At 53.1% G+C, this 101,280-nt stretch overlaps 3 protein-coding genes across 5 annotated transcripts; 2 read left to right on the forward strand and 1 right to left on the reverse strand.

The window, feature by feature from the left end:
• The first annotated feature begins 6,968 nt into the window (after positions 1-6,968).
• On the forward strand, positions 6,969-41,756 carry INSR (insulin receptor). Of its 2 annotated transcripts, XM_054396339.1 has the most exons (21): positions 6,969-7,509; positions 21,722-22,037; positions 23,336-23,338; positions 23,517-23,662; positions 23,942-24,086; positions 24,326-24,540; positions 26,594-26,720; positions 27,312-27,562; positions 28,264-28,431; positions 29,125-29,326; positions 33,544-33,815; positions 34,511-34,653; positions 35,418-35,577; positions 36,145-36,244; positions 37,011-37,078; positions 37,435-37,664; positions 37,957-38,067; positions 38,143-38,302; positions 39,293-39,422; positions 39,839-39,973; positions 41,397-41,756. In XM_054396339.1, the coding sequence occupies exons 1-21, from the start codon at positions 6,969-6,971 to the stop codon at positions 41,749-41,751; spliced, it is 3,978 nt and encodes a 1,325-aa protein (XP_054252314.1). In that variant the 3' UTR covers positions 41,752-41,756. The 2 variants fall into 2 exon arrangements, with proteins under 2 accessions (XP_054252314.1, XP_054252313.1); XM_054396338.1 differs by lacking the exon at positions 23,336-23,338 and having other exon boundaries at positions 35,418-35,581; positions 36,149-36,244; positions 37,414-37,664.
• An 8,611-nt stretch (positions 41,757-50,367) lies between these two features.
• ARHGEF18 (Rho/Rac guanine nucleotide exchange factor 18) lies at positions 50,368-90,824 on the forward strand. 2 transcript variants are annotated; one of them, XM_054396345.1, is made up of 32 exons: positions 50,368-50,443; positions 52,949-53,079; positions 53,982-54,466; positions 55,983-56,184; positions 56,624-56,738; positions 58,370-58,427; positions 58,610-58,660; positions 58,933-59,010; positions 59,373-59,478; positions 59,973-60,132; positions 70,495-70,562; positions 72,018-72,081; positions 72,169-72,171; positions 75,213-75,354; positions 76,141-76,253; positions 76,397-76,537; positions 76,923-77,173; positions 77,778-77,903; positions 79,100-79,217; positions 79,792-80,040; positions 80,750-80,826; positions 82,484-82,662; positions 83,017-83,108; positions 83,411-83,596; positions 84,138-84,275; positions 85,184-85,305; positions 85,796-85,852; positions 86,114-86,161; positions 86,879-87,346; positions 87,953-88,280; positions 89,104-89,226; positions 89,337-90,824. In XM_054396345.1, exons 1-32 carry the CDS (start codon positions 50,368-50,370, stop codon positions 89,495-89,497), a joined length of 4,716 nt encoding a protein of 1,571 aa, XP_054252320.1. In that variant the 3' UTR covers positions 89,498-90,824. The 2 variants fall into 2 exon arrangements, with proteins under 2 accessions (XP_054252320.1, XP_054252319.1); XM_054396344.1 differs by lacking the exon at positions 72,169-72,171.
• A 7,524-nt stretch (positions 90,825-98,348) lies between these two features.
• On the reverse strand, positions 98,349-100,118 carry LOC128978374 (ectoderm-neural cortex protein 1-like). The gene has a single exon (XM_054396266.1). It carries the CDS (start codon positions 100,116-100,118, stop codon positions 98,349-98,351), a length of 1,770 nt encoding a protein of 589 aa, XP_054252241.1.
• Positions 100,119-101,280: the final 1,162 nt, after the last annotated feature.

The following is a 101,280-nucleotide window of genomic DNA, read 5'->3' on the forward strand; positions in this document are numbered from 1 at the left end:
AGTCACTGCAAGTTGCCAGGAAACGTACTGGCATGGCTCAGGATGCCGACAGTGCAGAGATGATTTTAAAAAAGGAGGAGACGACCTCGAATGTTGAATCCCACTGAAAAAAGACAACCAGAAGTCCGAAATGGCTCTATGGGCTGGGCTCACTGATGTAATGCTGACCAGGGTACTGCTCAGCAGGCAGCAGCCTCTCCCCAGGCTCTGTGGGTCTCTGGGACAATTCCAAGGCTCCAGAGGCTTTGCTGAGAGGAATGGCTCGGTCAGGGCTGGGGAAGAAGCTCCCCTTTGACACTGAGCTTCATCAGGGACAATGAGCTGCCCCATCCTCTCCAGTAACTGCACTTCTCACTTTTACTCGCTCCAAGCCACCGAGGCAAAAACAATCTCCTTGGGGCACCTTCACCTCTAGCCTGGTTTATAGCCGACTGAGCCCGAAAGAATAACCCCAGCTCCCCTCGCCTCCGGCCCCGGCCCGCATCCGCTTCAGCGGGGCCGCCCCCGGCAGGTGGATGCCGCCGCCGCCGCCGCTCCTCCCTCATCCCGTCCCGTCCCGTCCCGTCCCCTGCAGGGCTCCGCACCGCCTCTTGCCGCCGCCCCGCTCCCGCTGACGGGGGCAGCCCCCTTGTTTACTGGCCAGGGAGGCAGCCGCCAGCCCGGCCTGCGCTGGAAGGGGCCGCCGGAGCCGGGGCCGACACCGCGGGGCAGGGAGGAGCCGGGCGCTATAAAGGGGCCGAAGTGCCTCTCCGGGGGCTCTCGCCGACGATGCGAAGCCGGGGCCGGCCCCCGCGCCCGCCCCGCGGCCTCTGATTCGCCCCCGCCGGGACGCGCCGAGTCGCGGCGGCTTCAGCGGACGCGGGCATGGCCCCGAGAGCGGTGGCGGCGCTGGCCGTGGCCGTGGTGCTGGCGGCCTTGTGCGGCCGGAGCCGCGGCGAGAGTGAGTAGGGGCCGGGGGCGCGGCCTAGGCGGGCAGCCGGGGCCCGGGCGGTGGCGGCAGGCCGCGGCCCCGCGCCGGGAGGGGGCGAAGCGGGCGGCACGGGACGGCCGTGCCCCGCCGCGTTACCCTTTGTACCTGCCTGGGGGGGGTGGCCGGGCCAGGCCGCGCCGCGGGGCGGACGGCTGGGGCGGCTCGGCCGGGATCTGCGGAGCGGAGTAGCGGGGCCCGTAGCCCTCCCGCAGGGGTCACCTTCATCCCCGGAGACGGCGTTTTCGGCCCCAAACCGCGATGGGGCAGAGCGCGCCGTGAGGGAGGGCTCGGCGCGGCCCGAGATTGGAGCCGGGACGGTACCGGGAAGAGCTGCCGCTCCTGGCGGGCCGCCTGAGGATTTCCTCGCTCATCCTTGCGCTCCGTGTCTCGGCCGGGCGGAGGTGAGCGGAGCGGGTACGGCCGTACCACTGCAGCCGGGAAGGTTGCCCCGGGCCTCGCGTGGGTCGGGTGCGGGACAGGGCCTGGCCCCGTCTCCGCGGCGGGGAGGGACTGGGCTCCGGCTCCCCGACACGGTTGTCCCCGTCTGGTTTCAGGACTGGCTCCAGTTCCAGAAGGGTTTTTGCGTGGTGAGGTGTAGAGCTGGGTGACTTTAAGTTAGTCTTTCAAATCCACAGGTAGTGAAGGGCGGGTGAAGCTCAGAGGCAGAGATCAGTGGTGCTGAGGGACGTGGTTTAGCACCAGACTTTACGGTAGTTTTGGGTTAGTAGCTGGACTCGATGATGGTAAAGGTCTTTGCCAGCCTAAACGTTTCCGTGATTCTATGTTTAAACAGGGTCTTGTGAGTTACAAGAGAGGGGTACGTAAATGTGCTGGAGGTCACACACTTGTTAAATCCAGGGCTGACACCGATTTAAGCCTTATGAGCTTGTTCCATGGCTTATATTCAATAAACTTGCACAGGAAATTCTGCTCGATAGAGGCCTTAATTCTGAGTGATGTTTACAGGTGTTTTTTAATGCAAGTATTCATTCAGAGAGAGCTGACTGGATATGTAAAGTGTCTGTTTCAGAGGCAATTCCAGCTGTTAGCTTCCCATTGGAAAAGGCAGTAGGAGGAGAATTGGTTTGAGTGCAGATGGGTCAGTGCTGCGCATTTCTGAGGTGTGTTCTTCCAGAGAACAAAGCAGGACCTGCCCTGCAGACAGCCTCTTTTTTCCAGCAATCAGACAAGTTCCATATTTCAAAACCTCCCCAGTTTCTTCCTCCCAAGGAAGACCAGTGGAAGGGTTGCACCTGAGGAGAGTAAGTCCCAGCTGGCAAGCTTGTACCAACCTGCCCCTTACCAGGGGGGAGATGGAAGGGTGGTTGCTATCCAGCAATGTACACAGCTCTGCTCCAATGGGTTCTGATTTCAGACCATCGTTGTTACCACCACAGTGAAGCTTCTTAATTATTTGTTTTAGGTGTATTCTGCTTTTTGGGTTACAAGAGCGTTTGTGGTCTGAGCTCCCTAATATTTTGTCATGTTCCTGCTCTGCGATTCACGGATGGAGGAGCAGCAGCAATGCGCAAGGTGTCACAGCAGAGCCCAGAGTGCTGCAGCTCTTTGGCATTCACACAGTGCAAAATACTTTGTCAGGCATTTCACAGTTTGGACAAGAAGGTTCCTAATCCCAAAGGTTTTCCAGGCATGTTGGTGTTGGACCCCCATGCTCTGTGCTCTGCGGTGGTAGGCAGCGTGTGGAGGCTCAGGGTAGAGGCACAGGCGAGAGCTGTTTAAGCAAAAGAGCTGTTCCCTGAGCAACCCAGCTCCGGCTGCATCCTTGGAGCCTTGTGCCCAGTGTTCCCCATCAACATGCCCTGTGACAGCACTGCCCTCCACCCAGAGGCAGCTGTACCCACTTCTTCCCATGCCCTGTATCCCTTTGTTTCTTTTAGACGATGTGGACAGGGATTTTTGTAAGGGCCTGTGGTGAGAGTGCAGGATGAGCAGTTGGTGATGGCTGTCTGCAGTGCTGCCTGGGTCTGCTCTTGCTTGCTGAGGGGCCATAGCTCCATGGCAGTGAATCACTCAGGCTTGGTATCCACAGTGTTTGCTATAAACAGTGCTTAAGTTCCAGCTGTTCCCATCGTTAGCCTCTGTCTTGAAGGCTAACCTCTGACAACAGATCTAGTTTCTTCATTCAGTCCTTTCAGGTTGTTACCAAAGCAGTTTATTAAGAAGCTTTGGCATTTGGGCTTGCCTTTGGCTGGTTTCAGCTATTATTCCTAGGGGCTCTGGTGGGACACAGTTGCCATGATTTTATAGTTGAGCAGGGATGGAGGAGTTTCTTCCCTGGCAGTGCTGTGCTGGACAGGGAGCCTGTTTCTGCTGCGCTTTAGGGATTTGTGTTAAGCAGAGGTTTTGCAGTAGTTTGAACAGGAATAGCTCTGGGCCTGCTACCGGAGAATCAGCTTGAGATTCTGATTTTCCTGAGAGCTGATTTATGTGTGTTTTGATTGTGTTATAATAGAGTGCTCAGCTTTGCTCTCATCCTTCTGGGATCAAACCTGCCCAACCTTGGTTCTGAACAGTTGATTAATTCCAGTCTCCCTGCAGAGGAAACACTATGGCGAGGAGCTGTGGAAAAACACTCCTTGATTTGCTGAAAACTGCTGCTTGTTGTCTTGGGAACAATAAATTTATGGGGTGACTTAAGCAGCTACTGCATGAACAGAAGAGGCAAACTGCTGAACAGCATTCAAAAGCATGAAAAGATTGAGAAGCCTCCAAAAAAAAAAAAAAAAAAAAAGGCATATTTTGGATATTCTTAACTCATTATTCTCCTTGATTCTTGAGGTGGCTGCAAAACCACAGTGATTCACTCAGTGATTTTTCATGTCCTAGTTTGAGTGTTATTTTCTCTGAATGTGGAGGAAATGTCTAAAGCCTTTTAACCTTTGTACATTTAGAATTCTATTAGCCTTCTGGGCAAGTGTTTACTTCAGAAGCAAACCTCAATTGGTTTTAAATTCCTCCTGAGTTTCTGTACCAGGCTAACAAAGGCATGGGATGCTGCCTTCTGCTGAAGGGCCTGGGGCAGAGCCCCCGGGGCTGGAACCCCTGAAGCACAGCAGACCAAGGTCCAGTTTGTGGTGCTACTGTTGTTGAGCTTTGAAAGCAGCAGCAGCATCCTGGTGACATCCTGGTTTGTGGAGACATGGAGCCTCCTGTCCGATCTGTGCTGACAGCACTGGTTACCAGTAACAGAACTGGTGAAGAGTGCACAGCTAGCTCTGAAGTGCAGACAGGTGCTGGCTGTGGCCCTGGGCCTGCAGCTCTCACTGCGATCATTTCACTCTCACAGCTTTGCTGCTCACTCCCAAGCCTCACCTGGCTCGTTCTAGCTTCAGCCTCAGCAGGCTTTGCCGAGGTCAAAGTAAGATTTGGTCAAAGTACTTGGCTCTGTCAGCCTCTGGTCACCCTCTCTGTGGTCTTGTGGGGGATGCATTTCAGGGTGGGGGTAGCTGAAGCTGGCTGAGGTTTAAGCCGTCTTTGAGCAGCTTTCTGGCTGCTTGTGTCAGGGGTGATCTCCAGAAGACCTGCAGTGATGTGGGTCAGTCACAGCAGTGTAGTTCCACTTCTGAGTGCAGAGGATTGGGTGCTAGACAGGAACACAGAATGCTCTCCATGAAGCCTTGCTGGATGTTTATCCCTTCCTTGGCCAAATGGCATCATGATTTCCCTTGGTGTCTGGCACTCTGCCCTCTGTGTGGTGTGGGGCTGAGGCAACAGCTGCCCCCCAGGGATTGTTCCTTAAAACCAGATCCTTCAGCTTCATGGCTGGATGATGGGAAGGCTTCTGCAGCCTGAAGTGCGTCTCCAGCCCTTGCAGGATGTCACCCTGACCATGCGAGTTCTTTCCTCCAGGCTCAAGCTGCTGCAGGGGCAGCTGTGTGTGCATTGGGAGGCTCTCTGGGGGCCAGCTGGGGACCAGTTTCTAGTGACTTAACTAATACTAGTCGCAGTGGTGAAAACCTCGGGTAATCATGCTTAGTCTACAGATACTTTCTGTGGCCTGGAGCCTCAAAAAAAAGAAAAAGCCTAAAGCTTTAGCTCTTGAAAGTCAGAAATTCTTGGTCTGTAGACCTGAGCTGTGTTTGCCCTTTCCTTTTTCCTGGAGGTCAGCTGCACGCAGCCATCACTGCTGGCAGTGCTGGGTAGTGGGATACAGCAGCTGGCCAGGGGGCTACCTCAGGCTGCTGTGCTTTGCCCACAAGCTCAGCCAAGCAGTGAGGAGGAACCAGGGTGGTGGATTTGGCACTTATCAGATAGCTTCAGCTGCACTGCTGACCTGTACAATGAAGTTCAGTGTTGGAGTTGTGTTTATTCATCTGTTGTTTCTCCTTTCATGAAGAAACCACTGCCACACCCTGTCACACACTTGCTTCCTTGGAAATGCCTTAGTTGGTATTTAATTATCTAAAACATTATCAAGATTAAATATTTAGAGTGCTTCAATTGAACCTGTTGCTCTCCCAGTTCTTTCAGCCCAGGGCTGGGATGTGCAGCATGACAGCCTTCAGCTTGCTTCTAGTTTTTCATGGGACAAAGGGAGTGGTACTAGTTGGTCATCAGCTCTCCTTCCGTGCTCTCACAAGTGCAGCTTTGCTCTCTGAGGCACTGCTTTTGCTTCTGTTTCCAGCAAGCAATTTATGAAATTACTTGGATACAGTGCCACAAAGTCCCATTGGGCAAGAAGGTTGCTTCAAATCCTGTAGTGGTGTTGCCAGGTTTTGGGTTTTTTTACTGCAGTGGAGCAAATTTTTGAATAATCATTAAGAGGTTTACATAAAATTTATTTTTAACCCACACAGCAGTGATCTGGGTAAACCCATGAACAGTCAGACAACATCTGTCTCTGTATCACTGCTGTGAAGCCTGATTATTGCTCGGTGATTTCTTGTAGCTCTGATGTGGTCATTTCGTAGTTGGAGAGCTTTACAGTGACAAAGTTGTAAAGATTCTATGCTTCTAAGTGGGGGGAAGCTGTCTCAGCTGAAGGTAAAACAGCAAATCCCTCAAGTGCATGCAGTCTTAAAGAAATTGAACAGGTCAGGAAAGAGGTTGGGTGTTTGCTGCCTTTCCACAGCCTTCTCCCTTGAACACTGGGGTCAGAGTGTCTGTTTCTGTGCAGCTTGCTTTAGAAGGATGGTCACTGGAGCTTTTGCCCCTCTGCAGGCATGGGGCTCTACATTTCCTCCTGCTTGTCTGTGCTCAGAGTGAATAAAAATTGCCCTCTTCCATTTCCATCCCTTTGGTGGTCCTGGGGTTGCTGTTACTCATTCATGCTTCATGGCATCGTCCACTTTGCCAGTTCTTTGGGTCACTGCTGCTGCTAAATAAACTGCCCAAGGAGTCAAGGCAAGGAGGTTTGCAGCCTTGTGAGAACAATAACAAGAAAAGCCACAAGACCTAATCTGAGAAGAGTGCTGGGGCAGAAAGTGCTGCTGTCTGCAGAACCTGGGCAGACCCTGGGCTGACCCTGGGCTCTGCTCTCCTCTGCCTGTTCCCAGGTTTTCCGGCTCCCTTCCCAAGCACTGCCATTTCCTAGCCATTATTCTTTTCCTATCTTCCCCTCCCTGCAACCACTCTAAATTGCTTCCTCTAATCCACTGGCATTAGTTGCACAATCTGAGATGAGGTAGGTGCGTTGCTGGCAACTATCTAAAGAAAACAGCCTCTGCTGCACAGCCACCTCTGACTCCTGTGGGTGCCAAATGACGTTTGGGGGCTGGTGTTACAGCTGCAGGCGTGCTGGGGTGACATCCAGGAGCTCAAGATGGCAGAAGAAGTTATGAAACGTGCTTCCAGCCTTGTTGTGTAAGCATATAGCAGGGAGTGCTCCCCACAGCAGATTTCCTAAAGCTTGAGAGGACCTCCTGGCGAGATCCGAGTGTAGCCCCATGTCATGGTGTGGTCAGACCTTTGAAAAACTGCTCCAGATCAGCTTGTCTGAAGTAAATGAATTGTTCTTTGCCTTCCAGTCTGCAGGAGCATGGACATCCGCAACAACTTGACCCGGCTGCACATGCTGGAGAACTGCACAGTGATCGAGGGCCACCTGCAGATCCTGCTGATGTTCAAAACCAAGCCTGAGGACTTCCGTGAGCTCAGCTTTCCCAAGCTGACCATGATCACAGATTACCTGCTGCTGTTTCGTGTCTATGGGCTGGAGAGCCTGAAGGGGCTCTTCCCCAACCTGACTGTGATCCGGGGCACTCGCCTCTTCTTCAACTATGCCCTGGTCATCTTCGAGATGGTTCACCTGAAGGAGGTTGGCCTCTACAACCTGATGAACATCACCCGTGGCGCTGTGCGCATCGAGAAGAACAACGAGCTCTGCTACCTCTCCACCATCGACTGGTCCAGGATCTTGGATTCTGTAGAGGACAACTACATTGTGGCCAACAAGGATGACAAGGAAGAGTGTGGAGATGTGTGTCCGGGCGCTGTGAAGGGGAAGAGCAGCTGTCCCCCAACGGTGATCAACGGCATCTTCATCGAGCGCTGCTGGACGCACGACCGCTGCCAGCGAGGTGAGCTACAATCACCTCCTATGCTCTGTCACCGTCTAGCCACCCAGGTCTCTTGGCAGGGTACAGCTGGCACAGATTCACAGTTACAATCCCCCTGCCATGGGCAGGAACACCTCCCACTAACCCAGGTTGCTCAAGGCCTCATCCAGCCTTGCCTTGAACAGTTCCAGGCTTGAAGCCTCCACAGCTTCTCTGGGCAACCTGTACCAGTGCCTCACCACCCTTGTGGGGAAGAATTAATTGCTGCCTTTAAGCCCAGGTTCCTAAAAGCAAGGCTCAAAATTGATGGTAGGCGAAGAGGGAACCTCTGGGACAGGACTGTGTCAGGAGTTCTTTCTCCCATGTGAATAATACACCTAAAAATGCAGTGTTTGGTTACTCTGGGAAGTTAACGCCAGCCCAGAGACATCAGCTCCAACAGGCTGTGAGTGTAACTGGTGCCTAGTGGTGTTAGTTTGGGGTAGGGGATTGAGAGTCCAGACTGACTGAGGGGCTGCAGCAGGTGAAAATGCAACAGTGGGGAGAAGTCTTTGTGGAATAAAGCCAACTCTAGAAAGGTGCAATTATACTGTTACTGAGAGCTTCCTGCCATAAAAAGGTGTAAGATATGTGAGTGATTGAGCAATGTTTACACGGACTGAAGCTGGAAGCCACGTCAGACCTGAAGGGAAAAGGAGAAGGAGAAGAGAGGACCTGGAGAGGGGTTGCTCATAGCAGGAATCCTGGGGAGAGTGAAATAATTGGGCTTTGAGTCTGGGGTTTGATCCAGGGGCAAAGCTGTGTTCAGAAAGTCAGCTGCTCTTGGAACCCCTAAATCATAGGGTATGAGCAATAAGATGCAAATCAGTAGTGTGTGTTCCCTTCTAAGAGTGGAGAAGGTGGTTGTAAAACATCTCAGTGTCTAAATTCCTTTGGTGTACAGCTACCAGCACCCAGCCCTAGCTTCTTTCACAGACCTGATTTCTGTTTTCTGCTGTTCCCTAAGGTTAAAGATCTGGCTGAAGCTTTTTCTGTGGCTAGCAGTTGCAGATCAGTGTGCTGGGGGGGGGTGGCTTTGGGAGGGGTTTGTTTGGCACAGCTTGGTTTAGAAACCCAGCACAGAATCTCCTGTGTGCTGTTTTTTGGTTTGCCTTTCAGGGTGGGAAGCTGCTGCTGTCTGAACTGATAGCACTGCTGGGTTGCACTGCTGGCCAGGAGATCTTGTTGGCTGTTTTGTCTACAGGACAAAACACCCTTCAAGAATGTGTCAATATTGATTGTTTGGATGTTACAGAATGTGTTAATTGACAGAGTCAAGTCCCAAGCTGAGGAGCTTTTCCAACCTGCTGAGCTTTGAGTCTTGCTGCAGCAAATCAGGAGATGGACAAGAAGAGTGGATATTAGGGAAAATGGTTTTACTGCAAGAGTGGTCAGGGACTGGAACAGGCTGCCCAGGGAGGTGGTGGAGTCACCATCCCTGGAGGTGCTCAAAAAATGTGTGGCCATGGCACTGGGGACCATGGTTTGGTGGCCATGGTGGTGTTGGGTTGGCAGCTGGATTCTGATCTTAGAGGGCTTTTCTGACCTTAATGATTCTGTGGGTCTGTAAGAAGGTGGAGGAAGCACAAGGCTGAAAGATGTCACAGGAAAATCTTGCATGAGGAGGAAGGCAAATGGCAACAGGTGGGGTTGGAGTGGGGTCCTGAGTGTCCCCAGCACTCCCTGCCCTGTTCCTGCCTGCTCCCTGTGGTTAATTCCTTCACCTTATTGCTGCCACAGCTCACGTGGATGCTGCCTCTTTGGTATTTCTTGGTTTTAACCAGCACAGATATCCCAGTTAACTCCAGAGCTAACTTCCAGTTGCAGCCTGTAATTATCTCCATGGCACATATCCAAGGCTCTGAATCATCCTTGCAGCTATAGCTCCAGCCCAGACATTTTTTCAGTTGGTGATAGCGTGTTCAAGACAACAAAGTAAAGGATCTTCTTACAGGCAGTGGAGCTAAGGTTGGGGATGAAACCACTTGGGAGGAACTGAAATGATTTGTGGGCAGCAGCAGGCTTTGAAACAGCAGTGGCAATATTGAGGAATCTGTGGCTGAGTGCAGGGCTGTGTAGGTGGATCCAGCAGGGATGGAGGCTGCCTGGGATGTTCCTGGGAGTTCTCTTCACTTCTGTCTCACCGACAGTGCTGCTGTGCAAAGCAAGTTGGTTCAGCTGAGGCCAACTTATGCTATATTTTGGGTAGGAAAGCAGGAAAATGTGTAGTCTGTGTGGAATTTGGGTCTAGCCTTGTGCTGTTTATGGCAGCCAAGCACTGTTGCTGTTCTGGAGTTTTTGTCCCTTTTCAGCCCACATCTTTAGGATGTTTTTTTCCCTCTATGCTTTCATGGCTGTGAAAAAGCAGTTCCTGGGTCGGTGCAGCCTGTACATCCGGAGAGTGTTTGCTGAAGAATGCAGACAACTAAAATGTTGGAAATGCCACGTCCTAGACCTCAGTCTGGATCTGCCAAACATGATTTTCATATTTTGCATTTTTCTCCACATGTTTTTTTAATGCAATAGAACCACTCTGTGTCTGTCACCCTGCGTGGAAGGAACAATTCCCTCTGAAATCGGATTTCCTGCAGTTCTCTGTCTCTGGCCATGCCTGAGTCAAAGCAACCTGATGGGTCTGACAGTCTAATTACAGAGCACAGCCTTCGACTTGCATATTGGCTCAGCTGGAAGTGGAGTCAGGTGATAGGAAGGGAAAGTGGAATGGGCAGATGAAAGTGGCCAGGAAAATGATCAGGCAGGGAATGCTGAAAGGCCACGTTCCTGGGGCATAAGGAGGGATTCCTGAGACAGAGGCTTTGTTCCTTAGAGGATATGATGGAATTGGACACTGGGAAGAAGTTTTTTGCTGTGAGGGTGGTGGGACATGTGAACAGGTTGCCCAGAGTTGGTGGAGGCCTCATCCCTGGAGACATTCACGGTCAGGCTTGATGGGGCTCTGAGCAAACTGATCTGGTTGGAGATGTCCCTGCTGACTGCAGACTGGGTGACCCTGAGAGGTCCCTTTCAACCCAGTGCATTCTATGAAATTCAGGTTCTCCTGTTCATCCTGGATGGAACCTTGTAGATGTCTTATCTTCTTCATCTTGGGACTTCCCACAAACAGCAAATCTGAGTTACTCGGAATGTGAGTCATTTCAGGTTTGTGGATCAACTCTTGCTCCAATTTCTTATCAATCTTTATGCCATAAAAGCAGAAGTTGTGTCTCTGAATTAGTGCAGCCTGGAATTTGTGACAGAATACAACCTCATGAGGCTGGACTTGATTATCTTAAAGGTCTCTACCAGCCTAAATGATTCTGTGATTCTATGAAAGTAGGAAGTGCATGAAACCTTTTGGGCCAGCAGAAGGGGGTGGTGAAAGAGAGCTGATGGAGGGGGTGACAGAACAGTTGACAGACAAAGGAGCTGCTCAAGGGAATAACAATGTTTATCCAGAATTTGTTAGGGGAGGCAGGTCTGGGGACTTGGCATACAACAGAATCTCTTTAATTTTCCTGTGATTTGTCCAGGGAGCATTCTGGGGCAGTGAGGGAACAGATAAGGAATAGCAGAGTAGCTGCTGAGCTCTGTTTCCTGGTAGAAGCTCTCAGGAGATCTTTGCTCACTGCTGCTGAACAGCACCGGGCGATCTGGAAGGAAAATCATGCAGCTCAGAACATCTTCAAGGCAGGTTTGAGTAACAAAAGTTCAGAGGTGTGTGTGGGAAACGTTTTGTGATATTTACTTAGGTAGAGATATTACTTAGCAACAGCTTCCTGTGATTTTTATGTGCTGGGAATGTCTGTAACTAACCATGAGCTCAGTTTTATTACCTCTGTATGGGAAAGCGTCTTGGAGCACCGAGCCCAGCCTCCAGGGTGAGGTATTTTTAAAACTTCAAACACATTAGAAATGTTTCCAGTGGCTACCACACGAAATGGATTTGCTCATTTTATTTGGAGATCTGATAAGAACTGCTTTTTATTTGTATTTTTTCCCCTTTGGCTCTGCCAGATGCCAGATGGAAGTTGACACCCAGTGCTCGTGCTGCTCTGCTCCCACCCTTGCCAAGCAGCAGCTTTGCTGTGGCTGTCGTGGTGCTCGCAGCCCAAACCCCTGCACGCGAGCTCCAGGAGAGTAGTTAAGGGATTTATGGTGCTTGTGTCAATCTGAAGGTTGAAGATTTCAGGAGCTTTTGATGAATGGCAGAGCTAGGGGATCACCAGGGGTGTCCTGGAGGAAGCCAGGCTCCCCCTTCGCTGGTAGCACAAAGCAGTGCTGCTGCTGCCGTTGTGTGCTATGGGGTGGGAGTGAGCTGCTGGCTGGGAGCAAACACGGCTGGGCTGGGGCTGTGGGCAGTGCTGGGCTCCAGGACGTGTCTGTAGCTATTTCAGTTGCTGCTGTGATCAGAGTCTGCTGCTGGCAGTGAGCAAGTGTCCAAAGCTTGGTCCCTGGAATACTGCAGATTACAACTGGCTGTGTTCATGGTCTTGATCTGGAGTTTTCAGAGGACGGTGCTGGGGGGGCTCAGTGCTGACATTGTTTGAGAGTCGTTGCTTTTATTTTGGCTGTGACATTTCAGACAAGCAGAAAATTGCCTTTGGCTGTGTGCAGGACTTGGATGCTGGCAAAGCAAAGGTCAGGTTTGCCTTTGGGTCTGGCTGCCTTGGTGTCTGTATTGAAGTGAACTGAAAGAAAAGGGCAGGACATCAGCTCCTCTTCATGTCCTAACAGATTCTAATGCGGAGTTTCCTTCTCCTCTCTTCAAAACTGGGTCAGAACTGCTATGGAGGAGAGGACAGAGGCAGGGCAAGAGGATGCTTTGTACTAAGAAGGAGCTTCGGGAAGCTGGTGAAGGGTCTAGAGAACAGGGCTGATGAGGAGTAGCTGAGGGAGCTGGGGTTGTTCAGCCTGGAGAAGAGGAGGCCGAGGGGAGACCTTCTGGTGCTCTACAACTCCCTGAAAGAAGGTTGCAGTGAGGTGGGGGTTAGTCTCTTCTCCCCTACTGATGTGAGGAGGGCTGAGTATGATCCTGCCTGTTCAGGGGAAGGATCACTTGGTGTCGGGGGGAGAGCTGCTAACTTGGCAGCTCCGGGGAGACTTTAGAGCAGCCTTCCAGTGCCCGAAGGGGCTACAAGAGAGCTGTGGAGGGACTTTTGGAAAGGGCTGGGAGTAACAGGACGAGGGGCAAGGGGTTGAAACTGGAGCAGGGGAGGTTTAGGTTGGACATTAGGGAGAAGTTCTTTACTCCGAGGGTGGTGGGACACTGGAACAGATTGTGCAAGGAGGTGGTTGAGGCTCCATCCCTGTAGACATTTAAGGTCAGGCTTGATGGGGCTCTGAGCAACCTGATCTAGTTGGAGATGTCCCTGCTTACTGCAGGGAGGTTGGACTGGGTGACCTTTAAAGGTCCTTTCCAACCCAATGCATTCAGTGGTTCTGTGGGCTCCGTGCTTTTGTTGCCATTTTTAACTCATTAGGCATCCATGCTGCACCACAGCCCTGCAGGGAGTCTGGTCCTTCATCAGCAAGGGAAGGACAAAGTGTTCATTAAAGCCTGAGTGTCAGACAGATGTTTTTGTTGTCTTTTCTGCAAAGACAAACCAGCTCTTCCCTATGGTTTGTGAGAACATAACAGAAGTGATTTAATAAACCAAACAGGACTTGTTTTTTTCTGGTCTTCAGTACTTTCTGAATATCACAGCTGGTCATGCTGGATGTGTTTACACAGCTTCAGTTTGGGATGAATGAGGCCAAGAGCTCTCTTGTAAGTACCCCTCAAAAGCTCCCCAAAGACAGAGAGGAAATGGAGCTCCTAGGCTGATGTCTGCCTGTCTGCAGGCCTCACCCAGTGAAGCCTTAGCACAGCTTAGAGGACTAAAGGGGTTTGCTTTCAAACTGCATTGGAAGCCAAGGCCTTAAAGCTCAATAAACTCTTTCTGTGTTCATTCAATTCTCTGGATTTGGGGCTTGGGGTTCCTGGCAGTAGGGAAAGCAGAAGGTGCAGTAGCTCCAGTCTTACCTGGATCATTTATGTGGAAACTGAGGCTGTATCTGAAACAACTTAGAACTGCAGAATCATTGAGGTAGAGAAAGCCCTCAAAGATCATCCAGCCCAGCCACCAGCCCAGCACCACCATTGCCCCAACCGTGGCCACACATTGCTTGAATACCTCCAGGGATGGGGACTCCACCACCTCCCTGGGCACCTCCCTGGGCAGCCTGTCCTAATGCCTGACCATTCCTGCAGCAAAGGAATTGTTCCCAATATCCAACCTAAACCTCCCCTGGTGTGACTTGAGGCCGCTTCCCCTCATCCTGAACTTCTCAGCTCATTGGCAGGTTTGCACCGTTACTGAGCTCTCAAATGTCATGTGTACAGTGCCTTTTCCTCAGGCTTCTCCTCCCCATTCCAATGACCTCAGCTCAGAGCTCTTATAGTGTTTGGCTGCTCTTCCAGTGCCTGGACACCAGGTATCTCAGCCACAAAACTAGCCTGCAGGTCTGTCAGAACTGGGTATCTGCATCAGGCTTTCTTCTGGGAAGTCAAAAATGTTCTCCTGTGAGGGTGTCCAGGGGCTGGGCTTGGTGGGTGTGATAAAAAAAACATGCTGGTGTTTTGCATGGCTGGGCTGGGGAAGGAGGAACTGCTGCCTTGTCCTTGCTGATCAGCACCAAGGAGCAGGGCCTTTCATTTTCCACCCACTGCAGTCGATGATAGCCGAACAACTCCAGATTGTGCTGTTCAGACATGCTGTAGGGCTCCCCATGCTCATATTGGACAGTGACTAACCAGAGCCCCCCAAAGCCTGCCCTGGAGTGCTTTCAGATGCAAGCCTTGCTCTGGGGCTGCAGGGGCTGAGCAGGACTTGGCAACAAGCTGTCAAGGGGGCTATAGATCAAACCCCACAGGGATCAGTCTAGAATGGGAAGCCAATAAGCAGATAACTATCTGGATAGAGCTGAGTTGGAGAGCTTGTGCAGAGCGACATTCTGCACTGAATGACTTGGAGATGGGCAAGTAGTAAATAAAACCACATTTCATGGAGAGGTCTCAACTGCTTGGCTCTGACTGCAAGCAAACAGGATCTATTTCAGTACTGCTAAGGAAAGTCTTATTCCTAGAAATAAACTGGAGAGCAGGCTCGCAGCTTTGGGCAGAGGGAGAAGGGTGTGTAAAGGAGTGGACAGGAGCTGAGGAGGCCAAAATGTCTGCAATAGCTAAGAGGACATTAGATGGCTGCATGCAGTGTATGCATCTGATCTGCTAGGCCTGGTAAGGAGACACTGCAGCAATTTCTCGTTCTCCAGGTCAGATATGACAGAGAAAAAAATTGTGGTAGGGGCAGGGGAAAGCAGACCACTCTCGGGTTACTGGCAGCCGTGCTCCACCACGTTTGGCTTGGGATGTAGCTAGATGGGAAATCAATCTGGTGGCAGAAGGATGTGTGTCAGCCCTTTGATGAGGCCTTCTGTGTGCTGGCTGCTGATGGGCTGGAACTGCTCCAGGTTGGTGCCTGCCATGTTGCCTCCTGCCAGCCTAGGGTTATGCTGGGGAGAAGGCAGCAGCCCAGCAGCTCTTCTTCTAAGGGTGCTACCTGCTTGGAGAGGCTGCTGGAGACCCAGAGTCACTTTCCCTCTGCTATTGTCTCCATTAGTCAGCTCTGCTTGGCACAGAGCAAAGCCCTTTACCCTTGGAGAGGTTGCACGGTGGTACAGAGACTGACATTGTGATCAGATTCCCACCACAGCCATTCCAGGGCTGGCCTGGATTTGGGCAGCATGCTAAATGACCCTGCACTAAACCAGTTTGTGCATCCTGGGCACAGAGGGAGCAAAACTCTGGCTGGCAAGGCTGGTTAGCTCTGCTGCTTGGGAAAAGTCATCCTCCAGCTGCTCCTTTGCACAACGGGTCTTCAGGTGATCCTTTACCTCTCTCTCCTCATCCTTTCTGGGCAGTGGGGTGGGAAGGGGGCATTTGGAATAAGTTGTATTCCCTCTTTCTCTCTGCTGCTTTTCAGTTCTTCACCCACAAGCACAACTTTAGTTTCAGGATCTCTGTTTACAATACCTCATTGTGCTGTGGAATCTGTCCAGATTAAAATCTTAACCTCTGTCTGACATTTCTTTGTAGATCATTAGTTATCAGCTCAGTCTCCTTGTGGTTAATCTTGTACTTCCACGCATTTCATTACCTTTCTTGTGAGCAACTCCACTTTCTCCTCTGCTCTAACCTGTGCATCCTTTTTTTGCTCCTGTTCTGTGCATCCAGGCTGGGTTCCACTCCCCTGTTCCCAGCACAGATCTGATGTGCAGCCGTCCTTGTTCCCAGCAAACTGAAGGTGTCAACTTAGCTTCCCTTCTTTCTTGCCTTGTATGCTACTCTATCCTCTGCAGCCTTGAGAAAAGCACTCTTGTCCCTCTCTTATCTCTGCAGAAAGCAAAGGTTGAACACCTCCCCTCCTGCTTCGGCCATATCACTCCTCAGTTTCAGGACAGGTTTGTAGGCAAAGGCAGCAGCTGATCTTGGGCCTGTGTTAGGAAGAAGGAGCTGGACCTTGGTCTTGGACCATCACTGCATGGTGAAGTGCTGCTCCTCCTCTTTATGTGTCTCTGTTTCTCAGCAGGGCAGATGCTGGCTCCCATTCTTCTCTTCCATGGCTTGTCTAGCTGCATTCTCTCTCATTCAGTACTAAGCTGCTGGCTCCTGATTCTGCTCAGTCCCTGCCTGATGAGAAGCTTGCCCCCAGCACTGTGCTGTGGGGTCACCAAGCTTGGGAGGAAGGTGGGTCACATCCTGCTGGATCAGCAAGCAGAGATCTGCGTTCAAACACAGTGGAGACAGAGACTTTACAGACAGTTACACCTTTGGGACATGCATGGCTTCCTGGACCACTTCACTGGGATGCTCCTGGGTCTCTTGGGATCACAGCATGAGTGACCAGGATTGATCTGAGTAGGTCAGAGTGAGCAGGGATGTTTGCAAGATACTGTACATCAGGAGGAGCAATATATAGTTAAATATTAACATGAGGCTTTGATGAGAACCCCGGGTGGTGCGTCAGCTCCTGAATGGTAGCAGCAAAAATCCTTCAGCTGTGATAAGGATTGGAAATGAACAAGGCATAACAACAAAAACAATGCAGCACCCTCCTAGCCCTGAGCAGGAGGGCTCAGCAGAGCAGATCTCACAGGAAAATCCTCCAAGTGAAGGATTCTGATCTTGGTCTAAATTACAAATCCTCCATTTCCATGCACAGAATCCTGTGCTATATGAGATGACTGGTCACAGAATGATAGGGGTGGAAGGGACCTCTTGGAGAACTGATCAGCATTGAGAAGATTCCTCTCAGTCTCTTCTCCAGGCTGTAAAGCCCCAAGTCCCTCAGCCTTTCTTCATAAGAGAGATGTCCCAGTCCCCAGCCATGTTGTCATGTCCAAACTGCTTTCAAATGAGCTGCTCCTTACAACTCTTTGTGTTCCCCAGAGGTGACGTGCACTCAATGTTTCTGCTCCTTTTGTAGGGGACAGATTTCACGTCATGCCTCTTTTGTAAATTACTGGGCTGAAGCTCAGCAATTTCTGGCCTCCCAACTCTCAGATACCTGAGGAATAGGAGTGGCTATGGTGGCTTCTTAACCATGCCCAGCTATAAGCCATCAGAGGCACTGAGTATCGATTTGCACAGGGGTTATATTTAGTGATAGCTGGCTGGGGCCTCCAGGTCTGCCTGAAGGCTTGGTGACATTCTGGGGGCTTGCACGCTGGAGAAGAACCAGCAGACAGGCAGGGGCGGGTGGTCACTGCTGATCGCCTCTGCTGCTCAAAGCTGCCACATTGTTTTGAGCACAAAGTACAAGGAGCAGGCTTGATCTGCTTGCTGGAGAATGGCACAACAGCACTGCTGTAGACAGCAGGTAAAGTATTTACAGCTTCTCATTGCTGTCCTGGTGTGCACTCTGTGACACTTGTCCTGCCTCACACAGTGCTGCTGTGTTTTCAAACCAAACTCTGCATTTTGCTGCTCCAAGCTCAATTGCCAGCAATTGAGACAGATTTCTGCAAGTTGTTTTTTACCTGCCTGGGGAATCTGCTCGATGGAAAGGTCCCAGGAGAATGAAAACTGTGGATCTGGGCACAGGTGCTGCCCTGTGTCCCTGCTGTGGCAGCTGCAGAAACTCATTTCAGAGGTTGCAGCTTCCTAAGGAAATCAAGAGCCAGTGGCCACAGGTGAAGTGGATCCATTGGGGCTGATGACTTCCTCCAGGCTACATCATGCTCTGATGAGTTTTATAAAATACACATTTATATGTTATGAAAGTGGCTGTGTATGGAGGAATTCCTCCTGGCAAGTCTCCTGTGCTCCTTGGCATCACTCACATGTGAGCAGGTTTCTCTGCTTCCTGCAGCAAGGCAGTGCAGAAGTTAATGGAGCACTGAGTAGAGGCAGCAGAAGGCTGGCATGGGAGAGGCTGAGCTTCTGGAGAGGTCTCCCTTTATTCACTCTTTATCACCAGCAGAGCTCAACCTGCCCCCCCATCTGCATTCAACAACTCCTTTCACAGACCTCCGTGAAGGATATCCTCTGTTATCACCACTGTCAAGGTGCCACATGACTCCACAGGCTTTTATCTGTTCTCAGCTCACATTTGCTGACCCTCCCCACGCCAACACCACAGCCCCAGCACCTTTGCTGGTTTTGCTGTGGTGGCTGCTGCTGGCTGGGAGCATGACTGGGAGGAAGCAGCTGAACACAGTGAGTTTGCAAGTGACACTAGTTCTGTTCTGGAATCTTGGAGACATTCCCTGTAGCACGTAACCTGTGCGAGGGCTGGGAGGCAGAACAAGCTTTTTCTTCTTCTTACTGATGGATGAGATAAGAGCTGTGAGGCTGTACTGAGAAATGTCAGTGGGAAGAGTTTCCTTGACGCTCTTGGACAGTGTTGTGTTTGGAAGTGGCTGTCCGTGGGAAGGGAGGCACCTGCAGCTCATTGTATCTGTTCCTGTGTGAATGGGGACCTCCTAACGCTCTGCCTGTCAAGTCAGTGGGGTCGTGGCCCTGTGTACTGCAGTATCTCCTTTTACAAATAACACTTTAATTTGAGTGCTGATTGTCAAACCTTGGATTTCTTTGGCACTGGCTCCATCCCAAGTTGGTGCCTGTCCTGAAGCCCTGCAGGTGGATCCCAGCAGTGGAGTCAGTGCCTGCTGGAAGTATTAGTGGTCGGCTAAGCTGTGGTGCCAGGGCAGAGGGAGGGACCCCCTGTTGCTAGGGCAGTGGAATACTGTGAGTAAGGGACACTTGGACATAGGGTGATGCTTCCTGAACCTTGCTACCTGCAGCCAGTGGCCTTGCTGGCAGTCTGTTTGCAGAAGCACATTAAACTCCTGGGCTTTGTGCTGTTCTAGTTTCTCCATTTCTTATGGAAATTCAGGGAGGTCTGGGAGAGCTGCTGTTAGTCATCAAAAGTCCAGTCTGGTGGACCTTTATAACCATGTTCTTCCCAAGTTACTGCTATTGTAATACCCTGGGATCAGTTTGCCCTGTGTAGCCTAAGAACTGCCACTGGTGGGCTTTAGGATTTAAGTTTCTGACTTTCTGGTCTTGGTGACATGAAGAAATAACTGAAGGACACAAGCCGCAGTCCAGAGGGACTTGCAGATCCGTGCGTGTGTGGGGACTGTCCCTGGTGCATGTCTGTGGCACTGCAGCCATTGACAGGAGGAGGCAGGGGGGGAAGTGCAGAGCTCCCCGGGACTGTCTGCAGGACCTGGCTCTCAGTTTTGTTCCTATGCTTCTCGCCTACGCTGACAGCAGCCCGAGCTATGGCAGCCATTCTGAGCCATGTCAGAGCCGGGCTCCTCCTGGCTTCCTCCTCCAAGCTCTTTTGCCCTGGTTCTAAATACAGCTCTGGAGCTGAAGGCTGGCTGTCAGAAGAGCCCGCACTAGCCGGAGGAGTTGGGAGACGGTGGGGGGAGAGAGGGCTGGCCGAGGAGCCCCTCTCGGGCGGCGGGCAAGGGGTTAATGCTGTTCGCGTGTTGCAGATAGCGAGGCTGGATGCCTCCCGTGCAGGCAGCGAACGCATTGGCTGCGGCCGAGGGCGGTTCTCCTGCCGCAGTTGTTTTCTGTCCTGGACTCCCTTGGATCTGGAGCCTCCTAATCGCCTTGTGTGTAAAAAAGCACAGCCTGGCGAAGGGCCTGCCTGTGCAGGGCAGCTTTGCTCCTTGCTGGTGGCTCCAGCGATGGCCAAGAGGAGCAGCTCGCAGGGCATATGGCTTGGTGGCCTGAGCTGCCTCTGCTGAGCCTGAGCTGCCTCTGCTGAGCCACCTTCCCGTGGACAGGGCTTGTTGCTGCACAGTGCTGCGGCTAAGGAAGGCTGCTCTGACGCCTCTCTGGAGCCTTCTCCAGGCCGAACAACACAAACTCTCTCAGCATGTGCTTGTAGGGGAGGTGCTCCAGCCTCATGATCATCTTTGAGGCCTCCTCTGGATCTTCTCCAGCAGGTCCATGTGTGAACACTGTCCCTGTACAGTGTGTATGCAGCACTTTGATGTTCACACATCTGCTTCATGACTCAAACCACCATCAATCCAGCTCTCCCAGGACATTGGTATTTAATCCCTCCCAGTGACAGAGGATCCCAAAGCTGATCCTGAGCCATTTGTGTCTTTTCTTCCTCTCTGACAGTCCACCACTGCTGTTCTGTTAGCCCAAAGCTAGACACAGCTAGCACAAACATTTTGTATTGTACTGTAATACTCAGACAAACTGTTTATTAGCTGATCAGCTTAATGCTTGATTGACTTGCCTGTTAAATATTGATCTCCTGGTTCCCTGTGTTTGCTCTGGAGTCTGTTTACAGTACCAGTGTGGTTTGTTGCCACCTGGAGCACAGGGAAGTGGTGAGACAGGAGTGATGCACAGAGGTAGAAATTCCTTTGTGCTGACTCTGTTGCCTTTTGTGTCCTCCCCCCCAGCTGGGCCTCAGCAGGATGAAGAAATGTCAGTTTGAATCTATAATCAGAAAGCTTTGTAAAATGCTTTGTTTCCCAAGTCTTTGGGGCCACTCTAGCTAGTTAAATATTTATTCACCCCTGGAACAACAGGTTTGAGCCTCTGCCAGCTCCATTTCTTCCCCATCCAGGGCAGATCAGTTCAGCATTATCCTGTTTGTCTTCCTGGGGACAGGGATTGTGGAAGTCCTACTCTTACAGCTCTGACCAAGAGCTTTTTTGGCTGTGCTGAGCAGCTCTGCTCAGCTGATGCTGAAGCACTTTTTCCTGCAGCAGCTTTTATGGTACAACGTGGTGGCTTCTGCCACTGTTCCTTTGTCTTTAACTTGGGTTGATGAAGTTGCCTTTTGACTTCCACCTTCTGGGAGGAATATAGAGAGATGCTGAGGAGGAGGCACCACATTGTCAAAGAGTCCCACGGCATCAGCCAGAGGCTGGGGCTGTGTATGTGCTGTGTCTAAGCATTACCTGTGTCACTTCAGTTTGTACCTTACCATGCCACAGCTCCAGAAGTGCCACCTCATTGCCAGGAGGTGAGTCTGCAGTGAGTCAGTGACAGTTACTGGAGTCTGCAAACCTCAGTGTTGAAGAGGTAGTGATCTGGACTTGGTCAGCACAAACCTATTTAGTGTCCTACAGTGAAAGTGCAATGTGGCAGTGAAAAAAACCAAACCAAAGCCTGCCTGACCCATCCAGAGGCACCTCACCTGGATGCTGCAGGTGAAGCTGTGATGGAGAGGTCCAGCAGGCATGCCTTGACAGTGGCAAGATGACATCCCTTCAGGGTCTTGTGTGATGAGGATTTGTGCAAAATAGTGATTGACAGATCTTGGTGTTGCCATGACTGCTTTGCTTTCTTCAATCTGTCACCAGGCATCAGAAGCTTGTACAGCAGGAAATAGAGAAATGTTAAGAACAGGTTAAAAATAGGTTTACTTGCAGCTTCTAAAAACCTTCCCAGCTTAGAACTGAAATGTTTTTTGCCCTGTGAATAATTGCATCTGAGTTCAAAAGGTGTCAGTAAGCAGCAGACTTTGAGGACAAACTCCCATAACAAATGTAAACAAGATGTTAAGCAGGTGCCCTGTGCCACTCAGCCACTCCTCATGAAGCTGTTCCTTGGGCCTTCACGCAGACCTGTCCTCTGCTGCTCATTGCCTTTGGTGCTTTCTCTCCACAGTTTGTCCTCCTGCCTGCAAGTCCCAGGGCTGCACCCCGGACGGGCAGTGCTGCCACAGCGAGTGCCTGGGGGACTGCACAGAGCCCAACAACCCTGACAAGTGCATCGCCTGCCGCAACTTCTACCTGGAGGGGCGCTGCGTGGAGAGCTGCCCCCAGGGCTTCTACCGCTTTGCAGGCTGGCGCTGTGTCACCTTCAGCTTCTGCCAGGAGCTGCACAACAAGTGCCGGAGTGCCCGGGAGTCAGGCTGCCACGTCATCCACAACCAGGAGTGTGTCCACGAGTGCCCCTCAGGGTACATCATGAACTCCAGCAAGTGAGTGCAGAGCTGCTGCAGGCCTGCTGCCGAGCTTGCCTCTGGCTTGGGCGGAGGCTTTATGTTTGGCATTGGAGCACCTGTGACCTGCGCCACTGTAGTGTGATTTGCAAACTCAGACCTTGCTAACTTAAGTCACCTACAGCAGAAAGCCCTGACCAGGGCTTTTTTCTTCCATTGGCCTCCCTCGTTGCCTCTGCAGTTTGGAAAAAGTGGGAAGGGCAGATTGAGAAAGATGGGAGGGAAGAGGAGAGTCCTCAGGCTGAGAGGACCAGAGTGTAACAGAGTGGGATAAGGGAAAGGGCAGTGGCGAGGCTCTGGGGTACGTTCAGAAGAGTGTGGCCAGCAGGCTCGGGGAGGTTCTCCTGCAAAGCAGAGCTGAGGCTGGGGAGCCCTGCAACCAGGCCAGGGGAGGAGCTGAGCTAATGACCAGAGCCCAGTATCTGAGTGCATCCTTCTCAGAATCTGTCCCTCAGCCCTGTAATGAATTTTATTGAGCAGGTTCAAGCTGTGCCAGACACAGATGGACAATGTAACAAACGAGTGGAGCATGCAACAGAGCAGGATACGGCCACTCTATTCCCAAGGTTTCTGACAAAGGGCTTCACTCAGGTCTGCTGTTGACCTGTTTGTCACTGAGAGCTTTGTTTGTCCCACAGCAGTAACCTGTTGTGACTCTGATGTCCTGTGAGTGCTGCTGGCTTTGTGCTCCCAAGGGCTTGTTCTTGCTGTAATCATTTCAGGGAATTTACTCTTAACAGGACTTTTTATTCCATTTCCTGTTCTGTTTGTCAGAAGAATGAAGTAGCAGCCCCCAAAGTTGATACTGCTTGGGGACCAGCAGCCATCACGTCTCTCCTGCAGGCTGCTGTCAGCAGCACCTTTTCCTAGAGCATCTCTTTCTCTAAGCCCCTTGGGAGCACATTCCTGTGGTCATATGATCAGGGCCAGCAGTGACCCTGCTGCTGTGCAGGCAGCATTTCCCCAGGGCACAAGGCACACCCTTGCCTTCTCGCTTGCCTCCCTTGAATGCAGCAACTTTCTGCACAGTCTTTGGTCAGAGGATTCCCAGGTGAGCTCTCCACTCATCAGTTGCATGTTTGGGTAACAATCTCAGGATGGAGACTGGGTTTCTAAATCTTGAGGTTCACCTCTCTGTCTGCCCTGTTGCGGCCACATCTCCAGTACTGGTATCTATTGAATACACTGTGCAGCATTGTGGCAGATGGGCTTTTCAGAATGGTCAAAATCATTCTGGGTTGTGTTGTGTAGGAAGGGACAGAACCATTCCCCTTCAGGAGGTGGAGATGACAGTGTCAGCAGGGTCAGCGTTGGGTGGAGTTCCCAGATCTGTGTGCTGCAGATGAATCCCATGGCACCTTGGTGGGACACTGGCACATGGCCTCTGCTGGTGGGAGTTGCCGGGGCTGCTCCAGGTGGGATTCTACAAAAGCATCACCTCTGCCTCCTGTTTTGCAGCCTGCACTGCACGCCCTGTGCTGGGCCCTGCCCCAAAGTTTGTGACTTTGGCAAGGAGAAGACAATCGATTCAGTGACGTCAGCACAGGAGCTCCGTGGCTGCACTGTGGTCAATGGGAGCTTGGTTATCAACATCCGAGGAGGAAGTAAGCGCTGCAGGGGCTGAGGAGCACTGGGTGTCACATCTGGGGCACCATCTCTGAGCTGGGGTGGTTCACTCTGCGCTGAGCGCTCTAAACCTCAAAATGCTTCAGAAACACAGAGCAAAGGCTCCTGAGGTGCTCACTGGGGGTGTTCTGCTGGCTGATTTTTGTCAGGTCTGAGGAATTTATGTCAAGCAGTTCTGTTTAATAAGTCTGGATTCTGCTATCAGTGTTTCTCTCTGTGGTATCAGAAGGCTAACCCTGATGTTTTCCTCTCCACAGATAACATAGCAGCTGAGCTGGAAGCAAATCTTGGCTTGATAGAGGAAATCTCAGGTTACCTCAAAATTCGCCGCTCTTATGCCTTGGTCTCTCTTTCTTTCTTCCGTAAGCTCCATCTGATAAGAGGAGAAACGCTGGAGGCTGGGTGAGTTCTTTCAAGGGAGAGTTGATTTTAATGCTTTGAAGTGTAAGGAGCAGCAGTGCCATCAGGGTGATTTGTATCAGCATACAGTTCCCAAGTTATTTTTAAATGGTCTTCCGCCCTAATGGCTTGTGTCCTCCCACGGCAGGCTGGCTGTGTTCTTTGGTGTCTGGATTTGCTGCTGGAGAAAAAGGAGTTCTCAGGATCCCCCTCTAATCCCCATCTTCATCCTCTGCCCCCAGGAATTATTCATTTTATGCCTTAGACAACCAGAACCTTCGCCAGCTCTGGGACTGGAGTAAACACAACCTCACGATTGCCCGAGGCAAACTCTTCTTCCACTACAACCCCAAGCTGTGCCTGTCAGAAATCCACAAGATGGAGGAGATCTCTGGGACCAAGGGGCGCCAGGAGAGGAACGACATTGCCCTGAAGACCAATGGGGATCAGGCCTCGTGTAAGTCTGGGAGTGCAGCGAGATCTGCACCCTTCTGCTTGCTCTCTGCCTTGTTCTCCTGCCGTTGCCCCCAGCCTGGCCCACAACGTTTTCCCAGGGCCTGTTTCTGTCCCTTTGTCCACACCAGGCCTGGGGCTCAGAGCTTCCTCTGCACGGCAGCAACGCTGTCGGTGTGCCCCGAGTCAAAGTGCTGCTGGGTGCCCCACCTGGCCGGGAGCCACCTTGCCAACTGGTCTTCAGAAGTTTGCTCTTTGTGTGCTCAGCTGTGGGTTTTTCAGGGCTGCGTGGAAGAGTGTAGTATAGCACAGGGTCAGCCCAGCCCGGGACTGCTGCTGAGCACCTGCCCAAGAGCTGTAATCTCCTTACCCATGGCATGACGCTGCAGCATGCACACAAGGCAAACGTCCTGGAAGAACAGGATTCCCACCCCCCTTTCGCCGCCAGGGGAGGGAGTTGCCATGACAACAGTCAGGGACATTGTTCAAGTTTTTGTTTTGCTGCTCAGAGGTTTCTAAGCTAGGAGCTTTCTCTATGAACACAATAAGGCTGAGCCTGCGTCAGCAGGTGAAGGAGCAAACCTACCGTAGTGCTTTGTGCTCTAACTGAAGTCCTGCTCCTGAAGATGCAGTTTTGCAGATGCCTGTTTTGGCAACAGTGCTGCCACAGGCACATCTCTTGGGCACCCCAAACCCTTGTGTTTGTTCCCATTCTGTGCCACGCAGGTGAGCCAGACTGCTGAAGTTACATGGGGTGAAAAATAGCCAAGCATTTCTGCTTTGTTCTTGGGTTGTGTCATTTCTGCTCTGATTTATTGTCCAGCCTCACAAAGTTTTAGCTGCACATATGAGCAGAGGTGTGCACAGGCTGCCACATGACACACCTGGGTATTGCCACTGATTCCCAGCACTAACTGAACTATTTCAGTCCCTTGCTCTTCGCAGCTTGCAGAGCAGCTCAGATCATCCTGTGGCTGTGCTGTTGTTCAGTATCTGGTGCCAGCTCTGCTTAAACAGCCCCTTCCCCAGTTCTGCCCTGCTATGCTAATGTAGCTATTTGTGAACAGACTGAAAAAGTGAATAGCTTCCAGCTGAAGCAGTTTCCTGCTCTGGTTTGCCAAATACCACCACATGCAGCCATGCCAGTGGGAAGAAGGGAATGTAGTGAGTGCCTGCCTAAACACTGGCAGTGCCAGTGAGAGGAGCTGCTCAGAGCCCTGCCCTCAGGTATATCACAGCTGCAAGGAAGAATTAGCTGCTTCTAAAAGGGCAGCTCCAGTGAGCCACAGGCAGGGTCTTCCCCAACCTGGCTGGGTGTGCTGTTGAGAGCAGCTGGAGCAGGCAGCTGCACTTCTCTCTGCCAGCTTTAGCTCCACTCTGCTGAGCTATTCTCTGTGCTACCTCCAGCCTTAGACCACAGGTTGCCAGTGTGTTTGACTTCTTGTTTGTTTTTACCTTTCAAGCCAAGTTTTCACACTGGCAGCATCCTTTTTTAAAAAAAATAGAAAAAAGCAAAGGAAAGCCCTTGTTTGTCCTGGCTGTGGGGCAGCAGGGATGGCAAAGCCAGCTGGAGCCACACAGTTTGTCCTCCTTGGGCTGCTTGGCCAAACCATATCATAATGCGTCCTTTGAGCCTCAGAACCCCGTCTTCCTGCCACTGTTGTCCTTCCCACCTCTCTGCAAAGGGACCCTGCTGCTCCTGGGCACAGCTGGGGATCCACACAGGTTTTGTAGCCTTACCGCAAAGCCCACCACTTGTTTCACCTGTGAGGAATTTTAGAATCTATCACCTTAGACTTCACAAAATTTGGTTCTGCTCTTCTGCAGGGACATTTTCCTAAAATAAGAGAAACATCTGAGCTGGCAAGAGCCTTACAGAGATCCGGAAGCCAAAGGCAGGAATAGCATCAAAGTAAGATAAGGTTTTCATGTGCAGTTCTCTGCAGTGCCAGCTTCTTACCTTTATCTGTGGAGAAAAGAAACTGCTAAAATAATTAAAGCCAGAAGAATTTCACTTTAGCCTTGGCAAAATCATTGTGGCTTCTCTTTGGTTACAGGTGAGAATGAGCTGCTCAAGTTTTCTTCCATCAGAACTTCTCATGACAAGATCCTGCTGAAGTGGGAACCCTACTGGCCTCCTGATTTCCGCGACCTCCTGGGCTTTATGCTCTTCTACAAGGAAGCGTAAGTGAGCTGCCCCCAGCTTTGCTGGGCTCCTGCAACAGCAGCTGGCAGTGAGCAGCAGGTGTTCAACCTGATCCCCAGGCTCTGCCTTTGGCTGGCTTCTGCGCTTCAGTCTCTGGTGTTGCCCTTGTATAAAACTGTTTGTTAAGGTCCTGGGCTGAATGAGTTGCATACAGTCAAAATCCCTTATTTGAGGGCAGTCCAGATATGAGCTGTTCCAACTCTTCCAGACATATATTACATACTCTAACCACGGCATTTATCATCTCCCCACCATTTCCATGAGATGCTGAAGGCCTTATTCCTTTGGAGGTGGGAATCTTCAGAGGCGGCAACCTTTAGAATCAAGGTTGCCAAGATGATTTTCATGAAGCTCAAATGGAATAGCCTGGGTTTAGCTGCTGGGACTATCAGCACCCGGTCTGTGATGCTGCTGAGGCTGCAAAGCTCCCTGTGAGATACTTTCCCCAAAGGGTGAAGGATCATAACTCAACTTCCAGTGGTGCTTTCAGAAATGTTATTTTAAAAAGCTTGGATTAGGATTCTGTTCATTTGAGGCTTTTCTTTGCCTTTTTTTTTCCTTTTCTGAAGCCCATACCAGAATGTGACAGAGTTTGATGGTCAGGATGCGTGTGGGTCAAACAGCTGGACAGTTGTGGATGTTGACCCACCCCCACGGTCCAATGAGCCCAAATCCCAGGCCCAGCCAGGCTGGCTGCTGAGGGGCCTGAAGCCCTGGACACAGTACGCGGTGTTCGTGAAGACCTTGGTGACCTTCTCGGACGAGCGGCGAACCTATGGCGCCAAGAGCGAGATCATCTACGTGCAGACCAGTGCCACGGGTCAGTGCTGCCCTGCAGGGCAGGGACAGGCAGACCCAAACAGGCTTCTGCCTGGCAGCCAGCACAGAGTCACAGAATTGCATTGTCACTTAGGCTGGAGAAGACCTTTAAGATCATTGAATCTAGCCATTAGCCCAACACTGCCAACTCTGCTGCTAACCCATAGTCCTCAACACCATGTCTCCATGGCTTTTAAATCCCTCCAGGGATGATGAGTCAACCACTGCCCTGGGCAGCCTGTTCCAGGCTTTGACAACACTTTTAGGATAAAAATTGTTCCTTGTGTCCAACCTAAACCTCCCCTGGTGCAAATTGAGGCCATTTCCTCTCATCCTGTCACTTGTCCTTTGGGCAAAGTGACCAACCCTCACCTGGCTCCCAGGATTTGAGGTGCAGCCACACCAGTGCCTAGGACAGGGGCATATAATCCCATATTCATGAAACTTGGCACTGCCATAGCCACTCTCCTTTGTCCCCAGAGCCATGAAAGGGTGCAGGCTCTCCTGCTTGGGGAGCTGCTGCCAATGTGCTGCTCTTCTCCCTCTGGAGCGTCATGTGGCAGCACTGCTGGGTGTCAGTGGGACCTGCTGTGGAGAGCACTGCTTATTCCCATGGGAATGGACACTGGCTCTGCTTGTCTTTGTTCTGTCAAGCACTGGCAGAGCAGAGAATGTGACCTCTTTCTCTTTCCACCCCCACAGTTCCATCAGTTCCATTGGATCCCATATCTGTCTCCAACTCCTCATCCCAAATCATTCTGAAGTGGAAGCCGCCCTCGGAGCCCAATGGCAACATCACTCACTACCTGGTGTTCTGGCAGCAGCAGGCAGAGGACAGTGAGCTCTATGAGCTGGATTACTGCTTGAAAGGTGAGCCTGTGCTCCTCTCCATGTCCAGGCTTTTGGTTCAGGCTTGCTCCCAACTGCTGGAGATGCTTCACATGCAGAGGAGGTGCTCTGCAGGGTTTTGCTGGGTTTCCAGGACACAAGCTGGGATGCAGCTGTGTTCTCCCACTGCTCCCTTAACATTCCACACCGGGTGCTTCTGCCCAGTCAAAAGCTCTCCAGAGCTGTGTTCTTCACAAGCAATCGGAGCTTTTCCCTTGGGGATCTCCCTTCTGCACTTGTTCCTTTGAAACTGAGTGAGGAGTCTAATATCTCTGGGCATAGTAATGGAAAAAAAACCCAGTGGCCAAGTTAATTTTTGAAGGCCACCTGTGCCTGCTTTGAAAGTTCTTCAGAGGAGAGTTTCACTGAGGACCCCCCCAGATCTCACCTGCTGCCCTGTGTTACCTAAATTGGGATGGGCTGGGGTAGAACTTGGATGATCACAGCAGCACCCAAGCTCTGTTTCAGAGAGAGCACAGCTTTGGATCAAAGGTGATTTGAATCAATATGACTTTTTCAGTCATAGAAAAGGGGCAGCTGCTCAGTTGGGTTTCTTTTCAGGATGCCCAGATGTGCCTTGAATCTTGTCTGCACTGGTTTGGGGTCTCTGTAGGACCAAATCTCTGCCTCTGCCACATCAGGCATGAGTTGGTATTAAAACTGTTTTGTCCCCAGGATTAAAGCTGCCCTCAAGAACGTGGTCTCCTCCTTTTGAATCCGAAGACCCTCAGAAGTATAATCAAAGTGAAAATGAAGAAGTCAGTGGAGAATGTTGCTCCTGCCCCAAAACAGACTCTCAGATACAGAAGGAGCTGGAGGAGTCTGCCTTCCGCAAGACGTTTGAGAACTACCTGCACAATGAGGTCTTCATGCTCAGGTAGGGACCCAAATGGCATTGCCCAGGGCTGGGCAAGTACCCTTCAGTGTGAAACACAAACACTGGGCTGGATGTGGCCACAGTGCCAGCTGCTCTGGGCTTGCACAAGTCCAGTCCAGCTGAGTGTGTGTGTTGTAGGCTAGTAAGAGCTGAGCACCTCCAGCTGATGTTGCTGCAGGGTCTGGAAGGTCCTGCTTTGGTTTCCTGTCTCTGACTTCTCCTCACCTTGAGAATGAAGTGAGAATCCCTAAGAAACAGCTAAGTGCTTGCAGTTCATTTAAACTTGGCTGATGCCAAAAATAGCTTGCTTTTTTCCCTCCTGTCCTCAAACATTGTGGTCTAGCTTTTCATCCAGGGGAAGAGAAAGGAGAAGCAGGAGGGAAGTTTGCCATGCCACAGCCTTGTCCTTCAGCATGGTGTTTGCGGCCTTCTTGCACTTAGCCTGGGAAATAGCTCCAATACCATGAGGAATGCAGCTGCCATGGGTGGTGAATGTTCTGTTTTGAATGGCACAAGCAGTGTCAAATTAAGTGGTGTTGAATATCTTCACACTTCAAATGCAGCTCACAGGGCCAGGAGTCAGGGCAGAGCCTGCAGCGATTCACCCTGCTCACTGGCAGCATTTTGCACTCCCAATTTAGCCACCTCCTGCCCTTAGCTAACAAAGATTTATTGTCAGCAGCTTGACAAAAGCCACCTTCCTGCACTGTCACTGAGCACTGGAAACCACTGAGTGCATGAGCAGTGTCTCTGCCAGCCTGGTTTGCTGCCTGCAGCTGTCAGCTGGGAGCCTGTGCAGAGCCAGTCCTGCTGTTTCTTCTCCATTGGGTGCTCCTTGGGACAGCTCTGCAGCAGTGCCAGGACATGACCTATTCCAAAGCAGAGGAAAACCAAGTCACGTGCCAAAGCCAGGCTCTTCTTGATGCAGGCAGACAATTCTGACAATCTGATTTCTTTTTTCCCCCAATTCTATGGTGCAGCCAGCCCAGGATGCTGATCAGGCCAGTTCCTCGGGTATGTATTTGAGGAAGAAACCAACCATCAGGATGTGCCACCTTGTTCAGCCTGTTAGGGAAGCAATCTCCACTGCCCTAGGCTAAGTAGTGCTTTGAACAGGAGCCCCTTTTGTTGTTGTAAGTCATCAGCAAAGTTTCCTTCCTGCTGACATGTCCTGCTTCTCTTTTCTGACAGGCCCCAGGCTCCCACAATATAAATTAGAATTCGTCTTCCTGTGGGTGTTGTGGCTGTTCCCTGCTCACAGCTCAGTCTGTCTAGAGCCTGGCAACTGAACATGGAGTGTGGCTTACTTCAAGGTGCTTTTTGTGTAGCTCCCAATAGTTTGTTGACCTCTCCCCAGGCACTGTGTGGACTCCTCCTGAGATAAATCTTCTGCCAGTCATGAGGAGGAATCTCACAGATGAAGCTGGCAGGCAATATGAGCTGGGTGCAGAAGACAGCAGTTGAGAAGTTACTCCCCTGATGTGTTGCCTCCTTGTTTTCCATTTTTCTACTCCTGTCCCGTTCCCAGCTGCCTGATCCCTGTGCAGTATCCAGTCCATTCCAGGCTGTGCCTCAGCTCAGGTCTGATCTGCCCTGCCCTGGTCAGAGCCCCTCTGGAGTTCACCGCAGCAGTTCCTTCCCCAGGCTGGCTGCTACTTCAGGAGATGCTGTCACAAGTCTTGGGAGTTAATTTGCTCTACCACTGGCAAGGCAAACTAGAAGCTCTAAAAGCTTCTTGCCACATAGCCAGGCGGCAGTGGGAACCAGTGGGTGTTCCACAGCAGGGAGTTTGTCACCTCCCTTTGTGGCTGCACAAAGTGGCCATCAGAAGCTGATGCTTTGTTTCTTCACTCCTGTGTTCTTTGCCCTTGGTTGGAAAAAGTTTTGCACAGATTGGAGCACAGGGATGACTGCACCGTGGGAAGGGTTGCCCAGGGAGGTTGTGGAGTCTCCATCCTTGGAGACTCCTGACCAGACATGGTCCTGACCAATCTGCTTTGGCAGCCCCTCTTTGAGGAGGGCAGGTGGGTTACACAATCTCCAGAGCTGCCTTCCAGCCTCAGCTGCTCTGGTTCTATGGAAAGCACAGAAAGATTTTGCAGTCCAGTCCTGAGAGGCAGAGGGGAGCTCAATGGCTGCTGCCCAGGGTGTAATCTCATGGATACTCCACTGTCACTGCTTCAGAAGAACCAGTCTCAGTTGTTCTGGCTTTTGGCTCTGAGATGCAGCAGTGTCCCAGTGGCTGCTTTCCTGTGCCAACCGAAATTTTTCTCCATGGGAGGAGCTGCTGAGCCCAGGCTGTGGGCAGCAGCACAGCTTTGCTTTGAAGGCCAAACAAGCGCCTGGTGACCCTCGAGATCCCTTCCAAAGGAGGGAGGTGGCATGACCCAGACTTGGGTCTCTGAGCTCTGCCCCATTGTTGGGGAGCGCTGTGCAGAACAATGCAGAGCTGAGAGAACAGCAGCTCCAATTTGAGTTAATTAGTAATTAGAGAAAACTAAAACCAGGGCTGTGCTGTCTTGAGCCTGCTGCATGGCCTCCATCTCTCCATCAGGTGCAGGATCCTGCCTCTGGTGCTGAGTGCTGCTCAGGGCTTGGTTTGAGGAGATCCTCAAATCTGCTTTGCAGCTGCTGTTGGAGGAGACATGACCCAGGGCCATGGAGCTGGGGCTGGCAGACAGAGCACTAATGGGTGCAATCCCTCTGCAGCTGGCCAGTCCTCTCTCTAGCAGGCAGAGGGTGGCAGTGGAAAGTTCAGCATCAGATTTGCTGCAGCAGCTTGGGACATTTTTAGACTGGAGATGACTCAAGGACAGGTTCAGGTCAGGCCACTCTTTGTGCCCTTTAGTAGCTGCAGACACACAAGGTTCAACATCCCGCTCACACACAGCCTGCTCTGCAGGTGCCGTCAGTTCCCAGCTCTGAATCTGAGCTGAGCATTGATCTCAGTGCTGATCAATGCTTGGGCTGGGGAGGCGGGGGGATGCCAGGAGGATGGGGCCAGTCTGTTTTTAGTGGTGCCCAGTGACAGGACAAGGAGTAAGAGTCACAAAGTGGAACACAGGAAGTTCCATCTAAACATGAGGAGGAACTCGCCTGGAGAGATTGTGGAGTATCCCTCTCTGGAGAGCTTCCAGACCCTCCCTGGCCATTGTGCTCCTGGGCAAGCTGCTGTGGGTGCCCTGCTGGAGCAGGGGGTTGAACTGGTTGAGCTCCAGAGCTCCCTTCCAACCCACACCATGCTGGGATTCCCCACCTCAGGCAGGTCCCAACCTAGAATTATGTGTGGCAGTAACATGTCACAGGGAGGAGTTTTGGCTTGGTGCTTTTTATTTTCTTCCAAGAAGATGAAATTTGTGACTGGCTCTTAACTGAATTTGTTCTCTTTATTTACTGACAAAATCTGAGGTGAAGGCTGGCTGATGACATTCACCTGCAAACAGGGCAGCTGACAGCATCCCAGTGCCCCTTCTGGCTTCGCAGCTGCAACCAAATTAACTTGCAGACTGAGGTGCAGTCATTTGAGAGGCAGCATTTGGTTAGCAAACCTGGACTGAGGTGTGGTCTGAATCTGCCAGTTTCAGTGCCTCTCTTGAGACGAACAGAACAGATTTGGGCTCCTGTGAAAAGGTTAACATTAGCTGTCTGTCTGTCTGTGAAGATTCAGCTTTAGGGTCGCGAGTAGCAGATGTGTTGCAGTGAGCTGTAAAACTGGTCCTGTGCTTTATAAAGGCAGGTTTATGGCACTTGGGATTTGTGGCACATCTAAGGTCAGCAGAGTTGGTGGCTGTGGAATGACCTCAAATTGCTCATAGCTCCCATGTGTGGGAAATGACCTCCAGAGCATTGCAACACTGGTCAGGCATCCGTGAGGGAGCCAAGTTGTGCTCAGCTGAGAGCATCCAGAACTTGGGCTCTGAAGCAAATGTTTCAGTCTCAGATTTATTCATTTGTGGGTTTACCCTGGCCTGAAGCTGTGCAGGGGGAGTCTCAGGGCCAGGTGCCACAAAGCTGCCCTGCAGGTCAGGGAGCAGGGCAGATTGCTTGCTTTAAAAACGCCAACAACCTCCTCGCTCTCTTTGCTGCATTGCAAAAATGAGGCTTGGCTTTGAGTTCTCGATCACACTTTGAGTTCTCCCATTTTGACTCTTCCTTTTCAGAGGAATCTCTCTCTGTTGGCCACACCAAGTAACCCTATCACCTGCCCTGTTTGTTAGGCCATCAAGGAGGCGCAGAGACCTTGGCTCGATGGTGAATGCCACCATGGTGCTCCCCACTATCACATCCTCCCCAGATGGCTCTGCAGCAGCCAATGAGAGCACAGAGGAGCAGAAGCCCTTTGAGAAGGTGAAGTCCAAGGAGTCTTTGGTTATCTCAGGCCTGCGGCACTTCACTGGCTACCGCATCGAGCTGCACGCCTGCAACCACGACGCACAGGAGTCCCGGTGCAGTGTCGCTGCCTATGTCAGTGCCAGGACCATGCCTGAAGGTAGTCACCTGGGGCACTCAGTGCAACAAGGACATCGGCCTGGTGGAGAGGGTCCAGAGAAGGCCACAGAAATGATCCAAGGGTTGGAGCACCTCTGCTACTAGAACAGGCTGAGAGAGTTGGGGCAGTTGAGCCCAGAGAGGCTCCAGGGAGACCCTAGAGCAGCCTTGCAGTGCCTGAAGGGGCTCCAGGAGAGCTGGGGAGGGACTGCTTCCAAGGGCAGGCAGCACCAGGACAAGGGACCATGGTTTGAAACTGGAGCAGGGGAGATTTAGGTTGGACATTAGGAAGAACTTCTGTACCGTGGGGGTGATGAGACACTGGAAAAGGCTGCCCAGGGAGGTGGTGCAGGCCCCATGCCTGGAGACATTCAAGGTCAGGCTTGATAGGGCTCTGAGCAACCAGATCTGGTGGGGATGTCCCTGCTTACCACAGGGGGATTGGACTAGGTGATCCCTAGAGGTCCCCTCCAACCCAGTGCATTCTCTGATTGCATCTGCCTGATCTCTGCTTTGGGTTGGTAAATGTTCTCTGAGCTCTGCTGCTGATGTGGAGCCAGCTGCAGCGCAGGAGCACAGCACAGGGCTGGTGTTGCCTGTGTGCCCCGGTGGGAAGGGAGATGGGTGAGGTAAGGCAGGTTTGAACTTTGCAAAAGACAGGAAAGCAAACTCTTGTTAATCTGAACTTGGCTCTAGCTAAGGCTGATGACATCATTGGCCCAGTTACCCACGAGCTGGTTGAGAAGAACACTGTGCACCTCAAGTGGCAGGAGCCACGGGAGCCCAACGGCCTCATCGTGCTCTACGAGGTGAACTACGGACGGCTGGGGGAGACTGAGGTGAGGGCACAACAGGCTGGGGGGGTCTTCAGTGGTCCTCATCTGCGGGGCTCTGTCTTGTCTGGTTGCCTTCTGCATGAACCAACGTCACAGAAAACACTGCTGGTAAATTTGTGTCCTCAGGGAGTCTGTCTGGGGTGGCATTAAGAGGCACTGGGAGTGCTGGTTGGTAGCCAGCTGAACATGACCCAGCAGTGTGCCCAGGTGGCCAAGAAGGCCACCAGCATCCTGGCCTGGATCAGGAATGGCATGGCCAGCAGGACCTCCTGGCTCTTTACAACTCCCTGAAAGGAGGCTGGAGCCAGGTGGGGGTTGGGCTCTTCTCCCAAGCAGTGAGTGAAAGGGCAAGAGGGAACAACCTCAGTTTGCACTGGGGGAGGGTTAGGTTGGATGTGAGGAACAATTTCTTCACTGCAGGAGTGGTCAGGGGCTGGAACAGGGTGCCTGGGGAGGTGGTGGAGTCCCCATATCTGGAGGTGTTAAACATACAGACATGGCACTTGGGGGTGTGGGTCAGTGGCCATGGTGGTGTTGGGTTGATGGTTGGGCTGCATGATCCCAGAGGGCTCTTCCAACCAAGCAAATCATGGTTCTGTGTGACAGCCTCAGGTATGTGCCAGTCAGGAGAGAGGGGAGGCAGAGGCTACAGTGTGTGCAGAGCTCAGGCTCGCTGCAGCTGTCAGCAGCTGCTTGTGCAGAGCAGCAGCTGTCAGCAGGTTGCTGTGCAGCAGCTGTCAGCAGCCCTTCCCTGCTCTCCCCCGCAGGAAGCTCACCTCTGTGTGTCCCGAAAGCACTTCGCCAGCGAGCAGGGCTGCAGGCTTCGAGCACTGCCCCCGGGCAACTACAGTGTCCGCGTCAGAGCCACCTCCCTGGCTGGCAATGGCTCCTGGACAGAGCCCACCTACTTCTACGTGGCTGACTACTGTGAGTGCCTCCCATGGGCAATCTGGGGTCCTGACAGAGAGCCAGGGATCCTGATAGATCCCAGGGATCCTGATAAGAGCCAGGCTCTTGTGGAGGAGGTGAGGCCAAGCAGACAGTGCACAGAGATTGAGATTGGACATGAAAAGTTCTTTACCATGAGGGTGGTGAGACTGGAACAGGCTGCCCAGGGAGGTGGTGGAGGCCCCACCCCTGGAGATGTTCAAGGTCAGGTTTGATGAGGCTCTGAGCAACCTGATCTAGTTGGGGGTGTCCCTGCTGACTGCAGAAAGGGTGGACTAGATGACCTTTAAAGGTCCCTTCCAGCCCAGTGCGTTCTCTGATGGAATGAGAACCATAGGGTCCATGAGATGGTGACCAATGCCTGCTCTGGCTCTTCTCTGAGGAAGCTGCAGCTACTCAGAGGTGTAGCTTTCCCTCAGGTGCTGCCACCCTGAGCAGTACCACGTGCTGTGTGTGCTGCTGTGCTGGTTGCAGTTTGCTGCAGGGGTGGTTCCAGTGAGGAGCAGGCAGGGGTCCCAGAGCTGTGAAGCCCTCTCTCTCCTGCAGTGAGTGCTCAGCCCAACATCACTGTCATCGTCGTTCCCATCATTTTTGCCATCATCATTGCTGGGATTATTGGAGCTGCCTACGTGCTGGTGAAGAAGAGGTGAGTGCAGGCTCATGCTGGATCACCAGAACATCCAAAACTTATCCCCAGAGCTTTTCTTTATTGGAACAAGGCTGTGTTTAGTTTCTAACTTGGATAAAAAGTGCCACAGCTTGGGAACTGGGATCAGCTTGGGGCCCTCACTCCAAGAAGGACATTGAGAGCTGGAGCAGGTCCAGAGAAGGGTAGTAAAGCTGGGGAAGGGTCTGGAGAGCAGGGCTGGGGAGGAGCAGCTGAGAGACCTGAGCGTGTTTAGTGTGGAGAAGAGGAAGCTGAAGGGAGACTTCATTGCTCTCTACAGCTTCCTGAGAGGAGGCTGGAGCCAGGTGGGGGTTGAGCTCTTCTCCCTAGGAACAAGTGATAGAACAAAAGGAAATGGCTTTGGAGTTGCACCAGGAGAGGTTTAGGTTGGGCATTAGACAAAAATTCTTCCTGAAAGGGTTCCAAAGATTGGCACAGGCTGCCCAGGGAAGTGGCTGAATCCCTATCCCTGGAGAGGTCTCAGAGCTGCACAGCTGTGGTGCTGAGGGCCATGTTTTAGCTCCAGTCTTGGTAGAGTTAGAGAATGCTTGGACTGGATGTTCTGAAGGGGTTTTCCACCCAAAATGATTCTCTGTCTCTATGACTGCAACATTGATCTAGTTGAGATGTTTGGTGTCTTTGGAAATGGGGACAGTCTGTATGTGCTGCGTGCTTTGGGAGTTGAAGTGCCCTCAGCTGTGTGTCAGAGGCTGGAAAGGTGCTGAGGAGTTCACCTCTCTTCCAGACAAACCGAGGGACCAACTGGACCACTCTACGCATCCTCCAACCCCGAGTATCTCAGCGCCAGCGATGGTGAGGGCACTGAGGGCTTCCTCCAGGGGCTTGTTGCTTGTGTAGCCTTGGAGATGGTGCAGCAGCATTTTGCTAGCGCTGGCACCCTGGGGCTTTCTAAGTCTGTTCTTTCCATGGGTACCTGCAGTGTCCTCTGGCAAGGCTGCCACAGTTCTCAACCACTGCAACAGGCTACCCAGGGAGGTGGCTGAGTCCCGATTCCTGGAGGAACATGGAGCTGTGGTGCTGGGGGCCATGGTTCAGCCCCAGCCTCAGAAGAGTTAGAAAAGAGTTTGTCTGGGTGCCCTGAAAGGGCTTCTCTACCCAGAGTGGTTCTGAGGAATGTCTCTCAGAAGAGCTTTTCCCTCTGCCCCCAGTCTATGTCCCCGACGAGTGGGAGGTGCCTCGGGACAAGATCACTCTGCTGCAGGAGCTGGGGCAGGGCTCCTTCGGCATGGTCTATGAGGGCATCGCCAAGGATGTGGTGAAGGGGGAGCCGGAGACACGCGTGGCAGTGAAGACGGTGAACGAGGCTGCCAGCCTGCGCGAGCGCATCGAGTTCCTCAATGAGGCCTCTGTCATGAAGGGCTTCAGCTGCCACCACGTGGTGAGGAGTGCGCCTGGGGCCTCAGGTGCCAGCCCCAGCCCACACCTGAGGCTCTGCTGTGCTTCCCAAGGCTGTTGCTTAGCACAGGTTGTGGTTCACAAACCACAGCAGCCTGCATGTGCTGCTTTGGGCTGGGACACAGCTCACTTCACTTCTGCCCACCAGGCTTCCTGGTGCTGTTCTGTGCTCCTTTTGGGGGTGCTGGCTTTGCTGCAGCCCCCTCTTGCCACAGCTAGGCTCTTCACAGTGTGTTTGGATACAACCTTGAGGGAATTCTCCTTTTGCCTTCCAGGTTCGCCTCCTTGGGGTGGTGTCAAAAGGGCAACCGACTCTGGTGGTGATGGAGCTGATGGCACATGGAGACCTGAAAAGTTACCTGCGCTCCTTGAGGCCTGATGCTGAGGTAGAGACAGGGGAGGGGCACTCCTGTGTGACAGAGCATCTGGGCGGGGGCTTTGACACTGCTTTGTTGCTGCAGAATAACCCTGGGCGGCCGCCCCCCACACTGAGGGAGATGATCCAGATGGCTGCCGAGATCGCTGACGGCATGGCTTACCTGAACGCCAAGAAGTTTGTCCACAGAGACCTTGCCGCTCGCAACTGCATGGTTGCAGAAGACTTCACTGTGAAAATTGGAGGTCAGAACATGACAAGAAGGACATTGAGGGCTGGAGCAGGTCCAGAGAAGGGCAACAGAGCTGGGGAAGGGTCTGGAGAACAGGGCTGGGGAGGAGGAGCTGAGGGAGCTGGGGATGTTCAGCCTGGAGAGGAGGAGGCTGAGGGGAGACTTTCTGGTTCTCTGCAGCTCCCTGAAAGGAGGCAGGAGTGAGGTGGAGGTTGGTTCTGCCAAGCAGGAGGACAAGAGGAAGTGGCCTCAAGTTGCACCAGGGGAGATTTAGGTTGGACATTTTCTTTCCTGAAAGGGCTCTCAACCACTGGCCCAGGCTGCCTCATCCTTGGAGGTATTTCAGAGCTGCAGAGATGTGGTGCTGAGGGCCATGGTCTAGCACCAGCCTTGGCAGAGTTAGAGAACGCCTGGGCTGGATGCTCTGAAAGGCTTTTTCCAACCAAAACAGTTCCATGATCCTGTTCCTGCTCAGTGCGGAGGGTTTGAACTAGATGACGTATAAAGTTCCTTCCAGCCCAAGACATTTTGTGATTCATGAGAATTACAACAAAGAAGGTGTTTGGTGCAGCAAATCAAGTGTTGATAATCCTGTCCTTATGTCAGGTGCCTTTCAAAAGCCATTTAGCTTCCACAAGAAACAGTTTGGAAATAGGTAAATAGAACATTGACAGATAGCCCAGAAGTCCACAGCATGGTGGTGCTTCAGAGCTGCTTGGGCTCCCCACCAAGGCAGTGGGATCTCAGGGCAAAGAGAGCTCTGTTTTTCTTCAAGAGGATGAATACAAATGAGGTTTAGAACAGAAGCTGCCACTAAAAATGTTCACTCTGGAGTCTCTGTCAGGGCGCTGTAGCAAAAATGCAGGTAATTGGAAAACATGTTCCATGTTGATCAAAAGATGACTCCAAGCTGGGCCAAAGGAGACCTGGAATCAAAGGAAATGTTGCACAGTGAAGGTATGCTGGAGGGAGATGTTTAACAGGTGCCAATTGCCCTTCCCAGACTTTGGCATGACCAGGGACATCTACGAGACCGACTACTACCGGAAGGGAGGCAAGGGGCTGCTGCCTGTGCGCTGGATGGCCCCGGAGTCGCTCAAGGACGGCGTCTTCACCACCTACTCTGACGTCTGGTGAGTTGGGCTCTATACTCTGGGTCAGGTCCAGCTCAGCAGCTCAGAGGTTTAGCGCACAGCTTAAGGGGTGAGTTGCTGACTTTTTCAGAGCACAGACAGACCAAAGCCTAGGGAGGAACAACCCTAAGGATCAGTACAAGATGGGACTGACCTGCTGGGAAGCAGCTCTGTGGAAAAAGCCCTGGAGCCGTGGTGGACAACAGTGCTGGAGGCTCCTCTGGAGTCATTCAAAGCCCACCGGGATGCCATCCTGTGTAACCTGCCCTGGGTGACCCTACTCTGGCAGCAGGGCTGGACTGGTCCAGAGGTCCCTTATAAAGATGTGCCTCTGAAGTGTGCTCTGCCAAGGAAGGCTCTCACTTGTCAAGCTCCAGTGTGTTTTATTCTCACCAGGAGTCTTCTCTCTTTCTTAGGTCATTTGGTGTTGTCCTCTGGGAGATCAGCAGTTTGGCAGAGCAGCCATACCAGGGACTGTCCAATGAGCAGGTGCTAAAGTTTGTCATGGATGGAGGATACCTGGATCAGCCAGACAACTGCCCGGAGAGGCTGTGAGTAGCAAGGCAGGAGGCAGTTGGCCAAGCTGCGCTCTGTACCCAAAACCCCAAAACAGGCTTTAGAAAAACACTGCTCAGAAACTCAGCCAGGCCAGGAGAAATTCAGTGAGCCAGAGGTCAGAGCCCTGAGCCAGCCTGTTTCACTAGGAGGGAAATGAAACCAACCTGGACCTCACATCTTGAATAGGGTCAGAAAAAGGACAAATCTTAAAACACAGCCGAGTGCCACGCCAGGCACCCAAGCACAGAGGCTTTTCCTCCACTCCAGACCAGTGGGTGGCACTTGGCTTAACTTCACGTGGCAAAGCCTGGCCACCATCCACATCTACATGACTGGAGAGCAGGTTGTTCACCCCAGGTCTGCTGAGATTGGCTGCAAGTCATCTCTCCATGCTGCATAGAGGCTGGAGGACAGCAACTGATCTCCAGAGATCCAGGTTATGGATGATGAGGGGGGAGAGGCTGGAGGATGCTCTGCTGAGCCAGGAGCTGCTTATCATGTTCAAGGCCTTTTCATTTCTGTTGCAGACTCATTGCCCTACTTAAAGGACAAGGCAAGGTTAGGGAGCAAAGAGGGTACTGTGCAAGGACAGGGAGAAGCACCTGGCAGAGGTCATGGGCTGCAGCCAGGTCTCCTGTGCCAGTGTTCTCTGTGGCTGCTCCTGATGGCTGCTGTCTGGAGGTTACTGCAGCATCCCCACTGCACTCCCAGTTCTCCCTGAGCTGCTTCCTCAAGAGTAGTTAAAACCCTCCTGTTGCTAAGTGATTATCCTGAGCTAGGACCTGTTGACAGGAGGGTGTGAGGAGCCGCTGCCAAAGCAGCCACAGTGGTGAGGGGGAAGCTCGTAACCTCTTACCTCAGCCATCGTGTGGCCTAAGCAGCACTTCCAGAGTCCATAAATGAAGGTTTTGTGAGTGTCCCTCTGCACAAACCCTGCACTGCTGCTTCCCCTGGCAGCTACAACTCCACTGTTTGGAGTGGGGAGAGCTCTCTCCCTGGTGCCTGATAGCACAATGACCTCTGCTGCAGCCTTGCTTTTGGGTGGGATGTTTACAGGACCTCTGTCCTCTTTTCCTTGAAGTTTTGGGAGCTTTGTTGTGTTCCAGACTGAGTTAAAACTAAAAATGAATGAAGGATCAGGGATCTGAGAGCTGGCATTGCCATGCATGCCCAGGGCGTGTGGCCCGTGGCCTCGCTTCCTTCAGAAGCTGAGTTAAGAACAATTGAAGGAATTGGAGGAATTTGGGATCTAGACAGAAATAGAGAAAAAGGAGTGTCAGGATCCACAGGCAAACAGGGAGACTGCAAAGAGAACTAAGAGCTGGGTTGGGGTGTCAGGGGCAGTGGGGGTGGGGGTCTGTCACATCCCTGCACACATGAAGCTGTTCCTGCCCTGACCCTGGTGTCCTGCTGCAGGCACAGCCTGATGCAGATGTGCTGGCAGTACAACCCCAAGATGCGCCCCACCTTCATCGAGATCATTGAGATGCTGAAGGAGGACTTGCACCCTAGCTTCCACGAGGTCTCCTTCTTCTACAGCGAGGAGAACAAACCTCTGGAAACAGAGGAGTACGAGCTGGACTTTGAGAACATGGAGAGCATTCCCCTCGACCCCTCCTCATACTCACAGAGGGACAAGGTCCTGGGGAGGGACAATGGCCTCTCCTTGGCCCTCAAGGGGAACTATGAGGAGCACATCCCCTACACTCACATGAACGGTGGCAAGAAGAATGGGCGGATCCTCACCATGCCCAGGTCCAGTTCTTCCTAACACATCCTGTGCGGCCCCAGGGTGGTGTCTGCATCCTTCCTTCCATAGATCTCAGGAATCTGGTTCTTGCTGCCACAGTGTGAGACACATCTACAGACTCTGCAGTTCTGATCATCTGGTGATGAGACTTTGTTGTTTTTGCCAAGCTGACTGCTTGTCAGTGGACTTATCTATGAAGGTAAATGGAAGAGGTTTCCATGGCTGCTGCCTGCCTGTAACCAAGCTTCAAAACAGGAAGCAACGCAGAGCTGGAGCGGAGGAGGAGCCAGCAGTGAGCTGTGCTGCTGCCTGAGCTACGGCTGGAGCAGACCCCTTGAGGGACAGGAGCTTTTCCAGGAGAATTCTGAGGCAGTTTCAGGCACTCTTCACTACAGCTGAATACAATCGGATGCACCAGGCCCTCAGACTGACCAACAGCTGCTGCTCTCCTGCTTTTCAAGGGGTGGGAGCCTGGGGTGCAGTGGGTGGGGTGTGTGTAGCACCCTGGGCACCCCACCTCTGTCCAGCGGTTTCTATGTTCTCACAGGAGCTTTCCTCTTCTCAGAAATGTGTACTCAGCTTCTTTTCTCCATTTCCCTGGAACTGAATCCTGGGCAGGTTATTTGCATACCAAGGACTCTTGGGAGCAGGTTTTCTCTCATTAAGAAATAAGGAGAATGTGCTGGGGGCTGAAGGAGCAGGGAGCTGAAATTTGTGGGTGCTTTCAAGACCAAACCAAGTAGGAGTCCCCTGAGCTGAGACAGGCAGCTGCCTGTCCTGGCAGCGCTGGGTAGATACTCTTTGTTGTAACATATTCTGAAGTGTTAGCTGAAATTTTACCTTTGTATGAATTATTGACTCTTGATGATCCATTCAGGGAGGGGAGAATTTGGGGAATTGTTTGGTCTTAAAGTGGTCCAAAGATTTCAGAATGAACGGATTTTAGCTGATGCCCCTTCCAGAGCTCTGAAGCAGGTGTGAAGTTTACACTTGGCAAGGCTCTGTCATGCAGTTTGGTAATTTAAACAACACAGTCAGCTGGCTCTAGTCGAAGCCCCAAGGTATGTAGTTGGGACTTGACTTGGTTGTTGGGGGGCTGAAGGACACCAGAACATCCTGGTCCTGGCTCCTGCTTCTCCTTTGCCCCCATGGTCCCTCCGTCTGCACCCTCCCTGCCGCTGAAGCAGCCAGCAAGAGAGGACCAGCAAGGACTGGAACTGAAGGAGACACAAAAGCCACTTTCCAGGGTGGAGCACAAGGTCCAGGCTCTGCAGCCACCACAAAAGCTGAATGTGCTGTGGTCAGCTGCCTGTCATCTGCTGCTGCTGCCTGCAGGCCTGTGACATGTCCCCCCCTGCTGCTCTCTGCTCCTCGGGTCATCTGCTGGACTCCGGTGGAGCTCCTGGACCTCAGCTGGCAGAGGACATCTGCTCAGGAGATGCTGGCAGGGGGATGCACTGAAGCAAGGAATGGAGATGATCCGTGCTGCAGGCCCTTGGTACACCAAGGGTGTTCAGTGCTCCACTTCTCCTGGAGAAGCCCAAGGCCGAGTTTTTGCTGTCTGCCAGGAAAAAACGAGGCTTTCCTGACTGGGTGCCAGCAGGGCTGCCCAGCTGGTGGGTGGCTGCTGATTGCACCCCGGGTGGTGCTGCTGCACTCTCCCTGCAGCTGCAGGAAAAGGGCTGGGGTCTGTCTGCAGGGACGCTCCAGTCCGAGCCCACTCAGATCAGCCATGCTGGAGCCATGCTAGGCTCTGTGCCCACCCTGAGCTGCCAGGCCCTGCTCGGCTGCAGTCGGCTAGGACAAAGGAGGGAGCAGGTTGCTCACCAGGTGAGATGGCAAATGGGGAGGAGCTGGGTTGCAAAGGCCTCGTTTACATTTGTCCTGCTTTACCAAGAGCTGCTCAGCAGAACTGCTGCATTGCAGGAGAGAGGGCAGAACTCTGACACTTTTCAAGGAAGAGAAGCTTTTCTTATTAGAAGTTTTTTATTTATTTTAATATATAAAACACTGTAAAAAGGAAAAAAACAAACCAGCCAACAATTTGTTTTCATAAACACAGAACTTGTCGGTTTGTATCTATAACACCTTGGCCGGTGGATGTAGTGGGGTTGTGTTTGTCCTGTTCTGGTGCAGTCTACCTCAGTGTTTCTTTACTGTTTTATTACTGCCCACCCCTAAACCTGTTGCAATGTTCTGGTCTGGACCTGATCAGGGAAAACCGATATCAGCTGATTCCAATACTGGGGGCCATTGATTGGAGGGAATGGGGGAGGGGACTTGGCACTGTTCCATCACAGCACATCTTTGAGAGCATTTAAACTGCAGCCATCACAACAGTGGGACTGGCAGATCTTTGATGCTGGCAAACATTGGGACCTTGTATTAAGTCTGGCTTCTGAATTCAGCTGATACTGGTTGGCCCTCTGAGCACCCCCAGTGTGCAGCACTTGGGCCGCTGAGCTAAGGGAGGCTGTGCTCAGCACTGGGATCAGGCAGGCCATGCAGCTCATCACCATCCTCAGTCTGCACCACACGGAGCAGCTGTTTATACCCAACCCTGAGCAGGAAGAGGATTGCAGTCATCCTTCTGAGGCTGTGCCAAGGCCAAGGAAGGGCAGTGTGGGCCCAAGGGGAGGATTTCCCTTGTCCCCCTTTCAAAACCAAAACAATACCAGCACCTGCCACCGCTGAAGGTTACAATCAGCTGAAGAGTCAGGAAGAAGAAATGAAGATCACCCCCAAAGCCCAGCTCTCACTTCTGGAAGTCCTCCACACTCAACCTGCAGCTGACACTTTGGGCTCTGCTTGTCAGCAGCTTCTTGCCCCAGGGATGCCCAGGTCCCATGCCTGGAGCTCACTGATACCTGCTCAGAGATGCCAGCAAGTTGAGATTGGATATGTTGGGTGAAACCTCTGTACCAAAGGACTCCTTCCCGGCAAGGTGTCCTGTGCCAGCAGGCACTTGGCCCTACTCAGGAGAGCTGTTCCTGGTTGCTCCAGCAAGATCCCTGTTGGGGTGAGGACATCGCAGCTGCTGCTGAGGAATGCAGGGGTGGAAGGGCTGGAGGAGGGCAGCCAGGACCTGTGGGTGCGATCCTGCTCTTCATGGGCAGAGAACTTCCTGCTCACAGCACAGGCCAGCAGGACAGACTCCAGCCTGTTCCAGAGCAGCTGTAGTGGAGGTGTTGGTGTAGAAGAGGCTGCCCTTAGGTTGCTACTCTTAGTTTATGGGCAGTGATCTATCTCCTCCCGAGTCTGCACTGCAGCCACAGGACACTTCATTGCAGAGCCTTGGTGTCTCTTTGGGAAACTCTCCAGGTCACTGCTTGTGTCCTGAGCCAGTGACAAGGGCAGGTGGGAAAAGATGGGCAGGACAGGTGCTGCACTGAGAGTTTGGAGTCTCTGCTCTAAGAGAGGGAGAGAGGCCATCAAGTTCCCTCCTAATGTCACTGTGAGACAAAAACAGGTCCTGAGCTACCTGGGGCCCTTCACTGTGGGCAGTGATCCTGTTACCAAGACTGGAGCCTTGTCTTACAAGTCAGAAATTCAAATACTTTGTGCCATAAAAAGCCTCTACAGGCTGTGCTGGGTGCTCCTGTGATCCATGCGAGAGCGGTTCAGAGCCTGGAGTGAGCAAGGAACTGCAGAAACCCCCTCTGGTCCTCCCAGGAAGCTACGCCCATGGAGAAACTCACAGGAGCCCTTCTCTGAGCAGCCAATGCCCCTAGGAGCTTCCTGTGCCCATGGTCCAGGAGAGGAGGTGTAGGTGGAATCAAGAAAGAGTTTCTACAGAAACACAGGAAATTCAAACCAAGATTAGTTTGGTATTTGAATGAACTTCATTGGCCTTCTTATGCCCTTCTGCTTGGCTCTGTGTTAGCTCTGCTTGGAGTCTGTACGTGGGTGATGTGTGCAGCTCCTCTGTGCCGCTTGCCGCCCTAGAGCGTCACCAGAGTGAAGCCAGCCATGCAGCTGCCTTCTGGAGGAGCCTGGCTCTGCAGAAGCAGTTCTGAAGCTACCAGCCCTGCTGTCATTAACGTGCATTTCTTTTCCAGGTGAATTTGCTTGTCCTTGATTGCTGGTGCAGTGTCAGCAGACTCCCTGCAGCACAGTGCAAGCTGCAGGGATGGTAGAGAAATTACTTTTTAAATGTTGTACAATAAAGTTACCTTTAACTCCTGCTGCCTTCTTATTTCTTTGCCAACAGAGCTGCACTCAGTAGGAAAGGACCTTTCTGGCAGGACCTTTCTTGGTCCCCTAAATCCCTGCACAAGCAGGGTCTGGCCAGCTGGGAGGACCTGGGATGGTTCTGACAGCTAAGGAGGAACCTCCAGTGGAGGTTTGGTCACTTAGCTGAGTCCCAGCCCCTGTTAAGTCACAGTGTCACCAGTATCTCTTGAGCTCAGGACCTGAGAGATCAGAGCTGAAGTCAGTGCCAAAGCTCTTTGGCTGATGCAGAGGATGCAGAGTCTCTCAGCAAAGCTTCCAAATGGTTCTCCCAATACCCAGTCCCATGAAAACTGCTTGTGGAGAACTTCAGCCGGGCCACGCTAGACAGACAGAATGGTATTGGAAAAGTGAAGGAATGGCTTTGGCAATGATTTTATTGGTGAAGTATCCAAGCAGTGGTTTGTGTTTGTGGCTGGGGGTTCTGGGCACTGGTGTGACCAAACACAGCCCTGCTTGGCTCAAACTGCAGACCTCCAGCGCAGGGATGTTCTGTGAAGCCTCTCTTCTCGTTGCTCCCACCTTGTGCTCTGCATCTCTCGGGGTCCAGAACAATAACAGTTCAGCAGATCTTATGACTGAAATAAAGTATCAGATGTGCCATGATTATTATTGTTTTAAAAGGAAGGCAAAAAAGTGAAACTCCTTCCCTTGATTTATTATTTTTCACCTCCTCCTCATTTTTCACCTCTTTCCCCTTGATCTCTATTTTCATTGTTACTATATAAGAGCCAAGCAGTGACATGTACAGAGAAGCCACCCTCTCGCTGTGTGTCAGAACATTGAACAATTAACTATTTCTGTTAAAACTCTTAATAAACGATGCAGGAATAATCGTTCCTTTTGTGTCTGCTGTGCCTGCAGTGCTGAGTGCTGCTTCTTCACGGAGAAAGCACCAAGTTGGTCTCTGGGAATAAAGAAAACTTTCAGTTGCAAAGTGAATGAGCTAAGGAAAACAAACAAACAAAACCAACCAAAACCCCACCCAAGCCCACAGCAGATCTGCCAGGGATGGACCTGTGGTCTGGAGACAGTTTTGCTCCTCAATTGCCTACCTGGGCGATCCATCTTGGGCTGTATCCTCACCGTGGGGCTCTCAGCAGCCTGATGCCATCAGGCAAATCTTGGTAAAGAGCTTTCCTAGGAACCATCGAGAGCTGCTTCTCTGTAAGGCTGTTCTGTGATTTCCACACATAGACCCCTGCAGGCGTCCTTCCATGTAGGAGAAAAGGGCTCAGTCTCCTGCACGCTGAACACCACCAGCTCCTTCAGCTGCTCCTCCCCAGCCCTATTCACCGGACCCTTCCCCAGCTTTGTTGCCCTTCTCTGGAGCGACTCCAGCAGGGAGGAGGTGAATACTCCCTGCATTCCTCGCCCCTGTCCCTGACAAATTCCAGGTTCCCAGGGCTGGGCGTGCAGGAGATGGTGCTGCTGGCGGAGCCCAAAGCGTGCGGTGCTGATGCCATCTGGTGCCGCCGAACAGGGCACTGGGCAAGGCGAGTGGCGCGGGCACTGCTCTGCCTGCTGCCCCACGCCTGCTCTGTCAGGCTGCCTCCACGGCTCCTCCCCAAACCATGTCAGATGCTGAGCAGGGGGCGAGGATCTCGTCCTTAGGCTGAGGAAAACTCATCGACTGGAACAGCTGCCTGGTGTTCAGGAGCAGCCCTGATTCCGATGCCAATCGAGCTCTTGCGGATTTCAGAGAAATCAAACTTTAATCCTCTTCGCTCTTGGCGGTTTCCTGGAGCACAGGGAGGGCGCTGCCAAGGCTGCGGTCTCTCAGCACTGGGGCGTATCCGGCTCTGCTCAGGGCTGGGCCGGGGCTAGCATACGCTCCGGGGGCGCTGCCAAGGGGGCGCTGCCCAGCAGGCCGTGGGGCTCCTTGGGAAAGAGCGAGTGTCTGTGCCAGAAAACCCGAGCCTGCGTTGTGCCAGGGGCTTTTCCTGCTGGGCCGTGGGCACCCTGCCCACTTTGGGAGCCGGTGGGTCTGGCTGTCACCTCCATAGGCGACTGTGGCTCTTGCTTTGCCTTTGTTCCAGACTGAGACCTGCTAGGCTTCAGGGTCTCTGTTGCTGCCCCAGGTCAAGCTACAGGAGCAAAGCCAAAGCAGTGGTTAACGGGACCCCAGGCGGTCAGCACTGCCCCGCGGCGATGGTGCAAGAGCCCCGTGCCAGCCATGCACACCCCGAGCGGTTTTTCTCTGAACGGAACAGGAAACAGCCTGTGGCAATTGCTCTCCTCGCAGCCATGGCTGCTTCGGCACCTCTGGGCCCCTGACCTGGGGGCTTTGGGTGCACGACCCCACAAGTGACCCTGCTGGACCTTCCCAAAGCGCCCAATCTCCTGCAAGGGTGGGAGGCGGCGTGGGGCCGCACCGGGGCCACCATCGGAGAAGCTGCGGCAGGAGAGGTTTGCCTGGGCCGCTGGAAAGAGGAAAGCGGTGAGAGGGCTGAGCCAGGGCCCCGGAGAGCAGCCCAGGCGCAGGTCTGTGGCTCCTCTCGAGTCTCCGCTTCTCGCTGTGCTCCAGCGGCTGCAGGAGGGGCTGGGATCCTACCAGAGAGCTGCCTTCAGCCCCCGCGGTAAGTCACTCTCTGCACAAACTCCATCCCACAGCCACAGGCCCGTCCCTCAGCTTCCCCAGGGCCTTGGGGGAAGCAGCTTCTCTTGAAGCCAAAAGCTCAGGTTCTGGGCGCCGTGCTGCCTCCCCACTGCTCCTGCTTGAGGCACAGGGTGGGCGGGGGAGCCTCAGCCTGCTGGGAGCTTCACTCTGCTGTGAGTGAAGAGATGAGGTCTGGGTATAACCCACAGCCTGTCCCCGTGGCTGCCTCCGGGGCACCGCTGAGGTGGCCGAACACCCTCCGGGTGCTGCTCTTGGCTTGCTGCTGAGGTTTGCAAGGACACCTTGGCACTGCCCACAGCTGGGTTTGGGTTGGGCAAAAGAGGAGTCCACACCTGGGTACCCCAGATACCCTCAAATCTGCGCAGTCCAGGGCTGGGCATCCATGTGCCAGGGGAGGTGGGAAGGACTGTGTTGGGCAGATGAGGCTTTGGGGTTTGTCGCCAGACAAGGCACCTGCCTGTGAATGACACCAGCCCAGGGTGGGCTCCGTCCCAGGGAGGTGCCTGTGGCCGTTCCTAAAAAGTCTGGGCTCTGCTCAGTGAGGTTGCAATGTGAGCTGAAGAGCAGAGAGAAGGTTTGGTTTGGCCCAGGAGCCCAGCACCCCCACAGAGAGGTGGAAATGGCTTCTTCAGCCTCATCCAGGAGTCAGGAGCAAAGTTTGGAGCCAGTCTGGACTGTGGGGATGCTGCTGGAGATCTCAGAGTGGGGAGTTTGGTGATAGCGAGGATGACGAGGGGACTTGAACATCTCCCCTACGAAGAGAGACTGAGATCCCTGGGGCTATTTAGTCTGGAGAAGAGAAGACTGAGAGGGGATTTCATCAATGTGTATAAATATCTGAGGGGTGGGTGTCAAGTGGATGGGGCCAGGCTCTTTTCAGTGATTCACAGTGATAAGACAAGGAACAACGGGTTCAAACTTGGACATAGAAGAGTTCACCTCAACATGCAGAGAAACTTCTTTACAGTGAGGGTGACAGAGCACTGGAACAGGCTGCTCAGGGTTGTTGTAGAGTCTCCTTCTCTGGAGACTTTCAAAACGTACCTGGATGCATTTCTGTGCAGACTACCCCAAGTGATGCTGCTTTGCAGGGGTGTTGGACCTAATGATCTGTTGAAGTCCCTTCCAGCCTCTGATATACTGTGATACTGCGATAGCTGAAATATCTTCCACCTACCTCTCTGCATGGGAGAGCTGAGAAGAGCCTGGAGTAAGGTCCTTTGCAGGGGGTGGGGACTTGCTGCAAGGTGATGATGTTGACAGAGCCTTTGGCTCCCCCTTGTAGAGGCTCTGCCTTGCGCTTGATGATAATGCCAGAGGTGTAAATATCAAGCCTGTGGTCTTAACTCTTACCCTGCGTTGAAGGTGACTCTTACCAAGGTGAAGGGTCTGCCCCTGCAGAGCTACCTTGAAGGGGAGCTGTGTGTGGAGCAGGGAGGTTTTGGCAGGGAGGGGAAGGGGGTCCTGGCCTGTTCACAGCTTGTTTTCTGCGAGTCTTGAGCAGCATTTGGGGGCTGTCTCTGCTCCAGGGCCACTAATCCTTGGGTCCTACTGTAGGAAGTCACTGACCTATCACACAGGTGGGAATGCCAGAGACCAGGAATTTCTCTCTGGCTACAGCTTCCATCAGCTGATACCTCTGACAACACTCTTGGCTTCTGCACTCCTCCCTTGGCAGCCCCTGGGCTGCAGCCTGCAGTGCTGCCTTAGACCGCACTGAGCTCTGCCGCGCTCGGTGCTATCTCTGCTCAGGCTTGTCCCCTGCCCCAGGCTCAGGGGGCTCCCAGATGTCAGACTCGCTGCTCACCCACTCCTGGCCATTGTTCTCCAAGCGCTGGAGGAAGAGGTGGTCCTTCAAGAGAGGTAATGACCTGATCAAGGCAGAGCAGGGCTGTGTGTCTGGGCTGGACTGCAGGGCGGTCAGGAGACCCTGTCCTGGGCAGGCAGTAGCCAAGGGCCTCGGGGTCCCTGGGCAGGGTTTGGTGTTGGGAGCACCTCGCTCCTCTCCATAGGGGACACTGCCTAATGCTTCTCCTTGACATTTAATCTTCTCAAGGCACATAAATGCTTTTAGGAGCTGTGTAATGGGTTAAAAATCAGCCTTCTGGCTTTGTAATAAATTGGTTTTTTTGCTGCCAGAGAGATGGAGGTCTTGGGGCTTGCAGGCAGCTGTCTCTGCACAGCTGCCTGCTGGGGGTTGAGCCCTACGTTCAGAGTCTGGTGTGTGAGCAGATGCTGGAGGAAAGGATTCCTACTGTCCAGCTCCTGTGCTGGGAGCACAGCCTGAGCTGTGCTGGTTTGTGAGCAGCCCCTGGACTTCGTGGTGTACACAGCAGGGATGGGAAGTGGCAGCAGTGCTAGGAAGTGGTGTTGCTCCTGCTTGTGGTGCTATGGTTTGGAAAGTCAGAAATGGGAGCCCCAGGCAGCCACACACTGCTGGCCCTGCCTGCAGACACTGCCCCGGGGCTGCTGCTTAGCACTGGTTTTAAAGGGTTCCACCCTTTAGCTCTGTGTGTCTGCCCCTGCAGTGTGGCATAAGAAGGGCAGCTGGTGCAGGGCCAGGGCCACCACTTTGGTTGCTTTCTCAGCTGACATCTCTGCTCCTGCCTTCCCCTGAGCTCCTTTCCCATAGCAGCACTGCCCAGCACCTGTGGCCTTTCCCAGGGCAAATGCAGAGCATGGTGCTTGCAGGATGTGATCTGCATGGGGACAGTTTATATCCATGTTTCCTGTGATGTTTCCCCAGCCCAACACCAGCCTGGCTCCAGGGTCACTCGGGAGGTGAGGATGAGCCACTGCCAGCAGAGCTTCTTTCTAGAGCTGGCTGCTCTGGGGCTGTCTCTTGCTGTGACACTGTGGATCCAGCCTGTTGGTGGGGAAGCAGCAGAGCTGGCTGTGGGAGGGAGGCTTCAGCTGCAGATCTGAACTGGGTTCCCAGTGGCCTTGTCCCTGGTAACAGCAGCAGAGTTTTCTTCCTTGACACAAAGCAGCTCCAGTGGCTGATGCCACTGTCCCCAAGGCTACCTCAGACTGGCATGTGTGGGGGACGCCTGTCCCTCCTTCTTTCCTCCCCAGGCAGCAGCCCAGAGCTGTCACATTTTGCCTGCTGGGAAGCTCTGGCAAAGTGCAGCAGAGTCCCACTGGTGGGCAGGGAGCTCCCCAGAGCAGCCAGTGATGCTTCCTCCCCAGCTCTGTGCTGGGAATTCCTCTGAGCTGCTCCTGCAGCAATAACCTTTTATGGTTCCCAGCCAGAGGGGAATTAAGCAACTGCAGTGCCTGCTCTGTGCTCTGCTAAAGCCAACAGCCCATTTCTTGGGAGTGCCTTTGTGCCATCCTATCTCCAGCTTCAGCTGAGTAAAGGTGACTGCTGCTGTCTGCCAGTGCCTGTGGAGCTGAGACCCCATGTCCCCTGGCACTTACCACAGCCATGCAGAGCGTGGTCTGCAGTGCCCATGGAGGCTGTGAGGGCTGTGCTGGGCCTGGAGGGGGCTGCTGGCTGCAGCTTGAGCCTTGGCCAAATCCTGAGCCCTACATGGCACAGGGGATATTTTCCAGGCCTCCAAGGAGCTGACTCTGTTCCAGGGATCTACTTCAGAGCTGTAGGCTGGAGCCTGGTGCAGGCCCAGAGCAGCCTTGGCAGGAGTGGATCCTGTTTGGGAGTTAAAAAAAAAAAAAACAAACCTCTTTGTTTTGGGTAACCCTGGGGCCAGGGCTCTGGCCTCTGTCAGACCACAGCACTTTCAGGTTCTGTAGCCTCAGGCCAGCTGCCTCCCAGGGCTTTGCTCCTTTCTCTGGGGGTAGTTTGCTGCTGCAGGGGGTGGCAAGAGCAGGGAATCTCCTTTTGAGTCCTCCCTTGGATTTTTGTGAGGGGAAGCACCACGTGTCCTGGTTCCCTCCTCCAGCTCCTCCAGACCCTCCTCACCAGCTGCTTGCTCCCCTTGAGTGTTACAGCACAAGGGGAGATGGTTTGAACTGAAAGAGGGAGATTCAGACTGGATATAAAGAAGAAATTTTTTACACTGAGCATGATGAGAGCCAGGTTGCCCAGAGAGGGAGATGCCCATCCTTTGAACCATTCCAGCTCAGGTTGTTTGGTGTCTGAGCAACCTGCTCTGGTTGCAGCTGTCCCTGCTGGCTGCAGGGGGTTTGATTGGGTGACCTCTGAAGGTCATTTCCCACCCAAAGCAGCCTGGGGTCCTGTGTTGGTGTTTTCATACCTGGCTGCCCTGCAGCTCAGTAGGTTTCTATTGGCTTCTCACTGCTCTCTGCCTGTGGGATGGATGTGCCAACAGCTCAGTGCTGCTGCCACCCCCCTGCATCGTTTTCTGTCCCTGCTGGCTGCCTGTCATGACCTCCTCTGTCTTGCAGGGTCCGACTGCAAGCCATGCTTACAGGAATTCCCTGAGCACAGCACCCCTGCTCTGGAGTATCCCAACCCCAAAAGCTTCTTCCCATCCTTCATTGCTGAGGATGACTCCTTCTGCATGGCTCAAGAAAAGGCAAGTGGCCTCTTTCCTTCTGCTGCCCCTGTGAGGCAGAAAACTGGGGGCTCAGCACCATGTTCAGAGGGGTCTGTGGGAAAGAGCTGCTGATCCAGGCTGCCAGGGAATGGAAGGGAAAATCATCCCTCTGTGCTTTGTATTGGCATTATGGTCTGCCCAGCTCAAGAAAGAGAGGGAACTGCTGGAGAAAGTCCAGTGGAGGCTACAAAGATGCAAAGGAGCCTGGAGCAGCTCTGTGAGGAGCAAAGGCTGAGAGCCCTGGGGCTGAGAGCCTGGAGAAGAGCAGCCCCAGAGGGGAGCTGAGCAATGCTCAGCAAGAGCTAAAGGGTGGGGGGCAAGAGGCTGGGGCCAGACTCTGCTCAGTGGTGCCCAGGGACAGGACAAGGAGCAATGGGCACAAATTGGAAGCCAGGAGGCTCCATCTGGACAGGAGGAGAAAATTCTTTGATGTGAGGGTGCTAGAGGCCTGGAGCAGGCTGCCCGGAGAGGTTGTGGAGTCTCCTCTGCAGAGCCTCCAGCCCCCTCTGGCCATTGTTCTTCTGGGCAAGCTGCTGTGGGTGCCCTGCTGGAGCAGGGGGTTGGACTGGATGAGTTCCAGAGGTCCCTTCCAACCCCTCCATGCTGGGATTCTGGGATTAAGAGGACTAAGGCACAGAGAGATCTCAGGGACTGGAGGAAGCTGAGCCAATGGGGCTGGGGCAGGTCTGGCTGTGAAATGCAGATGGAGAGGGCACTGCTAGCTCTGGTTTGAGAAACCTAGCTGCAGGTGGACCTTTTGCCCTGAGAAGGGAAAGAAAAGTTGCCCCAGCTCTGTATAGGAGGTGACCCCTTCCTCAGAAGGGCACAAGACTCTCAGAGGAGCTCTGTGAGCTCAGGCTGAGCTGTGGCTACCTTTGCAGGAGGACTCTTCTCCAGAGCTGGATGGCCCAGCAGGGGACCCACACAGCAGCACAGAGGATCTCCTCTCAGACGCTGCTCTCCGTGGCACACAGTTTTACAGAGACCTGGGGCTGCTGAGCCCACCAGCACCAGAGGCAGCAGTGCAGCCAGAACAAGTCACCCAGGCTGTGTCTGCTGCTCACCTGCTGGAAGAGAGGCCAGGGGCTCTGAGCAGCTTATCTCTGGACATTGTCTTCTCCAGCCCCATTCCCTGCTGGCTGCGCTACAGTGAGGCTAACTGCAGCTCTCTGAGCAAGGACCATGGCAGCTCCTGTGCAGCAGTGCCAGGAGATGGTACCAGCACTGCCCAGTGTCCTGCAGAGGCAGACAAAGAACTGGACCTGCAGGAGGCCAAAGATTCCTTCCCCACACTGGTGAGATCGATGTCCACCTCTCGGAGGCACAGCTGGGAGAGCTCTTTGTCACCTGTGGACTGCAAGCGCAGGTACAGCAGGACCAGCAGTGGTGTTTGAACAAGGGGTGCATGGATGCTGCCTGGGGCTGCAGTAATCACACTGCCCTGAGCTCCAGCTGCTGCTGGGTGCTCCCCCTCACTTGCCAGCATCTGCCAAAGCAGCTGGACACTACTGCTCGTGTTGGGTGGACATGGAGGAGCAGATGCTAGAGCGGCAAGAGGCTTTAATGTCTCCTTGGTGCAGGAAGACTCTTCCTGCATGGGGCTGGGAAGAGGATGTCTCATCTGGTCAAAGACCATCTCTGTCTGGAGGGAATCTTGAACAGCATCAGCTGCCCCTCTGGCCCCATGCTCTCGCTCAGAGGCAACTTGATTAAGAGCTCTGTGAGCTCGATGAGGCTGTGCCTGCAGTGTCCTCCAGCCCTCCCCTCCACGTGGCTGCAGAGGTGGATTCTGCAGCAGGATGCTGAGCTCTGGCTGGGAGCTGGCCAGGCCTGGCCTGGCTGCTGTGCTGCTGCCACCCCGGGCTGCAGGGTCCTGCACCAGTGTCCCCTTCTGGCATGTATTGATCTCCCAGGTGACTGAGAGTGAGGTGCAGGCCAGCAGGGACTATTTTTATCTCTCCTCCTTATAAGGTACCCTAAAATTATTTCAGCATAAAATCTTGACAGTTTTATACCAAGCCCAGGCTTTGGTTCCCAGCCCTGTGGCTGTCCCCCACTCCATGGATCATTCACAGTTTGTGCTGTGCCCAGCACTCGAGCAGCAGTGGTACAGACCTGCTGCTAGTGCTGGGGACACGCTGGGTCACCTGGCTGGGTGATTAAAGCCACATGAGTGCAGGGCCAGCAAGGGGTGCACACCCCTACTGCCCCCTAAGCAAAGGCTTCCTGAGCCTGTCTCTGGCAGCAGGAAGGTGACAATGATCTGCAGACACAGCCCATGGGGAGGGTAAGATTTTCCACTGAGCCCTATCCATCACTTTGCTGCTGTGCTGCTCGCGCTGCAACAGGACTCAGTGTTCAGGGACCTGTGGTGTACTGGGGGAACTGATCCACTCCTCATTTCCCAGAAGGTTTCTTTTTCCTTCCTCGAAGCTGGGCTCCAGTGGGAGCAGATCTCTGACTGCTGCCACACTGAGGAGCCCATAAAGGGCAAGGTTTGCCTTGCCAAATGCCCAGAGGGACTTTGCTGTCTTTGCAGCTGGCAGGGCAGCAGCTCTCAAGCAGGCCAGGCTGGCTGCTGCTGGGGTGGCTGCACAGTCTCAGGGATTGCTGAGGGATCAGTGAGAGCCCTCCAGCACCAAACACCCCCCTGAGCAAGGAGCTCATAGACTCGCTGATGGTGCCAGAGAAGCTGTTTCGAACAGACTCAGGTCTTGGTGTCCCAGCTGATGCTTCTGGCATCTCCTTCCCCATGTGCCTGTTGTGGTGATGCTCATCCCAGTTCCCTGAGCTCTTTAGGACTGCCCAGCGCTGGCTAGGACACTGTAGAGGCTGTGCCATGGCTGGGGCTGCTCAACTCTTGTTCCTCTTCCCTGAACTAGGTTCAGCCTGGATACCACGGAGATGGGCAGTGACCCAGAGCAGGAGGATGCGGAGAAGGGGAGCCAGTGCCTCCCACAGCCTCCTCGTGTGTCCCTTCAGTTGCCCAAAGAGGAACTGGAAGCCTGGAGCAGTGGTGGGGGAATGGTGCTCAAGGTGGAACTCCACCCCAGGCTGACAGTCAGCCCTGGCTCAGAGCAGGTGGTGAGTGCTTGGGGGCTGTGTGCAGGCTGGCAGCAGGGTGAGCTTGGGGTACAGAAGGCAACACACATGGGTGTCAGCTGCAGGCTGGACTCCTTCAGTGCCAGTGTTGAACCAGGAATGGCAGGAGGTCTGCAGGAAGCTCAGCAGAGCTGGACTGTCTGCTCAGGGACAAAACAAGGAGGAGCCTCTTCCTCGGATACCTTGGGTCCTGCTCTAATCCTGTGCTCTGACACACCAGAGGTATCAAACCACACAGCAAGGGAACCCACCCTGGGGCCCCTGGGGTGGGCACACAGAGCAGGAAGCTATGGAAGGCAGGCCAAGCACTGGCACTGAAGTCCAGATTTCCTGCATCACCTTGCCAGCCAAGCTGTGTCCTGATGGAGGCTCCCTTGGTGCACAAAGGCTGAAAGGTGTCCATGGCTTTTCCCTTCCCCAGGAACATGGCAGCAAGGGCAAGAGACTGAGGTCAAAGTCTGTGCCAGCAGCCTGTGAGACGATGGCCTCCCCTCAGACACCCTGCAGCTTCAACACCTCTCTTCCAGCTGTGGAAGGTTGGTACAGCTGGCTGTGGCAGTTTAGGCTGGGTGCCCCCTGCCACTGCCGCATGAGATACACCTCTGGTGTCCTGGGTGCTCACCCACAGGGGTGGACACAGGAAACGACGTATTTCTACCCATAAATCCTGCACCCTATAAGGCCATCTGCAAAGTCATTCTCTTCCTCTTTCTTCCCTCTCTGCTCCCATGGGAGATGTCCTCTCTTATCGGGTAATGCCGGGGGAGTATCCTCAAGGCCTCTTAGGCCTGTCTAGGCCTAATGCCAGGAGGAGAATGGAGGGGGGGGCAGTCTCAGACCTGGCCAGCCTGAGACTTGCCTAGCAGCGGGAGGGGGAAGAAAGAGCCCTGGGGGGTTTGGGTTTACCCTCAGGTGGGAAGAAGGGAAGGATTGGGAAGCCTTTGGGAATTCTGTGAGGGGTTCTGTACGCTTTGGGATATTCTTTGTCACTATGCTTTGTAGTTTGTAGTTTTTTTTGTAGCTTCACCAATTGCTTTTCCATTTAAACTTTCCATCACTCTCCAATCCGTTTGTGTGAGTCTCACTCTTTTGTCCCTTTCGGGGCAAGAGAGGATCTGTGTCTGGCCCCAAACCAGCAGAGTGGCGCAGCGGAAGCGTGCTGGGCCCATAACCCAGAGGTCGATGGATCGTAACCATCCTCTGCTACCAAAAATCTGTGCTGGTTTGGGGCCAGACAGATCGTCTCTTGCCCCGAAAGGGACAAAAGAATGAGACTCACACAAACGGATTGGAGAGTGATGGAAAGTTTAAATGGAAAAGCAATTGGTGAAGCTACAGAGAACTACAAGCTACAAAGCATAGTGACAAAGAGTATCCCAAAGCGTACAGAACCCCTCACAGAATTCCCAAAGCTTCCCAATCCTTCCCTTCTTCCCACCTGAGGGTAAACCCAAACCCCCCAGGGCTCTTTCTTCCCCCTCCCGCTGCTAGGCAAGTCTCAAGCTGGCCAGGTCTGAGACTGCCCCCCCCTCCATTCTCCTCCTGGCATTAGGCCTAGACAGGCCTAAGAGGCCTTGAGGATACTCCCCCGGCATTACCCGATAAGAGAGGACATCTCCCATGGGAGCAGAGAGGGAAGAAAGAGGAAGAGAATGACTTTGCAGATGGCCTTATAGGGTGCAGGATTTATGGGTAGAAATATGTCGTTTCCTGTGTCCACCCCTGTGGGTGGGCACCCAGGACACCAGAGGTGTATCTCATGCGGCAGTGGCAGGGGGCACCCAGCCTAAACTGCCACACTGGCACATGGCATGAAAGGAGCTCATCGGTTTGTGGTTAAAAAGGAAACAAAGTGGAGACACCATAGAATCACTGAGGTTGGAAAAGACCTCTAAGATCATCATCATCTCTGGGGTGGCATCAACTCCTACCCTCTGTCTGCAAGCAGGAGCCTCAGAAGTTGATGTGGTACAGCCTGGAGAAGGGAGGGGTAACACAGGGAAGTGCTGCAGGCTTCAGCTCCTTCACAGAAATGCAGAGCAGCCTGTTCTGCCCCAGCTGCCCCTGGTACTTATCCCTCCCCATTAAAGGCAGAGTGGGAGCCCAGAAAGATTAGTGGGGTCCAACTACTACCCAAGGTCCATGCAGAGAGTGTTTTGTGTTGCAGGTGTCAAGCCCCCTGCTCTGGAGATGCTGGAGAAGGACCACGTGTCCCCGGACCATGTGTAGGTATTGTCAGTCCTGGCTGTTCTAGGATGGAGACTCTCGAGTGTCTCTGACCTGCTGAAGATATAACAGCAAAGGAGATCCCAGTCCATGCTGGGACACAGCTGCCCTGTGGGGTGCAGAACCTCTTTGCAAGGACATTTTCTAATCCCTCACTTTTCTTTTACCCCATCCCTGTCAGGCTTATTGTCCAGCAGGTCCTTCAGGAGCTGAAACATTACCATGGGGAAGTGTGGCTGGGAGAGGGATGTGGGGGAGGAGGTCATGGTCTGTTTAGGACCCCCCCTGGCAAAGGACAGTTGGTCCCCTGAAGGGCAAATCCCAAGGGTACCACAATCACTGCATTCTTCCTGTGAAAGCAGGGTGGGATGCAAGGGGAAGAGGCCCTTTCCCCTGCCTCTCTTTGGAAACTCTAAACATGTCCCTGCCCTGTCTCCAGAGATGAGCCTTTCCCCCAACCCAGAGGTTCTGCTCCTGTGTGTCTGATGTCTTCTCCCCACACAGGGCAAAGCAGAGAGCTGTTGTGCAGGAGGGCAGCGACTGCTCCCAGAACATCACCTGGTTTGAATTCCTGTCCAATGAGTAAGTGGCACAGAGGGGAACCCACATGCCGCGGTCCCAGGGCAGGCAGAGTCGAGTCCCCCTTTCCTCCAAGCTCTACTGCCCTGCTCCTGCCTTGTGCAGGACACTGGTGTCTGCAGGTCTTCAGCTAGAATCAGGGCCTGTTGGTGAGCAAATCCACAAGGGCAGACAGAACCTACCCAAACTGTTTGCAAGTGTCCCACTCATGGCGTGGCTGATGCTGAGCCAGATCCTCCAGGAGATGAAAAGGTCAGAGATGGGATCCTAAAGTACTGCTGCAGATGAACTTTATCAGTGATTTCCTTGGCCTGTGCCTGGCCAGGTGCTGTCCCTCAGGCAAGATGGTTTGGGTCTTGTTTCAGAAACGAGGAGAGTGGGAGGAATGACAAAGCAGAGAAAGGCACCAAGGTGATGCGGCGCCTGAGCTCCCTGCGGAGCAGAGTCACTGGCTCCTGGCAGAAGGATAAGGTGAGGGCAGAGGATGAGTTTGTGGAAGGAATCGTTGAGTTCTTCAAGCTGCAAAGGGGCTCTGAGCCTGGGGAGCAGTGAGTTGGATTGCCTGGGATGACTGTGGTCAGCAGATGCACTGTTGGGCACCTGACAGGGCAGGGATCTTGACTTGCAGCCTTCCTTGCTTCCAGGCCATGTTCTGGCTGCTCTCTCAGCTGGAGCTGTGCAGCCCAGAAGAACACTGCTGTGGCTGAGTGCCCACCTGGATCACCCACAGTGACAAGGATGCTTGTGCCCTGCCCTGCATCACAGGTGGACCTGGTCTAGAGGGACTCTCCTGAACCTTGCGAATGTGTTTGGGCAAAGCACCAGGATCCCAAAGGCTCCAGCAGAAAGCTGCCTGATGAACCTGATGTGCACCAGCTCCCTGTGTGCTGTTTTACCCGGGGGACAGACATGTGTGGGCAGTGCAAGACCTGTAACAAAGCTGGTTTCTTTTTTTTTCTTTCCAGGGTAAGAACAAAGAGCAGCCCAAAGAGAAAGAGAAGGAGCCAAAAGAGAGGTGGAAAGAGGTCAATAGGCACCAGCTTGTGCCAGGGGCTTTCTCCAGCTGCACCAGCTGCTCCCTGTGTGCCAAACCTCTTGTGAATAAAAGTGGTCTGCAGTGCCTGAGTAAGTATGGCTGCTGCTGCCTGGCACTGACCCAGCCTGACTGCACCCTGCCCCCCAGCCTTCCCGCTGCTCCCTGCAGTCAACCCCACAAATCCCTTCACTCTTCTGCCTGGCTTGGCTGCCCCCCACTGTCCTGCTTGGTCTGGCCTCTTTCTCCACATGGTCTAAACCATAGGATCCCAGACTGGTTTGGGTGGGAAATGACCTTTACAAGCCATCCAATCCAACCTCCCTGCAGTCAGCAGGGGCATCTGCAACTACAGTAGGTTGCTCAGAGCCCCAAACAACCTGACCTGGAATGGTTCCAGGGATGGAGCATCTCCCACCTCTCTGGGAAACCCAGGCCAGGGTTTCACCATTCTCAGTGTAAAACAAAATCCTTCCTTATCTCTCACTTTTAATTCAAACCATCACCCCTTGTCCTGTCACAATAAGCCTCGCTCAAAAATCTGTCCCCAGCTTTCTGACTGTCCCCCTTAAGCACTAAAAGGCCACAGAAAGGTCTCCCTGGAGCCTTCTCTTCTCCACAGTGAACAACCCCAACCCCAAAGATCTCTAACTCCTGCCTGGCAATAGTTTAATGCTCATTTTCTTGGCCACTTGACCATTTCCTGCCCCTTCTCCCCAAGGAGGGTTCTAGGTCAGCTTTTCTGTTCATGTTTTCTGCACAAAGTCCTGCTTTGCCCAAGCAAATCTCCCTGCTGCCTGAGCTAGGCTGCATCCTTCAGGCTGTTTTTCACTGCTGCAGCAATGTCAGCTCAGCACCCTCCCTATGCATGGCCACAGGGATTTCTACAGCATCCCGAACATGATCCAGTGGTGCCTCCAAGGACCTGCCTGTGCCACATCTTTGCTCTGCAGCTGTAAGCAGTGCACAGGAATGGCAGCTGCTCCTCCACTAGCATACAGGGGACTCTGCCCTCCCATCACAGTCACTGTGGCCTTGCTGTGTGGCTTTGGCTGATGGACAAACCCTGTCCTTCCTCTGGAGCAAGTACTCAGGGCACTGAAGAACATTTTAATTGCCAAGAGATTGTCTGCAGGCTGAGGGAATCTTCTGGAGAGAATTGCTGTCATTCTCTACCCCTCGGGCAATGCTCGCTCTCCAGTAAAAGTCTCTCTGAGGTTCTCAAGGTCAGTAAAACCTTCCTGGGGCACAAAAGTACTTGACTGCCCTTGGACATGTGCTGTGGAAGGGCATTTTGCCTTCGGGGCAGATGGAGGTTAACTGCAGAACAGGTGGACGTGGACAGCAGGGCTGGGGTTTGCCTCTTCCCTTTGCAGAGGCGTGAACTGAGGCTGAACAATTGGGCAGGATTCTGAGATGCTCACTAAAATTGACAGCCTGTGGTCAGACCTAGACTGGGACTTGTGTGACAGCTATTGGCATGAGAGTGCCTTCCTTTGGGTTCTGCTGCTGGAGCTGATAGTTTGTATCAGTGGCTGCGTGGCCGCAGCTCAGAGCAGTGCCTGGGCTGCTGGCAAGCTGCTGATAGGCTCCTGAAAAGCAAACTTTGGAGCCACCCTGCAGCTCCACTTGCCAGAGATGAGAGCTGCTTGTTAGGGTTCAGCCTCAGCTGTAGCTGCTGCCGGGGTCTTTGGCTGTTCGGCTGCTCCTCTCGTTTCCTGCCGATGGATTCCCTCTCCCGATGGATTCCCTCTCCCCGTCCCTACGCTGTGGCTCTCGGCCGCCGGCGCTGTCACTGCCCTGCTTTCTGAGCTGCAGTGCCACCAGGCGGCGGCAGACCCCGCAGGCTGCGGGAAGCACCAGGCGGCTGAAGCCTGAGCGAGGAAGGCTGGGGAAGAAGAAAGCCTCGGGTCTGGTCGCTGTCCAGTGGACACAAAAAGTCTGGAGGCGAACATGGCTGTGATGACATAGAGGAGCAAGAGCTCTTCTCATTAGAGGAAGTAACAGCAAGAGGAATTCTACTTTCAATTCAGATCAAGGAGTCATGGCTCTGCTAGGGATGTGCAGCCTGGGTGGCCCTGCACAGGGTCACCTGTGTCCCTCTCACCCTTAGTTCCTGCCCCGGTGCAGTCTCAGAGGGAAGGAGGCTGTGATATGTGTCCAAAGTACAGATGCAGGAGAGGTTATGCAGCTCCAGGTTCTGAGTCACACAGATGTGATGTAAGGAGCCTGGCAGGGATGAAAAACAAAGAGGAATGATTGCAGGCACTCAACAGCAGTGGCCACCCAAACTCTGCTGTTACATAAACTTTGAGTTGTGAGGCTCTGGGTTTATTTTCACCTGGAAATGGTGAAAGCTCCTTTTGAGCCTTTGCTGTCAAGGGTGGAGAAGATTCTGTGCCTAAATTAATCCTCTCTTATAAACATGCTTCCAGAGTTTATGCAATAGGAGTTAGATGAGTCCCAGGAAAGCCCTGACAGGAGCTCTCCAGGCAGGCCACACCATGGAGGTGAGCCAAAGATATGCCATGAATACAGATGGCAAGAGGAGGGCTGCTCCCCTAGCGACTTAAGTGCTGGGGTAGAGGTGGTTCTTGTGCATCTTCTCTGGCTGAAAGCTACATCTCTGTTACTTTATGGGAAGGATGGAGCCCTAGAACCTGCAGAGGGAGGTCCAGCTTCTCCAAAAGCAAACCGATGGCTGCAACCAAAGTGTTTGGTTTCTCTTTTGAGAGAAGGTGCTTCTGATGAACCCTCACAAATGGTACCTGCTGTGCTGGACACCAGGCTGTTCATCTGTCCTAAGCTGCTGCTACATGGTACAAATGAGCTGAATCCCACTGGAACAAGCAGTCACTGACAGAAGCCCAAACCAAAGAAGTGAAAGCAGAGCGACTGTGCTGGGCTGCTGCACTTGCAGACCAAGGAGAGAGCTAAGGCAAACCTGAAAGTAGTTCAGAGGAACCCCTGAGTGAGCTGTGGCCCTACTGACACAGAGCTGGCTCTGCCCAGCTCTGGAGGGTTTAGAGAAGGGAGATGAAGAATATGCTGCTGGCAGTGCTTCTCCTTTGCTGCTTTTCACTTTCTTTTTGTGGCTGAGCAGTATTGCCTTCATCTGGAACACCTCCACGGTGCTCGTCCTGCATTCCCTGCCAAAACCTCAGTGTTTGCTATACTTGGCCTGACAAACGCACAGGGCTGCATGACACAATGATCTCACTGCAGCTCATTCAGTACAAAACCTTTTGTTCTTTTAGAGTGACACAGGATTAGGAAGTTGGTGCTACTCTTCTCTTTGTAACCCAAGTCGTAGCTCCAAGCTATGGAGTCTTTCAGCTGGTTGCTGTGCCAGATTTTGCAGGGTTTGTGGAGATGCCCCAGGGCCAGCCACACAAGCACAGCACGTTCTGTCCCTGACAGCTGCAGCTGGGCAATCTGCAAGGCTTTGCTTTTATGTTACAGTGAAGCACTGAGTTTGACGTGGCTGAGGATTAGTCTGTCACCAAGTGACACCCAGCTGTTACCCCCAAACCACCTTATTTAATGGTGATTTCTCTGGAGTGCTAAGAGGCCTCAATAAACATCTGGGCCCTTATTGTACTCAGCCCTGTACAGAGGCAGCACAAAAGGGAACATTTCTGAAAAGCTTGCAACTGTTAAGACAAAGGGAGAAATAAAATCCACTGAGCAGGTGGCAGTGTGGAAACCAGAGGCAGTGCTGGTCCTGAGGCAGCCTCAGGTTCAAGCACATTTCCAGCCAGGTCGTTTCAAGGCAGCAGGAGGGCTGTGGGGTGGGTGGGAGAGGCTCAGCTGTGTGGTTATCCTGCGTGCTGCATTTTCAAGCTTGGTGGGCAGCTTTGATGTGTGTGATTTAAAACATGTCAAGATTGTGAAAGATCAGTGTGTAAACCAGAGTGAATCACAGAGCAGAAGGTCAGGTCAGGAGCTCCTCTGATTTCTCCTCTGTGCAGGGAATACCTTAGCAGCCCAGTGCTAACTCTGGGTCAGACCTGGCTGGTCTCAGGGAAAAGGTTTTCCCAGACATGTAGTTCTGAGTCATTGCTTGAAGCTGCTGACAGTGAAGGGCTCTGCTTTCTGTTTGTCTGCACAAGGGTCCTTCGCACGGCCCCGGGCAGCCACTCGTGGTCACAGGGTGCAGAAGGAAGCCAGCGTCCTGGCGGGAGCCGTAACCACCTCAACCCGTGCGGAACGGCAAATCTCACCGGGCTCTGAATAACACAGGAAGTGTTTAGGACAGGTGCCAAGCGCTGCACAGACACCAAGGGCCCTGCTCAAGCTGTCACTGCGCTGCCACCTCCCATCCCTTGCGGCCTGGCTCTCGCTTTGTTGGCACTGCAGGCAGCGCTGAGGCGAGGCAGCTTCCTGTTGCTTCGGCATCTTTAGACCCATGGCCGGGCAGGGTGCAGCAGTTCTCGGGCTGGGGAAGTCGGACCCCTTGTCAGGCAGAGGCCTGGCGGCTCAGGACGCCTTCCTCGTCCCGGGAGCAGGGGAGGGAGAAGAAAGGGATTGGGGCGCCGTGGTCTGCGGGCGGTGTTGCCTTGCCTGCGGCACAGCGCGGCCCGAGGCTGCAGCAGCCTGCCGGGGGCGAGGGGCAGAGGCCGGGCCCGGCGCAGGCGCACAGCGCCGCTCCGTTCGCTTCCGGGCCGCGGGGCCGCTTCCTGTTGCTGTGGCGGCGGCTCCCGGGACGCAGAAGTGCAATCGGCGGCTCCCCGGGGAGTGCGGTAAGCGATCGCGGTGTCAGCGCGGCCACCGGCTGCTCGAGCCCCGGTGGCTGGCTCCTCGCGGCGTCCACCCCCCGGCAGGCCTTAGCGAGCCGCTCCCGGCACCGGGAGGCTCTCCGCGGGGCGCTGGGCGGCCGCGGCCCGGTGAGCGGCAGGCCCGGTCCCTGTGGCCGGGCAGCCCCCGGGGCTCCACAGAGTCTTTGCTGGGCCGGGTGTCAGCGGGGAGCTGGGCTGGAGGCAGTGCTGCCCGTCCGGCGGCGTCGTGCCGCGGGCAGCCCTACAGGGCCGGCAGCGGAGGGTAGGCAGAGTCCGGCCCGGGCAGCAATTTTGCCATCCCGTCCGTGCCAAACCCCGCGGGGCTGTGGCTGTCCCTGCGCTAGCAGCTCAGGGGTTAATCTGCAGGACAGGACGCAGCTTGTGAAGATCGGATCTTTGTCTCGGAGACCTCCTTTAGAGGCTGAAAGAGCTGAAATACCACTCGGGGAGCCTGCTGAATGTTTCTGGTGCTGTGGTTTTGCTGCTCTAACAAATCAGCCGCATTCCTGCATGCTGTCTGAAGGCTCTGTGCCGTGGGTTTGTTGCTCTTCTCTCTGTCTCCTGTGTAAAACCAAGGAAAGAAAAGCTTCTTCTCAGTTCCTTCTTTCTCCCTTCTTAAGAGAGTTTTCTGTAGGTGGCTGTTTCGTTCGGTAAAGTTATAAAGTGAGGAGATCGTTAGTTTACAGTCTGATAAAAAAAATAAAGCTATGGGATACAGCTCTGCAGCAGGAGCCATCAGATGCTGTGTTGCAGTTCCACCTAATGTTTACCTATGAACTATTTTAAATACCTTTTATGATTGTCATAGGTGCTGCTTCAGTTCTGCAGGGTGCCTGCAGCATGGGGGAAGGGTTCGGCGTGAGAGGGCTGGAGTGGTGCTGGCCTTCCTTTGAGGATGAAGTGCTGCTTCTTCTCAGCATTGTTTAGAGCACAAACATCAGCTCAGAACACAAACATCAGTTTTGTGTTTCTGTGCCTAAAGAAAACCCTTAGGCCACCAGAACTTGCAGTGTTGGGAGTGACACAACCCCACCTCCTGCCCTCTCTTTGATGTTTTAACCATAAAGCCAGATACAGGCAGTAATTAGAGGCTGGTTTTGGAGACCAGAAGGAATGCTTGAACAGGGGAGCTGAAACTTCATCATTCTGTGGTGCTGCTGTCCCGCATGGACTGTCTCCATTTCAGAATGTGCAGCATCTCATCACCCTGTACCCTCCAGTTTTGGTATCTGCCTAATTAGGTGACTTAGCAATCCAGGTGAGCAGCGGTCACCAGAGCCACTGGGACACAGTTAATGTGCTCTGAGTTCCTGAAGATCCCTGACCTGCATTTACTTGGTGCAGAAACTTCTTTGTGTTCCACTGCAACTCCTCATTCCTGAGGAGATTTGTCACCAAGCTGCTCTGCTTTATCTGCAGCCTTGAGGTTGTTTCAGATGCTCCTCAGCTGTTGTGTTGGGTCTGCATTCTCTGCTAACCATGCAAGTTACTTCCTCTGTCAGCTCAAGAGAGGATTTACCTTGTATGGGGTGAGGAAAGAGGGCAGAGACCTGAAGGTTGAACATTTTAAAACAGTCAAGTAATTAATTTCACAAGAAAAGTATTTTGTTCAGGGATTGAGAGGCAGTGAATATACTCTGACATACATAGAGTCACAGAATAGGTTGGGGTGAAAAGGATGGTAAAGCTCACCCAGGTCCAACCCCCTGCCATGGGAAGGGACACCTCCCACCAAACCAGGTTGCTCAAGGCCTCATTCATCCTGGCCTTGAACATCTCCAGACTTGGAGCTTCCACAACAACAGGGCAGCCTGTTCTGGTGCCTCAGTACACTCCTGGGGAAGAAGTTATTTCTCATGTCTCATCTCAGTCCAGCTTCTTCCAGTCTGAAGCCATCACTCCTCATCCTGGCACTCTCAGGCCTGTCCAAAGTCCCTCCCCAGCTCTCCTGTAGCCTCTTCAGGTAGTGCAAGGCTGCTCTGAGCCTTCTCTTCTCCAGGCTGAACAGCCCTAGCTCCCTCAGTCTGTCTTCACAGATGTTTTAAAGGGGGCTTTAATGTAATTTAAAATAGCAGTAAAGGCAGTACTTCTGCCTTGGGTTAATCACAGCATCTCTGTAAGATGTGGCTGTTTGCAGATGGCCTTTTAAGAATCGCTTTCTGGGGCAGTACCGCTCCAGACAGGCCAGGGTCACAATGCCCACAGAGTCATAGATTTGTCCTACAATCCAATTCTACAGAACATTTATAGGCCATTGGCAGTGTCTGATCCACTGGAAGGTGTTCTGGCTGGGGGAGAAGATGTCTTCAGCTGCCCTTTCTCAGGTCCATTGTCCTCCTGAATGCTGTGAGCTGCCCTTGTGCTTTGGGGCACTGCAGAGTTCTGTCCCATGCAATGCTCATTGATGAGGGAAGGGGCTTTATTACCCCACATACTAATTTCATTCCCCTCAGGACCTTTTCTGATGATGCTGAGCCTCTTGGTCTTACATTTTTCTTTGCTGGAGGAGGTCCCTGTTTCAGGTAGTCCCTCAGTGTTAGGTCATCACTGGCACTAGCCTGTGCAAAGGGCTTCTGAGGCAGCAACAATCCCTCTGGTGAGCAGATACAGGGTGGTGCTCCTCAGACCCTCAGTCTGAATTGCAGCCCTGTTGGTTTAAGCCCAGGAGCAGCCCTGGTGCATTTGCATAGTTTCCATAGTCTGTGTGATACTGATCACTGCTGGACCTTCAGCTGTAGCAGTGGTGGTCCTGTCCCCACCCAGCTGAGGTGACCCAAATCCTTGGACCTTGCTTGAGCAATTTGCTGTTCTCAGCACTGGCCAGAGCCATGCATAGTCTGTGAGTAAACAATCCTTTGGAGGATCTGTGCTTCCCTGCCAGATTCATCCTGGTGCAGTGGCACGGAGGAGATGACAGGAAGGAGAAAGGGAAGAGCCTGGCTGGCAGTCCTGGGAGTTTCTAGCTCCAATTCACTGATGAACCTCTGAGTTCTTCACCTGAACAAGGCCAGATGCTGCTAGTTACTGACTGATGATGCAGAGATGCTTTGTTGGTTTGAGCTGAGCGCTGTCGCTTTGTTTTGGTGCCCATCTGGGGTTTCTGTGTACACCCAGAGCAGCCCTTTATGGCTGTCTCTGTTCTTAAATATCAGCCCCAATGTGTGCAGGTTCCTGACACCTCTTCCCTGTCCTCTGTCCCTCACTCTTCTCTGCTGTCTTCTTGACCCTTGCTGTTCTCCAGTGCCCTGCTCCCCAGGGGCTGTCCAGAGGAAGGATGCAAGGAGAAGCTCTCTGCAGAAAAAGGAAATGGTTGCTCTTACTCTTACCTGTGATTGGTCCAGCACTGTCTGCAGAAGCACAGTGAAGGTGTTTGCAGGACTGTCTGATTCCTTGGTCAGTTTTCAGATGCTCTTCTCTGAGGTGGGTGGAAGTCCTGCCCATGGAAGTCCTTCAGCTGGCTGCATTTCAAATAGCCTCTTGGAGCATCCATTCCTTAGGCTCAGATGCAGCTTGTGAGGCTGTTCTGTAACAGTGTCCTGGTTTCCAGCATGTTCTGTCCTGGTGGGCAAAGCCTCTTCCAGCAGCAGAGGAAGCTGGTACACAGCACTGTTGGCTGTGCCAGCTGGGCAGGTGGAAGATGCCTACTGGAGAGGCTCAGCTCTCTCCAGCAGAGCCTGCATGGCTCTGGAACTGCAACCTCTGCTGAGCTGCTGCCCCTGGCAGTCTGTGTGCCAAGATGCCAACCAGAATTGGCCTCACTAATCATTAATAGGAAAAAAATTATCAAATGTCATCATTGGAGATATGTAAATTGCAGGAATATGAATGTCTGGTTAAAGTTTGATGAGGTGTTTGTGGGTGGGGGTGTTACACAACGGCAGAGGAGTGCAGGGGGCTGAGGGCTGAGGTGATGGCGTGGGGCTGTGGCAGGGCAGCTCACCCTGGGCTGAGCCTGCTCTGCCCTGAGGAGAACCCCTCTGAAAGCTCTGCCTGAGGCCAGCCCAGCCTGACCTCACAGAGAGTTTTTTCTGTTTCCTTTAGTGTGGTGGTTTCTGTCCTACAGTTTGCTCCTTTGTCTGGGGGCAGAGGGAGTTCCACTGTCAGCTGGGTGCTTGTCATGGCCTCTCTGCTGACCAGCTTCCTTGCCAGGGTGGCAGGTGGAGGCCTCTTCAGTGCTGAAATAGGCACAGAGGTGTTCTCTGCAGCGATTCACTTGGATCATTTGTGTGTTTGTCACACGTGTTCAGAGGCACATGCAGTGAGATCAGACTTGGTGCCTTTTGCTCTGTTGCAGGGCACAGAAACACTACAGCTAAGAGAGAAGCTGTGGGAGGCCATTGGCTTGGGGCAGGCACTCCAAGTGCTGCATTCTGCTCTTGTTTTCCACACTTGTTGAAGCTGCAGAACAGAAAACCTCTTTGCACTCAATCTTTCTCTCAGGCTTGTTTTTGTACCATTATCCATTCCTCTGTGTTCAGGCTTTGCTCCTGCTTCCAGAGCTGTGCTGTATTTATGCCAGACTCCAGCCCAGGGTTCGCTGCCTTCAGCAGGAGCCTGACAGCAGCTCTCGGCGCTAGGTGTGGGTTAGATCTCTCTTTGGAAGAGGAGACCTGAAGTGGTTTGTCCTCCCTTTAAACACAACCAGGCTCTTCACTAGCAGATGCGGTGTTCACCTTCCCAGTTTCTATTTTAAGAGGTGTGCCTGAAATATGTGGTAAGAAACAAACCCTGGTTTCCTTTCCTAAGCTGCTGCTGTCCTGCTTCTGCTGTTGGTGAAGGATCTTGTTTGACAGAAAAGCTGCAGAAAAGATTGGATGCTACCAGGTGGCATCCTGCTGCTCTAGCAGTGGTTATTAAAAGGAAAGAAGAGATTGGAAAAAAGGGTGGGGGGCAGGAGGCTGAGGCCAGACTCTGTCAGTGGTGCCCAGGGACAGGACAAGGGCCAGTGGGCACAAAGTGAAACCCAGGAGGCTCCATCTGAACAGGAGGAGAAAATTCTTTGGTGTGAGGGTGCTGGAGGCCTGGAGCAGGCTGCCCAGGGAGGTTGTGGAGTCTCCTGCTCTGGAGAGCTTCCAACCCCAGCTGGGCATTGTGCTCCTGGGCAAGCTGCTGTGGGTGCCCTGCTTTAGCAGGGGGGTTGGGCTGGGTGAGCTCCAGCGGTCCCTTCCAACCTCTCCATGCTGGAATTTTGCTATAGGATTAATGGGTTTGTGCCTTTTGAGTGAGAGGGGGCTGCTTGGCACTGGTCCTACCCTGGTGCTGGTGACCCCCTGGGCATTCTGTGCTGTGTCTGGAGTTTTACTGCAGTTGCTTCAGCTCCCTGCAAAAGGGCAGCCACAGGATTTGCTGCCTTCTTGAATGGTGCCAGTTCTGAGACATGGAAGTGGCCTCTGCAGGTGGGAGGGAAGCAGCACCCTGCTCGAGTGGAGAGGAGGCAGGATGCTGCCAGTGCACTCCAGAGTGTCCCTGAGCTTGTGTCGGTGCACGCCAGGGTTGCTGGGTACCACGTTCAAAATGCCAGTGGTGTAAGGTCAGAACAGAACATGTACCACAAGGGTGCTGGCTGAGGCTCTGAGCTCACTCCACAGCTCCTCCAGCTCTGAGACCTTCCCTGTGTCACTGCCTGTCCCTGGGTGGGAAGGACAAGAATCACTGAGGACTTTATGTGTGTTTCAGATTGTGCCGTGAATGTCCACAAGAACTGCAGGAGTTTATTGGCTGAATGCAGCAGCAGCAAACCCAAGGTGGGCTTTAAAGTTTGTTCTTCAGTAAACTCACTGTCAAGCACTGCAATTAATTTAGTGTGAGTGTTTTAATTGAGCTCAGTGCGAGAGTCTAGCCCTGCCTCCTCCAGACATTGAGTAGTTACTGTTTTGTTGTTACAGTAATTAATGCTGATGTAGGGAGAACAAAGGGAAGTGTTCTGCTGCTGCACTGCCAGTGACCACTGCTTGTGGCTGTCAGAGCTGTGCCTGACCCTTCTCAGAGTGCTCAGACCCATCCCTTCTGCTGGGACACAGCCGAGCCATGTCACACTCTGGGTTTTGTCCCCTTTAACAGTCTGAGGAGGGTAAGGCGTGGTGGGAGGTTGGTGGTAGCAGTTGTTGGGTTTATGAACTGAGCCATGCAGGATTCAACTCTCTCCTTTGTGAGGTGTGATGAGCTAGGTGCCTTGCTGAGGTGCTCCCTGTTCAGCTGCCACCTGGTGCCTGTGATCACATCTAAGGCCACAGCTTGGGTTCAGGCTGCTCTCTGTCACTCTTTTATTCTGGTATTGGGTTTGAAAATCATTTCCTTCTCCCTGTAACTAATTCTACTTGAGGGAGTTTTAGTTTGTGTTGAACTCCAAGTGTTGATGATTTCAGAGGCTGATAGCAGATCAGGGAGTACCATGAGGGGGAGGAGAGAGCAGAGCAGCTCAGACCTGGGCAATTAGAGGGTAGAGGCAGCGCCTTCAGCCTGTTCTTGTTTCAAATGTGTCTCCTTTGGGGGCAGAAGGGTTCTTGGGGGGAGTGTGGATAGACAGCTGCCACTTTCCTTTTGTGGGTCTGCCTTTTCAAGTGAAAAATGCACTTGCTCTGATGCTTTACCATCTCCCAAACCTTCATGGTTGAATCTGCCCATTCCAAACCACCCTGAAGAGAGCAAGGAGAGAGCAGCAGCACAGAATTGTGGGGCAGGAAGTCAGAAATGAAATCCTCAAAGTGAAGCAAGGGTCCCCCACAAGCCAGTCGTTAGCCTGTGTTACTCATGAGACCTGTGCAGCTTTGACAAAGTGCATCTCAGTGATTGCTGATACCTTGGTGAGGGAAGGGGGTGGATGCACAGGTCCCAGAGATGTGATTTGGAATGGGCAGTCTGAAGTGTTTGGGGAAGCTGCCTGGGTTAGTTTAGTACTGCTGGAAGTTGATGGGCAATGAAGTGGAGGTGAAGGCTGCATAAAAGATTATGATGAGAGCTTTCATTCAGCCAGAACTTGAGTTTTGGTTTTACTTCAGTCTGGTTCACATTGGAAGGAGTTTGGATCCAAACTGTTGGTGTCTGTGTGCCATTCTTCTGGAACAGGGGAAGAATCCAAACTGTTCCTGTGTCAAACCTTTGATGCTCTCAGCCTCAGTGCTGTAAGAGAGGACAGTTGGGATTCATTTGGCTCTGGAAGTTGGCTCTGGATGTGTAAGCTGTTGTGTTTTTCCCTCTAGCAGAAAGATTTGCAGCAGAGACCTTCTGGATCTTCACAGAGTTCGCCCCAGTGCATTTCCCCAGGTTTGTACTAAACGATAATTTCTGTGCTCAAGGCTTCTCTCTTCGATTGTGTTTTTTCCTTTAATATGTTTTAAGGGCTATAGCCAGCAAGTTATTGAAGGATGGAAAAGGTCTCTTTTAATAAGATGGCTTCATTTTTTCCCCGTTGGGAATGGCTCAGAAGCTCCTAGCAATCTCCTGTGTGCTTTTATCTCTTTATCTTTTTATTTTTCTTTATTCCTCCTTGCTGTGTAACCTCAAAATATCGTGGTGGAAAGGGATCGATGCGTTCGTTTGTCATTGATTGCCTATTCTCTGGCCTCTGAAAGGACTAGAACTGTGAACTTTGTTTTACATCAGATTTTCATAATTGTCTATTTAAAACTTGCCTGCAGCTAGTGGTTGCTAGAAATCTCTAAGACAAGCTAGCACTAATGGTCTGAACATAAATCTTTGCTGAAACAAAGTGGGAAAAGGGATCAGGGAAGAAAAAACAACCCAAACCCCAAGGGTAAAGAGCAGCTCCCTTGCAGCACAGGCTCTGAGCTGGCTCTGAGCTGCTGGAAATGCTCCTCACAGATGTGGGACTGAAGTGGCATTTTTAATCTGCCAGCATTGTGAGTTCTGCATGGACAGAAGGGGCTGCTTGTCTTTCAGGTGGCTGACCATGACTAGAACGGAATTAGTCTCTGCCTTGCAGCTCTGCTTGGCTGCTCTGCTGGCTGCTAGAGGCACCTTTGGGTGTGTTCTGTGTGCTCTGCTCTGGCATCGTTGGACTTGCACTGCAAGGGCTGTGTCTGCAGGGAAGGGCTCTGGTGAGGAAGTGCCAAGGGAAGGAGCTTGTCAGGAGCTGAGTGGCTGCTTGCATTACCTTGAGTGGTTCTGTACATTCAGGGGAGAGTGCAGAGGCTGAAGCAGGGAACAAGGAGGAATCATGGAAATGGGCAGAGCTGGCTGTAGGGCTGTGGGTGGAACAGCTCTGTGGTACACAGTCTGGTCTGGGCTGACAGGGGCACAGCGATCGATGGGCTCTCAGCAGTCTGCAGACACTGCTAATTGAACTCAGAAAATGGCTTTTTGGTGGTGCAGACTCTGCCAGGCAGCCAGGGCTCATTTTCCACAGTCAAAAGCAGAAACTGGCAGGTAAAGGAGCAGCTGCTAGCATGGGCATGGTGTGCCCTTACCCATGGTGTAAGGCTGTGCCCAGAGGCATTGTGTCAGTGTCACAGATAAGCAGAGCTTGAGGAAGGTATAAACTGTTCTTTGTGTGTCCCCCATCCTTCTCCTGGTGTTTTGCCTCTGGAGAGGTCTCTACCGTTGTGAAACAGAACTTTATGTTCTTGGCTTGTGGAACACAGAGAGGGGGCTTGATTGGTGGTGATTTCAGCATGTCCCCAGTGGAAGTTGGAAGAGAGTTGTTCCTGAGCCTTGGTTTAAGGAATCTGCCTTTGCCGAGCTTGTCAACAGCTCCAGAGCCTCCTTTTTGGATCTGGAGCTCATCACTCAGAGATGATGGAAGAGGACTCAGTTTCCCCAGGTCACAGTAGACTGAGAATGTGCTGTGTGTGCAGCCAGGAGCTTTCAAGCCCAAATAGGATTTGGGCAAGGTATTTCCATCAGGAAAAGATGTGCTGATAGAATTGCTATAAAATGTCATGGATGAAACCTCCCCTGTAACTCTGATGAGGTTCTGGTCAACTGTTCCCAGGAAGATGAAGTGGGAGAGAAGCAGATGCAGAGGTTGGGACACCAAGAAAGGAGGGAAAAGCAATTTCAGAAGAGGAAGGACGAATGCCTGGATGTAGCTGTGTTACACTGGGCAAGGCAGAAGTGGAGGCCACAAGAATGATCTGAGGCTGGAGCACCTCTGCTGTGAGGCCAGGCTGAGAGAGTTGGGGCTGTTCAGCCTGAAGAGGAGGGAGCTCCAGGGAGACCCTCTGGTGGCCTTTCAATGCTGACAGGGACTGATCAGAAAGCTGTGGACAGGCTTTTGAGCAGGGCCTGTTGTGACAGGACGCAGGATGATGGTTTGAAAGGCCCTGTCCCACCCATCCCAGTCTGGGTTTCCCTGGCTCTCAGTGTTAGTGGAGGCACACTGAGGAGTGCAGACTCAGGAAGGGGAACATTTGGAGCTGGGCAGACACCAGTGGTTTTATGAGAAGAGTTATCACTTAGTGCTGCATAAACCTTGACTAGGAACTGGAGCCCTGGGTGCAAGGAGCCAGGAGATCTGTTCTCCCATGGCCTTAGAAGCACTTTGGTAAAGGGCAGCTGCAGACCTTGCCAGTGAGGAGTTGTAGAGCTTGTCTGGCTGATTCTCCATCCTTGCAGCTCCCTTTTGCAGAGGATGGGTTTTGTCTCCTGTGCCTTGCTGGTCGTTACAGACATCAGTGCTAAATAACTGTATCCATTTTTCATAAGCCTGTTACAGGCTTCCACATCCTGTGTAACAGTGATTACAATTCTAAATATCTCTGCAGTCCATTGCATCTAGATTGAAAAAGCATGAACAGGCTGCAGCCCTGAGCTGGGAGGCAGCTCAGGTACCTGTGGTGGTCAGCATCTGTGCCCAGACAGAAATCCCTGGGCAGCTAGAGGCAGAGAGCTTGGGGGCTTTGGCTGTGGTCTGAGATGTTTCTTGTTTGCCCTGAGCTGTTCTGTACCCTGATAGGTGGGGTGTGAACGATTGTGTGTAGGTTCTGGTGTTTTACTAAAGGAGGAGATACTTTGCAATTTCCACGCTAAATGGGCACAGTAGGGACCAATTTCCTGCACTTCAGACCTGCTGATTTAGCCAATACAGTAAGTTAAGTGGCAGCTTTACATTTCTAGAAGGATCACAGGTAGTATAAAAACAGAGCCTCTCTGGGGCCACGTTACTGTGGCAGGTCTGAGGGCAGCTGGCAGCAGCATGGGGAATACAACTTCCAAGAGCAGCGGCCGGAGCAGCGCCATCCCGGCTCAGCCTGAGCTGGCTTTCTGTGGCTCCTTCTCGCGGCGGTGGAACGAGAATGTGTTCCTGGACAACGAGCTCCTGACCTCCAAGATCCTGTCTGTGCTCCGACCGCACTCAGAGAGGGGTCTGCGAGCAGGGGACCTGCAGTGTCCCCCTCATTTTCTCAGCACCAATTCCATCTTTGCCTCTCTGGCAGCTTCCCTGAAGGAGCAGCCCCGCAGCCTCCTCCTGGGGGCGGATGGCACCGCAGCGCTGCCGCGGCACCTCGGCATGACCATCGCCCAGCGAGGACCATCCCAGGCTTCGCTGAGCGCTGCTGGGGCTGTCAGTAAACTTGGGTAAGTAAACTGCTCCTCTGCTGATCTGTGCTCCTCTGCCCCCACCCCGCTCTGAAACCAGCACAGCTGCAGGACTAAGGCAAGAACTTGCGTTGGCTGTCAGGCTCAGAAGAGCTTTGCTGAGCTTTTGATGCTGAGATTCATTTCCCTGAACATGAAGCTTGGTTTAGTTGTTGTTTAGATCACATCTTTAGTCCCTCTGTTCTGTGTCATGAAAGAGCCCTACCAAAGAGGGCACTGCTGGAGTGTCTCTGTCCAGGTGATGGTTTTCAGGGGTGTTTGTGCTCAGACAGGTTGCAGTGCAGCCATCTCCTCTGAGCTCAGCTCTTCTGGGTTGTGCTCATTGTGGCTGGCACAGGACACAGCAGTGGCTTCAATTGCAGGGTGGCTTGCTTAAAATCAGGGACCATTCAAAGCTGTCCCACTGGTGTAAGTGGCTGTTTACTTCTGCTGTGGCACAGCTCTGCTCCTCTCTGAGTGAAAGTGCCCTTTGTATTCTGAGCTGGCTGTGCCTTGTCACCAGCTGATGTCTCTGCCTGTGTCATACCAGAAGCTGCTCACACTGCTCTGATCAAACCTGTCATGTGTCAGGGATGGAGGTTCTAAAGTAATTTGACTGTTGAAAGCTGGAGTGCAACAGAGGCTTTTCTATCTCTCTTGTAAGTTAACTGCACTGTAGGGTAGCAGAGATGCTTCTTGGACAGGTCTGACTGGGGTGGGGTTTGTCAAGCAACATAAAAATAAACATTGTTTTGGTCCCTTGGTCTAATTTCTTTGGCCATTCAGACTAATTTCAGGAGACATGGATGAAGGGGATTCAGGCTTTATAAAATTTAAGCAGACTTCAGATGATGTTGTCTCACTTGCACCTTCAACAGCAGACTCCATCTTTCTGGAAGGTATGGAATTTCTGTGCTTTTCAGGATCCTTAGGCAGCTGCTTACTCAGTCTGACAGCGGCACTGAGATGTTTTTGCTCTTGCTGTTAGTGGGGGATGAGGTGGGGAATGATGGAAATGTAACTGAGTGTGCTTTTGGTCTAGATGCGTATTCCGTGTCCCTCCGGAGTGAAATAGAAACAGATGCTCATGAGTTTGAGGCAGAGTCCTGGAGTGTGGCAGTGGAGCAGTCCTATGTGAAAAGGCAAAGGAAAGATGTGATCAAAAGGCAGGATGTCATCTATGGTAAGAGCAGTTGGGATTCCTGCACCTTGTTCTAGTTCCTTCTGCTTGAAAAGCATAATGGAGTGAAGACTCCAGCCCCTGGCTCAGTCTGCCTAAGTCTCCTGCTAATGGTTGGAAGCAGCCCAGTCTGCAGTGTGCCTGCAAGCTGCACAGCCTGACTGCAAATTGGGGAACAGCTCAGCTGCCTCTGGGAGATGTGCTTGAGTGAGCAGGGAGTCATTGCTGGCTGGGGAGGTTAACAAGAAACATTTGGGAGCTTCCTGTCAGCAATGCAGAGATGGTGGTGAAGAGCAAGGTGGTGCAAAGGGTGGTGGCTTTTGGAGCTGCTCTTTGACATCTCACAGCACATAAATGATTTCTGATGTTTCTATCTCCCATTGCCCAGAACTAATGCAGACTGAGATGCACCACGTTAGGACACTGAAAATAATGCTGAAGGTGTACTCCAAAGCCATGAGAGAGGAGCTGCAGTTCCCACAGGCAGTCATCAACAAGCTCTTCCCTTGTGTGGATGAGCTGCTGGAGATGCATGGGCAGTTCCTGCTCCAGCTAAAGGAGCGGCGGAAGGAGTCCTTGGAAGCAGGCAGTGATCGAAATTACATCATTCAGAATATTGGGGACCTCCTGGTAAAGCAGGTGTGGATCCAAACCTAGCAGTGCTGCTGGCACTCAGAGATCTCTGACAGGCTGAGAGCTGTGTCAGGTTGGCTGAACACTGGCTTTGAGCTCCTCTGGCCAGGGCAGTGTGGGAGCATAAGGGCTTGGGGCATGGTGTGGGATGTGCCACTCTAGGTAGCTTGGTTTGGGTGTTCTGCTCCAGAGAGTAAAATCACACATTGCTGGTGTCCACCCCAAGCACACCAAAGGCAGGTGGCTCGCTTCTTTGATGCTGAGCTGCTTGCTTCTGACCTTCTGAAAATGCAGTAAAGGTCCTTTGAACTCCAGACAGCCTCAGCACCCTTTCTCCTGTGCACTGGGAGCAACAATTTCCTTTCTGGTGACCACTTTTACACTCCTTGGCCTTTTTAAGTGCTTCTAAGAGGACAGCTGTCATGTTGGGTTTGGTCTGGTGGTGCTGCAGGCTTTCAGATGTCACTCTGCTGAAGGCTTTCATCTCTGGTGCAGAAGGAACTGCAGTATTGGAGCTGTGTCTCAGAACTCAGTTCCCATAGAGACAAGCTAAGCCTTGGTCTGGCAGGGAGGGAGCCTTTCCTTTCACGATTCTTCTGTTTCAAATTAGTTTTCAGGTGAAAATGGGGAGAGAATGAAAGAGAAATACACTGTGTTCTGCTGTGGACACAACGAAGCTCTCAGTCACTACAAAGAGCTGCTCCAAAGCAATAAGAAGTTCCAAAACTTAATAAAGGTAAACATGAACCAGAAACCTCCCACTCTGGGACTGTAACTGGGAGGATAAAGCACTCTGAGCTGCTTTAGGCTTTGGTTTGCACTTGGAGATCTCTGCAGTTTGAAGGAGCAGGGTGTGGGGCACATTTCTCACTGGGTGGTTGTTAGCTTCTTGTGGTGTAGATCTTCAGAGCAGTTGGGACACAAAGCCATCCTTAGCAGGGAGTAAGTGGGAGGCAGGCTCTTGAGAGCACAGAGGAGGGCGGGACAGAGTCTGTTCTCTTCATGGCTCTGGCACTGCTCTGCTGTGTGGCCATCTCTGGAAACTGCCTGGGTAAGAAATTAAGTCAGTGCTAAATGCTGCTCCTGAACTGCTGCTGCTGCTGACCTGCTGCAAACAAATCAGGTGGTTTTTGCCATCTTGCCAAACCCAGAAGCCTGGCTCCAAGGGTGGTTTGCTGATCTGCTGTCCAGCCTAACGTGGAGGTGATAGCAAGGGTTGAGGAGGCAATGGGAGGCTGTAACCTGAGTCTGAACTGGCATGGCACAGCCCTGAGCCTTCTCATTTCCAGCCCTCAGTAAGTGATACTGTGTGACCCTTCCAGCACAGCTCTGCCCTTGCAGCTTCTCTCAGCAAGGTGTCTGTGCAGCCTCTTTGCTCTCCAGGAGCTAAACCCGAGTTTCAAAATGTACAACCTCAGTGCTTGGAAGGGAAGCTCTGGCACTGTGCCCTGCTGTCACAGTTGTGCTGTCCCTGCAGCGGGATTTGGATGCTTTGCCGTCTCCCCTTTCTAAACAGGAGCCTGGCCCTCCTATAGGGCAGCCCACTGGGGAGCATGCAGGGCTGACAGAAACTATTCATCAGTGAGCTCCCCTGGCTGGTAGGTGGTGAGATCTGGTTTTAAAAAGACACTTTTCTATGTGTTTAAGGACTGGTCTTGTTCCAAAAGGTGGTGAGCAAACAGTTCAGACTTGGAGCTTCCTCTGCTTGCCTCTAGATTTACTCGGCTGCTTCAGTTATGGGCAGTTGAAAATAACACCTGAAGGATTTTTCAGCAGTAAAAGCAATTTTTGTGCTGTCACCAGGAGGTTTACTTCAGTAGAAGAGTGTAGCTGATTGTATGCTGCTGTGCTCCATGGCATGGGATGGGTGTGGTGGGGCAGTCAGCAGAGCAAGCTGTACCCTGGCTGTGATGAGTCCCTGCTGTCTTCTAGAAAATTGGCAACTGCTCCATCGTGAGGAGGTTGGGGGTGCAGGAGTGCATCCTCCTGGTGACCCAGCGCATCACCAAGTACCCCGTGCTGCTGGAGAGGATCATCCAGAACACAGAAGGTGGGTTAGGAGTCTTGTCCTGGAAGCCTCACAGCAGACTGCTGATCCTTTTTCTCCCATGTTTTCCATGTTCTTCCCTCAGGCAAAGAGGGGCAGGCTGGTGCTGCTTTGTATCTGCTTGCTCACCTCTTGGTTAGCTGAAGATGCTGTTCTAGATAGTGGCTGGACTTGATCTTCATAGAATCACAGAATGGTTTGGGTCAAAAAAGCCAACAGCTGACCCAGCACCAGCATGGCCGTGAAACCATGTCCCCAGGTGCCACATCCATGCTCCCCCACCTCCCTGGGCAGCTTGTATCTTAAACGATTCCATGATTTTAGATGCAGGTCCAGATCAGCCTCACATCAGCAGAGGGTCGGGAGCAGAGTTCAGTTTCAGGTCTGCAGCCACAAAACCATAGGAGCTAAAGCTGTCCCAGCTCGGCAGAGGCTGATTGTTGCAGGGTAACCACAAGCTCCCAGCAAATCCTCCTTGCTGTGTGTTTGGTGTGGAACCTTCATCCTAAAACGTGTCTGGGTGGCTCACAGCTGGCACCCCAGAGGTGGAGATGTGACTGCTGCTCTTCTCTCCTAGCTGGCAGCAGGGATTGCGAGGAGCTGGGCCAGGCCCTGGGCCTGATCAGGGACACCATCAGCCATGTGGATGCCATGGTGAACGAGTGTGAGAAGGGGCAGCGGCTACGCGAGATCATGCACAGGATGGAGCTGAAGTCCTCTGGCAAGTGCAAGAATGGCCTCCTGTTCCGCAAGGACGACATGGGGCAGAGGAGGCTACTGCTGGATGGGATGCTCTACTGGAAGGCTGCCTCAGGGAGGCTCAAAGGTGAAGGGGCAGCGAGGGGAAGGGCGCAGCCAGTGAGGCAGACAGCTCTGCTCTCTCATCCATTGGGTTCTGTAGCTGCTTAGTGCTGATCGATTGGGGATAAAATAAGATGCAGTACCCTGGTGTTCATGGGAGGTTGGAGGAAATAGCACTTGTTCTATTCCTGGCTTGTCCAATAAGCCTCTCTATAGTGCTGCATGATAAGTTCCTTACGCTGTGTGCTTGTTATCTGGCTGAGCTGCTTTCCAATTCAGGAGGGAGGTCTTTAGGTAGATGACAAAGCCTTGAGTCATCCTGCCTCAGGCTCCTGTGGAAAGCATTATCTTGTTCACACTTTGAACGATTGTGTGACACCTTCCCTCTGCATCCCTTCTCAGCCAGAAAATCAAACAGCGCCCATCAGTGAATGCTTTAACAGCTTCATTGCCCAGCTGCTCAGGAAGAAGCTTCAATGGCACATCAGGGGCAGCCCTTCCAGAAGGATCTTTGTTCCCTCCTGAGAGCTGGAGTCAGGGTGCAGGATGCCTCTGTTTGTACTGTGCTGGTTGTGCACCACTGCAGCCTGTCAGTGGGCCAGCCCAGGAGGAAGGCAGTAGCAGACCCAGTGCTGCAGATGTTGATGTGCTATCCCTTGATCCACAGGAGGTTTAAGCCAAGTGATTTGTTTTTTTCAGTCTGGACTAATCCTTCTGCTTTCGTCCCTGTTTAGATATTCTGGCAGTCCTGTTAACTGATGTGCTGCTGCTCTTGCAAGAAAAGGACCAGAAGTACACATTTGCATCAGTGGTGGGTATTGTTCATCCATTCACCTGGAGTGTTTATGACAGTGGCATCCAGCTGGAGATGTTGGATTCTTGTTAGGATAGGCTCAGGATGGGCACCAAGTTACTAAACCAGACAGCTAGCTCAGAATCACTTTTCCTGAAGCTGTTCAGGCCCTTTGTTGAATCCCTGCCACTGCCTCCCAGTGCAAAATGGAGCTCCCTTCCGTCAGCCAGTTCTAGCTCCCACACCTCCTGTGGTTTTCTGCTGTTCCAAGTGTGCTCTGAGGGTCACTGCTTCTCCTTTTCTTCTGTGACTTTCCCTTGCACTGAACTTTCTGAGGCTACTCTTTGTGCAAGGCCTCGATGTGCAGGAGCAGCGCTTTGGAAGCACTTGGCAAGCATGATCTGTTCTCTTTGTTAATGGGAAGGTTGACACATCCCAGCATTCAAGTAGGGATGTGGTAACCCAGGTCACAGTAGCCTAAGACTGAGTGGGGGCAGAGAACTTTCCTGAAGCAAGTGCAGTGAGCAGCAAGTGCAGGGCCATCTCCACAGGTATCCTCAGAGCAGTTCTCTGTGGACGCTTTGTCCTCATCTAGCCCAGTTGTGGCTGTAAGAGAACCACTATCAGAGAGGCTCTCTTATGTAATTGTTTTCTTGGGTGTATTATTTTCCAAGACATTAACATTAGAGCAGCATTCTAATGGCAAAAGCTGTGGCTGCTTTTCAAATAATTGCCCTTCTAATGCACAGAAGGGGCTGCTTGCTCTTGAACAGCACGAGGTGACCCTGAACAGCAGCTCCTTTTACCCCATTAACTCTGATGGACTGATTCTGCCTGAAGCACATCTGAGCTATGAGCACAGGAGCAAGTTCACAGAGGGGCACAGAGAGCTTCAGCTGTGCCTGCCCTCAGCTGTGTCTTCCAGTGACCTCTGTGCAGGGCTCAAGTTGCAGCACAGCAGCTCAGAGGAGCTGGCAGAAGCTGGTGCTGCTCAGCTCTGCTCCATAGTTCAGTTTTCTCAGCATCCTTCTGGATTAGGCTGTTACAGAGAGCAGTTTTCGCCTGGGGAGGATCTTTCCAGGCTCCATACACTGGAGCTGTGCTGTGTGAAGCATGGATGGGGTTTCAGTAGCTGACATCCCTGCTCTCCTTGCACAGACTAGCAGCCAGTGCAGCTAATCCTTTGTATGCAATGCACTGCCACCTGCTTGCATTGCTCACAGACTGACCTCCCGAGCACCTCTGGGTTGTGTTTTCATTCCTCTTGTAGCAAACTTCCCAACTTGGAGCTCTAACTCTTCCTTCAGTTCTCTTCTTTCACTTCACTTCTGAAGGGCTTTGCTTTCTTACTCATATTTTGCTTTTGCCTCCTCATGAGCACAGTGATGGAGCCTGGAGTTCTGACACCCAGTAGGAATCCTCAGGCGCTGAGATTTCTACATCCTTTAGCCAGGAGCTCTTCGGTTTGAAATGTCCATTCTTGTTTTGACCTGTGGTTCAGGAGTGACAAAGGACAGTGTCAGCAGTGCTATGTGAAGGGGGTGTGGCAGTGAAGTTACCATGTGGGGATGTTATGGCTCTTGGTGACCCTGGGAGTAGGAAAATGGGGGAGTGAGGAATCATAAACCCTGAGAGCCATCCAGTGTAGCTCAATGAAGGACATTTTGTTTTTCAGGACTCTAAGCCTCCAGTTATCTCATTGCAAAAGCTGATTGTAAGAGAGGTAGCTAATGAGGAAAAGGCCATGTTCTTAATCAGTGCTTCCTTAAAAGGACCAGAAATGTATGAAATTCACACCAGCTCCAAAGAGGAGAGGAACTCCTGGATGGCACACATCCGCCGAGCAGTGGAGAGGTGAGTGGGGAGGAGGCTTTGGGCTCTTGCTCCTCAGTCTGCCCCTTGCAGGCCTCACAGATGTGAACTTAGTGCAAAAAAAACATTCGACTGTGCTTCAGCTTTCTTCAGAAGCCTGAAGTGTGCAGTTCTGTGTTCATTGGGAAGAAGCCACTCTTAAAGATGGCAATAAAACCAGGCAAAGACTTTATTCTGCTTTGGGTTCAAATCAAATGATGGTCACCAGTGTCAAGTGTAGCAGAGCTTTGGACATAGAAGGTGGACATAGAAGATAAACCACACCCTAGGCAAAGGCTTCAGGTTGTCTCCTGAGATGGTTTTTAAGTTTTCTGGTCTGCCTCTCCCTTTTCCCAGCTGTCCTGATGAAGAAGGAGGAGCGTTCACAGAGCCTGAGGGAGAGAGGAGGCTGGCTGAAGCACGAGCTGCTAAGTTAAAGGAATTTCAAGGTAATGACTCTGATACTCCACAGGCTGCTCCTCAGCATCATTCTGATTTTTGACTCCTTCATCACCTGAGGTGTCTGAGTTTCTCCTTCCTCAGCCTTTCAAAGTAGTTCAAGATTATACAGAAGTAGAGTGAAATGAGTCTAATAAGCTTTGCATGCTCTATGAGCTTCCCCCTTCATTACCTCTGTTTCATTACCTCTGCATCTGACGCTCCGAGCACCAAGTGAACAGCTGAGTTCCAGGCTGTGTGTGGAGCCCTGGCACTGATCAGGGAGGAGAACTCAGCTTGTTTTTTCCTGCAGAGCGTTTGACCGTGAAAGATGAGCTGATTCTGCAGAGTCTGACTGAGAAGCAGCAGATTTACCTAGAAATGTCTGAAATGAATGGGTTTGAAGAGCAGTCCCAAGGATCTCGAGCGAGGCTGCTCCTCCGGGGGGACATCTCAGAGCAGCAGGGAGAGGCCATTCTGAGGTCTGCAGTGACAGAAGGTAACTGCAGCTCAGGCACAGGGCTGGGGCAAGAGCTTGGGAATCATTCTGTGATAGCATCATGCTTGGATGTCACACTGCTCAGCCTCCCTCCCAGAACCAGTCTGCAAAGCAGGGAAAGGCCATCTGTGGTCTTTTCATGGAGAGCCTTCTCCACAGCTTGTGGCATCATAAGATGTGTCTGTTTAGCTGTCACCGAGCACTCTGCTGGCAGAACCCTGAGCTGAATGAGGGCTCTGCATGAAAATAGTCTGCCCAGAGAAACAAAATAAACATCAGCTCTGCTTTGGGGAGAAAAAAACAAACCAAAAGCAAATGCCCAAGGCTTGATAACTGGCCTGCAGTTAAGGGAGAGCTCATCTCCATGTGAGCTTGTCTGAAGTGCTAGGCAGGAAGGGAAATGTATCTGGGCTGAGGGAAATCTCTGCAGCTGCCCAGGCTGTAATGCACAGGGTGTTGAAATCTTTTTACCTTGTTAGCTTGAGGCTCTTGTCTGGCTGCATGGATGTGGCTGTTTGTGACAGCTTCTCCTCTTCCCTAGCTGAAAACCTCCAGAACCTCATCTTCACTCACTTCGGCAGTGGATCCTCTCAGCCTGAGGATGACTCTGGGTCAGGACTCCCCAGGAGAGCAGAGACCTTTGGAGGATATGACAGCAGCCCCTCAGTCTCACACAAAAGTAAGAAAGGGCTCATTCAGCACTCTTCTGAGATCTTGGCTCCTTGCTGTGTTGCTCCGTGCAGAGAATGAGCTAAGAACAATGAGCCAAGTAAGGCCCTGCTGTCAGGACCCTTCACCAGGCTCTAAGAGGAGGATTTTATTATGGTATCAGCACCTTGCATCTTTTGCTTCTGATGCCAACCCTGGAGAGCAGAGTAGGGCTCTGGGTGCTGAGGCCATTGCCCATTCTCTGTGAGCAGCACAATTTCACACAGAGTTGTGATTTTGTTGAGGAAAAAAGAAGAAGCTTTAGCTGAAAACCTGAGCGGCTGCTTTTATGAAAATTTTCTTCTGCTTTCTTGTGGTCTGCACAGTCATTCTGTCAGCCCAGGATAATACAAACCACAGATCAGGTATCAGTTCATGACAGCAGTGGCAGTGCAGGATCCTGTCCAGCTCTAGTGTTTGCTTAACCTCTGGAATGCTTCCTGCTGTCCCTGTGTGTCTGTTGTGCTGTAGGTGCTTTAGGCAGTGTGGGCTCTATCTCCTCCTGCCTCCTTCCATACTGACAGTCGTGCTGTTGTGAACAGGACCTTTCTGCCAGGGGTACTCCCTGGTGTGCCCTTGCCATGCTGGCAGCCACAGACAAATCATCCCCATGCCCACACTGGGGCTGCATAGCCTCATCTGAACTGCCTGCCCTTGAGTATCTTACCTCACTCTCCTCTAACTTTTACACTTTCCTGAGCAGTCCTACTCATCACTGTTGTCTTCTCTTCCACTTGCAACCAGCATGAATTGCAACCACAATTGCAGATTGGTTCCACTTTCACAGTCACATCTTTTTTTCCTGCCTGCTGTGTTGTGCAATGAATTTCCACAGGCCCTGCGCTGCTGTGAGCTACTCACCCTCCATTCTCCTTTCAGGTGGTAGTTTTGGAAAGAGCACTGGTGGTGATCAGAGACAGTGGGACTGGAGGGGCCCTGCAGCAAGTTCAGATGTGCAGTTCCATGGCCTCCCTTCTGATGCAGAAGAAGGATCTCAAACTGTACGTTGCTCTCTTGCATGCTTTAAATGCCTCTCCTTGTGCTCCTCTGGGGAAGAGCACAGTCACAGTCAGGAGCTGTGGCAGCTGGTGGGGCTGGGCTGTAGCAGGCCTCTGTCTGCCCAGTTACCAGGCTCTGGAGAAATTCCAATCCTACCTGGACATGATCCTGAGCAGCCTGCTCTGGGTGACCCTCCTTTAGCAGAGATTTGGACTAGATGACCCCCAGAGGTCTTTTCCAGCCCCAGTCATGCTGGGATTCTGGGATGTTTTGAGGGGTCAGCACTTGAGAGGTGTTTGGGTTTGTTATTTCTGTGCTGTGCTTTAATCGCTGCGCCTGTGGCCTCCTGGCTTCTAACTTGAGGGTTTTTGCCACAGGCCCTGCAGCGCATGGCAGCAGTCCCCACTACAGCAGTGAGCACTCATGGGATGAGCCCACCAGGTTCTGGCAGCACTACCAATGCTCAGCAAGTTGCTCTTCTCTTTTTTACAGGGTGATGTGACAGGGCTGGATGACAGCAGTGGTTCTCAGCCCTCTGTGGAGTCTCAGGTAGGTTCCTCCTGCTGCTAGGAGATGTAATGGCAAATGGCCACTGTGGCCAGCAGGCCAGGGAGGTTCTGCTTCCCTTCTGCTCTGCCCCACTGAGGCCATGTCTGGAGCACTGGGGCCAGTTCTGGCCTCCCCAGCATGGCTGTGATGGTGTCACTGTGCCAGAGTGCTCTAACGGAAAGCAAACAAGGCGCAGCACGCCTAAACAGCTCTGTTCTGATGTCTGATGTTTTCTTTCCTCCCTCTGCCTCCTCTCTCCAGCTTGTCCACAGGATACAAACACTGTTGCTGCTGCTCTTCAAGCTTCAGGTAAGCTATTGTTTGCCATCCAAGAGGGTTGTTAGGTATTGAATGTCATAACATTGTGGAAAGGAGCTAGCTTGGCAATACTTCCTGCATCTGGAGTGAAGGTGTTTGGGGGAAGTAGCTCCTAAAGCTGAGTCTGAGAGTGGTGGAAACAAGCCCTGTGCCTGGGCAAGGATTAGATCTGTTGTCTGAAGTAATCTTTTCCCTTTCCTGCTCACTTCAGTGCAATTCTGCTGCTGCCTGGAGCTCTGCTCTCTGTCTTCACTGCCTCCTGAGCTGCTCCTCTGCACATGTGCAGGTGTGAGCTGTTTGCTGTCACCTGGCAGTCAGCAAAGCTTTCTCTGCTTGAGTCAGCACAATCATTCTGGGTGCCAGAAACATTCCTTCTGATACAGCTGAGTGTGGCTTCTTTGCTTAGCCGTTCCCTGTGGGCTGTGGCCAGAGTCCTGTCTCAGGCTAGGCACAATGACAGTGTCATGTGTCCTCCTTTGGGGTTTTCTGGATGAAATGGACCTTTTCCATTCACAAGTTTTGAGGCAATATTAACTCCTGAATCCAGCTGGCAGTCATTGTCCAGGGATGCATGTGGGGTATCCAGGGAGGATAGGGTCACAGCCAGACTGACTCTGGATCTGCTCCTGGGAACAGCTCTGCTCTGCCCGGGCATCTGCTGCTGCCTGGAGTGCTGCTGTGCCCTTGCTGACCAGTCTGCCCCTGCAGGCGGTGATCTCGCAGCAGGACAGCTTCATCGAGCTGCAGAGAGCCTCCATGCTGGACCGAGAGAAGCAGTTCCGGCTGCAGTCGACGCGGGGCAACCTGCTGCTGGAGCAGGAGAAGCAGCGGAACTTCGAGAAGCAGCGGGAGGAGCTGATGAACCTGCAGAAGCTACAAGGGCAGCTGAAGCTGGAGCAGCAGCGCTTGGAGCGGGAGCGCAGCCGGCAGCAGAAGGAGTTCCAAAGCACCGAGGCTCGGCTGCAGGAGCGCGAAGAGGAGACTCGACAGCTGTGGGAGAAGGTGACCCAGGAAAGGGAGGAGCTGGAGAGGCAGCGGGAGGCCTACCAGCACGACCTGGAGAGGCTGCGGGAGGCGCAGCGAGCTGTGGAGAAGGAGAGGGAGCGGCTGGACCAGCTCAGGAAGCTGAGGAAGCAGAACACAGTGTCAGGCACCTTCTCCCCAGACGTGGGGCAGGTGAGCAACTTTGTGTCGGGTAAGCTGCTTGCCCTTGAAGGAAGGTCACCCTCTGGGCGGCACCGAGCTATGCCCACGTTTTACTGGCTCCCTTGAACCATTCTCTGAGCAGCTGATGATGGAGCTGTCAATGAGAGTTGAGCAGTGTCCATGGGAGTCGACCCAGACTCAGTAGTGAGGAGATTTTTGCAGGGGGCTGCCTGAGGGCTTTCTCCATACAGGAGCTGCCCTACTGCAGGCAGGTGATGTGCAGTGCTGTGCTGCACTGACTTCAAACACAGGTCTTGGCTTTCCAGATGTGGCTCTTGGGTCTGGGCTCATGTCTCACTGCCCTAAAGTGCTGCTCCCTGCCCATCCTGCCATTACCTCCTATTTTTGTGTTCCTCTGCTAGCTGCAGGATCAAGCAGTCTGGAGCTGCTGAGGTGCTCTTCAGTGGCCCAGGGCTAGGTCTGGTGTCAGGTTTGAAGTGCCCAGGAGCCACAGTCTGTTTGGTGGAGTGCTCTGGGGCTCATCTCACCCATCTGTCTGTCCCTAGGAAGTGCTTTGTGCTCTTGCAGCCGAGGGGGATGGTGCCCATCTGACTTGGTGCCTTTTTCCTCACACAGACCCAGGTATTGAGTCACTCGGTCAGCTTCAACGGGGAGGGCACAGACCCATCCCTGCCCACCCTGAAAGGCTCTGTCAGGGTGAGTGTGTCCGGGCTGGAGCTCCTGGAGCGGCCAGAGCTGGCTCGCAGGGACAGTGCCAGCCTGGAGAGCCGCCCAGCCCTGGCACTGAAGAATGAGGTGCCCATTCACCTCCTGAGTGCCACCAACCAGATACAGAAGCCAGCTGCAGTCCAGCAGCAGATCCCCACTAAGCTGGCAACCTTCACAAAAGGAAGCAAAGAGAAAGGTGGGAAGAGCAAAGCATCTCACAGGACAGACAGCTCAGGTGAGTGTTTTGAAGGCATTTGTGGTCTCTGACAGCCTCACAGGAGGCAGAACTGCAGCTGAAACCTCCATCTGCCCCTGTGGAACCCAGAGATTAATGCACTGCAAGAGACAGAAAAATAGAATGATAGAAGCATGGAGTGTTTTAGGCTGGAGAAGACCTTTAAGATCATAGAGTCCAACCCTTAGTCAAACACTATCAATTCTGCTGCTAATGCATGGCCCTCAGCACCACATCTCCATAGCATTTAAATCCCTCCAGAGATGATGATTCAACCACTGCCCTGGGCAGCTTGTTCCAGGCCTTGACAACTCTTTCAGGGTAGAATTTTTTACTAATGGCCAACCTAAACTTCCCCTGGTGCAGCTTGAGGCTGTTTCTTCTCATCCTATCACTTCTTCCTTGGGAAGCTGAAGTGGAGCTGAAAGGGCTCATTTTGTAACAAATAGGAGCGAGCAAAAATAGAGTCCCTGTCAGGCTGTAATTGCTGCTAACTGCTGGGTACCACAAGAGCGATGTCTTCCAGTGACAGACACCCTAACCAACGTTTTTCTTCACCACTTAAAATCACCTCCCTGCCAGCTTAGGAGCAGGACCTGGCATTGTAAGCTACAAAGTGATCTTTTTAGCTTTGTGCAGGGTTCAGACGTCATAGACTTGCCCATCATTGAGTTGATGCTGCCTGGGCTGAGCAGCTGAAGGCAAAGCTTCAGTAGCCTGCACAGCAGCACCAGCCCTCTGTGGTGGAGCAGCTTACCTGGCCATGCAGAGGTGCCAGGGGTTGGAAGTCCTGCAGCACTCATGTGTCCCATCCTCTCTCCAGCCTCTGCTGACCAGAAGCAGCTGCTCCCACCCCGGCTGGCAGGACGTGAGGAGGCTGTGCTGAGGGGCAGGAGATCTGCAAGCCCTGTCCTCCTGAGCAGCCAGGCCCCTGCATTCCAGCCAGGTATGTGGTGGGCAGCCTGTGTGCCCACGCAAATGCCTGCTGTGCCCATGGAGGTGCCTCAGGCTCTCTGCAGTGCCATCAGTCTGTCTTCTCCCATCCTTCTCCTGCAGAACTACATGGCCCTGCAGATGTGCAGCCAGAAGCACCTTCTCCTGCCCCAGCAGCCCTGCTCAAGTCCAGTAACCTTCCTGTTCAGCCCCTTCTGCCCTCTCAGCCCACTCTGTTAAACATGCAGGATGATGCCAGCAAAGAAGATGTGATTTTCTTCTAACCATTCCCATCTCCAGAGGAAGCTTTCACCACACTTTCAAGAGCTCAGGCCCTGGTGTCTGAGGCCACAGAACCTGATGGATATCATTTCATTTCTGCCCTGTTACTGCTAGGAAGGATGAAACCAGGATCACCCTTCTGCTTTGCTGGCTTCTCTGCCAGAGGCTCAGAACGAGGACACAGCAGTGACCATTTGCTGGTTGGTTCTCTAGACATGGCAGTGTGTTGGCACATGGCAGGGGGCGCTGGATTCAGAGCATGTTTCCAGGCTGTCCTTTGCTGTGGCGTTGTCTGGGGGAATGGGCACTCTGTGGGCACCATTTGTGAACTGTAAATGGTTGGCATTAAACCACCCAGAGTTCCATGTCAGAAGGTGTAGTGGTAGGCCCCAAAATTGCTGCAGATGCTCAGATCTGTCCCAGGCACCTGCTTGACGCTGAGAAGGGTTGGATATGTGAGGACGCAGTGGGAACAAGGAGCTGGACCCAACACACTTCTGGAGCCTCTCCTCGGAAGCCTGGGAGCTCTGCAGGCTGTGGGAGCAGTGCAACACTCAGGAGCTGGTTTAGGAAGAATTTAGAGACTTGGATTCTGTTCTTTGCTGCAGACATGTAAGAGGCTTTTGACTGCAGTCATTTATTATCGTGTTTCATCCTTTGTTTGGCTGTGAACTTGCTGGGGCTTTAACTCCCCAGAAGCAGAAGATACCAACGCTGCTGCTCCTGCAGAGACTTCTCTGCAGCCCTGTTAGGAATGAAGGGAATAAGAACTCTTGGGTTTGGCCTCATCTGGGCCTGGGTTGGGTTAGCTGCTGACAGCTAAGAGCTTTGATACCTCTGTGAAGTGGGTCGAGTCTGCACCCCAGCGTGCTGAGGGCTCTGATGCATCCCTTCCCTCTGCACACTCCTGCTGCTGTGCTGGGTGCCATCACTGCCCCAGTCCCACACAGCACCCCAGGGCTGGTGTGCCCAGTGCTGAGTGTGGCTGGGCAGACCCTGTACACAGGAGAGGTTGTGCAGAGGCTGTCCCCTGCAGAATTCAAGAAATCAGTCCCTCAGAACCTGGGTTGATGCACTGCAGGAGTGCCACAGGTGTTGGTGGCTGGATTTGCAGAAAGCAGGATGGGGGGGTAGTGACTTTGGAGTTGTGACCTGATGGTTAGAGCAGAGCTCTGCCCTAGCCTTGTTGTTGCGTTCCTGCCAGGTTGGGGTGCAGGGGAACCCCTCAGATCAGCGTGTGAAACCCAGAGCTCTGCAGGACTGGTTCCACTCTGCTGAGGCCAGCCTCTGGCTGTCTCTCCTGTGGCTCCACCCCTGTGGCTCCACCCCTGTGGCTCCTCTGGTGAAGATTCAGGGAGCAGCAGCAGTGCTCAGTGTGTTTTCTCCTTCCTGCTGCATCCCTAGTGCAAGCTCCATGCCTTAAATCAGCAGTTTTTAGGAGCTGTAGCCTGAAGTGAGGTTACAGCAGTGGAACAAAGCACCTCAGCCAGAGGAATGTCTCTGGGTGTTTGGAAAACAATTTTGGGAAATATTTATTTCATTTAATTTTGTGCCTCTGGTGGGGTCTGAGAGTGCTCTGTGAACTGAAGGGACTTACTGGGCTCCTTTCCTTCTGCTGTGCAGTGCATGAGCTCAGATCAGTGGCATCTAGAGAGGAAAAGTCAGCAGTGAGGGCTCCTTTCCTGTAGTACTTCAACTCAACCAGAACTGTTTCATCCCTGCCCTCACCAATGCTTCAGATGATGTCTGGCTGTTAGCAGGTGGACTCAGGACCATTACAAGCTGCTGGTTCAACATCCCAAAAGCTCCCTGGAATACGAATCTTCAATCTGTTACTGAGAAATTGCCTCCAGAGTCATTGTCTGCCCTCACTCCACATGTCCAAGCTGCAACCAGCTGTAGCAGAAGTTTTCACCCCCAGCAGAAGCTGCAGCTCCTTTCACTTGGGTCAGACCTACTGGGGTGCCAGGCTGGGGGTTCCTGTGGCTTCCATGCCAGTGGGGAGGAGGTTCTGGAGCTGGTTGACACTGCCACCTCTCATTGCTGGTGTGGAGTTTGCCTCACCAGAGTGTGGTGCAGTTTTCAGTGGAAGGCTGAGGGAAGCAAGTGAAGGGTAATGAGGCATCCCTGCTGCCAAACAGAACCTGAGCTGTTAGTGGATCACTCCAGGTGAGTGAAGTGGTTTGGGCCTCTCTAGGAAAACCAACCTGCAAAGCACTGCTGTGTCCTGGGCTGGGAACCTGCTGCTGATTCCCAGCCCTGGCCTTTCCCTTCCACATCTACTCTAGGTAGAAGCTCCATTTTCAGCGATACCTGAGGATTGGTTCAAAATTCTCTGCCTTCAGGTGTCTTTGGGCTCCTTTCTGAGCCGGGGTATGAAGGACATCACAGCCCAGGCTCTGAAGTGCTGCCTGCTTAGCTCGGTGTCAGCCCTGCGCGCTGTCTTTGTCCTGCACTGTTGTGGTGTCACCCTGCAGCGGCTGCTGCTTTGGCTTTGAGTTCCTGTCCCAGCCAGCGTCCAGGATGCTTTCTCTGCCCTTCCCGTCTGGAATGCTGCCCTTGGTGTTTCAGACAGGATGCCTCCACCTTGGCTAGCAGCAGGCACAGCTGCCCTGCCCTGCTTTCAGTGCTTTTCCTGGCTTTCAGCTGTGCTGTCTGCATCGTCGTCCCTCAAGTCGAGCTCGCCAGTCCCTACCCATAGGGGCAGGAGAGTCAGCATCCCTGTGGCACTCCTGCAGAGGCAGGAGTGATGCTCAGTGATCTGTGGGCACTTTTGTCTTTCTAATAGTCAGGTGATCCTGTGTGCATGGAACGTGGTGTTTGTCTTTTGCATTTGCAGTGGAAGCTGAAGCTCACTAGAAAGGGTTACAAAATGTTTGTTTCACTTCAGCTCTGCAGAATTGGAGCCCAGGCTCCCCTGGTGCTGCTCAGTGGAATCCCTGTGTGTTGTGCCCCTGCAAGGGAATTTGGAGCATTTTGTTGTCTTCCCCAGCACTTCTCCTCTTTACAAGAAACAAACCTGATGCCAGGTTACAGACGTGCTGCCCTCACCTGACCTTCCTGCTGCCCAGGGAAAAGTAAAGCCCCTTCCCCGCTCTCCTCCCCAGCCAGACCCAGCACCTCCTCTGTGCCCCCTGGCAGCTCTCTTGGTTACCATCATTCGCCAGACACCACTCCTGTGAGCTCTGGTTCCCACCATTTGTGCCATGTTTATAGCTCAGTTTTTTATATTTTTGTACTGAAGGAAATTGGAGCACTTTAGGCAAAGTTTTCTTTCCAGTTCCATTTCTGTACCTGGCAGGAAACCTCTCACCAAGTGGCTCCTGTTGGCACAGCTGCCCGCACCTTGCGCAGGGCTGGGAGCTCTCTGGATGCTCCCTCGGCTTAGGTCTGGTCTCTAGGCCTTGCACTGTAAAGATGTAATAAATAATCATGGTCCATGGTGAATCGACCATTCTGTTGGGGAAGTGTTTTGGTTTGTTTTTGTTAGGGTGTAAACAGTGTAAATAGTTCCTGTTGGTACTGGTGTAGCAACACCTCTGTAGTCTTTGTCTGATCTGTAAAGTAGTTGGGCCAGGGCTGGCTCAGTGTCCATACTCTGAGGGGGCAGTGTTCATTCTGTTGGGTTGTGCACTCTTAACTGCAGACCTGATCTCAGCACACCAAGTGATGATTTTTACAATGATTGCAGTGTTTCTCCACTGAAGGATTTCAGAGCTGCAATAGGACTGAAACCAACTTCTAGCAATAAAAAAAAAAAAAAATTAAAATCTGTCTGCCTCCATCCATCATCTGTGATTGGTGCCCATTTCCTTCTGCCAGCAAAGGTCACAGCAGCAGCCACAGCTCCTCTGCTTCTGTTTTGTGCCCTGGACAGAACTACCCTGAGTGGTGGGGGGTGGGAGAGCAGGGTCACCGAGGGCAGGTCACCCAGGCACACATCCAGGTGGGTTTGAAAGTCTCCAGAGGAGACTCCGCAACCTCTCTGGGCAGCTGCTCCAGAGCTCCAACACCCTCACAGTGACAAAGTTTTCCCTTCTATATTCGTGGCCACCTCCTCTGGTCCAGCTTGCCCCCAGTGCCCCTTGTCCTGTCCTTGGACATCTCTGAGCAGAGCCTGGCTCCAGCCGGGCACATCTTTATCACCAGCAATGAGAGCAGCCCTCAGGCTCCTCTGCTCCAAGCTCCAAGCCCCAGGTCCCTCAGCTGTCCTCACAGGGAGATGTTTCACTGCCTGCAAGCAGCTTTGGGGCTCTGTATGAGCAACTCCTTGATGCTTTCCCAAGGAAAAGGCAGAGTGGAGGTGTTAAGTGGAGGATACCCACAGCTGCCACTCGTGCCAGTGAGGCAAGCTCTCCAGTGTCTGAGTTCCACACCCAGAGAGTGGAGCCTGCACCAAGGAGCTGAGGTTCACACACACAGTCTGAGGCATGCCTGGCTCTGTCCCAGGCAGCATCACTTCTCCTTTGGAACAAGTATCACAAAAATAGAAACTTTATCCCAGCTGCTCGTGCCAGCTTGGCACCTCGCTCCCAGCACCATCCTGTCACCCCTGGCTGCTGCAGAGCTTCCAGCTCCAGCCTCGGGGAGTTGCTTCCTCATAAAGTCCCAACGGTGGTGCATGGCACAGGGCAGCCCCAGAGCAGCTCTGGAGAGAGAGAAAGAAGACAGGCTAAGGAGAGGCAGATACCTCGGCTGTCGGTGCCATTGCCAGGGCTGCTGCTCCTGGGTGAGGCACAGGTATTTGTCGCAGGCAGGATGTGACCTCGGGACGGTGCCTTCAGACTGTGGAGCTGCTCTCAGCAGTACCGAAGCAGCTCCACCCTGCCTTGATTCCCTCTCAGATCTCAGCTAATTAACCTGAAACCCAGAGTGCATTCCTGCTGCTGGGATGAATCATTCTGAGGCCATGGGCAGTGACCAGCTTCATGCTAAACCTTCCTCTTTCATGTGGGTGAGACAGGGCTGATGGTTCCCATGCAGGCGGCTGAGTTCCATCAGCACCGCAGATGCTGGAGGACAAAGAGCAGGAAGGAGCAGTGGGAATGTGCCCTGCTCTGCCTTCCTCTTTCCTCAGCCCTGTGACTCAAATCCAGTTTAATTTCTCAGTCCAGCCGTGGGGCCAGCCCAAGGCTCAGCAGACAAGGGCTGGGGGGGAGTGGGGGGGGCGCTGTCCTCGTCTGGTGCCTTTATTGTTTGCTGCTTCTGGGCCCGTGAGATTTGGCAGAGGATAAAAGTCAAACCTTCTTGAAGCTGTCGGCCTTTGGCTCAGGGACAGTGTCCTGTGCACAGGAGGCTCAAACAGAGAAGGGGTTGCTTTGTCTGGGGGGTTCCATGCAGGCCATGTGGCTTAGTCTGCTGCTGCCTTTCTCTGGCCATGGTAGCCTGAATACCATACAATTCTCCGCTTTGCATGAGCAGAGAAACATCCCACAGGAGAGCAAGGCCATGCTTGGAGCCCAGCGCTGCTCACGTGTGTTGCCTCCTCAGATGTGGTTGTGGGCTGGGGTCTAGCTGGAGGGGTGCAGCTGCAACACAGGACTCTGGGCTAGGAGGAGAGACCTGGCTCTGACCTGTGCTGAGATTCTAAATGAATTTTGCTAATTCAGAAGGATTTCTGTCCCAGCAACCAAGTTAACCTCTAAACCATATTCACCTGAAGCCCAATGTGCCTACATCTTCAGGTGAAGCACTGAAGCAGCAGCTGCATTGATGCATGGAAACCACAAACTGGGAAAACAGGTCTGGGGATGACATCAAGCATGCAAGAGAAGGTGGTGAGCTTTCCCCAAGGGTGCTCCCCTGGTTCCTGCCAGGACGAGGTGGAGCTGGAGGGACAGCACAGCACAGGGCTTCCTGCCAGGTGGAGGAGGATGAAGGCAAAAACGCAGCTCTGGCTGCCTTTGTTGCCAAGCAGTGAGGAGCCAGTGTGGAGCAGCCGAGCCCATGTGTGCCTGCAGTGTGACTTGCCTTAGAGGTGGTTAGCTCTGTTTGAAATGGGGAAGATAATCACAGAATCAAGAACTGGTTTCATTGGAAAAACCTTCTGAGATCATCCAGTCCAGCCATCCACCCAGCACCACCACCAGGTCTCCCCTCAGCCTCCCCTTCTCCAGATGAAGCAACCCCAGGTCCCTCAGCTGCTCCTCACCAGCCCTGCTGAGGACAGATGTGGCTGGGAGCCAAATTTTATTGCTTGGCAGCATAAATAAAACAGCTGCTGCTCAGAGGGCCCTGAGTGGAACCTCTACTCCTCTGCCTCACTGAGCAAAGTCGGACTTTGTCCAACCTTCAGGAGCAGCTGTAGGTAGAATAAAGGTGAAGCAGCTCCCAGCTCTCCAGTGGGATTTGCAGATGCTTCCTGCTGACCTCTAGTCCTGTGCTGTGGCTTTTTCCCTGGGCTGCAAGCTCGTTTGCCTGCCTGCACTCGTGTGTGAGGCATGGCCCAGCTGGGAGCTGCCCCACGCTCCTGCTGCTGGGTGGTCTTACGGATTGGGCTGCATGGACTTTGCAGATCTTTTCCCACCTGAATGATTCTGTGCTGCTGTCCAGTGGTGCTCAGGCAGGGGCTGCCAAGCCCAGTGGTGCTCCAGGCTGCACTTGCAGAGCATCTCTGGGCTCATCTCCCTGCAGCCTGGTGCAGAAGCCTCCCCTGGGATTCCACAAGCCCTAGAGCACAGCCAGGGTGAGTGAAAATAGGCCCAGCCTGGGGGCTGGAAATGAGAGAGGCAAACAGGATGGAAATGAAGTCAGTTTGTCTGCTTCAGCCACTGGCAGCAGGGCAGCTCTCTTCCTCCCAGTCTTGCCAGTTCTTGCCTGTGCTAGCAGCTAGGAAAGGTTGTGACACTGATTTATTTAACTCTGGAAGTGAACAATGGATCACACCAAACCTTGCAGCTGTGGTGAGACAGTTGGGTGCTTCCTCTGACCATCCTGATTCCTGCCTCGTAACGCCCACCCCTAAAGGAGCTTTTCCGTCCCAGCCACTGACACACACACACACACACACACACACACCCCACCTCCACACACCTGCAGAAGGGCCCAGAGCTGCAGGGCAGACATGGCAGCACTTCCCTCCATTCCCTCTGGCAGTGAGAAAATGCAGCCCTGCAGAGGGTGACCAGGTAAGAGCAGAGAACAGCTTCACCTTTGAACTTCTAAACAGCTTTGTGTCCTTCAAAGCTAGAAGACAGGACCAAACCTGAGCTTCCCAAGTTCTCCCTCAGCAGTCAATGGAGGTCTGGGCTCAAGCAGGGAATATTCTTGGCTACTCTGTTCAGCAATATCTCAAGGATGGGCTGGAAAACATGCAGCTTAAGCAAGCAGAGCAGGCAAGGGACACGATGGATTTTACTTGAATTTATTGAAGCAGCTCCAGGCTGAGTAATAAACACAAATGGTTGCATAAAACCCCCAAAGTACAGAACCAGCCCATGGGCAAAGCACTGTCACCTGTTCAATGTTTCAGGCCTCTGCTGCTGCCCACATGCAGGGTCACAGCAGAGCAGTCCAGAGCCTGATGCAAGTTAACTTAGAAGCTTCCTTTGTCCTTTAATAAGTATCACTTAACCCACAACATTCAATGACAGAAGTAAAAAATATCCCTCCAGCTCCTGCTGAGAGCACAGGAGTTAGGAGAATATTTGGCAGCCTTCTGCCATCTCAGGGGACAGTCCAAGCTGCCAACCCAAGGATTTCCCTCCATGCTCATCCCCTCTCTGCCCTGAAGGAAGAGGATTTAGAGAAGTGGCTCAGAGGCTGCCCTCAGCCCTGCTGATGCTGCCCAAGATCCACACAGGAGCTGGCATCCAGGGCACAGCCTTGCTGATGTGTATGTGGGGGGGTGCTCCTAGTGCCCATGTCTGGAGCAGGGCATGGGCAAGAGCAGCCTGCAGTGCAAAAACGCTGTTGTGAGACCAGTGTGCAGCAAATCCAAGAACACTGCCCAGGCCTTGAAACCTCCAAGGCTGTTACCTTGGTGAGGTGTCTGCTTGCTTCCCTCTGGACCCAGGCCTCTGAAGCATGGGAGGAAGCCTTATTACATGAACCACATCCACCTGGGCACAGCATCTCTCACAAGGGGAAAAGAAAATCCCCTGCTGGGATCTGTGATCCACTGGCACCTTCGCTGCCAAGAGCCTTTAGAAAGGTTTCATTCCAGCTGCAAATTGCAAAGGAGTTAAGTGTTGTGTAGCAGGACAAAAAAATGGCCTGAAAGGAACACCAAAGAGTAGTTAGAAGCAGAGAAACCGTGTGTTTATATGCAGGCAGGGCTTGTCTTACAAAAGCAATTACCAACCATGCTGGGACCAAATCCCAGCTACAATCTTGTTCTGGCACCAGCTCGCAGCCCTCACGTCTCACAAGAGGTCTGGGCTCCCCCAGCAACTTACCCATGGCACCAGTAGCAGGCTGTGCTAAAAGCAGCAGCTGGTCCCCTGTGGCACCATGCAGTCTGTCCCTGCTCCTGCAGGCAGCCTGCCAGCCACACAGCCCTGCACCCCCAGCCTGCTGCAGGAGGGAGGACATCCAATCCCCCTCAGCATTCCCAGACTCTGTGCAGGCCAAGGCTCAGTGGAGGGCTGGGATGCCAGCTTTAGGCTCCTAATATTTATACTGAGGATCTCCCTGCAGCAGTTCAGCACCTAAAGAGAAGTTCTGTCTCCTTGCAGGGTCTTCAGTCCCAAACCAGAAGTCTGGAAGCACATCTCTGAAGCTGGTGTTCACACAAGGCTGCTCCCTAGGACAACTCCAGGCCAGCTCCACCCGCACCTCCCCTCAGGAGCAGCACAAAGTCACAGAGAGATCCACAACTTCTTCACCTTGCAGATGCCTGCCTACCCCAGGGGCTCACGCAGAGAGGTACCTCCAGGTGCTGACGAAGGCAGTGGGGATGAGGGAGTAAGGCACGGTAGTGATGCTGCTCCAGGTGTCAGACGCAGGGTCATAGCAGTCCAGTGTCTTGCAGCGCTGCGCCCCGCAGTAGCCTCCCACCACATACAGTCTGTTCCCTGAGGCCACAGCACGGCAGCTGATGCGCTTAGCCGTGACATCCCCAAACTTGGACCACTGGTAGGTGTCACTGTGGAAGCGGTAGGCAGAGCTGGCAGAGAACTCTGTGTCCCCCCCGATGACGATGATGTGGCTGCCCACCACGGCGGCAGCTGTATACCGCCAGGGCTGGGGGCAGCTGGTGGGCACCATCCAGCGGTTCTGGCAGGGGTCGAAGCACTGCACCTTGGGCAGCTTCTCCTGGTTGGCGCTGGTGCCACCAAAGACAAACAGCTTCATCTTGGCTCCTACCACGGCAGCATTGCTCACACCTTCTCGCAGTGGAGCCACCAGGGACCATTTGTCTAGCTGTGGGTCATAGTGCTCCACTTGCTTGAGGGAGACAGAGGGAGAAGCCGGGAAGGCTCCACTCATGGCTGTGTGACCTCCCACCACATACAGGCAGTGGTCCAGTTCAGCCGAGCCATGGCCAAACCGCGCCACCAGCATAGGGGCAGCCTTGGCCCACTCGTCGTGCAGGGTGTCGTACACCCAGACGTCCCTGGAAGCGCCATGCTCAGAACCCTTGCCACCAGTGATGTAAACCTTGCAGCCGATGGCACAGGCACTGCACTCCTTGCGGGGGCTGGGGATGTCAGCACCAGGAATGATCTCGCTGGATTTCTGGTCCAGGACATAGATCTTGTCACACATGAAGGTCTGGCCCCCCAGCAGCAGCAGGGCCTGGCTGATCTTGCGGGGCCGGGCACAGCACCCGGTCACAAAGCCATCGTTTTGCAGGATCTTCATCTTGCAGCGCACAGCATCAGCCACAATCTCCTCTCCCAGCTTGTGGCTGGTCACGAGTTTCTCACAGGCCACCTGTGTCCGCAGGTAGGCCTCAGGCAGCAGGGCCAGGCGGACCGAGCGCAGCAGCTCTGGCAGATCCTCGTGGCGCCGAGGCAAATCGTAGCGGATCCAACCCATAACGGCTTCATAGACCAGCGTCTCATCCTCCACCTCCAGCTCTTCACTCTCCACCAGCTCCAGCAGCTTTTCCTTGGGCAGCCGGAGGAAGTCTTCGGTCTTGCAGAGCAAGGTGAAGTTGGCCAATGCCATCCTCCAGGACAGCTCCAGCAGCCGTTCGCAGCAGTGGGCATCGGACAGCAGCAGCATGTTCAGACAGTTCCCAGGACAGAGGTTCTTCTCCAGAAAGTCAGCCGAAGCATCCCGAATGTCCTGGAATTGCAGCATGTCCCCAGCCTCCAGCAGGGACTCTGCATTCTCCTCGTTAATCAGCACCCGGGACGAATAGGCATAGTCCAGCAGCAGCTCCAGCACCTCGGGGTGCAGGGAGTCGTGGAAGTTGACTTCAGCGTCTCTGCTCTCTTTGAGGCCACCGCTGAACATGGCGTCGAAGTAGCGGCTGCAGGCGGCCAGCACGGCGCGGTGGCAGGGGAAGGCCTGGTGCCCGGCACGCAGCACCACGTCGGTGAAGAGCCGCCGCTTGCGGAGCAGGTTCAGCTGCGTCAGGAGGCTGTCGGCGTGGCCCGGCTTGTGGAAGAGCTGAATGTTCATGGAGCCCGAGCTTGAGCGGGACTTCCGATTCTCGTGGCTGCTGACGGACATGGTGCTGTGGCTGCGCTGCAGGGAGAACCGTAGTCAGCACCGAGAGCCCCGCTGAGCCGGCACCGGCGGGAGGCAGCTGCGACCGCACCGGAGGGCTGCAGCGAGAGCACGACGGTGGGAACACGGATCCCGGCCGGTAAGGGGAGCTCGGAGGTGGGAACGCGGTGCCCAGTCGGTAAGGGAAGTTCGGAGCGCTCGTCCAACAGCGGCAGCATTCGCCCAGCGCCGATCGAAGCGGGGCAGCGAGCAGCCCAAGTGCCGGTGCAAGGAACGGCTCAGTGGCGCCGTGGGGGCGAGGCGTGGCCCTGGTGCTGCCCTCCCGGCCCCGGCTTCTCCGCTCCCCGGGCACTCACCGCTCCCTGCTCTGCACCCCTCCCCGCCCGCGCCGCGTGGCCGCCTTGCCATTGGCTCCGCCCCGCACGGGGAGCAGCCAATCAGCGGTCGCGGTCGCTCCGCTAGCCCTTTGTGAATGGGGCCGGAGCCGCGCTGCGCAGGCGCGTGCACCGCCCCCTCCCCCCGACCTGTTCACGGTGTCCTCGTAGCCGGTGCTCTGCAGTACAGCGCCGGTGCCCGCGGCCCGGAGCAGCTCCCCCGCTCCCTCTGTCCGCAAGTCTTATGCAGTCGAAGAGGGCTTGGTGCAGCCGCTGTGCGCTCCCAAAGCCCGGCCGGAGCTCGGGCGATGGCGTCACGCGGCCATAAAAGGGTCATAAACGCGGGAACCAGGGCCCCGAGCTGCGATCAGCAGCTCCTCTGCTTGTGGCCTTTAGATCCCTGCCTGCTGACAAAGGCAAGTCACGGCCGGAACAAACTGTCCCTGCTCAGCAAATCTTTTCCTGCGCAAAGCGGAACTGGGCAGGTGGCTGCAGCAGGAAAATGGAACAAAAAAAAAAAAAGAGGTTTTGGGAGGCTGGGGTCTGCCTGTGCGAGGTCGTGTGCCAAAAACTACCAACTGCTGCCCCAGGCAGTCAGCAGCCACCAATGGTGCTCAAATAGTGTCACTGGGGACCAAATCCACTCTAGAGAACAGCTGAATGACCTTGTCCTGTGGTATAAAATTGGAAGCTAGAAGAATCAAACACTTGGGCCATTTTACTGCATCTTTTCTCTACGTTATCATTAAAAGCAGGGTTTAGAGTTGTACTAATTGGGCATCAGAGGGGGT

The sequence above is a fragment of the Indicator indicator genome, chromosome 36 (assembly GCF_027791375.1).
Source record: "Indicator indicator isolate 239-I01 chromosome 36, UM_Iind_1.1, whole genome shotgun sequence".
In the NCBI taxonomy this organism is placed as follows: Eukaryota; Metazoa; Chordata; class Aves; order Piciformes; family Indicatoridae; genus Indicator; species Indicator indicator.

Coding starts and splice junctions, on each gene's coding strand:
- INSR (XM_054396338.1), top strand. CDS start 6,969: ATGGACATCCGCAACAACTTGACCCGGCTGCACATGCTGGAGAACTGC. Junction 7,510..21,721: donor GCACGACCGCTGCCAGCGAG/GTGAGCTACAAT, acceptor TTCTCTCCACAG/TTTGTCCTCCTGCCTGCAAG. Junction 35,582..36,148: donor TACGTGGCTGACTACTGTGA/GTGCCTCCCATG, acceptor TCCTGCAGTGAG/TGCTCAGCCCAACATCACTG.
- ARHGEF18 (XM_054396345.1), top strand. CDS start 50,368: ATGTCAGACTCGCTGCTCACCCACTCCTGGCCATTGTTCTCCAAGCGC. Junction 80,827..82,483: donor AGTACACATTTGCATCAGTG/GTGGGTATTGTT, acceptor TTTGTTTTTCAG/GACTCTAAGCCTCCAGTTAT. Junction 89,227..89,336: donor GGCCCCTGCATTCCAGCCAG/GTATGTGGTGGG, acceptor CTTCTCCTGCAG/AACTACATGGCCCTGCAGAT.
- LOC128978374 (XM_054396266.1), bottom strand. CDS start 100,118: ATGTCCGTCAGCAGCCACGAGAATCGGAAGTCCCGCTCAAGCTCGGGC.